Source organism: Branchiostoma belcheri, unplaced genomic scaffold, assembly GCF_001625305.1.
Source record: "Branchiostoma belcheri isolate BF01 breed outbred unplaced genomic scaffold, Haploidv18h27 scaffold65, whole genome shotgun sequence".
Classification (NCBI taxonomy): Eukaryota; Metazoa; Chordata; class Leptocardii; order Amphioxiformes; family Branchiostomatidae; genus Branchiostoma; species Branchiostoma belcheri.
The window spans coordinates 1,050,293-1,175,342 of NW_017804298.1; the positions used below are offsets into that span (position 1 = coordinate 1,050,293).

Here is a 125,050-nt window from a genome sequence, read left to right on the forward strand (position 1 = left end):
ATTGGGTTTAAGCCAACACAGATATTTTGGTCCCCAACACTTCAATATACTAGTGGTGTCAAATAGCCACTAGTGGCTAAGGCAAGCAGACTTGAGATTGAGAGGTCGCGGGTTTGATTCCTTACATTCCTGGCTAGATGTTGTGTCCTTGGGAAAGGCACTTCACACGACTTTCCTCACTCCACCCAGGTGTAAAATTGCCATGTGTACCCAACTGGTTGGGGGAGTAAAGGGTGGTGGAAGGAAAGAGATGGGCTTTGCCTTCCAATACATCAACAATACAACTAGTTTTGTAATAATAAATAACCCTTTTCCCTGTTCCCAGATTCTGGACCCAGGCGCAGTTTGCTTCAAGATGAGGAAGAAGATGAGGAGGAAGACTACTGAAAATTGTCCCAGGTTCAGAAGACATCTTCTCTATGTCTTAGGAAGTTTGCAATGTACGTAAAAGTATTACTGGAACCAGTGCAGAACAGGGTCTTCCTCAGTCTTAGGTCTTTTTCAATCTTGTCAGTATAAGTCAAGAGGACAGAAAGTATTTGTTGTTCAATACAACTGTAGCAACAAGATTTCTGCTATTTTGTATAAGTTGACAATGTACGTAAATGTAGGAATCAGCTCTGACCACTAGCCATAAAGACGTATCACGTCTTTGTACAGTACAAGTTTTGATATTGCGTGAACAAAAAATCAGCTCCTATTTCAGCTGAATAGGCTACTAGTCTTTTCTCCGGTGGTAGCAAAAGATTTCTCAATGTACCCAAGCCTTTCCTTAACTAGCTGCCAACACTGAGTAGAATTAGAAATTAGATTGTTAATGTTAGTAATGTAATTTGCACATTGTAAGATACATGTAGAGAGTTTCTGGCAGTATCTTTTGAAGATCTGTAGTTTAGATTGTGACATGTGTATATATTGTTGCAGGACAACAATCGGACAGTTTTGGTACCAATTTATAATCAGGAATCTTTTGTATAAATGGAAAAGAGTTTGATTTTGTACCAGTCCTTTATCAATTGTATACAATCGAATGAGTTAGTATGTATACCTGAATTTGAGTATACAGTCAAACTTGTACTCATGACTGTGTATTAAAGGACTAGACAGCCATTATGATCACTCTAATTTTTTGTAACCCTTTGGTTAAGTAGGTTTCCAAGGCAACAGTATTGATAAATCAGGAAATTGCTTAGTTTACATTTGTACTTGCTGGCAATTGTGAACAGAATTTTGTAATCATTTGTACAATTTAATGCTGGATCATTGGTGGTCGTGGTATAGAAATGGTGTGTAGATATTTGTATCCAGAACTAGAGAGGTGTTAACTTTTCTATTTATTAATAAAACTGTCGATTAATGAAACTAGCCTTGGTGTGAGTCCAGGTGATTTTGTCCCTTCCTTTAAAAGTACTACAGTGGCTGTATACGAGTAGAGCTGTCTTTAATTACATTTTACTTATAAGAAGAAAAGAGCCCCAGAAATGTCTACAATTCTTATCATTAAAATATAATTCCATGAAAAGGTCGGGAGTATATAATGTTAAACGTCTTGGTTCTGTACATTTTTCCTCCTTCAATGCAATGCCTTCCAAGTTGTGGCTTTTTTTTTCTTAACACTTCCTTCAAACATACCTGGTTTGAAAATGTTTGTGGTACTCAACAAGGCTACGCCAAACGATGACATATCCGTCCGACCAACATACATTGCATACTATTTGGATCATCAGGCCATACTTTTTGACGACCGTATTCTGACCTGTTTACCACCTTGTCAACATAGTTTTAATCCGAGGATTTAGCCTGATTTTCGTGGTTTAGTAGGTCAAAAAACTGGAAAACTCATTCAAAAGTAAGATTTCAGTGTAACTTGACTTTTTATGCCTCGAAACTAAGCTCCGGGTACACTTACGGCTCGGTCCAAAATTGACCTTCGGGAAACTATCAGTCGGAAAACGGTCGACAAAATGTCCTTGGTTTACCTTCGTGCACCGGTTCTTCCTTCATCGCACACGGCGTAATCGCTGTTTCCTTCCCTTGTTTTCCGTGTCTGTTGTCTGGGACTGTCCATTTTCACCTCAAAACGTGAAAAATTCGCTAAAACAAAGAAGAACTCATCAAAACACCTTTCCACTGGACCGAGGGGTTTAGAAGTCGATTTACGATGGTATATGGGAAGTTCGCTCACGTGTCAATGAGGGCCTCTAGCGATTCGTTTCAACCTTGCAGCACCCCGACTGCACTTCTACTGCAGTGACATTTATGGCCGCATGTCGCATATGGCGCTTTTGATCCATGGCGAATTTCTATCTGACTGACGTTTATCCTACTACGTTGTGCCATAGTTTACCGCTTTACCGTTTGCCATTATTTTTGAGGATTTGGAGAGCGACTGAAACTCTTAGTAAATTTTTAACCTGTGAACGTACAACTATATTCTGTCATCTTGTTAGTTTACTATAGAGGCTACAACTGTTGGATGCCAGTACTCTCCAAGCAGAGGTTTGGGCTTGGGGTTATTTTTGGCGTGTTTTTAGGCTTTTTTATCGGGGTTTCTTTTTTGCACTGGAATTTTTCTTTCACCCAACCCAAAAAAATCCAGTGCAAAAAAGAAACCCCAATAAAAAGTCTAAAAACACACCAAAAATAACCCAAAACCCTAACCTCTGCTTGGAGGGTACGAATACATATAATTATTATGACGTCATGAAAAGACCCAATGTTAATCTCCAATGAGATGTTGTGAGGAAAGGAAACGCTGAAAAGCAGTACTTCCAAGCATGAATCTTTATTCATGCCAACAATGGCCACTGTTTGCCCCAAAAAGAGAAGCACCACCATACAACTGTTTTGACACTGGAAATGTGAAGAAAAAAAGCCTATGTATTCACAAGAAATTGCAGGGCTGTTTGTATATATTTACTAGATGTGGGTCAAGGGTCATTCCTAATCTCCAAGCAGATGATACGGTGGCAAGGCAGTATCCACTGGTGCCAATGGACACTCCTCTGTCTAATACTGCCTTGCCATGGTATTATCTGCTTGGAGATTAGGTCATTCCTAGCTTTGCACCCAGAATTTCTTTCTGCTACTCTGGTGTAGAGGGAGTATAGGATTAGAACGCCATGTAGCGTACATAGAATGGCACGCAGACTGGTGCAAGGATTGAAACAAGACTGAAATCTGATGCTCAATTTGACAGAACGTTTGTAACGGTTGTGTATATAGCATCAGAGCACACTGGGTCATTTTCCCCCAGTTCGATACAGGCCAATCACTAAAATGTGAAACCAATGCCACAGAGAAATTCACATCATGTGTAAGCTCGTGTATGATACCAGGAGCCAACGCAAACCTGATTTCAAGCCAACTACCCTGCTGAAGTGTGACTATGTAGGGGGAAAATTTGATGTTTCACTTTTGTTTTTGGCAGTCTGGCTAACATTTTGATACTAGGAACACTCAAATCCAAAAACCAGGGACTAAAAAAATAGCCCTGTATCTTGAACCTTCTCTCTGCTGCCTAATACCATAATCAGTACAAACGTGCACCCTTAGCAGCCAGAAGGTTAAGCTGTATCCAAAATACTTTTTCTTACCAGCACCATTTCTTTGCCACTGCATTACTTGTGCATGCTGTATTTTTTTGGCAGAATTGTTGAGCTAAGCCTACTAAAGTCATACTACCGGTAACCATATAATATCTGCATAGCCTTTTCCAACACTAAACAAGAAGAAACCACAGAACACAATACAACACTTCCAACTTGTACAACAAAACTCATGTGTATTGCATTTGCATACTTTGTTTTCTTTACAACTGTACATTTCAGTTTGCATTTCTGACCAAGATATAGAAAAAACAAACAAAAAAACTCTAGGTAGATGTACAGAGAAGTTAAACTTAGAAAGGAATGTGAATTCATAGTAACTTTTGCAGCATCAGATACAGAACTAGTTGTATTAAACATTTCCATGAAAGCGAATAGAAAATGCCGTCACAAAATCACACAGAAGTGCAGCTTACAGTGTGGGAATGCATAGCATACAATTTGTAAATCCTTTGACAGTTTTTTTCTGTGCCTAGATAAAGAAACAAGACATCATTTTCAAAAGAAATACTGACTGAAGTGGAATATAAATTTAACACTTTGGTGGGGTTGAAAAAAAAAACATCTGGAAAGTAGTATCCACAAATTGGAACAAGGCATCATTTAGCCGACAGATAAAGGAGATATAAAAGAAGATACCAGAATGTCTTACATATGTGAAAATGTAACAACTTCTGATAAAGACGAGAGTAAAGTTACAGCACCTCATTGTATGTAAGTTATCCAAAAACTGTGAACAATTACAAAGAAACTTTTCTTTCCAGGCATTGACTTTGGATTCGTGATTGCTATTTGTAAAATAAAACAAGAAAATATAGTCCCGGTGTATTTCACATTTTAGAACCCTGTCCATTGTAAATTTTGTAAATGTATAATGTTGTATTTCTATAGGCACATGACAAGAGAGAGAGTGGTACAGAAAAGTCTAAACAAGTTGGAAGAACAGTGGCAACAAATGTTCTCTCTATTCACTTAAATAACTCTTCTCACTTTTACCATTTGTACCACAACGTCATCATCATATAAATATCTACTGTACAAAATATTTCACAGTTTCTAGTCTAGTATGACATAAGGCAGAACTTGTAACACCCCGTCTTCGAATGAGTCTTTCTCGCAGCATTCGGTCCAGTCTCTCCAGTCCCCATTGTCGTCAAAACAGCCGCTAACGCCCGGCCACTTTTCACTACTCAGTCTCTGTAAGTCTTCGTCGGAAACCGGGCGATCCACCCCTGGTCTCGGCTCGCCTTCTGTCGCTTTGATCAGCTCGAGCGCCCGTTGTCGCTTCAGTTCTCGCTCCTTAGCAGCCTCGTCTGTGATTGGTTTAGATATACTGTGCGACTTGCCCGCTGCCATTGGCTGATGCAAGTCATGTGACAGTCCCGGAAACCCTGGCCGCCCCGCCGCCGACAAGTTGGGCACGAAATCGCGGTCGTACGAAACTGAAACCGTCACCGCGGGACTCTGCGGCACGTTGGGCACGATTTGTCGGGTCACCGGGTCGAAGGTCAAAGACCGCTGTTTCAGCTTGACCCTCTTGGCAGGTTTGACCTCTGAACTTTCCTCCGGAGATTCCTCAACCAGCTCGTTGTTCTTCGACTTGTCCTTCTTCTTGGAAGATTTGGACTTTTTCTTACCTTCCGTTTTCTCACCGGATGTTTGTGAACCGGAAAGTTCTGAAGCACCAAAAGTTTCTGACGTACTGGACAGCCGGACTTTGACTGGGGATACGGAGCTGCTTTGTACTAGAGTGGAGGAGGGTGGGGACAGTTCTTCCTCTTTTTTCGTGTCCACTCTGTCTCTGTTTGCTAACTCTGTCGGCGCGGCTAAACTGGGAGGCGGTCTGGGAGACCCAACACTGGCACTTGTAACGTTCGCGGGGAGGGACTTCGTTGACGTGAGATCGGGGGTAGGTGGGGGGGTGTCAAACGTATTGCTGTCGTGTAACAACTGTAACTGTCCACTGGGTACAAACTGAACAGGGCTAGCAGTTTTCCTCACACTTCCCACAGGACTAGACGTTTTCCTCGGGCCTCCAATGGGACTAGAGGTGGTTTTTCGTAAGCTTGCGACAGGGCTGGATGTCTTTCTTAAGCTTCCAGCTACCGCAGGGCTACCAGGAGCGAGTTTTCTTACCCCCAGTGCAGGACTGTTGGATCGAGCTTTGGTACTGGCTATAGCGGGGCTTCCAGGTCTCCTTTCTGCGAAGGCGGGACTCTGCGGTTTTCTGTTTAAGGAGGCTGCGGGGCTGTGGTTTCTTCTAGAGGTGGGGAGAGGGCTGGGGACTGGGCTGTCACGGTCGCGAGGGAGACCATTGATTGCGACAGACGAAGCTTGGCTTGGTGTCGCCGGTCGCTTGGGTTTGGGTCCCTCGTCGGTGTCGGTGCTGAGTTTTCTTCGCTTGCGGTTGGCGGAATTTGTTTTCTCTAGGACTGCGCTGGAGCCGGAGCTGGAGCCGGGGCGAGCCTCGGTCGGCTTGGCGGGGAGCTTGGGGGAGATTCCCGGCCGTGTCATGGCGATCTGGGAGGATAAAAGAGGTTTGGAATTTTGTAAAGTTGACATATAAAGATATACCCACTAAAAAGTCAAGCTATACATGTAGATAAAGCATTGCTAAAGTGGAAAAAACAGCAGTAACATATCTTTCAAAAAGGCAAAACATATACTGATCTGAGTCAATATGCACAGACAGAGGCAGATTTTAAAAAATAGATACAAAATCTGTCTCTTCTACAAGTTGGATCGCTAATTGTTATCTTCAGAAGGATCCTCTATTTAGGAAGAAGGAATTTAAGGGATTTAAGAGAAGGAATGTCCATCAAGAATTCCATGAACCCATATCTCAACTTTATCAAGAATTTCTTTAAAAAGTCAACATCCAAGTAACCACACATTCAGGTGCTACAATTTCTGAATCTGATCTGTTCCTGAATTGGACAGCCAGCATAACCACCATTTGGAACAACATACCAGCTTGAATGTTCTAATAATGAGGACCAGAAAGGATGGCAGAATTGTGTGGACTGTCAGACTGTCCCTACAGCTGATGAGCTAGGGGTCTGAGAGAGAGAGAGAGAGAGAGAGAGAGAGAGAGACAGAGAGAGAGAGACAGAGAGAGAAAGAGACAGAGAGAGAGAGAGATTATTTCAAACCTACCTTGGGACTGATTCCCTGGTTGCTAGGCGTGTCTGGTGCCTGGATGTCCCCGGCGATGATGAGCTTCTGCCAGATCCTGACCAGCTGCTTGAGCCGCTTGGCCAGGTCAGCGTTGTTCGTCTTACGCCGGACATCGTTCACGTACTTCCCCAGACGCGTCTTCTGCAGGAACACGGTGCAAAAAGGTTTAACGAAATTAGCTTGATACGTCGGTGAAGGTTAGACATCCAGGTAATACGATATGCCAAAAAACAGTCACTCAGGCAACTGGATATGAACAGAAGCCTAAGTTTACGTGTTGATAGTTTGTGCTTATAAACCTGCCTTTCTCCTGCAAGTCTCTAGTGTCACTGACGAAAGGTAGTGGATACTACCTGAAATCATATCCAGTTGCTTGAGTAACTGTACTTGACAAAATTAGTAGATGTATGTGGATTTCTATTTGCTGTATTGAAAGGAAAAATGGCAATGGTTTTTGAACAGTTTTTAGTATGACCCATACTTTTTAAATTCTGAGCAGTGCAGGTAAAACATGTCTAGTGTAGGTAATTTTCCATGTTACCTGCACCAGTGCAGGCATACAGAAAAAAGGATGTCAAGGCCTGTTGAGTGAGAATCCAAACACTAACACTTGTGACAGTCACATGTTCAGGACTGTTCTTACCTCCAGGGCATCCTTTGTCATCGTGGTCTTCTCCAGAGCACTGACCACCTCCAACACTCCCTCCATGTCAACAATCTGGAGAGACAAACAAACATAACACTTTAGAAATCCATTCAACAACATCATGCAGCAGTTACACTTAACAGTGACCACCTCCCACACTCCCTCCATGTGAACAATCTAGACTAGAGAGACAAACAAATGAATGTAACTCTTCAGAAATCTGTTTACATAATTCTACAGTCAAACTCAAAGTGATCACTGCAATTTGCCATTCCAAGTGTCCACATGACACATATCTTCGTATGTGATTTTGACTTTCAAATTCATTCATTGTCATCTCAGGGTGCAAATTCATGCATCTAGAAGGAACTAATCTCCAAGCAGATCCTATGGTGGCAAGATGAGGGGTGAAGAAGAAAAGCCTTGCCACCATAGGATCTGATTGGAGATTAGAGGCGACCCCTCACTTAGCTCCATATCATGTACCATATACCAGTCTTGTCTTCACCATGTGTGGCCCAGGTCTTTCAAATTAACCAAGAAGCTGGTAGAACATTTCCATATGACTCATAGCAAGAAGGTCTGCTGCAGCATAACCAAACAGCAGTGACTCAAGTGTATCTATTAGTAGTTCAAATTTGTACTAAATTCACCTAAAACATATCAGCTAGCATGAGAAAAATGATTATGATAAACTGATAAACCCTCATGTAAAGTTTGGACGAGTAACTGTAAGCCTACACTTTACATGTATGTCTTACAAGTTACATGAAAGGCCTTCTAACATACAACAGATTCACAGAACACATGGAACCCTGGTTCCAATATTCTAAAGAATCTAATCTGCAAAAGCCTGCTCATAGAGGCATTCCATAGATATTTCAACAGTTGATGCAACAATTTGGATGTAGTGCAGAGCTCTACCATTTGCAGAATTAATAGATCTAACTTGCAATTTGCCATTCCATGATTTGATAGTCGCCCTATGTGGCAGAGACTGCCATTCTCAAATAGGACTATTCAGTGATAACCGAAGCTGTAGAGCTGATTTTGCCATGGTTAATACAATTCTGTATCTGTATCTGTATCTGTATAGCCGGTATAACCGCCTTTCGGCGTAACACACCAGCTTCTGTATCTGTATAGCCGGTATAACCGCCTTTCGGCGTAACACACCAGCTTCTGTATCTGTATAGCCGGTATAACCGCCCTTCGGCGTAACACACCAGCTTCTGTATCTGTATAGCCGGTATAACCGCCTTTCGGCGTAACACACCAGCTTCTGTATCTGTATAGCCGGTATAACCGCCTTTCGGCGTAACACACCAGCTTACAAGGTAGAATAATACATAATACAAAATCAAGCAAGCAACTTGACAAATTTTGTATCTATCTGTATCTGTATAGCCGGTATAACCGCCCTTCGGTGTAACACACCAGCTTCGCAGGCACACGGCGCAGCAGCAGCTGGCTACATTACACGATCGACTTATTACACCTAACCCTTGAACATCTAACCCTAGACATTGTTTAAAGCTATCTAATGATAAAGCCCCTACTGTACTTGGTGACAGCGAGTTCCACTCTGCGATAGTTCTAGGAAAGAATGAATTCAAAGAGTCAGACGTTTTCGATTTCAGATAGCATCCACTGTCTTTCTTCAGTGACTGAGAATGACAAAGAAATTTACGACTGGTTTTGATTAGAACCTGCATGCGATTCACACATGCATACAACAGTGCACCGCCCAATGGCAAACAGCAAATCAACCATGTTTTGTGGACCAGTTGTTGAGTCATGGATTAGAGTCAGTTTAACAAAAGCTAGGTGAGAAATCCTAATGAAAGACTTCCAGATGTGTATTGTATAGTATCCCTAGCCTCTACCAGGCTTCAGAAGTGGCTGGAAAGAGTAGAAATTAGAGTAGAAATTGTCCAAATAGTCGCTCAGAAAACATGCCAGGGGAGTTGGTCTACAAGAGGAGTACAGTTAGCCTCTTAGCTTCAGAGGTGGCTGGAAAAAGTAGAAATTGGCCAACTACTACTTGAACTAGACAGATAACATGCCAGGGGAGTTGGTCTGCTAAAGGAGCACATTTTGCCGGCTCAGGATAGACTATTGTGAATACTACACTGGCAACATTACACAAATAGACAAATAAATAAAATGCAAGAATGTCTAATTTAGACATAGCTGTCTACACTACAGAGTAAATACTTTGGTTTTCATTAACAATGGAACTAAGGCCTCTACCATGTGACTAAACTGCCAAGGTTCTAGATACTATAAATTCTGGAGAACTGTTTATACTTTGAAAATGATAATTTCTTCCTGTTGGTTAACCAACTTCTTGTTCTCAAAAAATTGATGGATGTAAAAATTATTCACAGCTGGCCTCTTTGAAGCAAAGAAGCCAGCTGAAGGAAGAATGATTTTTTTCCTCATAAAACGAGTGCAGAATTCATTAATATCTCGAATAAACCCAGTACAGTTTTTTAGGGTTCTGATCTAATAATTACGACATTTAAGCTAAGTCAATTTCTAGATATCTCTCTATAGTTAGACGACTATACAGCTGAAATTACAGATACGATTCGTATTTGGGAAGGGGGTACAAAAATTAAATCAAATCGCATAAACAAGTTCCTTGGAAACCAAAGACCGATTTACCAAACAGAGAATTTATAAAAACCTGAAATCCTAAGAGCTAGGCAAACACACACATGTGGCAAATTATCAAGCTCCAAAATATATTCCCATCGCATGTCTTATGCCCCCCTCCCCACTCGAACACTGGCGATAACAGAAATGTTCGTACAACTAACGTAACCCGTCCAAAATACTGCAATAATTATCGCGGAAGACGGCGTTTTGTTTACATATTTTCCGCATGAGATGAGGAACTTCTAATCTGGAATTTGAGGGCGAAATGGAGCTTGATTTCTTCGAAATGTTTGACAAAACGGGTGGAAGAAGGAGCGAAACACACTAGGGCGGCAATCTAGCCATGGCGGACGTGACGAAAAAAAAAGAGGGAGAATCTCGCTCGAAACCAAGCAAACTCTTTCCCCGTTTTCCACGATAAAACAACGCCTAGACGCAAAAATTTCCTCACGTTGGCATCCTGGTCGATCGCCCGTAGCAGCCTATTCTTGATTTGATGCGGATTGGAGTTCATGGGGCCCGGCAGAGGCGACTTTTGCGGGACCGTTTTCTCGTCCGTGCCGATCAGCGGCCGACATAACGCACCACTGGTACCCCGGCCCTCCCACCATCCCTCACTCCAGAATATTATGGGATGCATGGCAGCATATTATGGGCTGGAATGACGTCTTCCTGACGTCATGCCGGCAGCCCATAATATGCGTCCCAGAGGTCAAACTGGGTCAACTGGGCACGTCATTTGTAGGTATCGGACCGCAGTTTCCTTTACAATTTCGTAGGTAGGTGCAACGGGAAACGACGTCGACGTAAAGCCGAGCTAGTATCCTACCTGCCGACATAGTATACCGAAAATGCGCGGCGGGAAATTCAAATTTGGTGCATATGTGAATAAAGAGTCAACTTCAAAGCAAGGGCATTCTTTTAATATATCCTCAGTGGTCAAAGTCAAAATCTCAACTTTATTGCACAGCCCCAATTGTAACATGTACAATGTATGGCAAGTACTTGAACGTTACTAAATATCAAAACTAATAACGCCCACAATGCCATTGCCTATATAAAAATGCAAACCCTAACTCAGTATGAGATCGAGAAAACCTAAAGAACATGCGAAACGAATGGAGGAACAACAAGTTGCATGTATTTACAGACATCTTTGCCTTTCGTTAATATTTAACTTTCTAAGTTTCTTCGTGAGTTGTTCTTATCAGGGTTCAGCAACCTTTGTACTGAAAAGTGGGTCAACACGTGTTCCAACAGGTGGGCACCTGTCCCAACAAGTGAGACACGTGAAGAAACAATGAAAGAACAAATACCTGTCCCTTGTACTGAACAAACAGTTTTTTCAATCCTACGAAACGGACATCAGTTCTTCTTGTTCTTGTTTGGATACTGCACAACACCCCTAGATATATTGGGGTAAAATGTGCAGGGGAGATCAGTGATCTTAGATGAACAACTGATAATAAACCACCATCAAAATGGTGATAAAGAGAAGAAAGATCTCAGAGAAAAGCCAAGTGGGACTCAGTTGGGAAGAAACTAGACATTAACGGTAGACCTAAGGGATGGAAAATTTTATTGACGCTGGTATTAAAATTCAGGAAATCATAGTGAAAGAAAGCACTACGCTATGAATACATCTCATAGGGCATATGACAACATCATCAAAATTAAAAAGTATGAATTGCTGAGTCACGAAAGTAAATAAACATCATTAGCACGTTTGCAAACTTTGCTAAGTGCTGGTCTAATCATTAACAACTGGCCGAAGAAAATTAGTGATAAAACGTCGTTTCTTAGGCGACCAGAACTGTCACCTTGTGAAAGGCTATTATGTAAGAATTACAAAACGACCACGTGCCAGACTCAATATATAAAGGCGTGCCACATAACAACCAACGCATTTCAGCCGAAGAGTACGTGGATAAGTGCTCGGAAACCAAGACGCTAACCTACGCAGACAAATGGTGAGTTAAACACGCTTATTCTAGGCCTATTGATTTGCTGATACAATCCACAATATGCAAGCTCTCAAAACAAGCCTCTGCCGCTATCTTCTGACATAGTCACATAACTCCTGTCGTAACTACCTAGCTCAGTGCCTTAATGGTCAATTAGCTAGTTGCATTGAGCAATTCCATCAAAAAACTACAAATCATGAGATGACGCTCCATGTGTGTATCTATGTCTCTACCCTTGCATGATGCGTCTACAACTGAAAATACTGAATCATTGCTTCCATGCCAGTACTAATTGGTTTTTAAATTACCAGGATCTGGGCATATATTATGTACTGTACCTACACCGTTAGGCCGCAGAGAATTTTGGTCGGTATTACCCATGGCCAGAGCAATCATTGCAGCGGAAATTCGCTCCTTTGACCACTTCTTTACTGCTGATATCCCACAGGCTTTGGACACTACGATGACGATGGAGGAAGACAAAGACCAGCCGCCCAGACACAAGCCTCTGGGCATCCTGCTGATCTTCTTCGCCTGGTTAACCTACGTCATCAGGCTGGTGTTCGGCTGGCTCAACCTCTCGAGCGCGATTCCTGGTGAGTTAAGTCTGTATCTGTATCTGTATAGCCGGTATAACCGCCTTTCGGCGTAACACACCAGCTTAAGTCGATGAGCTATCAAAGCAATCATTAACTCATGGTACTGCTGGATCTCTACCAGAGTGTCATGGTACATTTATATTTCTAGATTTAGTTGAGCCAGCTGACTAAAACATCTATATCTGATACGTACTTACAACTGTGACTATTTGAAAAAGGAATCGTAAAGTGTTCAAAGCCCCCAATAGTTTGATCTCTAAGCAGATCCTACGGTGGCAAGGCAGTATCCACTGACCAATATTGCCTTGCCCATCGTAGGATCTGCTTGGAGATTCAGAACTGCAACGAGCAAGTCTTTACTTTACCAAAAATCTGCAAACGTTTAGATGGTGTGAATTGATATCTTACAACTTTACAGAAGATTCGTTGACAGGGGTAGCAACCTTTTCTTTACTCATCCGCCACTCTTTTTCATCATCACTAATGACGAAGAAGAGTGATGGATGTTACTCGAAACGTCCGGAAGTAATCTCCATCCTTTGCCCAGTACGTAGTAGAGTTTAAAATTAGAATTCTACGAGTATTGTTGACCTGGATGTCTAACCATCACCAAAGTAACCTTTTCATTCCTTTCCCAGGTCTGTTCGCCTTCCGGACCGGCGGCGGCAACATGACGTTCCAGTTCCCGAACGAGATCGTCCCCGCTCCCTGGGTCTTCATCGGTGTCTGGCAGATCATCTACGCCTGGGGCATCCTCTGGCTCATCTACGTCACAATCTGCATCTGCCGCAAAAACTCCCGCGGATATTTCTACGTCACTCCCGAACTCTTCCCGACCTCCTTCTACGTCGCCTGGTGCCTCAACAACATCCTCATCATCTTCTGGATATTCCTGGATGATGCGAAGGAACGTATAGGGGCCTGCATGCTTCTCGCTCTCATCGCTCTCACCCTCTACTACCAACTGTATGTCTCGTATTGTAGAATGGACCAGAACGGACTATGGTTGACAGAAAACGCGCCCGTCGACCTGTGGCTCATTCGCGCTCTGGTTCACAACGGGCTGGCCATCTACGCTACCTGGGTCACCATCGCTACTCTCCTGAGCTTCGGCGCGATCCTTACCTACGACAGCGGCTACGACAATGAAGATACATCCACTGGCATGTTAACCTTACTGTCAATCGTCATTCTTGTGTGGTTCGTCCTGGAGAATTTCACGGCGTTGGAGCGGTTCTGCCGCTACACGCTGGTGCCGTACGTGGTGGTGGTGGTCGCGCTGGCCGGGCTCGTCGACAAGTACATCACGTTCACCGGCAGCCTGGAGCCGAGGAACGCCGTCTTCGCCTGCGTGTTGCTAGGCGTGGCCTCCTTGGTGCTAGTGGCACGCTTCTCATTGGTCATCTGGCGTCACGTGACGCAGCCCCTGTACGTCAACACTATGAAGACGATGTCCGTAAAGAAGTCCCAAGTTAACGGCGGGTTCTCTACAGAGCTTTAAGTCTTGTGATCATATTGATTGCAACTTTTCGTCCCACCAAAAATGACTAGGACTTTAAATCATTGTAATGTAATTTTGATGTTCTGTTAAGGCTCTCTAGCCTGAAGATAATGCCATAGATGTCTTAATTAAAAGTAATACTAGTAGTTTATAGTCTATGCTTGTTAGGCACGATATAGATTTTAGGTTCTAATTATGTTTCCTTGTGTGTTTGTCATTGTACATTTTCTTGAGTACCCGGCCTGGTAGAGAAACTAGATTCCTGTTGCCGACTCCTTACAGCTTTTCTGTTGTTTTTAAATTGGTAAAGCCAAATAAATAAAAAAAATATGTACATGGTTGTAGATGTGTATGTGTCATAGTATCATAGATGGATTTATATGTGGAAACATGTAAGTAGAAAGATGAGAACGAATGAATAAATTTGATGATGAGTGACATACGCTAGAAACAGTCTGAGGATCTTTTTTTCTCAACGACGAGGTCAGGGGACAGAAATCTGTGTACGGACAAGTGCTAAAAGTAGGTCAACACGTGCTCCTTTGAACAGGTAAGGCACCTGTCCTAAAAGGCCTTGAACACACGTGTACAGGTAAGACAGGTAGAACACAAAGAATAAGAACCTGTGTATGTAGTGGTCGTTTGTACCGAACAAACATTTCACAAATCTTAGCAAACTACCTCATTGAGCTTGGTTTAACAGAATAATAAACCACCATCTTTTCTAATCAATAAACCATGACGGAAGAAAGAGACGATTTGAAAGATCTTGAAAAGATGGGCACAGTTGGTAAGGAACTACAATATGAGCAGTGGATTGAGGGAGTGAGAAAACGTCTAATACGTACACGTCACTTTACATTTTGGTAAATTCAAGAAATCATAGTAAACTAACTTACGAAACATCAGTCAATACCATTAGAACATGTGTAAACTTTGCTCGGGCGTGGAGGTTTGGTTTTCAACCACCTAGAAAGTAAATAATAAACAGAGCTGTCTTGACAAGGGCCGTTACATCATAATTACCAAACAATGGCCTGTTTACCGAGGGACAGTATATAAAGGGCTGCGACACAGCAACCGGTACATGCCAGCTGAAGTGAACGTGAATAGCGCTTAGAAACCAAGAAGCTAAACTTCGCAGGCAAAATGGTGAGTCAACTACGCTTATTCTAGTACAAATTGATTTGGATCAAACCTGTAGACGCATTCTCTATTAGAAGACACCCCATGTTTGTATCTCTGCCATAGATCCTTCTGTCTAAAACCGACCGAACAAAAATGTCTTATCTTATCGGCCGTTATGATAAACATGGTCTGATTCACTGCTCAGAAGAGAAGTGAACCAACGAAAAGAACTCTGCAACAGACCTGAGTAAGCTTACAGATGTCCTATGTGGCAGAGACTGGTAGTTCTTTTTTAACTTTTCGAAGCTGTAGGGCTGATATCAATTAGAATTTAGTCATGGTCAATATTGACTGAAGAAGGCCTTATTGTATGGGTATATTGCTGAGCAATCATTGTAGCGTGATGATCCTTTAACCACCTCTTTACTGCTTATAATCCCACAGGCTCTGGACGCTGCGATGACGATGGAGGAAGACAAAGACCAGCCGCCCAGACACAAGCCTCTGGGCATCCTGCTGATCGTCTTCGCCTGGTTAACCTACGTCATCAGGCTGTTTTTCGGCTACGCTCGGCAAAACAACTGGATTCCAGGTGAGTTAAGGCGATGAGCTGACGAAGCAATCAGATAACTACATGTAGGTACCGCAGTTATAGTGTAGAAGAGTAGAAGTCCTTTCCAATTGGTATTACCTACATGTAATTAGATTCGTAAATCTTCAAGCAGATTCTCTGGTGGGAGTAAAGTCTATATATATAGGCCACCTGTACTGACCATTGGCCACCTGTAACCATTTGCCGCCCTCGGGTGGCGTATTTGATATTGCCTGGCCTTGCAGCCACGCAAAGATCTAACCTCCAAGCAGATCATACGGTGGCAAGGCAGTATCCATTGGCCTTCGATGGCTAATGGCCACTCCTCTAGCCAATGGATACTGCCTGACCATCGTAAGATCTGCTTGCTTGGAGATTAACAAGGATCTGCTCGGAGATTCGCAATACCTTAAGCTTTCCAATAAGCCAATGAATACTTACGCTTAAGTTACTTCTGTCAACAAGGACTTCATATTGTTCTATTCTATTCTACAGGACTGTTCGTCACCACGGTTGGCAACACGTCCCGCTGGTTCCCGAACGAGATCGTCCCTGCTTCCTGGGTGTTCGACATCTGGTTGGTCATCTACGGCTGGGGCTTCCTGTGGCTCATCTACGTCACCATCTGCATCTGCCGTAAGACCCCCCTCGGGTATTTCTACGTCAATCCCGAGCTGTTTCCAAACCGCTTCTACGTCATCTGGCTCATCAACAACTTCCTGATTCTCTCTTGGACCTTCCTGAATGACTCGCTGGAGCGTGTGGGCGCCTGCATGCTTCTCTTTCTCATCGCGCTCACTCTCTACTACATGTTGTACATTTCCTACCGTCGCGTGGACCAGAACGGACCCTGGCTGACTGAAAACGCCCCAGCTGACCTCTGGCTCATTCGCCTGTTCGTTCACAACGGGCTCGCCATCTACGCCACCTGGGTCACCATCGCTACTCTTCTGAGTTTCGGCCTAGTCCTCACCTACGAGAGCGGCTACGACAACGAGGATACGTCCACTGGCATGCTGGGTTTGCTGTTGGCAATAGTCCTGGTCTGGTTCGTCCTGGAGAATTTCACTGCGTTGGAGCGGTTCTGCCGCTACACGCTGGTGCCGTACGTGGTGGTGGTGGTCGCGCTGGCCGGGCTCGTCGACAAGTACATCACGTTCACCGGCAGCCTGGAGCGGAGGAACGCCGTCTTCGCCTGCGTGTTGCTAGGCGTGGCCTCCTTGGTGCTGGTGGCTCGCTTCTCATTGGTCACCTGGCGTCACGTGACGCAGCCGCTGTACGTGAAAGCCGTCAGGACGACGTCGATAAAGAAGACCGAGCAAAATGGCGGGTTCACAAATGAGCTTTAAGTGTTGTGATCACATTGCTTACAAATTTTCATGCCTCCAAAATTAACCCAAAATTTTAAAGTCATTTTACTGTAACTATAAGTTTTTGCGAAAACCATATAATCTGCATATGACGATAATGCCATAGATAATGTGTCTTAATGAAAAGTCAAGAATCTATGCTTGTTAGGCCCGACTTGTTAGATGCATGTATCATAGCGTCATGGATAAACATATAGAGAGATACAAGTTGGTATAAAGAGGATGAGTCAATAATTTTGTGTCTACACGTCAGAAACCTGACTGTGTATGTTGTTCTTTTATATATCATTGTGCGTTGTAATTTCTACGCAGCAATTGCAAAAGAGTATATGTGCATGGTGTTTGAAATAAAGTTTTGGAAATAATTTGTACTCCTGTTCTGTCGAAATCGCTTCTATTAATGCAAGACCACTGTGGCGTACACTGTAGCCTCTATGGATACCTGAAGCCAATACCTTCGCAAACCTAACAGGGAAGCGTATGACAAAAGCCGAATCACCGTGGCATCCTTTCTGTCCATTCGGATCGGACTTTGAGCTAAGACATTTTGTTACCTAACATTACGTCATATCGTTATGCAAGGATGACTTGTATGGACTGTTCCATAATAAACCTTCAGAATGCGGAGATCTCAACATTTTTCATCTTCACCATCAACCGACTGTTTTACATAACAACTTAACGTTTCCATTTTTCATAGTGGCATCATCTTCGAGTCATAACATGCATATATTAATTGTATCCATTCTCAAAGGATTCTGATTCTTTTTTCTGTGAAAAGAACCCCCACACCTCATAGCTGAATGGGCGGTCCTGTAAACATTGCTACCTGTATGTGTACGTACATTGTAAACAATTCACACGCTGCAACACGTGAGTTTTGTCAAATCTAGGCCAGGTTAGGGACCAGGTACCCCCGTGTTTCGCACGTAGTCGGCGTCGGTTGCAGCACACAGAGAGTTCGGCGAGCTTTTCAGATCTGAAGTCCTTTCTGTAAGGTAAGCTCAGCTAAGTCTTCTACCCGCATGGCAGTTTCACATTACAATGTGCAAAAATGTCTAGGATCTGAAGGATAAAATCCCCCAGGCTTTATCTCTATTTCTGAGCCTCTTTTAGCTAGTTACTTTGAGCTTCCAAACCAGCAAAACAATTCGTTGTCAGCAGGTTAACGACATCAAATTGAGGGCTTTGGCAAGAAAAAAAATCCTGTGCTGTGATGGTTGTCGGTAGTCTTTGTCAACGTCGCGGTTTTGTCGTAGCCTTGCCGAACATATCGCACGACAGACGCACTGCATATCCGAAAAGCGTATGTTGCAAAAATGTTGCATTTTAAAGTTGCAAAACGACGTTCTAATGTTCTACAGATTACTCCATCGTCACCATGGACACCATGAAGTCAGGGTTCCAGCACCAGCCCGCCAAAATCGCCATGATTGCGGGAGCCTGGGTCTCCTACATCATCATGGTCATCTTTAACGCCATTTCCGCCAGCGGGATCGACAGAAGTATGTTGGATTAACGTTATTTCATTAGAGTAATGGTTTGGCTATTAAAGAGGCCTCTCCCTTTTGTTTTAACGAATGAGTAAGGTGTACAAGATGTCTTCTTTACAATTGAGGAATACGTTGAGAGGCAATACTGTCCAAGTATCCGCCAATTAATTTTCATGATTCCAAACTCTGCCAGGCCAGAAGAGGCTGGAAAGTGTAAAAAAAGTAGAAATTGGCCAAATAGACAGATAACCTGCCAATTTGCCAAATGTACTCCTTTAGCGGACCAATCCTCCTGGCATGTTATCTGCCCTTTTGCCAATTTCTACTCTTTCCAGGGGCTTCTGAAGCCCGGTAGAGGCTAGGTGTTTACCTGCTCCTGTTCACCTGGTTGTCCCTGACCTCCTGGTGACCCCTGTCCACTCATCTGGGCCAGGACTCACGTGGAGTCGGATAATTTTATTACCAGCACATCAAACAACCCCCACGCCCAGTCATTGTTTGTCTGGCTTCAAGCTTTGTTTGTTAGTACGTGCTCTCCAAGCAGATCCTACGATGGCAAGGCAATATCCAGTGGCTTGAGGAGTGGCCATTAGCCAACGTATAAGTAGGATCATGCTTGGAAATAACTGTTTGCAACTACGCCATGAGTAATTGTACTTAATGACAACGAGCCCTATCTAAATCTACTTCATAGATAGTTTTTAATAGAACGAAAGCTTGAATACCTGAATCCTGGACTTGTAAACAGCTTCTAAACTGGTAGCAATATAGTTCCCGTCCTGTTGGTCATTTTCCCTTGCGTCTTGCCTTCTCCGTAGATCTGTTCAACAGCACCCAGCGTCAGATATCCGACAGGTACTACAACGACTTCGTCCCTGCGGGTTGGACCTTCTCAATCTGGGGCTTCATCTACGCCTGGAACGCGCTGTGGCTCCTCTACGTCAGTTCAACCATCTTCAGGAAGACCGACCAGGGCTACGTGTACATCGTGGCCGATCTGCTGCCCTGGTACTTCTTCGCCGCCTGGTACCTCAACAACATCGTCAACGTCATCTGGCTGTTCGTCTTCGACTTAGAGTTGCTCATAGCGTCTGTTGTAGTCGTATCTCTTGTCCCTTTTACTCTGTACATCTGCATGATTGCCTCGTATCGTCAGGTGGACAGGCGCGGCGTGTGGTTGACGGAGAATCTGCCGGTAGATCTCTGGCTCACTCGCGCGTTTGTCCACAACGGGTTGGCCATCTACGCCACTTGGACAACCATCGCCACCATTCTCGGTCTCGGCATCGCTCTCATCTACCCGGGCGGGCTCGACAACACCGACGTCTGCACTGCCATGTTTGCCCTTCTCCTGTTCGAAGTTCTGGTCTGGTTTGCCCTTGAGAACTTCGTCCTTGACCGCTTCTGTCGCTACACCCTGGTGACCTGGGTGGTTGTGATCATGGCGCTTGTCGGGAGCCTGGTGGAGCATTGGGGGCCGGAGAAGAGGAACAGCATCTTTACGGCTGTTCTCCTGGGCCTGGCCTTGTTCCTCTTCCTGGTTCGCATCTGCCTTGTTGTCTATCGCCACTGCAAACACCCCCTGTACAAGAAGCACATCTTTCCCAGTACGGTAGAGGGTAAAAGCAACGGCACTTTCTCCATGACTTAGCTTTCATTCCCACTGGATCTCTATCTCCAAATGTTCTTCTGTAGCTATCCTTTTTCGCACATTCAAAATTCAATGGAATTCATTGTAGAAATTGATGTTCAAGCATTCGACCAAATTCTTTAGGTCATTATTCTACCTATCATTAATATTGAAAAATTGTTGCAGTTCCCTGTGTGTCAATTGTTAAAGATTTAATTCATTGTTGTATATATTACAATATTTAATATATACCTTAAGTATGATTATGTTGCTTCATTGCATGTGCACATAACAAGCCATATAACGATATGAATTTGTACACTAGCGACAACTGATACCATTTCAGTGTTTTCAATCTTTGGACATAATAATGACTGTGACACTCATAATGATGTGATGCTGTTTTGTTATCAAATGTGCTGTGTCGTTTTCCATTGAATGACTCTGTTGCAATTGTTATTGATGTTACTACCTAACCCAGATGTGTGTTAATGCAAATGGCCTACAGGCCTACCTACCTACCTATTTAGGTAGCTAGATAGTAGGTAGGTTAAAAAGTACATAGTTGTACTCATATATTTGTTGCAATTGTTATGAGAAAGTAAATGTATAAAATCTCTGTATACTTGAAAGGAAAGGTCCAAAATTATGGTCGTCAATCTACCTGTATGTCTTTATCAATATAGCTTTTGTATACTCATGTGCAGATCACAATAAATACACTGAACTCATGACGTTTGATTGTTGTTTTTCTTTGGGGTGATATCAGGATAGTTGATATCGAGGTATTTTTTATAGATCAGCAATATGTACTTACTAGTATTACTTATTAGTGTGGTATATACATAGATAAAAATCAGATAGCATAGTCAAATAATCTCAGTAATTTTATTGCAGAATATCGCTATCAAATTGAATACAAAACATCACAGCTTGTGCTACCTACATACATGTAAGTGGTTTGATATAAACCAATGAAGATATAATATAATACAGGTAATTACGCATACAGTATATATATAGAGATATACAGAAACACTACAAATGACGATGAACGTTAATTTGTGTTAATACTGTTGAAAAAGTTATAGAGCACATCTTGCTTTACAATACGATCAAAGGAAACATCCCAGGAAACTTCAAACTCTCCTATCATAAAATAGAAAGTGAGTGAGTGAGTGAGTGAGTGAGTGAGTGAGTGAGTGAGCGAGTGAATCTAGGTCATGTTAAAAGTGCCGTTGTTCTTGCCCTGTTCTGTAGTGGGCAGCACGAATTTCTTATACAGGGGGTTCTTGAAGTGTCGATACACGACAAGACAGAGGCGGATGGTGAACAGGAAAGCCACCAGGCCAATGAGAATAGCCGTAAAGATGCTGTTCCTTTTCTGGGGCCCCCAGTGCTCCACCAGGCTACCGGTCAGAGCCACAATCACAACAACCCAGATGATCAAGTTGTAGCGACAGTAGCGGTCGAGAACGAAGTTCTCCAGAACATACCAGACCAGGCACTCGACCAGAAGAACAGCGATCAGGCCGGTCACGACATCTGTGTTGTCGTAGCCACCGGCATAGATAAGAGCAATGCCGAAGTTTAGAAGGGTTGCGATAGTTGTCCAGGTGGCATAGATGGCCAGGCCATTGTGGACAAACGCACGGGTGAGCCAGAGATCAACAGGAGAGTTCTCTGTTAACCACACGCCGCGCCTGTCCACTTCACGATAGGAGGCGAAAAGACAGATGTAGAGAGTGAAGGGGATAAGAGCGAGGACGCAGGCAGAAGCTACGAGATGTTCATTGTCGAAAACGAAGAGCCAGGTGACGTTGCAGGCTTGGTTGATGTACCAGGAAACGAAGAAGTACCAAGGCAGCAGATCGGCCACGATGTACACGTAGCCCTCGGACGTCTTGCGGAAGATGGTGGTGGTGACGTAGAGGAGCCACAGCGCGGTCCACGCATAGATAAACCCCCAGATTGAGAATGTCCAGCCGGCGGGGACCAAGTCGTTGTAGTACTTGTCTGATAGTTCACCTTGTGTGCTGTTAAACAGGCCTATGGGAAAGGCAAAGCGGGGAAATGGTGTTAGGACAGGTATTAACAATCAGAATGCACTAAGAAATATTACATTAACTTCTTCTTCTTGGCTTGGCTTCGTCTCCGAAGATATTAACTATATCAACTAGTTACTAGGAAAATGAGCGACACGTATGTTTCTCTATTCTCATGCAGAAACAGTTTGTTGTTTTCATTTTCACACACACACACACACACACACACACACACACACACACACACACACACACACACACAAAGGTCGAAATAGCTCGTGCAATTCTGGACGGGGCACTTCTATCAGTCTTTCACCCACTGCGTTCATAGTCGCGTCACATATTTTGCCGTGAGTTCACGCGTCCTGAGCATATAGGTCAGATCTACAAAGAAAACGTTGCCTACCTTTGCTGGCTCCGCTGGCTGACAGCGCGTTGAAGGTGATGCAGACGAAGAAGGCGAGCCAGGCGCCGAGGATCATGAGGATCTTGACCGGCTGGTGCTGGAACCCTGACTTTGAGGTTTCCATGGTTACTGTGACGTAATCTGTAGAGAACCAAAAGGTGGGGAAGATAATTACATGTCCTTTGGCTATAGGGTGGTGAGGTCCGGTGGGGAGCAGTTAAAATCTGACTTTTGCAAGATCTCTGGCAGTTTAGCCCTGTGCGAATTCTGGTGAGATATTCTTTGTAATATGGGTAGATAACTCACACAGGACCACACAGTAACATGTTGCACTGACTCCTTGCAGATTTCTTTGGTGTCGAGGCACTATCAAATTGGTCACGTTCACCAGTTACTACTGGCCCCCGTAGAGTGGGCAAATGGCAACTAGAAGTGGCCATATCGGCAGTGCCTTGCCTCGGAAGGAATCTGCTTGGAGATAACATGTTTACTACAACCATTCAGTAAACAAACCTGCTGGTTTGTTTTGCTAGCCTCGCCTACTTAGGCTGGGTGCGGCTATAATTACCTATAGTTATTCCATTCCGCAAAGATGACCGAAGCTTTTGAACACGCATCTTGAGGTCACTGTGGGAAGTGGACCGGAAAACAGTGACAGATATACGGTACTGCTTCTTGAATATTAAATGATAAAACGTCGGGAGTATAGGTCGAGTTACTTACACCAACGAAGGAGGTCCTTGCTTACGATGAGCAACAACAGTTGGAAAGCTACTCAAGTGGACACACAGCGAGTGACCACACTTAAAACTTGTCTTACCGTTGCTTGTAGATCTGCTGACACCTGTTGGATTGACGTGGACGATCCTGGTTCTTTCTGCCGAGTCTAGTCGTTGAAAAGACGCTAAAGTTAGCCGTAGGAACGTTCTATTCTGTGCGAGCCAGTAGTGCGTGTCCTGACTTGCGACCTCTCGTGTTGCTGTTTGACCCTCTTGAAAGTGATATGTAGGACGGGACGCGCGGCAGTTCCCGATGCTTAGGGACTGTTCCACTCACAAAAAGGGGTCAGGGTTTCTAATCGTAAACTAAAGAGGAACTTTGTCGCCTTTATGGCGAATATGGGTTGTAAACGTTTACCAAGATGGGACAATAAACTGTTTGACGGTGTTTACTATCGTTGTATTAAACAATTCGAATGCCTGCCCCTCCCCCCCGAAAATTTTAATAGAACAGTCCATTGTGGTGTTTCTTGCATAAGTCAATTACGTAATTGTTACACAACATGATAAATGCCTTGGTCGGGTCAATGAACGAAATGACAACAACACCACCGGCCAAGGCCATGTGTTACAAAACCACCGTCCAAGGCCATTGCCTTTATATAAACCTTCCTTGATTCAACCAGATATATTCGTTATAACAATGATAATCTTACATGTAGGACATATGCTAACGAACGGACAAGCCTCATTTGTTAGGGAGACCAACCGCCTTGTGGCAACACACATTGATTGTAAAGGGCCCCGGTAGTGGGGGATTTTTTAGGCCACACACAGGTAGAGAAAGTGGAGCAAACAAGACCTTTCACGGCCAGTTTACTCATGACAAGCTACTAATAAAGATTGACAAATTGTGTAAGTTGTAACTTTTCAATGGCCCTTTAGGTCAGTTTACACTTTTTTTGCTTCCAGAGGATAGACGGCGATAACCCCCTTGATAGGACCAAGGAGTTGGTCTAGTGCTAGTCAAACACTAGCCTCTACCAGGCTTCGGAAATCGGACAAATAGAGAGATAGCATGCCAGGGGAGTATGTCTGCTGGAGAGAACAGTTTGCCGCTGTGGGATGCGGCAAAATGTACTCTCTAGCGCACCAACAACCTCGGCATGTTATCTCTCTTAGTCTCTATTTGGACGATTTCTGCTCTTTGCAGCCGCCTCCTGAAGCCTGGTAGAGGCTAGACAAACACATGCGTCAACATGTGAGACTTTCCGCGTGTTTACACACGTGGCAAATGTGGGGCATCGCCCTTAAGTTTAATGATATGCACGAAACCTTATTAGACAACCCTACTTTCTATAGGGGTGTCAGACTACTCTTCTTCAAAATGAAAAGCAAAGAAGTCTTTAAAATTGTCTTTTGTGTTATTTCTATAAGTCAGAAATTTCCTAATCACAAATATTTCCGTTCAACGTCGTTGGTACGTTCCTTTTTTTCGCCCTCCTGCATTAAAGGCAGACAAGGACTGACCCATTACACAATGGTGACATCATGAGGGGGGTTGTTGTGTAACTGTCGTCTGTCGAAGGCGTGTTCATGTTTTCATGTTACACAACTGGTCAAGAATCAGCTAAGACAGAGCGCACAGACTGACTCGGAGGGTAGCACGATCCAAGTGTACACAAGAAGGTGAGCAAATAGTTAAATACTTTGATCCTTAAATTTGGATGTGACAAGTATTTGCACAGTGCTATGTAGATGAACGTTGTGTGTGTGTCTCGTGTATCATGTCTTCATAGAGGAAATCTGTGCATCAGTGTATGAATAAGTATATGTATAGATATCATGTAACAATGGGGGGTTTGTAGGCGCTACGGTCAAACCATCCCCTCATGCATTTGCCTGAGTATTAAAAGATTCGTGACAGCATGAATTGCGTACCCTCTCGCGGCCTCAAACTAGCCTGGTGTCCAGCCTTGTTAGCGGATCTTGGGGAGCGGACCAAAGCTAACAAGGCTGGACTTCAGGCTAGCCCCAAACTACCCTCCTTTTTCGGGAGAAGACGCCCGGAATAGAATAACAAAAGAAGAGATGCTTGTGGTGTAGCCAGTAGAGGTAGCATTGTTTACCTCAAGTCAACGTGCGTGGCGTCTCAGATTCTCCCATATCTGTTGTGCGCAAAGCTATACACATGCTGCCTCTACTTTCTGTGCATTGTCATCAGTAAAAAAATTGGCCTGGATTCCACACTCGTTAGGTGTGTGTACGCTTGGACCATTTTCTTGTCCCAAATAATCAGGCTAACGACCGAGCCGCACCGATTGACGCCCGGCAGGTATTTTCCGAGGACAAAAGTCACCGCCCAAAAGTAGGTCAACCACCTGTTGGAACATGTGAGGCACTGAGGCTAGCAGAAGGGGCTTACCAATGCAACTAAATGCGCTGTACAAACACTTTTCTGCAGTTCTGCCCAACTCGACACAAATTCCCGCACAGGCATGAATACTGCCCAACTCCACCCAAATGTCCGTACAGACAGGCATATCTGTTGGGGCAAGAGAGAGGGCCGTAAGTTTTTTTTGGCGACGCCTTAGGGGCGAATGCAGATCCTGATGCATGCTAACAGGGTGTTCAGACTTCAGTCCCATTCTTGATCATTTGCAGGAAGAGCGTTAGCGCGCGCATTTTTTTTCGAAAAAGACAAGAATGTCTGGCCACGAAATAAGCAAAGGCATTTCCTTAGCCCGTACAGTAGATCTACATAGATAGGTCTGACCAATCCGTGTAGTGTTATGGACATTTGACCAATGTTCTTACACTGTCTACATTACAGATCTAACGTCAGCTTCACACTACATAGAGCTAGTCTGACCAATCCACGTGCACGTAAAGTAAAGCTACAGACATTTGACCGGCATTTTGTATATGTTTCAGACCTGACGTCTAACTCCACAGCACCATGACTGCAGAGGACACCATTGACGCCCCGCCCAAGCACAACCCGAGGGGCGTGGCCCTGGTGGTGGTTGCCTGGGTAACGTACGCCTTCACCCTAGCCCTGAACGCGCTGAACGGGGTCAACCTAATCCCAGGTGAGTTGTATGTGACTTGATGGGATGTGATGTTATTTTCAAGCAGATGTATAGTTCAGGTTTCCGAGTTTGCACGCATATCTCCTTGTAGCGTTTTGTACAACTTTCGAGTGGTTGGTGTAACGTACATGCACAAAACACCACAAGATAAGTTAAGCAAGCATGAGCAATACATCTTCTTGAAGATGAGAGGATTAAACAATTAACTATTATGTCCTTTGTGGGTGGGGGACTGTTTGCAGTAATGTGACTTTGCCATCTTGGCGGGTTAAGGACTACTGCCATGTAGTCATGTGAGAAACAGAATCAGAATCATTGTGTTTACATATCTAATGACCAGTCGCCATCTTGGATCCCCTTCCTCATTTACCCCACCAACATGGCTGCGACGGCTATCTTCATACATGTCCTTACGTCACATTAAAACGCACTTTTCTTCATCTCCTCAGGGTTGTTCCTGAGCACCATCGGCAACATCTCCGACAAGTACGACAACGAGGTCGTGCCGGCGGGGTGGGTCTTCTCGATCTGGGGCTTCATCTACGCCTGGAACCTCGCCTGGCTCATCTACGTCACTTCCTGTCTCTTCCGGAAGCACTCCGGGGGGTACTTCTACGTCACGCCCGAGCTCTTCCCCCCGGTCTTCTACGTCATCTGGTACGTCAACAACTCGCTGAACATCGCCTGGTTGTTCGTGTGGGATCGAGAGGTCCTCATTGCTGCTGCCGTGGTGCTAGCTCTTTGCCCCTTCACCCTCTACCTCCTCCTCTTCATCTCTTATCGTCGGCTGGACCAGAACGGGCCCTGGTTGGCGGAAAACTCCCCCGTCGACCTCTGGCTCACCCGCACTCTCGTCCACAACGGGTTGGCCATCTACGCGACATGGACCACCATCGCTACCCTGCTCAACTTGGACATCGTGCTCATCTACGTGGGAGGATTCAAGGATGAGGACGTCTCGACTGGGCTGTTCACGGTTCTGCTTGTAGAGATCCTGGTCTGGTTCTTCCTGGAGAATTTCGTCTGGGAGCGGTTCTGCCGGTATGTATAACACTGATCCGTTTTTAGCTGTTTCTACTCGCTCGCCTCTGTTTCTTACAGTGGTTCCCATCCCACACCGGCCCTGGGAGTTCTGGCAAAGAGTGCCGCTCCAGGGATGACCAATTCGGAAGATTCGAGGACGAATCTTGCAAAGAAAAGGGGGAGTAGCGTGAGAGTGGGAGGTTTATAGGCGCTACCAACTGATCCGTCTGACTTGGTCTAGACCTTTTAGCCGAGTGGTTAGAGCGTAGGAGTGTGGCCTGGTGGGTCGTGGGTTCGAACCCGGAAGCCCGGAAGGTTAGAGAATAGTTAACGCATACATATACTCTATACGTAAGATGACGTTATCCACACATGTATTTAGCTTTGTTAGATGTTTAGTTGTAGAAGACCATACAAAAGTCCCTGTACCTTTTTTTGTTGTGTCAATAAAAAATCTGTTTCTAATCTGTTTCTACTCGCTCTTATTGTTTCTTACAGGTACACGCTGGTGCCGTACGTGGTGGTGATCGCTGCGCTCTCGGGCAACCTCACCAAGAACTGGGACCCGACCAAGAGGAATGTCATCTACGTCTGCGTGTTGCTAGGCGTGACCGCGCTGTTGCTAGTGCTGCGCGTTGCCTTGGTGATGTGGCGTCACATGACGCAGCCGCTCTACGTCGCCAAGAGGAAGGGCAGCGCTAGCGGCATCACGATGACGTCAATGTCGAAGATAACACCCGAGATTGAGAAAACGCCTCTGTAAATTCCGGACTGACAAATCTCCAAGCAGATCTTTCGGTGGTCGCAAAAGACGGTATCAAATTGGCCAGGCAGTATCCATTGGCCACGGTGGCTAATGGACACGTACTCCTCTGGTCAATGGATACTGCCTTGCCACCGTATGATCTGCTTGGAGATTAGGAAAATCGCGCAGTACAGCAGTTGAAGTGAACACTAGCAGTTCAGCGGTACAGGAACTCGTTGTTGGTTCCTCTGGCTCCTATAGAGATTACATGGTTCTTTCCTAAATACATAATGACATTCCAAATACATCTGTAAAATGCTATTCTTATATAAGATAGCAGAAACCTCAACTCACCTCACCAGTCCCATAGCTATCCGGACTGCGGTAGAGGGAATATAACTTTCATCAAGAGCTGAAAAGTGCAGTCAAAAGCTGTTAATGCAGTACATTTGTATATACCGAGAAAAATGACTTTTGTAACAAAGTATCATATGAAGCACTGGGCAGAAATACTGGTGTCATACTAGTTTCATAGTGTTAATTGTTAGATCACGTACTGGGCATAAATGTTATGTACATATTGTGATCCATCTATAGGTCTAGGCACCAGCTCATTGTTTTAAATCAAGATGCGACTTGTATATTGTTATTGGGCTTGATTGGTATCACATATCACAAGTTGTAGTTATTTTTAAGATAATAAGAATATACTTAAGGCACAGTGCCATCATTTACCACACATCATATCTTATTAAACTTTGGGGTGCCATGTGATCTTACATTTACTAGTATTATATATCTATGTATCCATGTATGAGGTGTATTTTAAAAATTTTACTATGAATTCCAATTTACATTTTTTAAGTGTGAAAGTCCTTAGTTTATGTATCAGTTGTTGCTGAAAGTGGGAATAAAATTGGGTGAAAATGTCTGAATAGTGTTTGTCTCACATGATTGTTAAACTGCCTTTATGCATAACACACCTGTAATCTACAAGTGGGGAGCTTATAGTGAGCTTTCTTCCACTTGCTCGGGACTATTTGTATCATGCAGTACTAGACATTGAACAAAAAAGTAGCAATCTTATCATAATCAATTTTGAGAAAAAAACTCAAGTGCATCAACCAAAAACGGTATGCTCCAAACAGAAGAAAACAAAGATATGGGAAACAAACTGAGAAAGAAAAAACTTTATTCATTGTATCGGAAAGTATGATAAAAAAGGGTGTAGACCCATTAAAATGTACATTTCATTGTTGAAGAGAGGACAGTGAAGAGTTACACAAACACAAAAGATGACACAGAAGCCTGTTTAGGCCATGGGTGTAACAAACACAAAGACAACATTGTTTGGAAATTTGTAGAAAATTGCTTGGAAGTTTTTTGGAGATGTTGAATCTCTAATTACATGATTCATTGTCACAAAAAGGATTTGAGAGAAGACATTTCTTTATAAAAACAACCTTAGGGCTGTACCATCAAAACAAAACAGCACAAAAAAAGGTCATTCAGAGGTATATAGAATAAAAATACAGACTAGCCTGTCTTGTTATTCTGACACAACCCTTGCCTACTGTCACTATTTCTTCATCAGTCTCAAGAGGATAGCTTGAGGCACACCAAGGAGGTTTAAACCTTGAGTACACAAATGTCCTAACTTATCACTAGTATATCTAATATCTACTATCATCTTTGTACAAAGCAAGATGTTCACCACAACAGTTTGTCATGTGCATGAACATCTCTCTATCACAGAAATAAATCTATCATGGTTAAATCTACGCCATCCCTCCAGCTGCTGCCCCTCTTCTCTTCTTCTTGGCTCTTCCATCCTCCAGCACCCCTTCCCCCGTTCCTGCGGCCTGGACCGGGCGGGAGGTCGGGTTACCCTGGGCGTACCTGGTCACCGTGGAGACCCCGTCAACAAACTTGGTCTTGTAGAGAACGTTGGCGTTGTTGAACATCCCGTCCTTCAGCGATACCACTATGAACTACAGACATAAAAGAAGGGTCATCAGGATCAGTACTTACTTGTACTTTGTGCTCAACATATAATCCAGTGGTAACTAAAATCTATCTTTTGTCCAAGAAGAGGTTCATTAGTCAAGTAAGATTAACAGTTAGTAGAATATTCATCGATCAGTGATCAAGATGTACAGTCGACATCGAAAATTTGGAGGTACATGTTTCTACCTTTCAAAAACAGTCACTAATAGATGAATATTCTGCTATCTTTTGTCCCTATTACGTCATTGAAAATGCAAAGTTCTAAGAGTCTGGTGATCTCTAAATTTGCTGGTATTAAGTAGGCACAAGGATTTTGAGTCTTCTTTGACAAATTGTCTTGGCATACAACTTTAAAATACTCCAAACAAGGGACAAATGGGACAAGAAGAATTTTGAAGTCTTCCAAACCCAGAAACAACATGGACAAGAAGACCTGAAAGAGTTTTAAAGTGACACTAGATCTTACCCGCATGTATGCATTTAATGTGAGATTTACTCTTACCTGTGTTTTTAGTGATCTTGATCTCGAAAGAAGGTGAGATTTACTCTTACCTGTATCTAAGGTGAGATCTAATCTTACCTGAGAGTGTTTGAAGTGAGATTTGATCATGCGGCCGATGTTCTGTGTGTGAGACAGATCCAGGGCTGCGTCCACCTCGTCCAGGATGTAGATAGGAGCAGGTTTGAACAGCAGCATGGCCAGGATCAGGGACAGGGCAACCAGGGACCTGCAAAACAACAAGGAATTTATCTGCTTGGTTCTGCAAACAATGATAAAACAAGTAGCTTTAATCAGACATGTGTAGCAAGAGAAAGGGTCACCAAAGACATGATAAAAGGTGGTGTGAGGTTTTAGTCAGCTTTAATAATTAAGATTTGTGTTGTCTCGACATGGAATGATTGGTTAGCAGCCTTGCTTTGCACCCACTGGGTTCGAATCCCTGACTTGCATGTTTTGTAAGAGACTGCATGCACTGTTCAGCAAAGTCCAGCAAACTGCAAAGGTATTACAAGAGTTTAAGCATTCTACGACCAGCTGGAGAACCAAGTGTTCTCGTCTTACCTCTGCCCCCCACTCAGTTCACTCAGAGACTCCTTCCAGACATCCCCAAATGCGACCTTGACCTCTAACCCCTGAAGGACAGTCTGACCTTCAGGTGGGGCCAGCTTAGCGTCAGTCCCCGGCAACAGGGTGGAGTAGATGGAACCAAAATCCTGGCGGGAGGGAAATTCAAGGAAAATATGCATATGATATATACAAAATGTACATGTAGTACCCAACATGAGTAACCAAGATATTAAACATTGTTTAAAACTGTAAAAACACTACCAATATGGAGAATATCACCAATTTTATAAGCCCTATAATACATATTTGGACTTCTTGCTGAGTACACAGTTAAGTAACTTCACTCAATCAGCTAATCTAATCTTTTTCAATCTAATCTTTTGTAACTTTGAACATATCAAGCATAAAACTTTTTCTTGCTAATTCCAAGTTTTCTTTTTTTTTCAAAATCCAAATTAGTGCTACAGTCAAACCTGTCAAGGGACCACGGAAAAATGGTTGTTGACTGGGAGTGGTTGGATGGTACAGTTGGGGGGGGGGGTCTGGTTGGTATCTTGGCAGGGTAGGCTCATACTTACAAATAAATAATTATAAGCAAAAAAGAAAATACAGAGTACATTTTAATAGTGAGATTTTATTGACATCACACACATATGACTTTGAAGTCAAAGTTATTACACAATTTCTCAGTTCAGTCTTCTAAATTTACAATCATGTGACTGATGCAAATCATACTTTATATCGTAGAATTTGAGGCAAAAAAGTGGAAAATAGCGGCAAGAAGTATGACAAAATACATCATGTGTACTTGGCTATCTCTAGTCACTACTAAGTACTGTTCGATTATGTTTTCATCAATTGATACAACAACTGTTCTACTGTATTACGAAACTGGGTTCGAAATTTAATTTTACAAGTCCCTAAATATAATGCAACGAAAATAAGAAAGTGAAACGTTCTGCCTTTGAGCCTTTGTCCCTTTCTGCTGAAGAAGTCCTCCATTGTAAAGTCCTCCACTGTTTAACGGGGCCAAGGACATACCGACGCCGAGTTGATATTTTCTTGCCGCCATTACGGGTGCTGTGTCGGCAACTTTTGCAGACTACTCAATACTGGCGCAACATTACAGCAGTCAACTTAATGTGACTTCAAAAATTCCTAAAAGGTCATTTTGGGCTAAGAAATTTGACGGAAAACTTCGTTCGCGATCACAAAATGGAGAACAAAAATGGCGCTGGCTTGGAAAACAACAACAACCAATCCACTGTGAAGGGGAACAATGAACATGCAGCAAAAAATACATAACGAAATTTCAAGTTTGTATAGGCGTTTGTAAGCAATTATAACTCTAGATAGATATAAAATGTAGTTAATTCATATTTGATTTGCGTGCGGTGACCGCACGTGTCAAAAACAAATTGAGTAAAAGTATTCAGCAACCCTTTAGAAATGGAACCTTCCGATGACCCACAGGGTGACCCAAGCGCGGCCGCCATCTTGAAACAGAAATGCCGAGGAAAAAACACGAACTAAGCATAAAAAAGGCTGCTTTTCATGGAATTCCACGACCATACAACGAATTCAAAGAATAGTTGGGGGAAAATATCTGTGTTTATGTGATTTTATGGTGTGTTTGACGCGATTTGGGTCTTGAATCCGCCGGAACTAGGCGCCGGCAGTGTGTCGAGATCAGCGTGGTTTTCGCACGCCGTCAAAACAAGAAACAAAACGCCCGCTAAATAAAACCCAGGACAACATTTTAGATCCCAGCGATTGTGTTTTCTATAAAAAATATTTGTGGATATGCACAATATTCCCATGTTTTAACCGTATGCTTTCTCAAATTACAATGTGTTATTCTTGTCGCAAGCGCGGTACGTGTGTGTGCAGACGGCGTGAGCCTCGGGCCCACTAGATTTTTTGTCGGTCAGTGCACAGCATGCAGAAATTATGATATAATCTCAATTTGTTTTCGAAATTATATTAGTAAAACTATATTTGTACAATTATCAGTTTCTTTTATTGAAGCATAATATTACTCTGGTCGTGTCATTCCAAACACATGTGCGTTGTGCCGACGCACCAAGATCTAGATCGCTTGCCCTTATGCCATCATCTGGTTGTTGACTAGGGTGTCCGTGCCCCGTAGGGACCACAAGAAAGTGGCCGCTGGTTGCGTTTTACAGTTGGTTGCCTGGAAGGGGGTCCTTACTATGTAAAATGGCACGGGACTGTTTGAATGTGGTTGTTGATAACAGTTGGTTGCCCTAAACAGTTGGTTGGACGGACAGGTTTGACTGTACTAGGTTTTTCCACATAGCTTATACTGCTGTACGTTTGAATAAATGCTGAAATGTCCATCCCACCTTGTTGACCTGTTCCCAGGCCTTCTTGAGAGCTTCGTTCTTCTTCTTGTCCAGCTCCTGGATGACTGTCTGGATTTTCGCCTTGTCGTTCTCCACAATCCGCTTCCTCTTCATCAGGTCATTGTACTGACAAGGAGAAAGAGATCTTTAAGGCATGCCTTTAATAAGGTCACTCAACCCAAAACATAATTATTATAAATCTTGATTCAATCAGTTCCAGATCTATAGACGTTTCAATCCCTATCCAACGATCATGAACAAGTTATGTCTTCCCTCTGTTGGTGTTACAGCTTCAATCGAAAGTCAAATTTTCTTAAAGATCCGTAAAAGTCCACAAGGTCTTCCCCAAAAAGAATCATGTCTACGTATGTTGCTTGAAAGACAATGTAGGAGGCAAAATCACAGCATAGGCGATTCAAATTACAGCACAGAGGCCCCGACATTCAATCAGCCAATTGACAACAATGATAACTGTCCCCAGCTACCTTTTCCTCAGCCTTGCCCAGCATGTTCATGGCCCTCATGTTAACGTTCTTGCTCAGCTTGTCCTTGGTCTCCTCCAGTTTCTGCAGTCGCCGCCCCGCCTCCTTCGGGTTGTTGGCCTTGAAGTCGTACGGCGTGTTCGGCTGGTTGAAGAACTTGCGGTCCGACGCGATCCACTCGTACTTGTTCAACATGTGCTCCACCTGGGAAAGAGACACATTTTTGTAGTTAGGCGAAGAAAAACAAGCCTACATCATCAGTACATGGATATTTTCAGTGCCACAGCAGAACTTGCGGTCCGACGCGATCCACTCGTACTTGTTCAACATGTGCTCCATCTGGGAGAGACACATTAAACTTGACATTTGTAGGGTGAAAGGAAAGCAGTCCTTGATTCCTTGGAGCATATCTACAAATATGGTTGGGATTAGAGGTTGCAGTTTTGAGCCACTCGTACTTGTTCAGCATGTGCTCCACCTGGAAGAGAGACGTGTCCATTGTTGGGAGGAAAAATAAGCCTACATGCACATTTTTTCATGCCACAGAAGGACTAGAAGTCATTGCTGAATAAAAATTTCATCCAAAGCTTTACTATCTCTGAGAAGCCATAAAAATCTTGCTTCATAAGACTTGCACTTGATGCAAGCACGTCTAACCCCCCACTTTAGGTAAGAAAATGATGTTAAAATTGGGTAAGAGAAGCATGGATAAAGGTTAGGCATCAAGGTAATGAGATACACAAGAAAACTGTTAGAGTTACTCTAACGACTGGATAAATTTTGGAAGCTGTGACGGAACATATCAAATAGCATCCAACACTTTTCATCAAACTGAGAAGGCAATCTGATTCTTCCAACAGAATTTCTCTACTCACCGATTTAGCAGCATCCTTGCTGTCCTTGTTGTGTTTGTTGACCTTGTGCTCCAGTTCCTGGATCTTGAGCTGAGCCTCGTTCTTCTCCTTGTCCAGTTCCTTGGCCTCCTTGTTCCTCTCCCCGATCTCCTTGTTACACTCCCTCAGAACCTCACGCGCCTGGTTCAGCTCAGCCTGCGCTGCCTCCACACATTTCTGTGGGAAAGGTTACAAATTTTGTGTCAGACAAGAAGCATTGGGCAATAATTAGTGTGCATTGATCATGAGATCAATAAGAGACTAAGATCACAGGAAGACTGTATACAATGTCATTGATCATTCATTGGAATACCTTTGAGAGAATGTCTGAAGAAAAATTAAACTACATTTACCAAAACTTCTTCAGTTGTCAATCCAAACTATTTTTACCAAACTTTCATACTGTGTTAAAAATATTTCAAACCTGGACATGAAGAGGAAAAATGATCACAGAAAAAGTCTGTGAGGAAAGTGAAAAACCCATGAATCTTCATAGTTAGGAGGGTGTGCTTTGCTTGTGCTGGAAACAATGATAGCACTCTGCAAATACTCCATACCTTTGTCTCTGCAGCTTTTTTCTTGAGCTCCTCCACCTGTTCCTCATAGCCAGCAATGGCCTGGTCAACTGCCTTCATCTGGTCCTCATAACCTGAGATCTCCTTCTTCAACTCTTCTGCTTCCAACTTCACTGCCTCAAGTTCCTATACAACAAAGGGATTACCAATCAATCAACCAATCAATCAATCAATCAATCAAATGGTTCATCAGGCAGCATTCTTCAAGTTTTCATCTTCACTCTGTCAAGTTCCTACACAACAATGAAAAGTGCAATCAGACTTCAACTTACCTACACTGCTTTGCAAATCACACACACACACATTCACAGACACACACACACACACACACACACACACACACACACACATTCACAGATACACACACACACACACACAGGCACAGACACACACACACATACATGTACGCGCACACACACACACAACACAGATGCACACAACACATACACACACACACAAAGCCACCAAATACAATGTCACCAACTTGGGCTGAAGTAACAACAGTAATATTTAAAAAAGAAATACATAACTGCTATAAACTTACAGGAGCAATTTGGACCACACAGAAACAAACTTATTTTTTTAAAGTGCAAACAGAAAGAAACAATAAACAACTTCATCCCCACCTGTCCTTTTTCCCTCATCTGCTTGGAGGATTTCTCAGCCTTCTCCTTGGCCTTCCCCACGTTCTTCTCCGCCTCCTTGAGTTCCTTCTCCCGATGCTGCTGAGCCTCCTTCATCTTCTTCTCCAGCTCCTTCACCTTGTCTGCCGCCTTCTTCTGACGATCCTTCGCTCCCGCAAGAACCTGCTTACCCTCCTCTGGAAGAGGGTAAAAGTACAGAAAAGTTTTAGCTCAGATCATCTTTGCATCATTGAAAATCTTTTGTCCCACTGGTCATGACAAGAAGAACAGAGGCTATCTAAGCTCTGTGTACAATGTAAACTGCCCTAACTCTATGTAACAACTTAGTTAAAAGAAAAGCTATGAACAGTGGTCCATTTCTTAGAGTTTCAACCTTAGGAGTGAAACTTTGGCAGCAACAGCTAGGCTAAAAACTCTTAACTCTTTCTTTCAAACTTTTGGAATCATGTTCTTACCATTTAGGCCTGTGTAATTTCAAGTTGTTAATCTCATCTAACACACAGTAAGTTTCATCATCATCATTCCTATGGATAATCCGTTCAGGTACATTTGATAAAGTCACTCTAGTACCCCCTGGCAGACACTACAGCAGTCCCTGCGAGACCAGTGTCTTTCTCTAACATTGACAAAAGTTTAACAGCTTAGTACACAGTTGAACAGCTGTAAGTGTTGCACTGCAATACCGATGGTCTGCTCCAGGCCTTGGGGACTGTGTACGTAATTTCAACTTGTTAGTCTCATCTAACACACTTTAACAATTCTAAGTGTTGATCTGCAGTACCGATGGTTTGCTCCAGGCCCTGTATATCCTCCAGCTGCTTGTGATGTGTACTCTGCTCCAGACGGGTCTTCAGCAGCTCAGCCTCGTGTGTCTTCATGTCATACTGCTCCTTCAGACCACGGTACCTGGGGTAACAACCACAACATACTTAAGTTGACATCTGACATTTGTCACTTTAACGAAAAGGCTCTGAGTGGTAGAAAACCAGATAAATTCTATAACATAAATATTGGGATTGTATGTTGATGCCTCATTTTTAAAACATTCTTGCTGCTGCCTAACCCTGTAACCACTAGAGAATTGGGATTCAAATGGCTTCAGTGTGCTAAAAGTTAAATCATGTTTTGCTTTAGGCTAGCTTGGGCCATGTCCAGAGCAGGAAAGGTAGTCAGGGTACAACTTATTTCCAAATGGTCCATTCCGTGACCAAGCCTTGAAGGAGTCAACTGAAAATTTGGGGAAGTCCCTAATTTAGTCCAGTGTTGGAAAGAAAGCTTAGTCTTTATTTCATAAAGATGAAACTGACTTGTCAACGACTTTCTTGATCCCCTGCAGCTCCTTCTCGACTGCAGCCAGCTGCTGCTGTTTCTGCTGCAGTTCCTCTGTAGCTGCCTTGTACTCATTCAGCTTAGCCAGGACAGACTCTCTCTTCTGAACGGCACCTAAACAAACAAGTAAGCAACATTTAAACGAACAAGAATGGTCACCTACAAACAACCCACAGATAATGTTAACCCACAGGATAGAGGCAAGTAGTGAGTAGCCATCAAGCCACAGTATTGCTGTGCAAGCACGTCTAACTCTCGGGAGACAGGGGCAGTAAACGCTAAACCGCCAAACTCTGGACCTCTACTCCAGACCGAGACTTACGAACTTCTAAACCTTAGTACAGCATGCCCCGTAAGATGTATATAATCATTATGTTGTCGATTAATTGATTAAACCACCTTGTGGGGTTGTGTGACATAACAGCAGAGCATTCGGCTCAGAACCAAGGGGTTCAGGGTTTGAATCCTGACAATTGCAAGCCACCAGCCTTGTGCCCTTGGGAAAGGCATTTCACATGACTTTCCTCACTTCACTCAGGTGAAAATGAGCATGCCAGTTTGATCATTATCATGATCGTGGGCGTTAAAGGTAAACTCATCATCATCATCATTCATCCTCCGTAGAGGTGGAGCATACAAAGTTAGTTCGCCACAACTGTCTGTCATACATCACTGAGAAAAGTTCATGTCCCTCCAAGCCAGTTTCAGTTTCAATAAGTTTCTTAACTGTTATGTTTGGGCGTCCAACTCTTCTCTTACAGGTATCAGGGTTCCAGAGTAGAAGCCTACTGGCTGGTTCTTCACTACGTATTACATGACCGGCCAAGCTTAGTCGTCGACATTTGACTACTGAAGTTACATTTGGTAGCGAACCGTATAACTGTTCATTAGGTTTCCACCATGGTGTATTGAAAACCACTTCATCTTCCACAACATCTTCGTGCATGTTCCGTTTAGTTTTCTAGAATGTGACATATTCATGACCCATGATTCTGACCCATACAAAGGTAAACTAAACCAAACCAAACCTCCAGACAGCAGGCCGGCTGGTTCAAACGAGTCGCCATCCAGGGTCACAGAACGGGTCATCACCTTCTTGTCAAAGGTCACCTGCAAAAAAAGCAACAAATTATGAAGAGAAAAATTAGATATAAGAAAATTATTTGAAAGAAAAGTCAAACTTTATTTGGTATTTAGCTATATATTAGAGAGATCATTCCTCAAGCTAACTGACATCTCGCATATACAGTTGCCCTCAGTAAGACATCTGGAGCCACATAGTTCCTGTTTAAATCTTTTATTCAGCCTGTCACACTATTATTTGGTACTTAGAATAAATGTGATTTGCAACTGCAGGATGCTAAGATTTAGTGCAATATCTCGAGTAGAAAAGAGTGGAAGAGTATCATCGTACCTTCTTGGCGTTGTCCAAAGTGTCACAGACAAGCGTGGAGCCAAAAACAAAGCTGACAGCGGCTTTGACCTCGTTCTCATACCCAACCAGGGACAGGGCAACTTTGGCGCTATCCTTTCCTACCTGAAGGGGAAAAAAAACAAACTTTTTCTGAAAACTTGTACATAATTATATAATCCAATACTTGTATATACACGATATACACACTGTATCATTGTTAATTTGGACTGTGTATGTTATCTATCATATTTGTATTTATACCTAAGGCCACACCAATTTAATTTCTTGGTTAACGGATTTTTAAAGAAAAATAATGGAGCGGGCGGGCGAAAAAATAATAAAAATAAAAGCAGGCCTAGGCATCCTATTATGGCCCAGAATGGTACGAGAGGAGCCATAAAGTCAACATACCAGGCTGGTTCAAAATTTAAGCAATGAATTTTGAACTTTTAATGATACCACTGCATTGAAAGATGGAATAACTGTAACAAGTAGGATGAAAAGGACTGTTTTCAACTGTTCAGGGCAAAATATGAGCATTTTGCAATTGATTCTGAATTTTTATTTTTATTTGCAAATCAGAAAAAAGTGAAGCGGCGAATCCGTTAACCAAGAAATTAAATTGGTGTGGCCTAAGGGTTGACCATTTATAATAGTCTATGACTAGTTGAGCAATCCTGGCTTTTGTAAGCTGAACTAACAAATAAATGGATAAAAACAGCTTATTTTCTGAGAAACACTGCACAAACATTACTAGCAGTGGTCGAAATACTTTTTTTCAGTGTTCTGCAATATTGCAGAAGAGTCAAAATTTTGTTCTGCAATTTGGAAATACTTTCTGCAAATACACAAGCCTCTATACTACAATCTTGCAAGTTTATAAGCATGAACTATTGATTGATATGCAAATTAGTTAAGACAAATTTTTTGGAAGTCCAAAAGGAAACAAAAGATAAACAAGTCCAGACAAGGTTGATGTAAATTAGTGAAGAAGCTCCTGTTGTTTCAGAACAGGAGCTTAAGTGTTGTCTGTCCTTGGGGCCAAGAGCACCAAATCCCAAGTGCCAATTTTTCCTGCTGCAAAATTGCAGATTGTTTACATTTTTCTTCTGCAATCTTTGAAATCTATCTGCAGATTGCAGACTGCATGCAGGTATTTCGAACACTGACTAGTAATAGAAGTATGAATACTTTAATCCAAGTGTAATCAGTGCTTTCAAAAGACATAAATTTGAAAAAAAAATTAAAGCTAAATAAAGACAAAATTATGGTACAAGAGAGTTGCAACTTAACTATATCATTAATAGTTATAGTACTGTACATTCATTTATTTTCAAAGGAATTTTATTTCATGGTAAGAGGAGGTTTTCATTGTTTTTAAAGTTCATAGCGGAAACATTTCTGTAGTACAGAGGAATACGATGCACATATTCCCAACATCATTTCTTGTAAGAAGTCAGTGTGAAAAAAAGTGAGCATTTCATAAGATTTACAGTATCACAACAGCCAATCTTTTGTTAAACATACTAGAAGTAAATGCTGAGTTGTACTGACCAGGTTCTGAGCTTGCTTGAGGGTGTCATTAGACAAGACACGGCTGCTGATCTTCGTGAGCGGGATGATCGTGAAGCGGCGTTTCAGTTGTCCCTTGTCTATAATCTTCTTACCCGTCACCTCATTGTCAACAATTACATTATACAACTGGGGAGGATAGAAGAATATGATTAACCTTCTACCTGTGGAGGTAGCCTTTACTACCAAATACATGTAGACAGCATAAGGCAGCAGGAAGAAGGTTAACAAGTTGAGCAAAAAGTATACAATTGTATAATGGACAAATTTAAATTAAATGTTTGGATGGTGTTCAGCACCAAGGACAGGCATGTTTGCCTGTGTGTGGATGGTGTTCAGCACCAAGGACAGGTGTGTTTGTGTGTGGATGGTGTTCAGCACCAAGGACAGGCATGTTTGCCTGTGTGTGGATGGCGTTCAGCACCAAGGACAGGCATGTTTGCCTGTGTGTGGATGGTGTTCAGCACCAAGGACAGGTGTGTTTGCCTGTGTGTGGATAGCATTCAGCACCAAGGACAGGTTTTTTAGACTGTGTGTGGATAGCATTCAGCACCAAGGACAGGTGTGTTTGCCTGTGTGTGGATAGCATTCAGCACCAAGGACAGGTGTGTTTGACTGTGTGTGGATGGCGTTCAGCACCAAGGACAGGTGTGTTTGACTGTGTGTATGGATGACGTTCAGCACAAACTCTGGTTGAAAAGTTTTGGCCAAAAGGCAAAATGTCAAAGTTCTGTACTAAGTAAGAGTTACACATCCATGTTATGAGTTTGAAAAGAGAAGTTTTGGAACCATTGTATGTTTCTATTCTTTTCTTGACATTCTCAGGGTGTAGCTTTCATCAAATACACTGTACACGGACAACAGCTAAGAATGGCCTATGTAAAGGATGTTTCCAAAAGGTATTCACACATCGGGAGAATGATTTGATTCCATACCCTGTGGTACAGCAAGATCCAGGAATAAAATTTGGCAATCCTGCATGTTTATAGTGGCTTGGTACACTATCCCTCACCTCACCAGTTCATAGCTGTCATCTGTCAGCTGTAAGGACAATACAATTTGATCCCAGTCTATTAGAACAAAAAGTAAATGAAGTGAAGTCCTTACCTTGTTGCCGGCGGCAACCTCCAGTGCCATGGCATGTTTGACGTCCTTAACTGTGATCAGCTGTGCCACCAGACCTTTGACCCTACTGCGGTCCCAGTTCTTCTCAGGGTCACGGTACTCAAAATCCAGGTTTGGGAACCTGGACAGGGACAGAGGAGGGAGGCATTAAGCTACAATACGAGTGATTGAGATGACGTCACAGGCAGCGACTGTTATGCAAAAAGCGGGTGAGAATTGGCTGATGTAGTCACCAATGATTTGCAAATGTTTTCAAATAATTGTACATAATGCAAACAAAAACAGCTAACGCTCGCATTCCATGTCTAGTTTAACACCTTCCAGTACTTTTAAGCAGATGTTTGAACAACAGCATTGCGTCACTTTTGAGCCAACATGTCATCAAAATATTTTCTGTATTCGTGCAAAGATGAGTTCATACACATATAATGTACTTTTTCTAAACAGTAAAACTGATCATCAATACTTTTTAGCTTTTTGAGAAAGGGGACTGGTGTGTTTACATAAAAATCATTCTGTGTTAAACTGTTACATGTATGTATTTAAACTTGGAGTATACACTGCCAGCTCAGTGAGCTGTGATATCCTGAGTATCTCACCTGGCCTGTAGAGTTTCCACCTTCTCCTGTAGGTTAGACACAGCCTCCTGTAGTCCACGTCTGCGGAAGGAACAGAGCAGACATAAGCATCTAGATCAACTGTAGTGCTGGAATTCACTGCAACTGGATATTTGACAAAGACTGGGTATGGACAGTCAAAATTTGTCAAATTTATGTGTTGGAAATTACAGTTGAACTTAACTTCAGTCCACTTAATACAGCTGTATATTTCTCTCTACACTTTGGCTATCAAATTTTGGTTGCATTTGAGACGAGACTACTTGAAGTTTACCGCAAAAATTGTAAATAATAAAATGATTAAAACAAGTACTTCTGCTCTAGAAGACGCTCCTCTTTCCCTTCTTCATAGCCGAGTTTCTTCATTTCAGCCTGGAACAAAAGAAATCCAAGATGTACTATTACCACTTTCAGCAATGTGTATCTAAAGAACAAAAATAAACTTAAGTTAAGGCAACAATTCTGAGACATAGGAAATTCAAACTCTACTACTGGATCAATTACAGAGATAATTTCCGAAACGTTCTGAGTGCCATCCACCACTCTGTCTATCCTTCATCAACGTATTAAGGCAACAGTCAAAGAACTAGAAAGGCTATCTTTCAAGATGAAGAAATAGCAATAGCATGATCTCTGATGGTCTTATAAGCTATATTTATATGGTCAGGATAATCTTTAAGATCAAGATATCACTAAGAATTCAAGAACAGCTGCGAACCTCAAGTTTTTCCTGGTTCTTCTGGATAGCCTCGTAAGCTGTCTTGTCCTTCTCATAACTCTTCTCTGTCTTCTTCAACTCTGCACGTTTCTTCTTCACCTCTTCCTCTGCATGTTTCAGTCTTAAAGAAAAAAAAGTTATAGAAGTAAGGATCTGACAAAACTAGAACAAGCAGGTTTTGGGCTGTGTTTTCATATTGATGTTCTGCTGATTATGCATAGTTTTCTAAGTACATAAAACATAACTGCCATCACTAAACAGTAACTGTACATGATGGCCAACTAGACAAAATATACTGTTATACATGTACTGCCTGGAGGCCACCATAAAGGAGTCTTACTCCTTTGAATCATTACTCAGACCAATGCAAGTTGTCCTACTCCTAGGGCTAGGCAATGCAACTGTCATCAATATCAATTCATACATTAAGATTAACAATGTCCTTTTGGTTTATTATCATAGAGAATATGGACATGTACTTACTTCATCTGTGCTTGCTTGGTGTCTGTGTCCACTTGGCTGATTTCATCCTTTGCAGCTGTAGAAATGCAGATTGTACAATCAATAGGAAGCAATTCACCATGAAACAATCTCCTCAGAATTACAATTATTACAGTTACCAATTTTTTATTTGCTTGTCTAGTACTGAATCTGCACTGGGAATAGAACAGAATAACTTTTCTTGGAAGATCTAAATTTGTGATCAGAACTTCCACAGATAACATTAGCATTGCACCTTTTCACAGATCGTGGAAATATGGGTAACAAAGTAGGTAAACAACACACAAGGTGGGTGTTAACCTCTACAAATGTAGCAAATTCAAAACGAGCCAACTCTGTCAGGAAATCAATCAATTAATTGATCAATTAATCTCACCCATCATCTGCTCAGCAAGTGTAGCGTCCTCCCCTTCATCATTACTGCTGAGTCCAGCGGAGACAGCCTGGAAGTGTTTCTGTGCGGCCGTGTGAGCGTCTGTGTCCTCCTTAGCCTGGTTCTCCAGTTTCTGCTGAGCTGCAGCCAACTTCTCTACCTCCTTCTCCTTCGCCTTCAAGGCTGCGTGGTCCTGGAGATACAAGAAACAACTCAGTGGTATACTTCATTCACTCACTCACTCATACATGTTCCAGAGAGTGTGGTGGATGTTGTCTTCCAGTTGGTTCTGTCTTGTGCCTTCTGCCAGGCTAGCTGTGGCTAGGTTGAGACCCATCATACTCAGGTCTGCAATAAGCTGGTCTTCCCATAAGTTTCAGCCACAAACATTTGTATATGTCACAACAATGTCTAAACAACATCTCAGATTTGAAGAATTAAAAAATATGTGGGAGATCAGCGTGAATACAGTCTGATGCAATTTTTCCTCTTGCTAAATTCTTACTTCATACTAAATTTCAGGTAAGAATGTTTGAGTAATCTTTAGCACATTTGTCTGATCTTCAAACTGTTTTTACCCCACCCACCTCGTCAATACTTTTGGTGATGTCTTTTTTCTTCTTCTTCTCAGAGTTGAGGGTTTCCTTCTTGTTGTCCAGACTGCTCTGAGCCTTGGCGTCTGCCTTCTGTTCCTCACTCAGACGGCCCTCAAGGGTCTGGATCTGTCCACCGGTTTCCTGCAGAATAACTTACTCAGTTACTGTAAATTTGTTTATTGTTTATTTATTATTTGTTTGTTAATTGTTCATTTCTTGGTCTTAAAAACGCCTCAATATGTAATGAATTATATACAACGAATGTGTGGGACAACCCATTCACTTTCACAGTGGATGTATTTTCCAGTACATTATGAGGGAATAGGTTTTTACAGCATTTTGAATTTTCAGCTGAAACAATAAAAGTAAGTAGTATAGTACTTAGTCAGACTCATACAACACTGAGACATATTTGGAGTGTCATGAATTTGCGGGAAAACCTTGAACACCTGTGTTTCATGTAACTGTAGTTTTGTGTTATGTTCAGCCTAACAGTTACAGAGAAACTGTGATACCTCGTCTCTTTTCTTCTCCAGCTCTTGGACGGCTTCATTGAGTTTGGCAATCTGTTGGTCAATCTGTAGGAGACATTAAAACATGATTAAAACAGAAGAAATTTGGTTGTGAGAAAAGACTTCTTACCTTGAATCATGGATCATAAATTAACCTCAAAAGTATAGTCAGGGCTCGAAATACTGGGTGCATGTGCACCTTAGGGCACCAAAATTTGGAGGCGTGCGCCCAATTTTTTTCTGTGTAGGTTTACGTACGTTAAATATGTGCACCTATTCCCAAAAATGAATTTCGAGCCCTGTTAGTACCTTGCAGTACAAAGAATTAAGCACATACATATGACAAAGGGTCTAGCTTACTTCCTGCTGCCTTTTCTGGAACTGCTGGATGTTTTCTGTAATCTCAGCCAGGTCCTCAGCAGAACGCTTCTGAGTTTCCTGAGGAGGGTTAAAATAGGAAAAAAACCTCATCATCAAATTAAAACATTCACTAATACCTAGATGGGCAAACATGTGTATTGTTGATTTTACCATATACACTCTAGATGAATTTTTTGTCTTTCCATTTGAGTAAGGTAAATGATCATAAAATGAGGCCATCCTCTGTAGTTACCGCCAGCTCCCTACTGTCATTAGCTACCTTGGACTACTGAGGATGGCAACCAGACCAGAGCCTTGGGGTAGGTGAGTTTTTTTTCAAACAGGCAAAAATTAATGCGCACGCGGATGTCATCCAAGAAATCAAATCAGTGTGGCCTTACAGTGTTCGAAATACCTGTCTGCCGTCTGCAATCTGCAGATAGATTTTCAAGATTGCAGGAGAAAAATTTATACAATCTGCAATTTTGCAGAAGGAAAAATGGGCTACAGATTCAATAGTTTTCAATTTAGCAACCTAGAACTCTTCTGCAAAATTTTGACTCTTCTGCAATATTGCAGAGCACTGAAAAAAGGTATTTTGACCACTGCCTTACTAATATGATATTAAGTTTATATACTGTTACTATATCATGGGACATACCTCTGCACAGAAGAACTGGTAGGCCACATGCATACGGGACAGGTGTTCTATCTCACGTAGAACCTTCTGGTACTCCAGATAGTTGGATCGCTCCTGGAAATACAACAAAAACAGACAGTCAGTTACAGTACAGGCAGTGGTGCATGGGTACAAATGGCCACTAATTTTCAAGCAGATGTTTGGGGTAGAGTTTCTTTTGGGTAGAATGCTGTGAGAATGTGAGAAAAACAGGTCTTAAAACTATTACAATTCTCTACCCCAACATCTGCTTTGCCAAAACATAAACATCTTCATTTAGAAATGCCTCAAATGGAGATCTTTGCTTATGACAAGGGAAAACTACCTCTTTCAACCGTGTGAGAGTTGGGCTGATTTCTTCCTCGAGAATCTGTAAGGGAGAAAGAAAAAAACATGTTGATTTTGTGTTGGCAATTTCAGTTTAATCTTGATTCATAATGACTTCCACCAACACAGATAAACTTTCAAGATAACATTAATTGAGTGTACATGTACATTAGTTTAGAACTGTGACTAACTAACAAAACCAGGTGTTGATGAACCTTGCCGTCCTTACCGTGTTGATCTCATTGAGTTTGGCGTCCTTTTTCTCAATGGTTTTCTGGGCCGACTGTTTCTTACTCTCGTACATTCTGGTCCCGGCTGCCTCCTCGATCATGGACAGAATCTCCGGTGGTTTCATGTTCAACACCTTTGTGATGCGGCCCTGGGAGAAACAACAAGGCAGTCAGAGATGGAAAACTTCACCCCCTTACCCATACATACAGCCCTTCCCTTGTACCAACATTGTTACAAAAATAGCTGCCTCAATAATCAAACCTTGCTACATTTTTTTCATAAAGTAGCAAGTACAATTGCAAACACAGACTGTCAAGCTGACTACCTGGAAAACTAACAATTCAAGCTAATATTGTGTGACAGGCTGAATAAAAGTTCTAAACGGGAACTATGCGGCTCCAGATGTCTTACTGAGGGACGACTGCGTGTGCAAGATGTCAGTTAGCTGAGGAATGAATCCCCTCGAATTCACAATTCAAGCTAATATTAGTAATAACACAAACAGTTTCATTACTTTAGGCATCCAAGGTTATGTTGGTAATTATTAGGAAGGATAATATCAGATGGAGATTGAATAGGCATAACATGAAACATTACAAAGAACAGAAAACCGAGAATGGCAGAGAAAACAGATTGTCAGATCATCTGTGGTGTCCCAACAATCAAATAATCAAACTTTAGGGATAGATGAGATGAGAACCATGGCAACAGCTGCTATATATATATATGGCGATGAAGTGCTCACCTGCATGATGAGGAAGTGAGGGTTGTTGATGTTGAGGCCGACGGAGTGGAAGAGGTCCTGAACCCTCGTGTTGCTGGCATTGCTGCCGTTGATCAGGTACTTGTTACGCCCTCCAATCACAACCTGGGGGGCAGAGTTAATTCTTAAACTTTCTTACATTTCACTCCATACCAAGGTATGGATGAAATGTATTGTTTTCTCTCGTTTCTTCTCCTCCACCTCTTCCTGCCAAATCTTCAAAGGGATTCATCTCAGTCATTTTTGGGAGAGATGACCTTAAATTCGGCATGGAGGTAGAGTGGGCAAATACACCCAAACAGTTTTTTTTTTGTTACAAATCAACAATTTCAAAGTTGTTCTTTTCATAAGCAGCAAACCATTCATGATTCGACACAACACATGTTCACAAATCTGGCATAAAATTTGGATAGCAAAAGTTGACAGAAATATTGCCTGGGTGCCAGCCCTTTTCAAAAGCGAGTAATAATTTCATTCTGCCATGGAAGCCATACGCCTGGGGCCCAAGTGAGCACCTTGGCTCAAATTATCTCCTTGCTACCAGCGTGAGTGATAAAGGGCTTGGGCGGATACTTTTGGTAGTGGACAGTAGAGTTTCTCAAAAAAAAAATCTATCGCTTATGAATCAACAGGGTCTGTATACACCCCCAGCAATCAAAAATTAATATACACAAAACTATATCTGACCTGTCTTGAGACAGTGATCTCATCGTACGACTCGTATCCCACAGGGCTCTGCTTCTTGTCGGTGTTGTCGAAGGTGATGGTGACGGTTGCCTTGGTAACGCCGGCCTGGCCGCTCTTGTACACCAGCTCCTGCAGGCTTCCGGCTCGCACCTGGGTAATTATAGGAAACAAACTTATCAATAATCTTAACTAGTTTATAATCAATAAATGCAGATGTTACTGATTTGAGCTAACACCCCCTCAGTAATACCCCATTTAAGGGTACTCAAGAAGACATAATTTTTGAATATGTGAACTTGATATTTACTTTGACTTTATTTGTCAGCTGTCAAATCCCATATGACACACAAATAACGTGAGGAAGAGTCGTGACCAGAACCTATTACATATAGTTGTTTTAACAGTTTAATCTGCAACCTACAGACTTCATAAGTCATGAACAAAAAATATAATTTTTTTTGACAATCATCTATACTTTAGCTTTGTTAGATTTTGTGTACACAAATTTCAATTTGAAGAATGGCATTTTTGGAAACCCCTAGAATCAATTCATAGCAAAGTCATGAGAAGACAACAACGCAAGGAAAGAAATCTTAAGTCTGCTGAAAAGTTACCTGAGAAAGGTTGGAGATGCCCAGGAGAAAACAGATGGAGTCCAGAATGTTGGACTTGCCGCTGCCGTTTAGACCCGTAATGGCGTTAAACAGCGGGTCAAATCCGCTCACAACCGTCCTTTGGGCGTAGGACTTGAACCCATCGATGACGATTTCCTTGATATACATCCCTGGACGTCTGATTTCTTCAACTTTCTGTCAGAATTCGCCGAGTTCACAACAAAACCCGGTCAAAAATGGCGCTCAAATGGCGGTTACCTCAAAATCTCGCAAATTCTCGCGACACGTGACGTTACTGCGAGATCTGGAAACTTCCCGAGATGCCTTGCAAATCCAAGATGGCGCCGCCCTGTTGGAAATTTGCGATTTTCGGTGCAATTTTAGTTGTTTTCTTCCCTGTTTCCATAATGGGGCAGATTCAGGGGCTCTACTGTGGCGAGCAGAACTGCTACGACGTCCTAGGACTGACCCGAGAAGCCACGACGCGGGAAATCGGCAAGGCGTACCGCCAACTTGCCCTGAAGTACCACCCGGATCGAAACAAGGCGGCCGACGCCGAAGAAAAGTTTACACTGATCGCCACCGCGTACGAGACCCTCCGAGATGAAGAGAGCCGGACCGACTATGACGACATGCTGGACCACCCGGAGAAGTACTTCCAGCACTACTACAGATACTACAGACGCCGGGTGGCGCCGAAAGTCGACGTCAGGATCGTGATCGTGGTGACGCTAACAGTCATCTCCGTCATACAGGTGAGAAAACAACAACCCTGGGGGGTCCGGGTGTACACGTCACGCACACAACTTCTGGGACAGGTCGATATGTGTGGTGTGGAAAGTAGGACATTTTACTTAACCCTGTACATTAATGGAAGCCAGGCTGTAACCAGGAAAACCTGCAGCTGCTGGCTCAAACCTTTCTTTAGGGGGCCCAGGTAAAGTTTCCTTGGGGGAAATTACAATGTATGGTGGCATTTGGTGCACAGGAACTGGCCTTTGTAGGCCCGACCCTGGCTACAGGTTAGATTACAGGCTACAGTTTAGCCTATAGGCTACATTGTTTATGATCTTAAGTTCTTAAGAATAGAGAAAAAACAGGACACTGCATGTTTTGGGTTGTTGATGATGGTCAACTTATTCAACTAATTTCTAGGCAGAATGTTATTTAATTAGTCAAACTAAGCAATCTACAGAAGTTACAGAACTAAAAGTAAAAGTAATGAAAGTCAAAACTTAAGTTCATTACTGATTTTGTTCCACAGTACCTTGGCTGGTGGCATCGCTACAACCAAGCCATCTCCTACCTCGTGACTGTCCCTAAGTACCGCACGCGTGCCGTGGACATCGCTAAGGAGCAGGGTCTCATCAACAACAAGAAAAAGGGACGACGCTCCAAGGAAGAGATCAAGCAAGAAGAAGAAGCTGCGATAAGGAACGTGATTGAGAACATGATGGATATCCGCGGGGGGTACAGCAAGCCGAGCGTGTACGACGTTCTGTGGGTAAAACTTGTCCTAAGTCCGTACCACGTGCTGCAGTACGTGTGCTGGTACGCGAGCTGGGTGTGGAGATTCTCAGTGCGCCAGCAGCCCTACGGCAGAGAGGAGAAGCTGTACCTGATGAGGAGAAACATCGGCTACACCGCCACACAGTGGGACGCTGTCGAGGACTCCGTCAAGGAGACGTACCTACTAAAGGGACTCTGGGACAGAAAAGTCTTCTTGGTAGGTTCTACTGGGTTGTATTGTTGCTTGTACATGTATACCCAAAAAAGTCCACTGTCTGCAACAGTGTGAAAACGTACACCTAATAAGGCTATGGTATGGTATATATTTCAAATTGAATGTTATGTTCAACAGTTGTTTCAGCTTTAAGTAAAGCAGTGTTTCTATGCAGTGTGCAACATGCCTAAAAGAAGGGCTTGAATTAGGGGCTCATTTGTGTTTTTGAAGCTCTATAATTTGACAATCACATCAATAGTACATGTATTACTAGTACAGTACTTTTGTCTATGATTCATTTGATACCTTTTTGTCAACTACTACTGCTGATACTGCTACTACTGTTGCCCAAAGTCTGAAAAATGGATCCATCCCATGGTCTATATGTCAGTTAGAACACAGGGAAGATTTGTGTCACCATGTAGTATGACAAAGTTTCTAAATTATTACACCCTCCCTTTGTGTGTTTCTGCAGCAATGGAGAAAAGAGCAGGAAGAGGAGATGAAAGCGAAGCTGGCAGAAGATCCGAAGTACAAGAGATACCGACGGTGGATGAGGCAGGGCGGGGCCAGCAGGATGACGTTTGAGGACTAGTCTGGGGTGTTTGGGAAATGACAGGATATCCTCAGTTGTTAGGAGTCTGTTGTACCCTATACCAGGCTTCAGCAGTGGTTTCAATCTGTCAGTTCTTAGGTCACACCAACTACTGCTGAATCCTGGTAGAGGGTACAAATCATTCCTTGGCTGCTACCAGGCTTCAGAAGCAGCTGGAAAGAGTAGATATTGGCCAAATAGACAGATGACATGCCAGGGGAGTTGGTCCACTAAAGGAGTATATAGGTTGCCATTTGGCATACCAACTCCCCTAGCATGTTATCTGTCTGTTTGGCCAACTTCTACTCTTTCCAGTGGCTTCTGAAGCCCTTTAGAGGCCAAGGGGTCGGCGCAGTATGTAGGCCACACAAACTACTGAAACAAACTCAATTTGTACCTTTTTACCATCACAGTTTAAGTAAAAACAAGCTTGTCTTGTGTGAGCAAACAAACTTTCCAGTCTGGCTGTTGTTTCTTCCTAAGACCAGAGCAGGTTATTGGCAAACAATGCAAGCTTGTTAGTTTTCTCAACAACGATGTTGAAAAGGTCTGATAAGGCTTAAATTCTCCAGGGCTTCGTTCTGTGTGAATTATACAGACCTATGACAAGTGAGGATAACTGAGGATGAGTACAATGTACTGCTGTAGAAGAGTAGAAAAATGTATATTTATATGTCAGAACACTGCCAAAACAATGGAGGTACATTTATCTACAGAAGTAATGCTGCTGTCATGAATGAGGAAAAGGTGTCAGAATTTTTTAAACAGAACTTGAAAGTTTCTTGATCTATTTGCCATCAAGTCCTTTGACAAGTAAGATATTTATTTTCAGAAGTTATTGTCAATGTCAGGACAACTTAGTAAGATGGTGCTAAAGAATAATGATTAACAATCTTTACTCATGCAATGTCTTGTATCTATACCAGGTATGTACAGTATATTGTTATTAGCCACAAGCCATCCAACTGATGAATTGTACATTAGTGACTTTTATTTGGAAAATGTCAAATGTCTCTTACACAATAAGGTTTCTATGATGTTAAAGAAGAACATGCTTGTAGAAAATTATGCTGCAATATAGAGCAGACACTGACTACTGTCTACACTGAGTGGGTAACATTTTTGTATTAACTCACTCAAGGTATATTCTGATTGAGTTTTTCTTTATCTTAAGAACCAAGTTGTTTGTTCTTGTACCAGTCAGCAAAAGATCACAGAACTTAACTGTCTGTATGAAAGAATTGCAATGAGGAGAAAAATCCTGAATAAATTTCCATTGATTAATCCCTCTCCTGTGTTGGTGGTTGTACATAGATCTTGCAAACTACAAAATATAAAGTCCTTTTGCCATCCCTGCCAGTTCTTTCACAAGAAACCGGGTACAAACAGAAGTGTGAGGAAAGATGCATTAAGCCACATAGCTTAATATACTGATGACATCCAGGTCACATCAATTTTTGTCTGCTAGTATTTCGAAAAATGAAAAAAAAAGTTTGCTGTCTTTAGTACTTTAAGTAACAAAACTGGTTGATCAGCATCTAATGTACATCTTTACAATGCCTCGTGTACGTCTCTGCAGCTATGCAGATCTCAAATATCAAACTTCATTTAATAATAAGACTTTCATTGTCATGTCTGGTATTTCTGATCTACATTTATACATCATTCAGCATACGCAACAGGAAAAGCACACGTCAAGAAATATGCTGATGTTGTTCAATGGTGATTGGCTTGGTGAGTCTCCACTCACATGTACCTGTACAGTTCTATACAGTTTCCTCTAAAGCACGCCACTGCTATGTAACCATCAGGAGTCAGAGCGACTCCACTAGCAAACCCCCCTTTGACTGGTCCCACTTTCTGTTTTAAAGTCCCGTCAGGCGCGAACACCTGCACACGGCCGTCTTCTGCGCTACCTACAATGATGTTACCTGCCGGGTCTGTTGTTACACCATTTGGTTTCCTAAATTCGCCATCATTGTCACCTTCCTTACCAAAATCGAACTTCAGGTTTCCGTCCAGGTCAAACGCGAATACTTTGTGTGCGGTCTTGTCTGTGACAAGCAGCACATCACGTGACTCGTCTACAGACACGAACGCTGGCCCCTGTAACTGCCCCTTGCCGATCTCCCGGATGAGGCTCCCGTCAGGCTGTAGGAGGAGACATGATATCTGCTGAGTACGGTCCACCACCACCATACGGCCGTCCTTCAGAACTGTCACGCCGTGCGGATCGTGCATGCAGTCAGGCTTAAGTGTGTTCAAAAGTTCGCCCTCCTTGGAGTAGCGTCTTAAGCCGGAATTCTCGCCCCACGACGTCACATGAAACCGTCCCTCGGAGTCAACATCAATACTGTGTGGATTCTCACCTTCAACTGGGAAGCTACGCAAAGACTGACCCGTGTCTTTATCGAATATCTGAACTCGTTTGTTCCCTCGCTCCACCACTGCGATGTTGCCGTCCTTATCAACAGCGACACCTACCGGCCAGATCAGTTCCCCCACCCCGCTGCCCCCCTCTCCGATTGTCAACACGGGGTTCCCCTTCACGTCAACATCAAACGGACTTCCTGCTACTTGTTGCGAGTTGACCTTGACCTCTAAACTATGGTTACCCGCTACCTCAGGTGTGTACGAGATTTCCCACAAGCCCCTGCTCTTCATCTGTACTTCTGTCGGCAAGTTCTTTCCAGACGGGTTCTTCATCTTGGCTTTGACAGATTTACTGTTCGTAAAACAAGGGCGGCCTTCTTTGTTCAGTGTCGTCAGCTCGGCGACACACTGAAACCCCCGGACTGCCGGCTTTACGGCAACTTTGCACTTCGAAACGTCGACGTTTGTCTTTACGACACCGAAATTGTCAACTTCTTTTTTGACATCAACAACTGTCGTGTTCTCGACGAACTGAAACTCGCTCCAGTCGGACTCCAGGTCCAGTTCTTTTGCCAGCAGAGTTTCCACCCTTGTTTGGACTTGGTTTCCCACCTCCAGAACGTGCACGTCACTTCCGTGTTCTACAGCTTGTTGGCAGAACGTCTGTGCGCTCGTCAGTCCGGCCAACTCGAACTCTATCGCTTCCTTCTTTGCCTGTAGAGCCTTGCCGTCCGCGCGGCACTGTTCGTCAATCTGGCTCAAAATCTCCCCTTCACGCTTCTGCAGAAGGTCGGCAAGTTTGCGGAAGTACGCCTTGGCTTGGTCTGTAGCTGCTTCTTTCGCAGGGATCAAGATAGAAATCTTTCTATCAACTTCTTTCACAGCATCCTGTATTTTCTTCAGACGCGGGTCTATGTCTTGCAGAAGTCCCAGCAGTTCTGCCTTCCTTCTCTGAGTGACAGTGGCGATTTCTACGGGATTGTGATCTTTGCCCGGTCGATGGTCGACCACGGTACACGCCGTGCAAACCAACGCGTTACAGCTCTCACAGTAGAAGACCAGTTCTTGGTTCTTGTGTTTTGGACAGTGTCGCTTGCGATGAAATTTACCTGCGTCTTTTTCTGCCTTGAGGGTTTCTTCAGCGACGACTTCGTGATCTTTCGAATATGGAAACTTACGGTGGTGCAGCGTACATGTCTCACACATTAAGATGGCGCAATCCGCACACCACGACTTCGACACCTCCACGTTCCCCTCGCACACCTGGCACGGCACACCTGGCTCCGCCCCTTTCTTGGCCGCCGCGAAGTCCAGCAGGTTGTTGACATAGAAGTTGGTCCTGAGTCCGTCCACACCTTGGTCTGGTAGTCTGACCGGTTCGCGACAGGTTGGACACTCCAGCGGCTGTTGTTTGGCGGCCCATTCTTGCAGACACTCCCTACAGAAACTGTGCAGACATGGCAGGATTTTGGGGTCCCGGTAGTTCAGCATGCAGATCGCGCAGGTCAGGAACTGCTCGTCAAAATCCTCAGGTGCTGGAAACTTACTCGCCATTGTGTTTGAATACGTTGCAAAGACACTTTACCGCAGTACAATGTGTCCTTCCCTCACTCGGGTCGGGTACACTCAAATTGTTCCTTCTTTCTGAGCTGGGACCTGTATTTACTTGTTGCTGACGTAATTACTATCACATGATACAAAGTCAAGATAAGGGTCAGTGACCGCGTCCTTTGCACCTTACTTCACATGTTCCCCACCTGGCGCACACGTGAACAAGTCTTAAACTGTGTGTTGAAATGACGGACCACAACATTGAATATTTAAGTTCAACTTACTTCTTTTCGCACGGTTTGATCTCAGGCTATGGATTGTGGAAGTTAGTTTCGGTGATCGACGTGACTGATATCTCTTGATCCCAGCAACTGGACGCTGGTGAGGTCTTTTATATGCGTTGTTTGGACATGGAGTTGGGCACATACATAATGGCTATAGTAGATGTGGTAGAAATGAGTTATACCCACACAATACTCTCTGTGATAAGGGATATTATAGTAAAGAACTCAACCATTGGGAACTAGTGAGGTCATCTTATCCTTAAAGCGTTGTTTGAAATTTGGGTTTCATGGGAACATACACCGAATGGCAAGTAGTAGAAATCGAGTTATACCCATACACTTTATAGTGCGCTCTGTGATGAGGGCTATTATAGGATAAAGGTCGCCGCTGGTGTGTTACGCCAAAATTAGTCTCCTGAGCAGGCTCAACACTGGGCTCTTGTCGCACAGAACGATCTCTGGGTCTGGTTCTTGGAAGTTAGTTTCGGTGACGTCACTGATATCACGTATTTACAAAGAACGCAACCATTGGGCGATGGTCAGGTCATTCTTTTCTTAAAGCGATGTTTGAAATTTGGGTTGCCAATATACACAATGGCTAGTACTAGTAGTAGAAATCTAGCCTGGTTACCAAACCTATTATAGCTCCCGAGTCCTTCAGCCTCTCCGCAAATAGGTCTGGACCCGCTTCATTCACAATACGCCCCGTGATAAGGGCTATTATAGGAAAAAGGTCGCCGCTGGTGTTATACGCCAAAGGTAGTCCGTACTCCATAGCAGACGCAATACAGGACATACAGGGATCTTTTCGCACGAAACGAACGATCTCAGTCTGGTTCGTGGAAGCTAGTTTCGGTGACGTCACTCATATCATGTGATTACAACGAACGCAACCATTGGGCGATGGTCAGGTCTTTCTATTCTTACTGAGTTAAAGCCCCGGGATCAATCAATGGACCAATCAATGTGTACTTGGAGGTAGTGTGGTCACCTCCAAGCAGATGTTGGGAGGGGAGATGGTAATGTCTTCTGACTGCCTTGTTTTTCGTACACGCTATTGTCTTTGGCAGGGTTATCTGTCAGAAACAGGGCAATCAGAAGATCGATGTTACGATCTTTCCTCCCAGCGTCTGGTAGAAGACTGTGTAATGATAGCAGATAAACTGTTGTAGGATTCTGGACTTGCTCACCAAGTAGACGTTTTCTAGCCTGCTTTTTTTGGAGATTAGGTGGCTAAACGGTATGCATGCCGGCAAAACTCCTCTGGCCAATGGATACTGTCTTGTCACTGAAAGGGATCTGCTTGGAGATTAGAGACACTCCCAGTTGGTGTGGATTGTATAGTAGGCCATTCTGCTGGGACCTTTGCTTTTATAGTGTTATAATAAAAGTGACAGGCCTGATAGTCAGGATGAGAGTTGAAGAAAGGGACACATGCACAGTAATGTTGCTGTTCTACTCAGGGTTTTTAATGATAATTGTGTCAAGATACAATATGTGTACCTCAGAACTCGCACTGAGGCAGTCACTTTTGTTGCATTTTAATGTCATATTAATGTAAACATTTAATGGTAAAAGCTTTAGCTTTGCTGCTGATAATGATTCATGTGATTTCAATGAAATAACTACTGGAACAAGCATAAAACATATTCATTTAGTGGTCTATTGTATTTGCTCTATAGCATAGCATCAGCGGCCAGCAAATGACATCTGGAACCACAGAACACAAGATTATGGGGTTAACTCCTGCCTGGCTATGTTCACTGTTCACTATATCTTTTTAAACCTTTAACACACATATATATTTTTGAACTAGTTTTATGTATGACTCAACGTTACACTTTGTTCACTTTATGCAAGATTTTAAAACATCAACAAACAAGAAAATGAGTACACTACAACACCTGGTCAAGAAAGATGCTGATGTGCGATGGCGATTGGCCTGGTTGGTCTTGGTCTTGGCTCACATGTACCTGTACAGTTCTACACAATGTCCCTCCCAACACGCCACCGCTATGTAACCATCAGGAGTCAGAGCGACTCCACTGGCATCCCCCCCTTTGACTGTTCCCAGTTTCTGTTTGAAAGTCCCGTCAGGCGCGAACACCTGCACACGGCCGTCTCCTTCGTTACTGACAATGATGTTACCTGCCGGGTCTGATGTTACACCGAATGGACTTTGAAGTTCGCCATTATTGTCTCCTTGTCTGCCAAAATCGAACTTTCGGTTTCCGTCAAGGTCAAACGCGAATACTTTGTGTGCGTCGCTGTCTGTGACAAGCAGCACTTCACGTGACTCGTCTACCGACACGAACACAGGCCCCTGTAACTGCCCCTTGCCGATCTCCCGGATGAGGCTCCCGTCAGGCTGCAGGAGGAGACAGGAGTCTTCCCTTGAACCTGGGCGGTTTACCACCACCATGCGCCCGTCCTTCAGAACTGTCACACCGTGCGGATCACACATACAGTCAGGCTTCAATGTGTTCAACAGTTTGCCCTCCTTGTAGTAGCGTCTTAACCCGTAATTTTCACCCCAGGACGTCACAAGAAACCTCCCCTCGGTGTCCACATCAATACCGAATGGATTCTCACCTTCAACAGGGAAGCTACGCAAAGACTGACCTGTGTCTTTATCGAAGACCTGAACTCGTTTGTTCCCTTGCTCCACCACTGCGATGTTGCCGTCCTTATCAACAGCGACACCTACCGGCAGGCTCAGTTCCCCCACCCCGCTGCCCTCCTGTCCGATAGTCAACACGGGGTTCCCCTTCACGTCAACATCAAACGGACTTCCCGCCACTTGTTGCGAATTGACCTTGACCTCTAACTTATGGTTACCCGTAACTTCAGGTGTGTACGAGATTTTCCACAAGCCCCTGCTCTTCATTTGTACTTGTGTGGCGACGTTTGTTCCAGACGGGTCCTTCATGCTAGCTTTGACGGATTTACTGTTCGTAAAACAAAGGCGGCCTTCTTTGCTCAATGTCGTCAGCTCGGCGACGCACTCAAACCCCCGGACTGCCGGCTTTACAGCAACTTTGCACTTCGAAACGTCGACGTTTGTATGTACGCCACCGAAATTGTCAACTTCTTTTTCGACGTCAACAACAGTCGTGTTCTCGACGAACTGAAACTCTCTCCAGTCGGACTCCAGGTCCACTTCTTTTGTCAGCAGAGTTTCCACCCTTGTTTGGACTTGGTTTCCCACCTCCAGAACGTGCACGTCACTTCCGTGTTCTACAGCTTGTTGGCAGAACATCTGTGCGCTCGTCAGTCCGGCCAACTCGAACTCTATCGCTTCCTTCTTTGTCTGTAGAGCCTTGCCGTCGGCTCGGCACTGTTCGTCAATCTGGCTCAAAATCTCGTCTTCACGCTTTTGCAGAAGATCGGCAAGTTTGCGGAAGTACGCCTTGGCTTGGTCTGTGGCTTCCTCTTTCGTGGGGACTAACTTTGAAATCTTCCTGTCAACTTCCTTCACAGCATCCTGTATTTCCTTCAGACGCGGGTCTATGTCTTGCAGGAGTCCTTGCAGCGTTTCTTTTCTCGCTTGAGCAACAGTAGCGATTTCTACGGGATTGTGATCTTTGCTCGGTCGGTGGTCGACCACGGTACACGCCGTACAAACCATAGCTTTGCAGCTCTCACAGTAGAACTCTAGCTCGTACTTCTTGTGCTTGTCGCAGTGTCGCTTACGGTGGAATTTACTCATACCTTCTTCAGCCTTGAGGGTTTCTTCAGTGGTGACCTCATGATCTTTAGAAGATGGAAACTTACGGTGAAGCAGTGTACATGACTCACACATTAAGATGGCGCAATCTGCACACCACGACTTTGACCCCTCCACGTTCCCCTCGCACACCTGGCACGGCACACCTGGCTCCGCCCCTTTCTTGGCCGCCGCGAAGTCCAGCAGGTTGTTGACGTAGAAGTTGGTCCTGAGTCCGTCCACACCTTGGTCTGGTAGCCTGACCGGTTCGCGGCAGGTTGGACACTCCAGCGGCTGTTGTTTGGCGGTCCATTCTTGCAGACATTCCCTACAAAAGCTGTGCAGACATGGCAGGATTTTCGGATCCCGGAAGTTCAGCATGCAGATCGCGCACGTCAGGAACTCGTCGACAAAATCGTCGCTCGCCATTTTACTTGCCATCTTGATTTTGAACGATTGTAGAAGTAACGAAAGTCTTGTTTGGTAAAATGTCACTTGTCTTTGGTCCACTTCTTGCCGCACGGAACGATCTAAAGTGTCTGGCTAGCTGGAAAGGGGAAGTGCTAGTTTCGGTGACGTGGTTTATATCACGTGACTAAAAGAACTCAAAACCATTGGACGCTGGTGAAGTACTTCTTTAGTTTAAATGTTGGGTTGGGCACAAATACAACCGCTCAGCTACTAGTAGAAATGAGCCATATTCACGCAAGGTCGAAGGTTACCGCTGGTTATGATAACGTTATGCCTAAGGCTCCGAGAGGACTGGGCTGGGTCTTTTTAAGGGTGAGTGCTTATATGTGGCCACACTTATTCAATTATATGGATGACATCTTCTGGGCACCTGTACCCATACAGACAGCTAAGTTCTGTGGTCTTTAGCTGACTGGTACAAGAACGACCAACCCCTTATTTCACCCCACCAGGGCATGTCTCTGAACTGTGTGGAGATGTCGCTGTCCCGTGTGTTTGAGAGCGGACAGGCGTACGTCGCGCTGTCCCGCGCACGCAGACTGCAGGGTCTCCGCGTGCTCGACTTTGACGCCAAGTGCGTCCGCGCCAACCCGGACGTGCTACAGTTCTACCAGAGGCTGAGGAAGCAGCAGAGACTGATGCAGGCTTCCATGGACAGATATGTGGACAAGGAGAATCAGCAGCCTACTTGGTAGCAGTTATCTTCAAGCAGATCGTTTTTGAACCTCCATTTTTTTCGGACACACTAATAGTTGTGGTGTCAAATAGGTGTCAAATTCATCAGCAAACGCTAAGTAGAGAATGATGCAGGCTTCCATGGACAGATATGTGGACAAGGAGAATCAGCAACCTGCTTGGTAGTAGTTATCTTCAAGCAGATGTTTTTAAACCTGTTTTCAGACAAACTAGTTAAGTGTCAGATACGTGCGGACAGCCTGCTTTGTAATAGTGTAATATCTCCAAGCAGTCTCATGTTTTCTAACTGTCCTTTCTTTGGGCACACTACTAGTGTCTAGTATGAATGTATGATGCTATGATATTTCCCCCAAATGGATTAGAGACAAGCACTTTGGGGTTTGTGTAATGATGGCAGATAAACAGTTGGACAGAAGCTCAGAATTGGCCTCCTTTTGGAGAACACAGTCTACTAGTTGGGGTGGACTGTATAGTAGGCCATTCTGCTGAGACCTTTGTTTTTGTAGTGTGGAATAAAAGTGGCAGGCCTGATAGCCAGGATGAGAGTTTAAATGAGGGACACACACAGTACTGTTGCACTTTTACTCAGGGTTTTTAATGACAATTGTGTCAAGAATACATTTGGTCTACCTTAGGACTCGCACTGACACAGTCACTCTTGTTGCATTTTAATGTCATCATAAAAGTTTAATAGTGAAAGCTTTTGCTTTGCTGCTGATAATGATTCATGTGATTTCAATGAAATAACTACTGGAACAAGCATAAAACATATTAATTTAGTGGTCTAATGTATTTGCTCTACAGCATATCATCAGCGACCAGCAAATGACATCTGGAACCACAGAAAACAAGATTATGGGGTTAACTCCTGGCTATATATATGTTCACTGTTCACTATATCTTTTTAAACCTTTAACACACATATATATATTTGAACTAGTTTTATGTATGACTCAACGTTACACATTGTTCACTTTATGCAAGATTTTAAAACATCAACAAACAAGAAAATGAGTACACTACAACACCTGGTCAAGAAAGATGCTGATGTACAATGGCGATTGGCCAGGTTGGTCTGTGCTCACATGTACCTGTACAGTTCTACACAATGTCCTCTAAAGCACGCCACCGCTATGTAACCATCAGGAGTCAGAGTGACTCCACCGGAATATCCCCCTTTCACTGGTCCCAGTTTCTGTTTGAAAGTCCCGTCAGGCGCGAACACCTGCACAAGGCTGTCTCCCGCGCTACCTACAATAATGTTACCTGCCGGGTCTGATGTTACACCTTTTGGCATTTGAAGTTCGCCATCATTGTCTCCTTGCCGTCCAAAGTCGAACTTCAGGTTTCCGTCAAGGTCAAACGCGAATACTTTGTGTGCGACCTTGTCTGTGACGAACAGCACATCACGTGACTCGTCTACCCTGACGTAGCGTGGCACCCGTAACTGCCCCTTGCCGATCTCCCGGATGAGGCTCCCGTCAGGCTGCAGGAGGAGACACGACTGCTGTTTGTAGTCCGCCGCAACCATGCGGCCGTCCTTCAGAACTGTAACGCCGTGCGGACCGCGCAAACAGTCAGGCTTAAATGTGTTCAAAAGTTTGCCTTCCTTGGAGTAGCGTCTCAGTCCGTAATTTTCGCCCCACGACGTCACAAGAAACCTTCCCTCGGAGTCCACAGCAATGCCGAGTGGCTTCTCACCTTCAACAGGGAAGCTACGCAAAGACTGACCTGTGTTAACATTGAAGACCTGAACTCGTTTGTTCCCGCGCTCCAACACTGCGATGTTACCGTCCTTATCAACAGCGACACCTGCCGGCCAGCTCAGTTCCCCCACCCCGCTGCCCTCCTGTCCGATAGTCAACACGGGGTTCCCCTTCACATCAACGTCAAACGGACTTCCTGCTACATGTTGCGAGTTGACCTTGACCTCTAACTTATGGATACCCGTAACCTCGGGTGTGTACGAGATTTCCCACAGGCCCCTGCTCTTCATCTGTACTTGTGTCGGCAAGTCCTTTCCAGACGGGTCTTTCATGTCAGCTTTAACGGCTTTATTGTTTGTAACACTCTGACGACCCTCTTTACTCAGTGTCGTCAGCTCAGCGACGCACTGGAACCTCAGGACCGCCGGTTTTACAGCAACTTTGCACTTCGAAACATCGACGTTTGTCTTTACGCCACCGAAATTGTCAACTTCTTTTTCGACGTCAACAACAGTCGTGTTCTCGACGAACTGAAACTCGCTCCAGTCGGACTCCAAGTCCAGCCGTTTTGTCAGCAAAGTTTCCACCCTTGTTTGGACTTGGTTTCCTACCTCCAGAACGTGCACGTCACTTCCGTGTTCTACAGCTTGTTGGCAGAACGTTTGTGCGCTCGTCAGTCCGGCCAACTCGAACTCTATCGCTTCCTTCTTTGCCAGTAGAGCCTTGCCGTCGGCTCGGCACTGTTCGTCAATCTGGCTCAAAATGTCCTCTTCACGCTTTTGTAAAAAGTCAACAAGTTTGCGGAAGTACGCCTTGGCTAGGTCTGTGGCTTCTTCTTTCGAGGGGACTAACTTTGAGATCTTGATGTCAACATCCTTGACAGCGTCCTGTATTTCTTTCAGACGCGGGTCTATGCTTTGCAGAAGCCCTTGCAGTTCCGCCTTCCTTCTCTGAGCGACAGTGGCGATTTCTACGGGATTGTGATGTTTGCCCGGTCGGTGGTCGACCACGGTACACGCCGTACAAACCAAAGCGTTACAGTTCTCACAGCAGAAGACCAGTTCTTGGTTCTTGTGTTTTGGACAGTGTCGCTTGCGGTGAAATTTACCTGCGTCTTTTTCTACCTTGAGGGTTTCTTCAGCGACGACTTCGTGATCCTTCGAATATGGAAACTTACGGTGGTGCAGCGTACATAAGTCACACATTAAGATGGCGCAATCCACACACCAAGACTTTGACCCCTCCGCGTTTCCCTCGCACACCTGGCACGGCACACCTGGCTCCGCCCCTTTCTTGGCCGCCGCGAAGTCCAGCAGGTTGTTGACGTAGAAGTTGGTCCTGAGTCCGTCCACACCTTGGTCCGGTAGCCTGACCGGTTCGCGGCAGGTTGGACACTCCAGCGGCTGCTGTTTGGCGGCCCAGTCTTGCAGACACTCCCTACAAAAGCTGTGCAGACATGGCAGGATTTTGGGGTCCCGGAAGTTCAGCATGCAGATCGCGCACGTCAGAAACTCCTCGTCAAAATCGCTGGTTTCCATTTTACTTGCCATCTTGATTTTGAACGATTGTATAAGTGACTAATACTGCGTAAGCCTTGTTTGGTATCTAAAACCACCACTTGTTTTCTGTTTCGCTCTTCTCTCTCACCGTCTGGTTCTTAGAATTCAGTTTCGGTGACGTGACTGATATCACGTGACTGTGTGTGACTCGCAACCATTGGCCGCTGGTGAGGTCATTTATATGCGTTGTTTGTAACGTACGACGCCTACGCGAAACCCAGATTGCCTCTTTATGAAATTTAGGTGGCCAGGAAGGTAACCTGGTTACCAAACCTATTATACTATAGCTCCCGAGTCTTTCACCCTCTATTCGGAGGAAAGATAATAATAGCATCTTCATGTCCCAATACCAATGCTGTGAAATGGTGTTTGGTGGATTCATATGTTTCCTTTTGTTGTTGTTTTTTTATCTGGTTACGCTTCCCAATCTAAAAAAAAGATAGGTCTGAGGTGGTGGTGGTGCGTATCTGGCCCGTATTGTGATGTAAGGCTAGCTAGTTCAAACCAGACATCAATAAACGTGGCAAGACCTAAGGCACTATGTAGGTATATTTACCCCACCCGTATCCCACCCCGCCCAACCTGAAAGATCAGAGGTCACGCGCACTGCCTGATGGATCAAGTTTGAAAAGAATGTCGTCAGCAGGTATCACCTAGCAACGTGTTTGCCTTTGTCACATGATACGAGTGAAACCAACTTCCAAGAAGAAATTTGCTCGAGCCGATCGCGAATCACTCCGTTGTTAAGGGCTGAAATTGTCGACTACGTTCGGTCAAGAACGCTAACTCTTTGAGTTCTAACACTACAAGATGGCGAGTCTCATGCCAGACGATTTTGACGAGGAGTTTCTAACGTGCGCGATCTGCATGCTGAACTTCCGGGACCCCAAAATCCTGCCATGTCTGCACAGCTTTTGTAGGGAGTGTCTGCAAGAATGGGCCACCAAACAACAGCCGCTGGAGTGTCCAACCTGCCGCGAACCGGTCAGGCTGCCAGACCAAGGTGTGGACGGACTCAGGACCAACTTCTACGTCAACAACCTGCTGGACTTCGCGGCGGCCAAGAAAGGGGCGGAGCCAGGTGTGCCGTGCCAGGTGTGCGAGGGGAACGTGGAGGGGTCGAAGTCGTGGTGTGCGGATTGCGCCATCTTAATGTGTGAGTCGTGTACACTGCTTCACCGTAAGTTTCCATATTCAAAAGATCACGAAGTTACCGGCGAAGAAACCCTCAAGGCTGAAGAAGGTATGAGTAACTTCCACCGTAAGCGACACTGCGACAAGCACAAGAAGTACGAGCTAGAGTTCTACTGTGAGAGCTGCAAAGCTTTGGTGTGTACGGCGTGTACCGTGGTCGACCACCGGCCGGGCAAAGATCACAATCCCGTAGAAATCGCTACTGTTGCTCAAGCGAGAAAAGAAACGCTGCAAGGACTTCTGCACAGCATAGACCCGCGTCTAAAGGAAATGCAGGATGCTGTGAAAGAAGCTGATAGAAAGATTTCTATCTTGATCCCTGCGAAAGAAGCAGCTACAGACCAAGCCAAGGCGTACTTCCGTAAACTTGTTGACTTTTTGCAAAAGCGTGAAGAGGTCATTTTAAGCCAGATTGACGAACAGTGCCGAGCCGACGGCAAGGCTCTACAGGCAAAGAAGGAAGCGATAGAGTTCGAGTTGGCCGGACTGACGAGCGCACAGACCTTCTGCCAACAAGCTGTAGAACACGGAAGTGACGTGCACGTTCTGGAGGTGGGAAACCAAGTTCAAACAAGGGTGGAAACTCTGCTGACAAAAGAAGTGGACCTGGAGTCCGACTGGAGAGAGTTTCAATTCGTTGAGACAACGACTATCACGGACTTTGAGAAAGAGGCAAAAGATTTGGGTGACGTCTATACAAAGGTCGACGTTTCGAAGTGCAAAGTTTCTGTAAAGCCGGCATTCCAGGGGTGTGAGTGCATCACTGAACTGACGACACAGAGCAAAGACGGCCGTCTTTATGTCACAACCAATATGAAGGACCCGTCCGAGAAGAAAGTCCCGATACAACTACAGATGAAGAGCGGGGGCTTGTGGGAAATCTCGTACACACCTAAGATTTCTGGTAATCATACGTTAGAGGTCAAGGTCAATTCGCAACAAATGCCAGGAAGTCCGTTTGATGTTGACGTGAAGGGGAACCCCGTGTTGACTATCGGACAGTACGGCAGCGGGGTGGAGGAACTGGACGGCCCGATAGGTGTCGCTGTTGATAAGAACGGTAACATCGCAGTGGTCGAGCGAGGGAACAAGCGGGTTCAGATATTCAATAAAGACACAGGTCAGCCTTCGCGTAGCTTCCCTGTTGAGGGTAAGAATCCACATAGTATTGATGTGGACTCCGAGGGGAGGTTTCTTGTGACTTCGTGGGGTAAAAATTACGGACTAAGACGCTACTCCAAGGAGGGCGAAATTTTGAACACATTCAAGCCTGACTGTATGCACGGCCCGCACGGCGTGACAGTTCTAAAGGACGGCCGCATGGTGGTGGCGGATGGCAAGCAGAAGTCGTGTCTCCTCCTGCAGCCTGACGGGAGCCTCATCCGGGAGATCGGCAAGGGGCAGTTACAGAACCCAGCGTTCGTGTCGGTAGACGAGTCACGTGATGTGTTGTTTGTCACAGACAAGAGGGCAAACAAAGTATTCGCGTTTGACCTTGACGGAAACCTGAAGTTCGATTTTGGCAGACAAGGTGACAATGATGGCGAATTTCAAGAACCAAAAGGTGTAACGATAGACCCGACAGGCAACATCATTGTAAGTAACGCAGGAGACGGCCGTGTGCAGGTGTTCGCGCCTGACGGGACTTTCAAACAGAAAGTGGGACCAGTCAAAGGGAGGCATGCCAGCGGAGTCGCTCTGACTCCTGATGGTTACATAGCGGTGGCGTGCTATAGAGGACATTGTGTAGAACTATACAGGTACATGTGAGCGGAGACCAACCTGGCCAATCGCCATCGCACATCAGCATCTTTCTTGACCAGGTGTTGTAATGTGATGTTTATAATTTCCTTTTTGCTGTTGTTTTAAAATCAAATCTTACATAAAGTGAATGATGTATAACTTACCATTACAAATGGCTTATATGATATGTTAAAGGTTTTAAATGAGTGAACAAAGCCAGGAGTTAAACCGTGGTTCTAGATGTTATTTGCTGACAATGCTATGCTATAAAGCAATTATGATAGAGCTCAAATAGGTTTCATGCTTGTTCCAGTAGTTATTTTATTCAAGTCACATGAATCATTATCAGCAGCAGAGCTAAAGCTTTAACCATTGAATTTTCATATTAATATGACATTAAAATGCAACAAAACTGACTGTTACAGTGCAAGTCCTGAGGTTGACAGAATGTATCTTGACACAATTATCATTAAAACCCTGAGTAAAACACCAACAGTGCTGTATGTGTCCCTCATTTAAACTCTCACCCTGGCTATCAGGCGTACCGAATTATAAAACTTAAAACCATAAAACCAAAGGTCTCAGCAGAATGGCCTACAATCCATCCCAACTAGTAGTGTCCAAAAAAAAGGCCAATTCGGAGCTTTCTCCCAACTGTTTATCTGCTATGATTACACAAACCCCAAAGTGCTTGTCTCTAACCAGACATTTGGAGGAAATATCACAGCATCATACATTCATACTTACTCTAGAATACTAGACACTAGTAATGTGCCCAAAGAAAGGAAAGTTAGAAAACATCTGCTTGGAGATTATACACCATTACCAAGTGAGCTGCATGTTCTCCCTGCCTATGTATCTGTCAGTGGATGCCTGCATCCGCCCTGCTTAGCCTCTTCTGATTGCTCAGATTCTAAAACATATCCCTCCTGAACCCACTAGTGTATCAGAAAAACAAGGTTAGGAAGTCCCCTCCCAACATCCACTTGGAGATTACAACGGTATTACCAAGCAGGTTGCTGGTTCTCCTTGTCCACATATCTGTTCATAGATGCCTGCATCAGTCTCTACTTAGCATTTGCTGATATTTGACACCTAAACTATTAGTTTGTCCGAAAAAATGGACGTTCAAAAACATCTGCTTGAAGATAACTACTACCAAGCAGGTTGCTGATTCTCCTTGTCCACATATCTGTCCATGGAAGCCTGCATCAGTCTCTGCTGCTTCCTCAGCCTCTGGTAGAACTGTAGCACGTCCGGGTTGGCGCGGACGCACTTGGCGTCAAAGTCGAGCACGCGGAGACCCTGCAGGCTGCGTGCGCGGGACAGCGCGACGTACGCCTGTCCGCTCTCAAACACACGGGACAACGACATCTCCACACAGTCCAGAGACATGCCCTGGTGGGGTGAAATAAGGGGTTGGTCGTTCTTTTACCAGTTAGCGAAAGACCACAGAACTTAGCTGTCTGTAGGAAAGAAGCGCAATGCGGAGAAAAATCCTGAATAAATGTCCTTTGATCCGTCTCTTGTCATGGTTGTTGTACATGAATCTTGCAAACTAAAAAAAAAGTTCTTTTGCCATCCATGTCGGTTCTCCCTGGGCCGGCACAAGAAATCGGTTTGGGGATACGGGTGCCCAGAAGATTTCATCCATATAATTGAATACGTGTGGCCACATATAAGCACTCGCCCTCAAAAAAGACCCCGCCCAGTCCTAGAGCCTTAGGCATAACGTTAACATAACCAGCGGTAACCTTCGACCTTGCGTGAGTTTGACTCATTTCTACTAGTAGCTGAGCGGTTGCATTTGTGCCCAACCCAACATTTAAAGTAAAGAACGACTTCACCAGCGTCCAATGGTTTTGAGTTTTTTTAGTCACGTGATATAAACCACGTCACCGAAACTAGCACTTCCCCTTTCCAGCTAGCCAGACGCTTTAGATCGTTCCGTGCGGCAAGAAGTGGACCAAAGACAAGTGACATTTTACCAAACAAGACTTTCGTTACTTCTACAATCGTTCAAAATCAAGATGGCAAGTAAAATGGCGAGCGACGATTTTGTCGACGAGTTCCTGACGTGTGCGATTTGCATGCGACATTACAGGGCCCCCAAAATCCTACCATGTCTGCACAGTTTCTGTAGGGAGTGTCTGCATGAATGGGCCACCAAACAACAGCCGCTGGAGTGTCCAACCTGCCGCGAACCGGTCAGGCTACCAGACCAAGGTGTGGACGGACTCAGGACCAACTTCTACGTCAACAACCTGCTGGACTTCGCGGCGGCCAAGAAAGGGGCGGAGCCAGGTGTGCCGTGCCAGGTGTGCGAGGGGAACGTGGAGGGATCGAAGTCGTGGTGTGTGGATTGTGGAATCTTAATGTGTGAGTCATGTACGCAGCTTCACCGTAAGTTTCCATATTTGAAGGATCATAATGTCATCGCTGAAGAAACCCTCAAGGCAGAAAAAGACGCGGGTAATTTCCATCGCAAGCGACACTGCCCAAAACACAACCAAAAACTGGTCTTTTACTGTGAGAACTGTAACGCGTTTGTTTGTATGGCGTGTACCGTGGTCGACCATCGCCCGGGCAAACATCACAATCCCGTAGAAATCGCTACTGTCGCTCAGAGAAGGAAGGCGGAACTGCAAGGGCTTCTGCAAGACATAGACCCACGTCTGAAGGAAATACAGGATGCTGTCAAGGAAGTTGACAGGAAGATTTCAAAGTTAGTCCCCTCGAAAGAAGCAGCTACAGACCAAGCCAAGGCGTACTTCCGCAAACTTGCCGACCTTCTGCAAAAGCGTGAAGAGGAGATTTTGAGCCAGATTGACGAACAGTGCCGAGCCGATGGCAAGGCTCTACAAGCAAAGAAGGAAGCGATAGAGTTCGAGTTGGCCGGACTGACAAGCGCACAGACGTTCTGCCAACAAGCTGTAGAACACGGAAGTGACGTGCACGTTCTGGAGGTGGGAAACCAAGTCCAAACAAGGGTGGAAACTCTGCTGACGAAAGAAGTGGACCTGGAGTCCGACTGGAGCGAGTTTCAGTTCGTTGAGAACCTGGCACTTGTTCACGTAGAAAAAAGAGTTCTTGACATTTTCGGTGGCGTAAAGACAAACGTCGACGTTTCGAAGTGCAAAGTTGTAGTAAAGCCGGCAGTCCAGGGGTTTAAGTGCGTCGCTGAGCTGACGACACTGAACAAAAAAGGCCGCCCTTGTTTTACAAACAGTCGAGCCGTCAAAGCTGACATAAAGGACCCGTCTGGCAAGAACGTCGCCACAAGAGTACTGACAAAGAGCAGGGGGTTGTGGGAAATCTCGTACACACCTAAGGTTACGGGTAACCATAGGTTAGAGGTCAAGGTCAACTCGCAACAGGTGACAGGAAGTCCGTTTGATGTTGACGTGAAGGGGAACCCCGTGTTGACTATCGGACAGAAGGGCAGCGGGGTGGGGGAACTGAGCTGGCCGGTAGGTGTCGCTGTTGATAAGGACGGTAACATTGCAGTGGTGGAGCGCGGGAACAAACGTGTTCAGGTCTTGAATGCGGACACAGGCCAGTCTTTGCGTAGCTTCCCTGTTGAAGGTGAGAAGCCATACGGTATTGCTCTGGACTCCGAGGGGAGGTTTCTTGTGACGTCATGGGGCGAAAATTACGGGTTAAGACGCTACAACAATGAGGGCAAACTTTTGAACACACTGACGCCGGACTGTATGCGAAGCCCGCATGGCGTAACGGTTCTGAAGGACGGGCGCATGGTTGTGTCGAACGGCACACAGAAGTCCTGTCTCCTCCTGCAGCCTGACGGGAGCCTCATCCGGGAGATCGGCAAGGGACAGCTACAGGGGCCAGTGTCCGTGTCGGTAGACGAGTCACGTGGTGTGAAGTTTGTCACAGACATGATCGCACACAAAATATTCGCGTTTGGCCTTGACGGAAACCTGAAGTTCGATTTTGGCAGACAAGGTGACAATGATGGCGAATTTCAACAACCAAGAGGTGTAACAACAGACCCGGCAGGTAATATCATCGTAAGTAACGCAGGAAACGGCCGTGTGCAGGTGTTCGCGCCTGACGGGACTTTCAAACAGAAACTGGGACCAGTCAAAGGCGGGCATGCCAGTGGAGTCGCTCTGACTCCTGATGGTTACATAGCGGTGGCGTGTTGGGGAGGACATTGTATAGAACTGTACAGGTACATGTGAGCGGAGACCAACCAGGCCTGTACATCAGCATCTTTCTTGACCAGGTGTTGTAATGTACTGTTTATTATTTCCTTTTTGCTGTTGTTTCAAAATCAAATCTTACATAAAGTGAATGATGTATAACTTCACATTACAAATGGCTCAAGTTAAATGCTTATATGATGTGTTAAAGGTTTTAATTGATAGTGAACAAAGCCAGCAGTTAAACCAGTAACTTGTGTTCTGTGGTTCCAGATGTTATTTGCTGACAATGCTATGCTATAGAGCAAATACAATAGACTACGAAATTAATATGTTTTATGCTTGTTCCAGTAGTCATTTTATTAAAATCACATGAAACATTATCAGCAGCAAAGCACCATTTAACTTTTATGATGACGTTAAAATGCAACAAAAGTGACTGTTACAGTGCGAGTCCTGAGGTAGACCGAATGTATCTTGACACAATTATCATTAAAAACCCTGAGTAAAATGGCAACAGTACTGTGTGTGTCCCTCATTTTAACTCTCACACTGGCTATCAGGCCTACCACTTTTATTATAACACTTAGTCTATAAAACCAAAGGTCTCAGCAGAATGGCCTACAATCCATCCCAACAAGTACTAGTAGTAATGTTTCCAAAAAAAAAAGTCCAATTCTGAGCTTCCTCCCAACTGTTTATCTGCTATCATTACACAAAATCCTAAACGTTAGTCTCCAACTAGACATTGGGAGGAAAGATCATAGACACTAGTAGTGTGCCCAAGGCAAGAGAAGTTAGAAAACATCTGTCTGGAGATATTACACAATTACAAAGCAGGCTGTATGTTCTCCTTTCTACATAAAAGGAAGGTTCGAAAACATTTGAGATCACAACGGTGCTTGGTGCTACCAAGTAGGCTGCTGATTCTCCTTGTCCACATATCTGTCCATGGAAGCCTGCATCAGTCTCTGCTGCTTCCTCAGCCTCTGGTAGAACTGTAGCACGTCCGGGTTGGCGCGGACGCACTTGGCGTCGAAGTCGAGCACACGGAGACCCTGCAGGCTACGTGCGCGGGACAAGGCGACGTACGCCTGTCCGCTCTCAAACACACGGGACAGCGACATCTCAACACAATCCAGAGACATGCCCTGGTGGGGTGAAATAAAGGGATAAGTTAATAACACGTCACTTAGCACATCACCTGACATGTATATGTCACTTAGTAGGGTTCATTTAACCAAGATGGGTAAATGGCTACTTCAGTAGATGCTAAAGGTGAAGGGTATGAAAACGTCTCCACAGTTCAGGAACAAGCCCTGGTGGGGTGAAATAAAGGGAAAACTGAGTGAATAATTCAAGGAATATATGAGGCAAAATTAGGCCATGGCCACACTGGGAAGTAGGGCAATGTTGCATTGTGTACACACACACGCATGCGTGACCACGCGCGCGCGCGCACACACACACACACACACACAGAGTGACAGACAGGTGAAGGAATGAATGATTGAACCAAGAAGAAAGGAAGGTTGCATTGAAGCCATAGCTTGAATCACAGTCTTTGAATCATTGAAGGTTAAATCATCACAATTACTTAACACGTCACTTAACACGTCACTAACACGTCACATAAAACGTCACATAAAACGTCACATAACATGTCACTTAACTAACATGATACTTAACACATCAATTAACACATCAATTAACACGTCACTTGACACTCAGTGTGTGTAAAGACATAAAAAGCTCTGGGTTGGACAGACAGTATTAACCTTCTTCCTGCTGCCTAACCCAAAACCAACACAAATTTGGCACCAAATGTCTACCCTAGCAAGCTGAAAGTTGACAGGTTGTGACCTCTGACCTGGCTCTTGTGGATGGAGATGGCCCAGGCCAGTTTGATCGGCAGCTGTCGCCTCGTCAGGTAGATGCCCCCGGTGGCTTTGAACGTCCAGCGTTCGTTTTTCACAGGCTCGGTCACTCCACACAGGAACTTCACAATGGGGAGGCCTAAAGAGGGAGAATTAGAAACATGGTACGATACAATTATGACTTTGTTAACTGTGAATGACTTGCATTGATAGTTATATGTTTTAGAGGCCACTAAGTATCTGTGTCAAAATGTCATAATGTTTTATTATATCCTGTAGTTTTTATCCTGCATAGGCCTTGTATAATGTGCACAAAAACAGGTCACATATCATATGCCAGTGATTACTAAACTGAAACTGAACCAGTTTAGCTCACTGAATAGTAAATAGTTGTTTAGAAAAGACAGACTATATGATGCAGTAGAGAATGTATGGCTTCACTTTGCCAGGGACAAAGTGTTTTCCAACAATATGCCCAGTTCTAGACACTGCAACCCACTCCAGTAGTGCACATGTCAGCCTCACCTGCCCCTGAAGTCTGGAAGCCTGTCACCACTCCCCGAGCACCGTTCACCAGACCTCGCTGTACATCCAGGTTCTTAGCCAACATCACCTGAAAAATAATAGGTAAAGAAACAGGCTTTAGGTATGTTGAATTACTGGTTACTATCAAACCAGGTAGAGCATTCTACATAGAGATGTGCAATGGAAAAAAGGAAATTTCTTATGCCTTTAGAAGACTGATCCTGGCTGTCTGTGTGACCAATAAGATTGAAGAGATGGAGTGTATGTCTGTCAACTTTTTGCCTTCCTACACTGTTTTACATTTTGAAAGAGAAGGTGAGGGCTATGGGACACATGTACTTGTCTGTCCATTGGCTGAAATATATAGCCATGACTTCCCCTGGTAAACTTCTGAGCAGGTTAGAGGTATTGATTGATTGATTGATTGATTGATTGGTTCCTCACCTGTGCTCCCACCTTCAGCTGGATGGTTTTCTCCACAGGACAGAGGGTGTTGATGGTCTTCACCAGGTCTGGGTCGCTGTCATGGGCCTCAAATGCCTTTGTGTCTCCTGCACAACATGTCAATAGCATGTATATGATGATAACATAAGAGCACAGCAATCATGGGCTTCAAATGCCTTTGTGTCTCCTGTATGACAGTATAATAATTGTAACATAAGAGCACAGCAAGTCAAAGCAAAGCAGTCAGCAAGTATAAGGTAGAGAAATGTTGTCTTGTCTAATGGCTAGCAGTGCAAGTTGGCCTTACCACAGTTTGCATAGAACCAAGCAGATCTGGTCATCGAGAACAAAGGATCTTTAATATAGTATTGGATGATATTACACAACAAAGTCTTAGTAGTAGCTTTCTGCTGCCTTCCTGACAGAGCTGTGACAAGGAAAGGAGCAGGACGACTACTGAAACATTAGCAGATAAGATGAACAATTAGGCAGTGTGCTTGGATACAACGAAACCTCTACGTCTATTTGCATAAGTTCAAAGGATTCTCCTCTCCTACACATGACATACCCTCCAGCTCGTTAAGTCGGACTTCGTTAATGTGGTTGACGTCCTCCTTGTGCGTACAGAGTCGTGTGGCAACAATGTCCTCTCTCTCAATCTTATGTGTCTCGGTAGCAGACAGTCGTGTAGACACTGCTGGTGGACATCTTAATGTGGAGGGAAAAAAACAGAACTTTTAAGTCTAAGATCAACAAATATCTGTCCTCACTGCCTGTACTGTCACAGTAACTCAATATATTTGAGTGACTCCCATGAGCCTTGTTTTGTGGTGAACTTGAAGTAAAAAAAAAAATCATGTTATACACAGCATCACATCTTCTAACCAGTTCATGCCCCCCTATTTCAACAAAATTTTACCCAATACATTTGTATATTCCTCAACAAGATTCTTACCTACAGTGTATTTATTTGTTTCAGGCTCTCACCGGCCCATAGTTAGACAGTACAGGAAGAAAACCTGAATAAATTTGAATTACATGTACTTCCTAGAACAAGTGGCTTCCACTCAACAACCCCTGACCTTCACCCTTTGACCCCTGACCTACCTGCCGACCCTGATGTTCTGTAGGATGTTGATGAAGGTCGGGTCGGTCTGTCTCTTGACCTGGGTCAGCTCGTAGCTGGCCTGGATACACTTGTGCCAAGATCGGGACTGGGGAGTCACCAAAAGACATAATGCATCACAGACATCATGAAATCTCTTCACAGTATCGTTTAACACCAAGTTTGAAAAAAAGGACAAATAGAAATTCTGAGTTTTCAAAGCCATAAAATGTGGTAAATGTTGTGTTTTCAATAGACCATATGATATTATGTGTTCGCAACTGGTCCGATTTTACATCATCTTTACAAAATCTGATGTGACACAAGACCAGTGTATATAGATGTTGCTGATGCCATTTTAATTTTTAAGTTAACAAAAAAAGGCAGGTGAAAGCAAGCTGATAAAATTAAAATGTACAACATAAAAATCAAAATCTATGGTACCTGATGATTATATTTTTTCAAAAGAAGTTTACCTGAAAACAGAACCTTCTCTTCTCCCCAGGTTTGGTGACAGGAGGCAGCTGTAGGAAGTCTCCACACAGGATCAGCTGGATCCCTCCGAACGGTTTGTCGTTTTTCCTCACCGCTCGCGCAACAGCCTCCAACTTGTCGAAGAAGTCACCATCGATCATTGAGACCTGCAATGGGGAAGGGCAACTTGTAAATGTTTTGCCTTCCCTTCGTGGAAAATCCTAATAAACAAAATACAGCCCCCATGAAAGTTCATCTGTGTTGGTACTTATGTGTTTAGAGTTAAAAATTTTGATCCAACACAAAAAGTTTGTCACACTTCAAAGAAGCCATGTGACAACAAACTTTTGATCCAACACAAAAAATTTGTCACACTTCATAGAAGCCACGTGACAAGCTTCACTGGGTGAGTCTACTGACTGAGGAAGACCAGAGTGACAGGTCGAAGGCTCTAGGTGAGAGAATTTTTTGTGTTGGATCAAAAGTTTTAACTCTAAACAAAATGAAGCCACCATGCTTGTGTCATGAGGCCCGTGGACGATTGATCAAAAACAAACAGACCTCGTCCACGATGAGATGTCTGCACTGCCTCCACTGTTTCCGCACGCCAGGCCGTGAGGCAAGCTCGTAACACTGCTGGATAGCTGCCGTGCCTGAGCCTATACCTGAGGGGTGGGAAAACTGATAATTTTAGAGCTCAATGTCCAACACTATCGTTTGTACATATTACCCTCAAAGACCACCCTAAAAGAGCAGCCCATGGAGGTCAATGATAGATCTGTTTAGAGTATATTGCGTCACCTTACCCTAGCCCTGCAGAGTTGAGAGCTAAGACTAAAATTGTGATATTCAGAGCTCAATGCATAAGACTATTTGTACATATTGTTACCCTTAAATACCTCTATGAAGAGCAGCCAATGGGGATCAATGATAGATCTGTCACAAACAAAGACTAAAACTGCTAAAGAAGCCTGACCCTTTACCTGTTGAGTTGAGAATTAGGACTATCATTGCTGAATCATACTTGGAGTCCAACATTTGTTGGCATGTAGAATGATGCCTTTCTTAACTAAGATTTGTTTGGTTGCATAATGCCAAACCTTTCATTACATAAAGTTAAAGAAAGTTTAGACTGTGTCATACAAGGTAGTAGCTGGGATCTAGAAATGTTAAATGTCAGTCAACTCTATCTTGTGTTAGAAAGAGTTAAACTTTTTGCATGAGGAGAAAGCTACAAGTTTACATCTTTCCAAGTTTTGTAAGATAGGAGATTTACTCATTACTCATTTACTCATTGTTTTGATAACAATAAAGTCAGGTTACAAGATTGTTTATGCTAAGCAAATGCTTTCACTACCAGACCTGCAAAGGAATGCAGAGTCGTCCCTCCGATGTGACAGGCGGCGACTCCTGTACTGGCCGTGGCAAACGTGTGCTCAGGAGGGAGGGCTCCGATAACCTTCCTCAGCAGGAAGGACTTCCCTGTACCTGCACTGCCTGGGAACAACATACAACACACAACTCAGGTCATTATAAGGACTTCCCTGTACCGGCACTGCCTGGGAACAACATAAATAACATACATTACAACACAGAACTTAGCTCATTATATAAGGTAGCACGTGTGCTGGCATATATTGTACATTGTACATCAGAAAGTACCAATTGTGCATGTTGATGTTCAGGCAACTTGCCAGCAATGAAAAGGATTGCAGTCCTTGCAAGAAAATGTGAAGCCATGGTCTACATATTGTTATACCCAGTACTTGTTGAAATGAGCGACAAAACGTACCAAGTAGGGAATTTTTACATCTGTAACATAACTTGTATATAAACTTCTGCGTGTACATAGTTGCTAACATAACCAGGTTCTGGTTGGCAAGAAAGCTTAGCTACTAGTAGTAGTAGTAGTATGCAACCTTCTGTTCTGAAAGATGATGGTAGCACTCTAGGTCTGATGTTGTGGCCGTGTGCAGCATCTGGTATCAGCTTCTACTATCTATACTGGTAATACCTGTGAACCTGAAGACAGCTAATGTATCAATACATGTAATTTATTTATTGTTACCAGTGAAGAAGATGTTGTGCCCAGCCTGGACAGCGTTGAGTACAGCCTGCTGCTCCTGGGTCAGTCTGGACACTGTGCTGGACATGTGCAGCTTCTTCCTTGGGACAGGGTCAACCTGGGGGCATAGGTCAACAACAGTGAGGGTCAAGGTCAAACTGGGGAGCAAAGGTCAAAAACAAGAAGGGTCAAAGATCATTGATGGTTGATACACACATGCAACATTACTAGTAACACAAAAACTTTAGTAATACATGTACATAGTTTTGTGTTGTGTTCTTTCAGCAGTGCAGCAACACAAATACAGTCCACATATCTTTGTTGTGTCATAAAGCTTTTCATCAACAGACAATGCATTGTGAAAAACAGCCCGCCCGGCAATATGCTGTAGACTACTGCAAACAAGCCTGTAGTCTACAACTAAGTCCAAGCAGCTGTATGGCTTCAGTTTGTTTTGTGCATTGTTTGCAGTGTGTTGAATGATAGTTTTTGTATATGTTTGCATTCATCCTATAGTCACAAAACACTGCAGTTTGGAATAGAAACCAGACGATTGCCAGAGCAGCCTTTTGTACTGCAGTGCAGGTTGAAAAAATTCTTTGGGGGTACAATGTATGTGAAAAACAGCCCTACACTACAGCAAAGCACCTAAATAAGGCCTGTGTACGCCCTGACAACAAGCTGGCATCTAGGCTAGGAATACTACAAAAAGGAATGCAAAATCAAACTGTTAGCCATATACACCTGCTTGAAGTTTCCTCTACCTGAGCATTTGTGGTGTCCCCCAGTGGTCTCTTCCTCTTCAGCCCAGGAGTTCTGCCCTTCAGTGCAGCACTAGCCTGGGCCTCCCTGATTCTGTTTACTGCATCCAGGTCCTTCTGGTTCAGTGGACTGATGTGCTCCAGTCTTCTGGGCAGGTTTGATCGCAACCTCTGTCTGTCTGAGGCCACACCAACCTGCTTCAGGTGTTCCACCTTTGCACATAAGGGACACGAATAAGTACTGATGACAAAAAGGGCTAAATGTTCATAATGAATTATACCGACACAGCTGAACTTTCATGCTACAAATAAGTACTGTAAAGCACATACGATGTTACAGTGTACTAGTAATTTACACAGTCTAGTTATTTTCTAAAAATAATTGTAATTTACACAGTCTAGTTATTTTCTAAAAATGATTGTATGTAATCATGTGCAATTGTATGTATTCTTATGTCCTTATGACGTTATGTACTAGTACTCTATCTACCCTCTCCTGGAAGAATAGCTGTCACTCATTAGTACTACACTGAAGTAGAGTTATATACAGTATATTTACAGTATATTAAACCACACTATGGCCTCCTTCTGTCTAGTGTTGACCATGGCAAAATCCTAATTGTTTCCCCCATTGTGAACCACAATAAACCACAAGTCTACCTTTGCAGCGATAGTTCTCAGGAACAGCACAAGCTTTGCCGGGGGACAATTTGAGATTAAGAGCTGGATTTTCTGTCCTGGGATTCGTATCGTCGCTTTTCCGTCCTTCGCAAATCTGCTGAACACCTTGATGTCTTGAAGGGTGTATTTAACGTCCGTCTTGCCCTGGTCGATCTTTAAGATGATGTCCTTGAATTCGTTGCGTAATAAGACGAGGGTGATGTTCTTGAAGAGTTTGTTCTTGAGGACTTCGCCGGTCGGAGAAAGATTCTGGACTGATACGCTGCAGTTGAGCTCACTGATGTCATAATCCATGGTGGAAACAGCAGGACCTGAAATTAAACAGAATTTGGAAAATTTGAAGAAACGAAAGATGCATAAATGTTCACTAGGCAATGTACAGTGTAAAAATAGTTGTACAGAAACAATACTGCAGGCAGTTATAATTTTAGAATTCAGCTCATTTTTCTGATTCACATCATGGATCACATACAAAGTAGCCTTGGCAGGCCTTCACCAAACCAGTAGTTATTGCACGACTATCCTAGAAACCTTGTGTTCATAACAAAATTTGTTTGAAATTGAGCAAGGAAAGAGGTTTGGCTTTGGCTTCTTATTGTCTGGAGTTTTCAAACACAGAACGAAGCCCAGCTGTGGCTACTCAACTTGCTGCAGACCGTCGTTACAAGAAGCCATACATATGCATAACTTTGACAAAATTTTTAGGATTTTTGCGTACGGTATTCACTCCGTAGTTTCTAAAAAGAGAACAAACAAAAAAAAGAACAAAAAAAGAACAATCAATGCTTGCGTATATGCATAGTAGAAACAGGCGTACCGTCAGTATTTTTATATGGTTGTATAATTCTTTAAACGCACACGTAACAAAGGCGAGGAAACCAAACTTCGTCAAAAAAAATCAGACTCGGCAATCCATTTGTTTTATATACGCCCCCCTCCCCACGTATCCACGAAGCTAAAGACCGCGCGCAAAATTGTGGTTAATTTGCCGACTGTCTTGCAGATTTGGCCTCTAAAATTGAACGGCGAGCACCCCTATCTTTGCACTCACATTGCAAAAGCTAGAAATTTCTACAAATCTTAAGAAAGGGCTACAAACCCAAGCTAGTTGTCGCTCTGGAAGTCCTTGGATATATGACAACAAAGGCGCAGAGACGCGTTTAAAGGTCCCGGGCAGCCGGACCAATCAGAGACGGCCGCTCATACAAACAGACCAATCAGCGCGCGTCTTGTTCAAACCGCGCGCGTGGCATCATGGGATTGTCCCGGTCAAAAAACTAGCGGCCGATTCAAAAACACTTTCATTGTACTTTCGTATTTGGGATGGCCGGCTCCAGACAACATAAAATTTCATACTAGTAGTTCTATCCTTTGGCAAATCAGTCGTCAAAATACTACCGTTTCCCACGAAATAGTGTTCTGAGCCTGTCAATACAGGTATTCACTTGGTAGCTGTTGTGACTTTTCAAATCGCTAGATGTCCCCACAGCACACACCCCCTCGACGAGCTGCGGGCCAAAAGAACTGGTTAGTCCACTTTTAGAAGTTTTTGTCGGGGAGGGTTCAGTAGTTAAGCCTTGCAAATCTTTAGCAAGACTTTGTTTACGAATATACATTCACTTGCTAGCGGTCAAACAAGTGCATTATTCGGTGCATACATGAATAACATACTAGTAACCTAGGATAGGTGAGCTAACAAGGTGGTTTATCAATCCTGAGTGAATAATGATCAACTATCTATTTGTTCTGCGACACCAAGAACCTAGGAAGCGAGCAAACTAAATTTGTCAATTCGGTATTCTCCACAATACAAAATACTAAATATTCTTTAATAGCCGAAATCATTGGCCAAAACTAGTGGGTAATAATTTGCCAGAAGAGTTAACCGTCTATGGAATTCTAAAGCCTTGTTTTCATCCACCACCGTCTTTTCTTTCCATTGAAGTCCTCTGGCAAATTACTCTAAGTGCCTTTATTTGGCAAATCATTTTTTTACTGGTCCAAACCAGGTCTCTACCCTGTGAGTCACAACAATGCGCGGTGACGTATTAGACAGACGCGTCCCAATAGCCTCCTTAGCAGACTTTTAGGCTAAGCCTTTGGGGACTCATTTTGTGTTGTTCCCTGATTGTGTACAAGAAATAGTGTACATTTAGACTACGTTTCAGGATACTCTACATTTAGAAAATCTTTTGGTCAAATTGGTGGCTACAATACAGTATCCAATTGGCGAACAGGCAGTACATTGTATTAAATTTACCGGGCCGCGATGATGTTAAATACGCTTAAGTTAAAGGACAAAAGCCCCGCCCGATGAAACGCCTTAGGACACCTGACAAAAGCTTTTAAAAGCCTAAACCTCTGCTTGGAGAGTAAGAAACGACACACAGTAACGTAGCAAGCCTATGAAAAGAGCCAAGTGTGTAAAGCCTGCTAACTCAGGCTACCCGTCCCACCCTCACCACCTTCTGACCCCGGCTCTATTGTCTGAAGCTCTGCCTGTCATTTGTGTCGCTCCGACGGGCTGCTAGCGTGCGCCCCACCCTCACATGACGCGCTAGGCTGTTGTTTAAGGGAGGAAACGCTGTGGTTTAAGGTGTGCTGAGATCGTACAGAGTCGGGTAACATCCCCACGGATACACTGATCCTCTCGCATCGGAGCTGCCTTAAGGAAGGAGAGAGGAATTCTGAGGACAACATTTTTAGGTGAGTGAAAGTTGCAGAGCTAATCTTCCAATGAACTACAAAGGAGTGTGTTATTCAGCACGAGATGGCCCTGGGGGTACACAGGACTAGACAGGGGGACTCTCCATGATCCAAGCAGAGGTTGGAAGGGAAGATTTTGGTTATTTTTTCCTGATTTGCCCCCTTTTCACACAGCCCAGGCATCCGACTCATGAGCCTAGCAGTCAGATCTTGGGGTCCAGAAAGAAACCGTCACGATTTTGACCCCAAAGATCTGCTTGGAGATTAGGACAGTGAGTTTAATTTGCTAGAAGGAAGAAACAGAGTATTTACGTTGTTGCAACCTTATTCAAGTTGTTCACAATGATCTTGACCTTGCAGCTAGATCATGGAACAAACTGAACGCCTCTAGAACCTGGCCGTGACAGTGGGGTGTGTTTTGTCCCTTGCGACGATTGTTAAGCCGTTGTCAGTGTGTTCTAGTTCTAGGATGACGTGGAGATCTATTGTGCCTTAGGCCTCAGTTTGTGTCCCCTTTGTTCAACCATGACAAAAACACATTACTTTTCAAAACGCATCCCTGGTGTAATTTTGTGCGAATACTTTGAACCTAAAATGTGCCATGAAACGATGATTTCAACTCAGTCGAACTCATTTGTAACACAGTATCGTTCATATCATGGCCATAGTTAGGCTGTAATTGGTACATTTTCTTTCAGAAACTTGGCAATCAAGCAGCAACTATGTCAGGTAAAGACAGCTATCAGTTAAGCAGTACACTTAAAACGGTGACATCAAAATGTCCTTGTAGTTGTACCAGACCAGTTCGATCTCGTTATTTATTATTCTTATCACGGGCGCTTCTTAGGTCCAAAGAAAAGACGGGTTTGTGTGTGTCGTCATGGCTTGTTTCTTCCTTGGCAAGTCTTTTCTCCTTGTAGTTTTGTACTCATGAAATTCAGATGGATTTCTTACTCGTTTTTCGTTCTGTGGAATCGAACCAACATGGCCGACATTCTATACGTGTATATCGAAGGTCATCCTGTGTCCTCCGGTCCGTTGTTAGTGATAAATAATAGATAACCAGTGCGGTAACACCCAACTCACACGTCACATAGCCTCCTTCGCAGACTTGTGGGGCGGCGACGTTAATTTTTACAGGGCACCGCGGATCGCTGGAAAAAAATAGTAGAAATTGGCCGAAATAAATTGATAGTATACCAGAGAAGATCCCGGGCCATAGAAGATCCAATTCGCGACCCACGGATCCGTGGTTTCTATGGCCTGTGATCTTTTCTGGTATACTATCCGCGGTGCCAGGTTGAGAGTTTTTCACTGCCCTGTTGGGTAAACTCCCTCGGTGGCAAAACCGTGGCATAACTAGCGTCGCTCCAAAAAAAAAAATAAATGTCGCCACCCCACAAGTCTGCGAAAGAGCTAGGCTACACGTCACACCGCTCCCAATGGCACTGCGTTCTTTTGTAAAACCTTCGCAGCTACATTAACTACAGTGTAACGTTACACCTAAAACACGTATCTTCCATTTTTCGTCTATTTGCTCTCTCTGTTTTAAAAATGACTCTAGAGGTCGTTAAGTAGGAGGGTGTGTCCGTGTTTACTCCTTTCCACATAGTCTATAGACAGACCGAAGGTAACACCTGCAAAATAGACTTACGGACAAAGAACGCCGCCATTTGTGTCATTGTGAATGTAAGGTGTGACCTTAGAGATGATTGGGGAGGGCTTTAATGGCGATGCTGATTCATACTGTTGATGTGTGATCTGTTTGCTACAAAACTAAAAATGTTTTGACACCTGCTATTTACATCTGTTGCCATATTCAAAACTGTGCAAAATGTAAGTTTATCCCATTTATGTGCCTATCTGATACGTGTTTCCACGTGGATGGTACAACAAAGGATAATTTTCAAAACAACAGAACACACAAAACGTGAAATTTAATTCATTGAGCGCCCTGTCAATTTTTTGGTCGCTCAGAAGCTTATAGCGGAAAGAGGTTGTAAGCACGGCAACTAGACATGTTTTAACACCTGTTACTTACATTTTATTTTAAAAATTATCGCGGCATCTTGTTTCAGTGTGCGAGATAATGGCAGATAAATATTTATTCAGAACAGCTCTTTCGGATACAGACACGGACACAATATTAACATAAAGTTCCATAACATTTTATACTTATTCTTGTAACGCAAGGACTACTTTATCTTTGGTTGAAGAAGTGTTGTGGTTGAATTTGTCAGAAGTCTGGCTTGTGAGATCATTGACCGCCGCGGGTTGTTAGATGTGAGTTATCCCAGGTTTACCCAGGTGAACAGCTGCCGCTTACTGAAGCCGTCCTGCAGCATACCTGTCCGGTGACAACAGCACGTAGTCAGGTATGACACAGAGATGGGCGGGGTGGGAAAGGTTCACTAGCCTCGTATCCAGCCTTGTGCGTGGGACAGCCCTAGCAGGAAGTCCCATCCTATCTAATTTGTCACCCAGGCTAAGCTGTACTGGCTGTTTTTTTTTTTTATCAAGATCTGTTAATGTTATGATGAAACCCTTCCCTAGCCTGGTACCCAGCCTTAAGCGTGGGTAACAGCACGAAATCGGGTATATTTACCCTGGGTACCACATTATTTCTGTCACTATTCTATCTAGAGGTGAGTAGGGGAGCCCAGGTACACTATATGTAGGATGTCGGGCTAGTCTAGGTGGGTCACTCACCCAGTATACTGGCTATGGGGTTGTATCGAAATCGCTTAATGTAAGAATTGTACTCCATTCCTAGCCTTGTACCCCTTAAAAGACATGGGCAACCCAGCCTCCACTGCCTCGGACTTGGACTAGGAAACTCACTTTGAGTGTCCGGTAGAACGTATAGGGTGTAACTCACTTCACAGAAGTAGGGGGCGCTAATGTCAATATTGTTGGTGACGCCCAGGTAAGCATGACGTCTGAGTAGTAAACTGTATCATGCAAGCGACTGAGCTTGAATTGTGATCTCTGAACCAAGAGCTTTGGCGTTTCCAGGTTTCTCACTGACCACTTGACCACAGGGTTAATGGAAAGGGCAATACTGAAGCATCAAGTATATTAAACTTTTCAACACTTTAAACCACTCCAACTCTCCTATATAAAATCGTTGACTCGAAAAGACTTTGTGTACTAAACCTCTGGACTGTAACTTCTCCGGACACGGCAAACCAAACCGTAATGTCTGGTATGGACCCATTGACCCACATTTGGGTCGGTGCTCCCGCTATGTGGCGTAAGGGGGTCAGTAAAGACAAAGGTGTGAAACTAAAGACATCAGGATCTATCGGACAGTTAGAGAGACGGACATGCACGGGCAATACATCATTCAGGACTTGGACACGTCTATGGTAAGAAATGTTGTGAGCTGCAAGTTAGTTTCTTAGTCGGATTGCTACTCGTAACGATGTAGATGTTAGTATCGTGACCACATAGTGAATACGTGAATGTAGGCAAACATACGTAGGTGTCATTTGTGGTCATCCATAACTCTTGAAGAAGGTGAGGGTAGGTTTTGTTGTTCTAGTATTTACTATTCTAGAGCATAAAAGACAAAGAGATGAATCCTGTCGGCTTCGTCGAGGATTCTTTCTCGTGACATTGCATCAGTATTGACTGGTTTTTATGCATAGTTTCACAGATTCCTGCATAAGATTTTCTAACTGTCGTCTGCTCAATCTGCCGCTTGTATCTGTTATACAACCCACCGATCAAACAATCAGTTGTAACAGTATCCTCGATCTTTATATCAAAACACTTGTCGTGCCATGGGTTTTGGGGATGTAGCAGGTATTTGCAATAAGTGACCTGTGCATTTCCGGTCATCAAAATGATTTCCACTATCAAAACGTCTTGTCTAGTTCAACGAATTTTACTGCTTCGAACATCCAGTTATACGACAAATGTCTTTGTTCAAATGGTAGCTATAGTAAACTCTAAGCAGATGTTGGGATGCAAGATCGTATCGTTTTCTGGGGATCGTACCGATTCCCAAGTTTCTCTGGTATACCGGGTTCTCTGAAAGATTTTGGTGCTTGTAAGCCCAGCTATTACGTTACAATCCTCCATTTATTATATCTAACATCTACTTGGAGGTAAGCTACAGACATTGCATCGGGCTACTACGTCATTTTAAAGCCTGGCGCCACCGACAGTGTTCACGTGATGATCACGTGAACTGACCTCAGCCGTTTAAGACCCGAGAATTTGTTAAGGGGTTACGGACACTTGAATTTCTCAGAACATCACACAGTAGCCAGAAAAGCCCTTTTTGTGTTCCATAAAACACACCGTCCGCTTTCATGTACTTGTGTACAATTTCACGTTATAGACGACAATTGTGATTACAATCTCTTTAACATTTACAGAATAACATAGTTATAAATACTTATTATAGCAGTCCAAACTATATATAACTCATCTGAAGAGTACGTTGCTATTAGGTATATGTCAGAAACAACTGAAAAGTGCTCTTTACTGAGAATGTTTATGAGTAAATACAATGGGTAGGGAGTCCCAAAACAAGCCGTGGAAATAGTATGTAACAACATTATTCAATGGACATAATGCATTCCTTTTGTACTCCCTAAGAATGCGTAACCTCCTCTTAAGAACACACGCCCGTTCCCGCCAATTTATTATCCACAGTTCAATGCACCGCAGCAAAGGGTGACCTCTGGGGCAAGGCATCGTGGACAGAATCTTAGATCATCATGATAGTTCATCTGTGTTGGTGGTTACATGTTTTAAGTTAAAACTTTTGATCCAACAAACAAAGAAGTTCTCTCACCTAGAGATTTTGAGTCTACCGAGGAAGACCAGAGTGACTGGTCGAAAACTCTAGATGAGAGAAAACTCTTTGTGTTGGATCAAAAGTTTTAACTTTAAAATAATCTTAGCAGTAGATCATTTGATTTCCTAAATTAGATCACTTTGTTACTAATTTTGTCACTATCTTAAATTTGGAAGAAGTTAAGAGGAAATATTTCATAACTGTTAAGCAACTGTTGCAAGATCTAGGTTCCTACGTAAATGACTTGAGGGGGGGGGGTAAATTTGTCAATTTTGGCCATTGTACTACTTTGATATTGTTGAAATTTGGCTTCAGTTTGTGCGACATATACACAACTATTCCAACATGTCCAAGAACGCCCTCAGTTTCCGATTCGATCGTACGATGCTCGTATCACGATTGTGGTCGGGCCCTTAGCGGGATCAGAGTTATGTGTGAAGTAGGTGCTTCTTTCTGCACGCGGGGTTATCAACCTCAGTGAACAACGCGGGACAAACGGGTCAGAGTTCGGCAGGACTTTTATCTCGCTTCTCAGGCAGAACCTGTGGGAAAGGAGAGCACTTCTGTGGAGTGTGAGTCATCGAATTAAGAAAACAAAGACAAGAGTCGATCAAAAACAAAGGCGAAGGAAGCATTGCTTCTTAGAAAAATGACAGAATTTGGCGAAGAAAGGTGTTAAGTAATCTTCAACGTGCTATTGTTTCTTCTATTTCATTTTGTTGCTTTTGTTGTATTTCGTCCTTTTTCAACTTCCGAAAACTTTCTATTTTCCTTAAGCCAATGCAAAGAAAAAGCATCAATATATGACAAAAAGCTAGACAAATCTCGATGAAGCTCCAATGTACATACTATAGTGTTCTGCAACTTCATACCAGCGACATGGAACTGTATTAGTCTTATCATTTTAAAAGTTTGTTACTCATTCTACTTGAGGAGCGATATTTCAGCGTGTGTCGACCTACTTCGCTGACAGCTTAACAAAACAAACGGCATAGAAAACTGCGGACCGTACTGCTGCTTATTTTGTGCCCTATTTCTCCCGCGGAGGGAGCCTGAGAGCCGAGAAACTTTCCTAACGCGTGGCGCCCGGTTGTAGCCTGCCCTCCGCCATGGCCGACCCTGAAAACATCTTCGTGAACATGCAGCCAAAAATGGAAGGCAGTCTGCCGCTGGTCTGCATTCTCTCGGTCACGCACAGGCTCATAAACCTTGACACTGTGTTACAGACGTGGAGAGACGACAGGAAGAGGAGGAGAGCCATGCACAAACCGATCCGAGCCGCGCTGATAGGCTTCGCCCTGTGCTGTTACCTGTTCACCATCTTCATCAACATTATCTCATCAAACCTCGGCCTGGAGCTAGGTGAGTAAAAATAGAACAGAACCCTCGAATAGAACGTTCCTGATCGAACCAATCGAACCCCGACACGTTCTATTTCGAACATCGCCATGGCGGAGGTGTTCGAAATAGAACAGGTGGTTCGACGCGTTCGATCGGGAACAACTTGAAGTTACCGCAAAATGGTTGTCGCTTCGGGTGGGGCCACTACACTACTGCAGTTCTAGTGGTAAACAACTTCAGCGGTGTTCAATCATTTTTGATTGGGGTTAATGGGCCGTTTCGGTTTTTATCAGAAACTTGTCCGTGCTCTAGAGATCTCGTGTTTCAATACGTTTTGCACGAGGTGCCATTTCTTCTAGGGCAACCAAAGCTGGATTTGTGTGCCTTTCCCTTGACGTAAATGCAAAAGTATGATTTTAGACTGAACAAAAGACACAAAAAGTAAACAAATTCGATCTTTGTCTATGAAATTTGATAAACAGTGTTTGGTCACTCAGGGGCGATAGCCTCGAGTAAAAAGAGGGTGTACTGCGGTTTGTACGAGCCGGTATATTTCTGAGTATCCTTGTGCGAGTAAGAGTTGTTGCCAGTTAAACATGGTGGTGGGAACGAGTTCCGTAGAGTGAAATATCAAAACTATGTATGTTCTCGTTTCTTGTGCTGCCTTGGACACCACAGTGAACTACCGGTTCTTTACCAGAAAAGCACTGACTAAGGATATAGCCAACATCGAAGGTAGGTAACGACGTAACTCCACCGTTCGGTGGCGCTTGTAAAGCTGGTGGTGGAGCGTAACCAGTAACTATGAGAACGTGCTAGCAAGTGCTAACTGTACCAAATGCATACTCTCACTACTACATAAGGTTGAAGTCACATACGACATACGTCGATGAAGGTTAGACATCCAGGTAATATACACAAGAGAGCCTTACCTGTACATTTTGGATACACAGCATTGCGCATCCCGCTAGGTGCTAACGTCAGGTGCAAAACTAACGACGGCTTTTAGATGGCATGTGGCTAAAGCCTTTAACATCCCTAATGTTAGGAAGGAACAACTGCCTAATTATCTAATGTTGACCCTGCTATATATCTTCATTTGGTAAAGCCTGCGAGTTAATAAACAAGATCAGCTAGACTTTCACACATTCGGTCTGTGCATGCATAAGCGACCATGATAAGTAAACATTTCAGATGCAGCCATTTGTGAGATATCTACTCGTACCGATAACGATTCAGTGCGTCTGTAGCATCCCATTGTTGCATGCCTTGTACAAATCTAGAACATTTACTGTACTATTGTATTTTAAAGGAGAGGTATTTCCTAGTTTAAAACATTGCTGTTTTCCCCCAGACTGGTTCGAGAGGTCTATCGGTGCGACCACCGGTGAGTTCGAGTTTGACTTCACCCCTGCCGGCTGGGTCTTCACGCTCTGGGCCGTCATCTTCTTCTGGAACCTCATCTGGCACTTCTACGCGCTTACCACCATCTGTCGCAGGTACAGAGTGTTTGTTTGTTTATTTGTTTGTTTGTTTGTTTAGTAGGCGTATGCAGGTATGTGTGTGTGTGTGTGTGTGTGTGTGTGTGTGTGTGTGTGTGCGTGCGTGCGTGCGTGCGTGTTTGTGTGTGTGTGTGTTTGTGTGTGTGTGTGTTTGTAAGTGTGTGTGTTTAGTGTCAGCACATTGAAGGAGACACAAAATGTCTCTTTAGCTAGTTATTTTGCTAGTTACACAGTGTGTTTGTTTGTTTGTTTGTTTGTTAGTACCGCCAAAAGCTGTGGGCACATCCGATTGTGTCCACATTTTGCACATTACTGATGCATGTACAATGAATGTATCATAATCCATTCGTTATTCAACCTGTGTTTTGAAAATGAGGAGAAAGGCTTTCAAGGGTCATAGTTCAAGTTCAAGCACAAGGAATGTCATACGACACTTGAGCTTGAGACGGACAACAAAAGTGCATTACTGGGGTGAAAGGTGGTTACCGTTCCGCTCCAAAAAGTAACGCGCAGGTGTTTTTAAAGCAACGTAGGTACAAAATGGCGAAACAAACGTTAATTTTGACTATACAACGATTTTTCCTAGTTTCTCGAAATGATTGCAATGATTGGAGAATCGGTGATTATTTGTAAAAAAGAAAATACTGGGAAAAATGAAATGTCGTCACGGACAGGATTCGAACCTGTGCGGGGAAACCCCATTGGATTTCGAGTCCAACGCCTTAACCACTCGGCCACCGTGACTACTTGTTTTATCATCATTACGAATGGCTCAAGACGACATTTTATTACTTTTTTATTACTATTCATTTATTGTATTTCTACTACGTTGACACATTACAAACATTGTCGGGATAAACAATTTGATATACGATTTTTCTTAGCAGATGTAGCTTGCCTTATACACAGTTTTGAAAACGTTAACTTGCAAAGTGTTACAGCAATTGGTACTAGTAGTTGTGATAATGTAAGGTTAACAAGAACTCTTATACCTCCGTGAAAATAACGAGGTTTTGTGAATTTCTTCTTTTATTGATTATTGTTTGGTCACTGATTCTGTCACATTTTCCTCTGGTTTGAGTTGACAATGGTCACTCTTAGTTCTGACATCCGACATTGCGCTTGCCTTAGGTATAAGCATGAGTACGTGTACGTGTTCCCCAACGCCCTCCCCACGCCGTTCTGGGTGGCCTGGATCATCAACCTGGGGCTCAACATCGGCTGGCAGTTCCTGTTCGACCGGCGATACATGATCCCGGCCGCGGTCTTCATGGCGCTCATCGTGGTGTCACTCATCGTCTGCCTGGCCACCACCTACTTCCGCACCTGTAGGGACGGAGCCTGGATGAAGGATAACATGCCGGTAGGTCGACTAGAGTCTGTTAGGAGTAGCTACTGTTAGCGATAGTTAACGTTTAACAAAGCCCGCGATCAGTGTAGATCATGGCGCTCATCGTGGTGTCCCTCATCGTCTGTCTGGCCACTACCTACTTCCGCACCTGTAGGGACGGAGCCTGGATGAAGGATAACATGCCGGTAGGTCGACTAGAGTCTGTTAGGAGTAGCTACTGTTAGCGATAGTTAACGTTTAACAAAGCCCGCGATCAGTGTAGATCATGGCGCTCATCGTGGTGTCCCTCATCGTCTGTCTGGCCACTACCTACTTCCGCACCTGTAGGGACGGGGCTTGGATGAAGGACAACATGCCGGAAGGTGGGCTAGATTATCTGCATTACGCGACAGTTAGCGATAGTTAACGTTAAACTAAGCCCGCGATCAGGGTAGATTATGGCCCTCATCGTCGTCTCTCTCATCGTCTACCTGGCCACCACCTACTTCCTGGATGAAGGGCAACATGCCAGTAGGTGGACTAGAGTCTGTTCAATCTGTTGTGAATAGAGGTAGTTATCGTCAAATCATATAGCCCAGTATCTAGCCCAACCAGACTGTCGCGAAGGTGCCTGGATGAAGTTTAAGGACACTTTCGGCAGGTGGACCAGATTCTGTTGTGAGTAGCGATAGTTATCGTCAAGCGATATGGTCTAGAACGTCCAGACGTCTGCGATGGGGTGTTTTCTAGTCGTCAGTCCGATGTTCTAGATAAGCACGATGATAAAAGAAGACCAGTTGTTGTTGATCATAAGTCTAAGATCCATGTGTTATACTTCCAATGAGGGTGTTTTTAGGATAAAGGAGCATATCCTATTCACTGGTGTTTTCTAATTGTGTTTTTATAAGCTTGTGTAACTGTCCGTTTTTGTAGGGCGATCTGTACGCAGTTCGGCTCCTGTGTCACAACGGCCTGGGCATCTACATCACCTTCGCCACGGTGCTGTTCCTCCTCAACCTCGGCATCTGCCTCATCTTCTGGGGAACGGGATTCGCCAGGGTAAGGAAAAAACAACAACTTCCTCTGCAGTATCGAGGAAAGTCGCTAAGGGACCAGAGATGGTCTTCGTTTGGTCAAGACCCACCAATGCAGTAGATATCATTACAATTGATCCATCAATAGCTTCCCGAGTTAGCCTGTTCAAAACAAACACACGCACTCCCAAAACATAACCTTCTAAATGAAAGAAAGAAGACATTAAAATGACTAAATATAATAAAGCAAGAAGATCGTACATTTATATAATGCAAGAGGCTCAAGTCGACAGATTAAGATTCTGCCCCCAGGTCTTTCAACGTTTTTCAAATGATGACTTTGGTCAAACCTTTAACCCAACAACATGGCGGACGTACATGACGTAATCGTCACGTATATCATTTGTGTAAATCACCATATTTGATATATTTCCGCTGCAGATTGACGTGACCACGGGCCTGTTCTCTGCGCTGGCGTTCCTGATGCTGGTGTGGTTCGTGCTGGAGAACTTCACGCCGCTGGAGCCGTACTGCCGGTACACCCTCACCATCTGGCCCACCCTCATCGTCGTGCTCACCGCCATCTTCATCTACCGCCGGCCGCCGGTTGCCGACCCGACAGCGGCAAACCCGACAGCGGCAGTAAGCCACTTCCTCCTTCTTCTAGTAATTCTGATGTCCATGCTGGTCCTTTTAACTATCGTATCCAGAGCTGTGGCTACGATGGTTTAGGGTTTAGGATGAGACACGGTTCTAAATAGTCTCGGCGTGTCTAAGAACGCAGCTTTGCCCCAGACACGGTTCTGGATACGCTTTTGGACTATTCAAGACTTTGTCTGAACATGAGCATCGTTTTGGAGATGGATAAAGCACGGCTCTGGATACAATATTCCAAGTGCCCATAGAGTCTTGAGTCCACAATGGTGTACGTTTTTACTTGTAAATAAATAAATCCTGACGTGAAATGCTAAACACTAGATATATCGACTTTTAGATTATAAAGTATCATTTATACAACAGATTTGCAATTTGTATCAGTTTAGATGCGACAGTGTGTGGGTCTCAGATTCGCAACCTGTTATCCACCTTAAACAAACTCACGCGAAGGCCACCGTTTCAACTGTAACCCTCACTCAGGTGTAAGGTCATCCTACTCGGAAAATCTGTATCTGCATATCTGTACATGAATTCTGTATCTGTGCATTAATATGTATCTGTACACGAATCTGTATCTGATGGCAAATAAAGATATCGTGTGATTGCCATAGATACGACGGAGTAACTAAAAACGACCATTGTTTCCTCCAGCCGCCCGCCAACTTCTGGGACGAGAACGACCGTAACGACATCTACAACGCGGTTCTGCTGGGCCTGGCCTGTCTGTTCTGTCTGCTCCGCTTCATCCTCGTGCTGGTCAACCATCGCAGGAAGCCCATCGACTACGGGTAAGGCATTTGGCAAAATAGCCTCTACCAGGCTCTTGCCTGAAGCGCCTGTAAAGAGTAGACATTGGCCAAATCTGCAAGCAGATCCCTTTGGTGGCAGTATCCATTAGCCAGAGAGGGTCGCCGGCCACCGACAGGTTGGTTGGGGTAGCGACAAAAATGGGCCATATATAAAAAGCAACGATCTTCCCCCATCAACTTCTGCTTGGAGAGTACAAATAGACAGATAACATGCCGGGGGAGTTAGACTAGTAACGGGTCGTTAACCGGTTAGAGGGGGCATAGTTTGCTGCACCCAATTTCTACTGTTTCCTGCTGCTTCTGAAGCCTGGTAGAGGCTACGATCGTCGGACGATTGCAAACTGATTGCATTCTTGGGATAGTTGAGTAAGTGTCCTGCAAAATCTCATCAACGATTTCCCCAATATATATGACGAACATGACCTGGCCATAATCGTAGACAGTCCCTAGTAAAAAGCAAATGCCTGGAAAGTTAATGAAAGGAAGGGTAATGAATAAACTTTGCGCAAGGGCGAGAGTGTGTGTTACGTAACATCTAAGTCGCTCCATTGAGTTACAACTTTATCCTCCACACAACGGCACATACGAATTCAACATAGCCATATTTCCTCAGATTCCGACGTTACTGAGCATGCATGATTACTTAGTAAACTTTAAGTTCTTCACCTTCAAACTTGAAGGTATGCCAACAGAGTACCAACTCTTACCCTGCTATGCCAGGTATAGGTTCTTGATCCGGCTATTTTTGGCATGTTCTAAAGCCTTCACAAAAGGCACTTGGCTGCCACTTTGGTGCCCAAACGGTGAGGCGGCCTACATGAGTCCTTTGTGAACAGGTAGGAAAGGCGGTGGAAAGACTCTCCAAACCGCGGGTCTTTTGTTGGAAACGTTCCCCATTATCTAAGGTCAGCCACAGGTCAACTGTGATGACGCACTGCGTGGTTCTAACAACTGGTGCATGCGCAGAGAGAACGTGAAGTCCATGATTTGTGATTGGACATAAACTTCCAGTTGTTTTTGTCAAAATCTTAAGATAAAAGACTCGGTACAACAATATTGGTCAGGATTAAGATTTAGATTGTCGCAAACCTACACTGGTGGCTGTGTTGTGTTCATGTAGTCAATTTACTATTGGAGAAATATTTCATTTTTAGTTTCCTTGTATTTATTGTAGCTACAGTATTGATGAACTGTCAATATTTTCTTCACCTTTTTGATCTACTACATCTACAAAATCACAACTACTAATCACAATGTATTGATTATCTGCTAATCATTTATCAATTTGTCTCTTTTTTTCCAGAATGTATTGATCACGAAGACTGATCCACATTGATTCCAACTGATTGATGACGCAGGATGATTGACACCAATCACAGAACACGATGATAAGAGATTATGAGATTGATCTTACTTAATTGAAATATGATTAATTGGTTAAAATGCAGTAATCGAATGTTGAATGGTATCTTTACATGTTAATCATTACATGGTTATGAATGAACTTGATCAACGAATGAAAGGGCATTGAAAGCTCTATGAATGTAAATTCCCTTTGGATGTACAGTCAAACCTGTCTATCATGACCACTTCAATACTTTTGTCATTGGGAAAGATTATCTAAGGGGCCATCAAAAAGTGGCCACAAAGGTGGTCCTAATAACTAGGAGTGGTCCCTAATAACTAGGTTTGGCTGTACTTATTAAAATATCACTGAATGAGAATTAGCGATTCAATCAAAAAGAAAAAAAAGCCATTACTGTATGGAAACATTTTGCCATACCCATGGGAAGGTCCTTAAATATTTTCTCCACCTTTACTGGAAGTCTTCTTCTCCCATGTTTGTAGCGAGGATTACCCTGATCAGGAGCAGTTTGAGATGGTCAACACCAAACGGTTTGAGAGACAAAGGTTCAGCACGATGGCATAGACAGTGTCAAACATTTGTTATGCTTAAGTTTTTAAACGTTTTACAAGTTTGAATCATTAAGAATCCCATTGCATTGCAATTGAAATCTAGTCTTACAGGAGTCCTCTTATAATGTTTACAAGTATAGTAAAATGTTGAACTTTATTCCAACACAAAGTTATACACAGAGATCAAATTTTCAGTGACCACTGTCGCCTTCATCAGGATAATTAATGTTGTTTACAATGTTTACTAGTAGTCATATGCCCCCTTTCCACTGAATGGAGACCGTTGAGAAAACCAAATTGGAAATCAGTGAACTAGTAATGACTTTATAGATTGAAATGATCCATGACTGCAATGTACACTTACTAGTGTTATAGAAGGGAACTGACGTTTTGGAAAGGATGAAGAAGCAGTAAACTATATTTGTCTGTCTGAATGTTAAACAGAAGCTTATGAAGGTGAGCTGTGTAAGCTGGGGAATGGAAAGTAACAGAAAGTGTCATTATCTGACTCCAACAACGTGAAAAATGTTGTTTGGCAGCCAGATTATGTATAATATTGTATAATGATATAATCTAGTTACCAATATTATTGTTTGAAGATAGATGGAGTAGAACATATTATTTTGATCATTCATTAGAATTAGGAAATTGTTTACAGATGGAAATGTATAACCAAGATGTTTTCATTTGTGTACATTTTTCTATTATTGTACCACATAACGTTATTATCTTACTTTTTTTTCCAAATATTCTTCACGTAAATTTTATGGTGGCCTTTAAAAGGTTAAAAAGCTATATTTGGTATTTATGAATAATCTTTGCTACGCTAGGGTATAGATTCTACTTAGAGTATACCTTTATATGATTGTTAGAAATTGTATATATTTATACATTGACGCTGGTATAGTGTAACATTTATAGGTCCGGTGTGCTTGCATATGGGCTATTCCATCTAAAAACTTGAAGGGGTGAAACAACAGAGATGAAGAAATCTAATTATAGATCTAGATGGAGTCAAAAATGTTTGTGAACACCCCTTTGAACTTTTTGAATGGTATAGTCGTGACTACTGATCGTTACTGCTCTTTGCCAATGTTCCTAGCTTGATGCCATGACATATGCATGTAAGGTATAGTTATAATATTCTATGTTTCCTGCTTTGTATACATTTGGTTCTGAATCAATAAAGATCCAGAAGGAAACCTTTGCAGTAGAAGTGGTCAGAGTTGAAAGTGTGGATGTACAGTTAAGTTTAAGTAGTTTAGATTCAGAAAAGCTTCCTCTTATATAATGGTATAATCAGCTACAGTAGTGCTGACAACAGACCACCCATTGATAAAGTGTTGGAGTGTTGGTATCTACAAAATGTATATGTCTCAGGATTCTTGAGCTCTCTGACATGGAATTCAAAACACACACAGACACACACGCACAAAAGACACTGAGAAAATTACTGAAACAGTTACCTAATTTCCAGGATGAAATTTTAATTCTTAGGTCCTCACAAAATCAGACAGTTGGCCGATGCTAAATAATCTTCAAGCGAACAATAAGTCACAATTTCTGCATGGCTAATTTTCATTGACTCTTTGCCGATTTTTTACTGGTTCAAATCTCTGAATTCTGCATTTTACTCTCCACAAAACCACCCATGATACAGTGTGTCACAATCATACACATAAAGTACTACTAACTTTTCTTATAGATGCTAGCCAGAGGTATTATGGGTCTCTCCTTACCCTAAAATTATCTTACCTACACCTACATGAGGCAGTGTTGTGATAGAGCAAAAATATCTGTTTGATAAATATTTCAGCTAACACGGTTCTAACTTTGTCACTACATAATTGCACAAGGGGATTGGGCAACAGAAAAGAACATTTGCACGATTAATAAAATTTTTAGATTTGAAGGGCTATTAAACTATAGGGAGAAAACAAAACAAATTGCACTAAGATCTTTTACACTAACCCATGCCTACAAGTCTTCAAGCCTTAATCAGCTTGGATTGTTTCAGTACCAATCCTTACTCCAATGCAAATTGGAGAGAGAACAAAATGTTTGTGTTAGGAATTTTGTTGTGTATATCAGCTATGGCTGGCTTTAGCACAATCATGATTCAATTATTTTTCATCTAAATGTCTTACCACATATTGAGGAATGTATTTCTTAAAAGGTTCCAGTAAAACAACAAAAAAGAGTAAGGCAGAATTATAACACATAATAGAAGTTCCTATGTATACCCCAAGCCTTGAATCACCATCATCATAACACTAAGTACTAATCTCTTATTGATAAATGATGATAACCACTACACCTGAAAGCTTTTCCCTCTAACACCCAAATCATCACCTAAAATAGCTGTTCATTTTCCCCTCCTAACTGCAAAATGAAAACTGCATACACCTTTATGATAAATTGTTGCCAAAACGATAGCTAAGTGTATGACATAGCACTGGTGTATTCGTCATAATCTTTGACATTTTTCATTGTGAATTTCTAATAAAATGTGTGACTGTTGTTGGTTATCATCAATCGCTGAACAACTTTTTCACCTCCGCAAAAATCTGTAAAATAGAATAGAAGACATTCAATAATCATTAGAGCTCAGCAGCAAAGGTTTCCAATATCTAATTCAATCTAGGATGAAACTTCTTTGTTTTAAGGTCTAACAGATCTATAGAGACAAGAAATATGCAATCCAAACATAGAGTAACTCTGTTTACTGTTAACAAAATCAGCAATCATACATATCTAGCACAATTGTATATCTAGCAAATACATCTAGGTGAACAAGGACTCGTCATCTTGCAGGAAGCCCTAAGACCACAACATTAAAACTTTCATATCCCCAAAGTATGACACTTCTGATATGTGGCTTTTCAAGACATTCTTGAAAAGGCCTTGATAACACTGTTTTTGGTTCTTCAAATGTGGTGATCTTAGCGTATCTCACAAGCATTACAAGAGTTGATGTTACAGCAAAATTGCTAACAAAAATAAATGCAAATAAACAACTCAAGACTCTGACCTCATCTTCCGTGCCTGCGGCGTCCACCGTCCTGACCAGGTTCAGTTTCTGGTAGTGGTCGATGATGGGCCGTGTGGAGTTGGTGTAGGTCGAAATTCTGGGGACAACAGACAACTTTCATTCACATTTATCCTAGCCTGGATGCAAGACTGTTTCCAGAACCTACACAGGCTAGTTCCTCAGCTCCAGGGCCAGCATGCCCCCAAGGAAATTATACCACATTCCCCTTCAGTTAGACATCAATCAATCTTCTTCAACATTCATTTTTGTGATCTTCTCTGAACAAGTTACAGTAAGTTCTTTCCTTGAGGGTATGTTGGCCCTGGAGCCTAAACATTTTGTCTGACCCTTACCCTTCCCTCATGACCTCAATGAAAAGCAGACTGTAGGCCGATTTGAGTTTCTCGTGAATAAAAAAATGGTTCCAACCTTTTCCTGAGGCTGTCCAGGTTGTCGTCTGACCTCTTGGCCCCGGCCTTGGCCTGTTGCTCACCTCTGTGCAGACAGCGCTGCACACACACCTGACAACACAGACACAACAGTGGTTACAAAGGAGATACATTGTACTTTTACCCATGAAAATCCAAGCATTTTAGTGAAGCGGTATCAACAGCATTGTTGGAACATTGGCATATCACTTGAGCTTCATAGGCATGCAGCAGTAGCTACAAATACATGTATATGATATATCACAAAGAACATATTTCTCCTAAGCCCTTCATATCTAACTCCATCTATTGTTTGAAGCTATCTGAAACTTACTTTTCTGTTACTCAGAGGTAGAATTATAACTGGTACTTTCTCTGTTAGATAAGGTAGAAACTCGCTAGCCTGACCATATCGTGCTTCTAGCAGCCCTGACACTGGCCAGAACCTGTAGTGAGGGGCTCCATACAGCCCTGAACAGTAATAGTTTGTGTTACACAGACTATAAACCCACCTCCTCGGAGCAGTCGAAGAAGAGGACAAACTTGAGGTTGGTTTTGTCCTGCATCCTGTCGTTCCAGCCCTGCAGGTTGTCCTCATTACGGGGGAAGCCGTCGATCAGGAACTTCGTACTGGCACTCTCCTTCATAGCCTGGGAGAAAGTTAGGACTGTTAAAAATAATTATATCTATAACAAGAGATTGTCACATGTTTGTTGCTAGTTGTGAGAAGTTTTACCTGCATGTTGGAAAGCTGTCTACAAACACCCAAGCTGCTGCTCCTGCTTGTATTTTTAACTCTTCTACATAAGACTGATGAAACCTTTCTGTCATCAGATTTGTAACTCTTGTTAATGTATTTCACATGTTGTATGTGAATTCGAGTCCATGACGTTTTGATGCTGAAAAGCACTACAACATCATATACTGCAACACTGCAACAAGAATACATTGCGAACATTTTATAGAAAGCTACTAACAGTCCAGTCTTTAGTTTTGATTATAACATAGCCATTCTATAAGGCTGATGATGATGATGGCTACAGGCACTATGCTGTGATTATTGATGATTATTGATTATAGCTAACCTACCCGTTCTATAAGGCTGATGGTGATGGCTACAGGCACGATGCTGCCATTCTTGATGTGAGTCTCGATGAGTTCTCCGTACTCTGACCCGGGGCTGTTCCGCTCTGCCCTCAGCAGGTCACCAGCCGACAGGTGGACATAACCAAACTCCTGTAGACACGGTGAAGCAAGCGGGGGTAGAGTTTTAACCATGAAAAAGCAAAGAATATATTCATTGACATCACATGAACATGAAAAGTTGCCTCTTTTACACTTGCTTAGGTAGGATCTAAGACTCTAAGACTAAGTACAGTATCTGCAATAGTACAATGAAAGAAGTTGCTGAAGTTTGAACAGGTTTGCACATTCTACATGTATTCTTGTGTTTGGATGAGGACAGCTGACCGTTACCATAACAACAGACTTAGGGTTCCTTAGATAAACAGACCCTGGATCAATACTAGTCCTCTCTCTTTACTCAACACCTCCTGTTATTGATCTGCTATTCTTCTAGTTTCCCTATAGTTCTGGAAGTAAAGTGAAAGTGTGGGGATATCACTACTAGAACAGAAGAAGAAAATCATTGACAGTGAAACCTCAATTGAATGTCAAACTTACAAATAAGATGGTTGGTTTCACAGCTTCTGTCATGATGAGTTTTATCCAAAATTTGCCCTACTTTAAACGTTAAAATAAGTTAAATACCAAGACGATAAACCGGCAAGGCCTTAGACTAGTTAGAGAAGTTCACCTTGACAATGTTGAGACTCTGCGTGCCCTTCCCTGCACCCGGTGGTCCCAGTACAAACACGATGGTCGGCTTCACAGCTTCTGTCATGATGAGTCGCCTCGCTACAGACACGGCCTGCCAGAACGTCACAATCATAGATCTGTGGCGAAGTGGGGATAATTTGAAATCAATTTAAGAAGAGCTTAACAACCCTAGCTTTTACAGCAGGCATGTTATGACCGTATTGCTTTTTTTCTGTTGATGATTAGTTACGAATAGACTTACTAAGTTAGAACAGGGCTCTGCTGCATGTATCTAAGCAATGGAATAATGATGCTGAACCACTTTGTTATGATCACAACAACACATTTTCAATTTTCAAATTTTGGCAATTTTGCTAAGATAAGAATTCATCAGAATTTGCTCGTTTGAGGCCTAAACCCACACTACGAAGAGCTACTGTGCACACCACCTTGCTCTATATCTAATGAGAGCCCTGTACTGTTTTCTGATTTATGTTCTGATGCCTCCTATTTTCTATAACGCACCATTATGATTTATAATCTGGCCATTAGTTTGTAATAAGCACAAATAATGGCACATCTAAAATTGAGATGCCTCCTAAAGTGGCTATGATGGCACGGCACCGTATTAGTGTTGCAGCAGTCAGATAATGACATATAATAGTTCACGGAAAAACCTAAACCTCAGGTAGGGTTTGGGGATGGAAGTGGAGCAAGGTTGGTGACAAAAAGGACTGAGGAGCTGTCCTTCTAAACCTTATTACAATTTACAAGCTCAGTGATCTGTAAATGGCACATTGTGTCCTTCGAGCAAGGTAAAGCATTTGAATACAGTTAAGTGCCTATTATAATTGCTAGAAGCAGATTGTGGTGCACTCTAAGAGAAGATCACCATGACAGCAACTCTTACATAACATTGGTAAGACTTATGAATTATTTACAAACCAGTTGTTAAGAACAACAAATCAAAGGCATAAAATCAATGTTGTAGTAGCTTTCTAAAGTGCAGAAATCTAGTTTGAATATACTTGATGTTCTACGATTAAAGAAATCTAACTCAGTAATGAAAGCCATGAACTGAAAATAAGAAAATATAAAACACTCCAACCCAGCACTCAAACTCAAATTTTATAACATATAGTTACTGCTAAAAAGTGAAAGTTCTGGGGTTAATAAAAAGGGAAAGGAACAACACATCAAGCAAGAAACAGAGCAATATCAATTCTTCACATCATTATGTTAGACACACGATCAAGAAAATCAATCCAAACTTGATTGTTGTCTTATCTTTTAAGGATAATTAAATGTCTGTCCATCACCACACCTTTGATTTACTGTGTCCACTGGGAGAAAAACCTGTGTGATCAAAGGGAAGAAACGTGAAAAATCGTCTTAAACCGTAAGAAACATCGTCCTAAATAGAAGTGTGAACGATCAAATGTCTTGGGAGAAAGTGAGGAGTGGTAAGGAGGCCAGTGAAAGTGAAGAAAGGGAGAAGAAACAGGTGAGAAGATAAGAAGCCAACTCACCTGCCAACATGTACAGATCAAATGCCGGCTTAGAGTGCAACCAACCGAAACAAAATGTGTTTCAAAATGTAATAAACGTGCGCCTTTATACAAAGAAATCTTACTTCTTTCATGTGAATATAACATATAGTAGTGTATTACGGTTGTTTGTTTGTTTGATATGCATAAGAATTGTTAAAAATAATGAAAACAAGAAATGTTGTTTACGTTTGGATGCCACCGATTGACCTTTGATCAGGAAGCCAAGTTTGCGGGGTCACTGCACATGCGTACTAGGACTGGCGGTTGAGCGCGAATTTTGACAGACTTTTGGACGATCTTTTGAAGAAACTTCGGCAAATTCAAATGTTTGACCAGATTTTGAGCAAAACCGTGCATTTTGAAGGTAAGGGGTACCTTATGTTGCTGTATCTATTGTCATATGGTGGTTAATTATCCCCAAAACTTATGTTTTTGAAGCAAAATTTATTATGTTGTTGAAGTTATAGCGCCCCCCTGCCCACTATGTAAATATTGTCTGGGCATCTTTGCAAGCTTTGTAAATTTGAATTACTAGTACCACAATCATCTTTGATTTCATGACTGTAATTTAGGATCGTGGCGTTTTGGTAAATCTTCTGTTGTCAACTTTGATGACAAATTATGGTGGTTTTCAGAAAAAATCTGTTAATGGCAAAAAAATCAACAACAGCAAGACAGTATGAGTATGAAAATTGCCCCTATTTTATAAATTTCACGATTTATAACGATCTGTCTTAATTAATTGTAATATTCTACCTCAGGATCAGAGTGAGTTTATCCGAGGCCCAACATGAGTGTTCGTGTGGACATGAGTAAGATGCCGGCACATGTCAGGGACTCGGCTTATTTTGTGTCCAAAGGCAACAGTTCAGGGCAGAAAGGAAGAAAAAGGTAAGAAAGTCACTTCAATGGCTACGGACTTTCACCACACACACGTTAAAGAACCCACCACACCTTTGGAAAAAGAGTAGGGGCATGCCCCGTGTGCGATGGTACAAATTCTACAATCTGGAGTCTTGCCAAGAATTGTCATTCGATCAGTATGATGATCGTGGGCATTAAATGAAAGACAAGACTTGTCTGTGGGTGAATTCAAAATTGACTTTTTATCTTGTACTTGCAAATTATAGCTGTGTACTTTGTTTATTGCAAATATCACAAAGGACAGTGGTAGGGAACTTACATATTGTCTTGTTTTCAGGTCTACAGAAAACACAGGGATTGTACCACTGAGTTTTCCTGCAACAAGGGCTGTGTTATGGTATGTTAAGATGTGTAGTTTGAAACAAGATAAAAAGTTTTTCTAAATACTAGGGAGTAAATTTGGCCTAAAGAGTGTGTGCACATGTTGGATCATTCAAAGGTATATTGTTTTTGACAGGAGCTATGCTGGAATTTACAATGTTAGTTACATGATTAGACATTTGTTTTCAACTCATTCATGCAGGAGCCGAACCCCAACAGGAACCCCCTCCACACTCCATCTGACCCACTACAGGTGAGTTGTGACTATACTTACTTTAAGACAATTAAACAACGGCACGTCTAAGCTTCAATTTGAACAAAAAAAGAAGTGATATAGTGAAAACTATATGGGTAAATACATGCAGTGATGGCTATATTTGTTATGCAGTAGTTTCTTCCCTGAAAATGATTTAAGATAATATTGATGTGTATTTCAGGAACTGCCAAGTTCTGGTGCTTGAGAAGACCCTGCGACTTGCCCAGAGACATGCTCTACAGGCAGAGAACAGTCCCTTCTCATGTTTCCTCATCGGCAGTGCTGTGGTCGACTCAGGTACACAGTCTCTGTGGAATATGTTGCCTCAGACAATGTTAAGATGTAGCCTTACCTGGTCTGGTTTCCAAACCTATGATAGCTCCCGAGTCCTACATTGTACATCCTCTCCGCAAATGAGAGGTTGTAGGACTCGGGAGCTATCATAGGCTTGGAAACCAGGCTAGTTAAAATGTACAAACAACATTCTTTTTAGCTTTTAATTATGTGGCTCTCCTATCATTTATCATGTCTGTCATTGTCAGCTCTTTCTTCTACCTTTGTTGACAAGCAAAATGTTAGCCTGGATACCAAACCCATAGCACACAAGGCTTTAGTAAAGTTATCCTCTCACACTGGATAACTTTAGGCCTAGTGTGCTATGGGTTTGGAATCCAAGCTAGCAAACTGTTTTTGTGCAACAAATGTAGCAGCCACACACTGAGATTTCACAATTCACACTACATATTACATATAGCTGGTGTGTTTTGCCAAGGGGCGGTTATACCAGTTATACAGATACAGAAGCTGGTGTGTTATGCTAAAGGATGGTTATACCAGCTATATAGATACAGAAGCTGGTGTGTTATGCCGAAGGGCGGTTATACCGGCTATATAGATACAGAAGCTGTTGTGTTGCGCCGAAGGGCGGTTATACTGGCTATACAGATACAGATAGTGAGATACAGACAGATATATTACGTGTTTTCTTAGCTATATCTTTTCTCCTTATTCCATTGACAGATGAGGAGGGAGTGACTGTAACGTTGGACAGGTTTGATCCAGGCAGGAGTGTACCAGGCAGGACAGAGAGGATCCCGACAGCCTCACTGCTGGGGGACCATGTGGTGCAAACTGCCATCACGGTGAGTTTACTTTTCAATGGTTTGGCAGACAGCTTATCAAATGATCTGGTTTGTCTGAAGTTGAAAGTTTAAAGGGTGAAGTCCTTCCCGCACCACGTGGTACATGATAGGTGCCACACAGTTCTGCAATCACTACAGCAGGAGGCTAATTCACTGGTAGAGGTGTGTGTTTTGTCCAAAAGCTGCACCAAATTATATTTGATTCCAAAGTTTTCAGACATTTTGTGTTTTTGTATACAAATATTTTATAAACCCAAACTTTTTTGTAACTCTGTATTTTTCTGCCCAGCTAACAAAAAGGGCTCCAGGCTCAGAAGCATCAGTCACCAGTTCGAAGGAGATCTTTACCAAGACACTGCAGGTAAATGTGTACATAGTACTGTAGTAAACAAATACATACATTATAAGTTGCAGGCATCCTCAGTCTATGTCATGAAACAATGGTTGTGCTCTGAACGTTTTAATGGGTGTGGGCAGTTTCTAAAGTGACTGTATCCATAATAAAGTTGAATCAAACCAAAGTGATGGAAAGGGCAGACAGATTCAAAACCTGGTAAATTCTGTGAACTGACACTACAATCTAGTTGTAATAAGCTATAAGGATCGTACTGTTTTCTCAGATGATGGTAGACAGAACTCTGGAGTTTTTTAACTGGTATGTACAGTGTCAGAAGTACCTGTATCCATAGTTAAGTTGTATGAAACCAAAATAATGCAAACTGTAGATTCAAAGCAGGTCAATCCTATGAACAAACCTGATGTTGTCATTCTGTAGACAATTTCTGAACTGTTAATTCTTTATCTCTCAGTCCCTCCACCACCACTGCTGCAGTAAGGACCCAGTGGACATCTCCAACTCCCTGGCCCTTCATGCTCACATCTACGTACAGGACGAGGGAGACGCCATGACCTTTGACCTCCACTTGTCGGCTGTCTCCATGGCGACGTGTTTTGAGGCCACGCCCGTGACCCCCGTGCCCATCATCCCGACAGCGCTGGCCCGTAACCTGGCCGGACCGCTCAACCTAAGCGAGGTGCAGGGGGCACCCAAATCTGGGTAAGGAGTCCAAACATAAGCAGTGTACAAAATACTTTTTTAAACCAGGTTGCCCAGTGGGCAACCTACCGCAAAAATTAGGTTGCCCATCAGAATTTTAGGTTGCCCCACCTATAAGTTACTACTTTCCTCAAATTGAGTAATGTTACATACATAAGCCTTTGACAATATATCTAACAGCCTTTAGTTAACTGATACTATCCAGATACAGTGGTGCAAGTCAAGTGGGCATGGTTGTGGGGGGGGGGGCATTCTTAAAATTCAGGTAGCACACTGGGCTACCTAAGTTAAAAAATAGGTTGCCCCAAGTAAAATTTGGTTGCCCAGGGCAACTGGGCAACCAGGTATTTTGCACGCTGATAAGGGATCAAATTGACAAGAGAACTGCCAATTTCTAATAAAGTAGAGGACAAACAATTTTCTCTATCACGTTGGTTGAATGCCCAGGAGGTTTGCTTTGTGAGAGAATCACTTGAAAACTTACTGATAATATTATATACTAGTATATATTTCCTCAATTTTGGGATGGTACTTTTTGTAGATCAAATGTGACCCACGATCAAAATTGTGCCAGTACACATCTTCTTTCCAGTTGCAATATAAGGCAAAATACAGCTGAGGTTTGATATTTATGTGCTCTCCACATGCATTGCCTTGTACTAAGATATCCCTGCCTGGCCAATTATTTCCCAGGTTCCTGACCATGGACCAGACCAGGAAGCTGCTCCTCCTGTTGGAGTCTGACCCCAAGATATACAGTCTCCCATTGGTCGGCATGTAAGTTCTTACTGTTCATACTGTCTGAATGATGAATGGTATATAATGTGTTACTGCTACATATGGCTTAATATACCTGTTGTAGTGTCTAGAAATGACAACCTCACAATACGTGTATTAAGGAATGATCAAAAAATTTTGAATTGTCAAGAATGTATTTTTCACCTCATGTGTATGTTTTGGGCTTCAGCAAATTTAGGTGCCATTGAACAATACAGCTTGTGGCTGACAGATGCAAGTGGACCATGTACATTTGTTTTTCTAACTTCCTCCTGCACTTTTTTCCAGCTGGGTGTGTGGTCCAGTGAACATCCACAGTCCCCACGTCTGGGCCTGCTGCCTCAGATATATGTACAACACTAACATACAGGACAGGTAGGGAGAAAGTTCATATTGAAGCTGGCCAGGAAACTTTAGAATTTAGAATACTACAAGAATAGTTCACATGTACATTTGAAGAGAAGTATGTGCGTGTGCTGTTCTCTTGTAGCCTGGGTACCATCCCCAGTAGTATATTCGCAAACTCTATAACTGGGTCTGGACTTGCACACATATAAAACGATTGGTCATGACGTCACGTAATGAGCTAGCCCGAGCAGCGGGGCTTCATTTGATTGGCTGAGCCTCAGAGGCGATGGCCAATGGCGCGCCTGCATTATTCAAGTGATGTTTGTTGTTTTGTAAACACAGATCTTCGCGCGAGTGTTCCTTTTCTCGGTGCGTTCTTTTTTTTTTACCGGTAGGACGCCCAAAACATCACGAACGAAATTATTCAATGCATCTTTTTGCTCATTTTTGAGCGACGATATTCCGTCTAAATCGTCCAAAACGGACGTGATTGCGAGGTCAACATCAACCTCCGTGAGCTGAGCGGCTTGTGCGTCAGCCATGTTGATGATTTATCGCGGAAAGACTGACTACGGCTATATCATGTGCGCTTTAGCGTTCGGTTCGCCGTCGGACATGTTGATGATAAGGCGTTCGGACGTTCGAACGGACGCTAACGTCGCCGTTCGGACGTCCGAACGGCCCTTACCTAATATGTACATACCCCAAAAAGGGCTTAGACGAGTAGGACCAATCAGCGCGCTCGTTCAAAATCTGAACGAATATTCAGACTCCAGACGCTACATATGTGTGCAAGTCCAGACCCAGTTATAGAGTTTGCGAATATACTACTGGGGATGGTACCCAGGCTAGTTCTCTTGGACAACTCTTAGTGAATTTCTGCAAATGAAAAACTTGCAGATTAATACATGTAAATTATGTTGTAACATTACCCATGTACGTATGTACTTGGATACTTGTACTCCATCTCTCTCTATCCGGTTTATCATCTGTCGTTCCCCACATTCCTAGGGTTAGACATGCTTGCACTCTGATGCTGGGGCTTGATCGATGGCAGCCTGCCACTTGCCTCTGTCCTGTTGTTAATGGGCACAGCAAATATCAATACCCCTGTTACTAGTGGGTTAGAGTCTCAGCAACTTCACCGGCATTGTACTGTTAAACAAACCCCCCTGTTCCCCCCTCCAGAGTGTACACCCCCCTGCAGGGGTTCCTGGTGGTGCTGTACTCCCCCACTCACTCCCAGCCTGAGTTCTACGACTGCAGGACTAAAGACGGCGTCATGAACTTCAACCTCTACAACTGCTTTGAAACACTGCATGTGTTGAAGGTAATCTCTCTATCTATTGCAGTTGGAAAGGTTGAGTAGCATCATTTGCACTGGAAAATGTTGCTGAATGAAAGCACTAAAGGTTTAGTATAGCCAGTGCCACTGAGTTGTAGTACTTGTACTCCATCAGACATTTAATTGAATGTCAATTTTATCTCTTGAACTTACCCGAAAGCCAGGACTTTTACTTAGGACTCATCGCAATGATAAAAACTCTTAAACACTCTTCAGAATTTAGATGTTATTCCACCAATTCATTCATTATTAAAATTGCTTATTTTTTGTATATTTGATTTTATGAACATTTGAATTGTTGATACAGGATGCGGAGAAGATGGACAAGCGTCCGCTGCATCTGGAGTTGGTGCCTGCAGAGGACGGGCAGAACTTTGCACTCTTTCAACAGGCACTAAACGATATGGACCCCATAGAGTGAGTTATCAACATATACCTTTTATAGTGCATGCCTTTATTCGATTCACTTCAATCTGTTCAATAAGTGATTAAGCTTATTAGCTAAACACTGAACTATTGTAGAATTTTGGTCTATCCATTGCGAAAAGGAAATGCAAAACATAATACAATGTATTCTTTTATGGTGGAAATTGTTTAAAATTACAAGCTGATTTTACCTGTATGTCAATTACATATTCGAGGAATATAAATCTGTCTGGTGAGAGATTGATACGTTACATAAATGCTCAACCTTCAACATTATCATACCATGTTCATAGATGTCCGACCGCCATGTCACCTGATTCTGCCATGAAGAGGATGTTCCCTGGGGAGGACAGTAACCATGGTAACAGTCACCATGACAGCCCAGTGCCACGCCCCTCTCCCTCTCCTCATCCCCTCTCAGGAAAGGTAGGGATGTTTCCTTGTTTCATCATCATTAAAGTTTTGTGTTTTTGTCCTCAAGACCGAACAAGGGCTGATAATTCAGATCAACTGAGATATTAATTTTGCAATAGATAATTAATTCTGTTATCTGATTCTGATAAAGACAGTGTTTATATATCACTAATATGGAACTGAACAAAGTAACTGTTTGCAGTGTACTTGATAAGTAGGAATTCCATCTACAAATCTTCTATCAAAACAGAACTTTAAGCAGTTATGTTGATAAGAATGAAACTTGATTGTGACTTTTTCTTGTTTCTCCTCCCTCTAGTCTCCAGTGGTGCAGCCTTTGGTACCAGAGCTGTCCATGGTCTTTGACAGCTTCTGCGAACTTCTTCCCCAGAACGTCAACAAGCTGAACGACTCCCTCCTGGGCAAAGAGAACCAAACCGTGAACCAGGGAGGAGGCAAGCACGTCCACTTCGCTCCCTCCAACACTGCATCGCCAAAGGGTGTGACATCTCCACACACACATGCTTCTCCACAAGGGAGACAACCACTGAGGAACTACAACTACCAGACACCGCCTCAGGATGGCAACCAAACAGACCAAAAACAGCACAGTGGTGGAAACCACCCACACCAGTCTTCAAACTCCAAGCAATACAGTAGTAAACAGCCTTCCTCTAACATCCACACAGCAGATGCTCACGACCAAGGCAAGGGTGCACCACATCATCCACATGGCAATGTCCCTACTCATAGGCACACAGCTCCAGCCAACCCACCCAGGGGTTACGCACCACCCTATAACCCATCTGCAGCAAACCCACACATGCCGCAGCTACAGCAGCAACAGAGGTTTGTGCCACAGCCTGACTGCAGCAGACATCCACTGCCATTGCCTGCAGGACTGAGGCAGCAGTCTTATCCACCAGGTCCAAGGCTGGTCCAGTCATATGGTCATCCAGTGGGGTCTACTCAGGCCTGGAATGGTGTCCAGACTGGTCGCATGCCTCAAAATGGTCAAATGGCTCAGAATGGTCAAATTCCACCAAATGGTCAAATGCCCCAGAATGGTCAACTGCCTCAAAATGGTCAAAGGCCTCAAAATGGTCAAATGCTTTGGAATCATCAAATGCCTCAGAATGGTCCAATGCCTAGGGTTGGCCCTCCAAGACAAGACATGGGCCCGAGACACAAGCCTCCTCCCCAACCTTACAGCATGCCCCCATCCCATCCCTCACACGTGCAGCAAACACAGAACGGAGACCAACACTGGCAGCCACGACCTCCAGCCTACCCCCCTCAACAACCCTGGCAGCCATCAGCGAATTACAACCACCGGGCCCCTCAAAACAACACCTATCAACCAGCATCACAACCGTATAGTCAACAAACACTTCAAGGAGCACAACCACCTCACCCAGGGATCTTAAAGAATCCTCAACAGAAACCTGTAAAGTCACAGAGGTCAAAGAAAAGGAATTCTTCCCACGGAACACCACCAGAAGGTCATCACCATGGAAACAGTGGTCATCACCACGGTAACAGGCGTCCTCCACAGGCTGTCCACTTCACACCCACCCCACATCAAATGGAAGGTTCCAATTCAGCGGCCAATCAGCAGCGAGAGAGCGATGACGAGCCCCTGTCACCAGCCAATCAGAGCGAAGGATACCACAGTGCCCTGCTGGAGCAGTCAGATGTGGCAGCCAATCAGGAGGAGAGTTGTGGGCATGCCCAGTCTGGGATGAGCCCAGATGCTTACAAACTGCTGATGCAGCAAGATGCACAACTCAAGATGCTGATGGCTCAGGTATAATTTAAAATTATGTGTGAATTAATAACAATGTCTTCTTTACTAGGATTTATAATTTACAGGAAAATGTTTCAAAGAAAGTTCAATGAACAAAGTAAATGGTATTTTTTAAATCTGTATTAGTATAGCTGGTATAACTACCCTGTGGTCTTGTTGCTGTCTATTTTCTCAAGCAAGAATGATGACAGTGTCCATGCGTCTTTCTGACATCTTGTGCTCAAACTAAATTGATTCTCTCGTATCCACAGATACAGCGTCTCCTTGGAGCACAGACCCCCAGTGGGGGCGCAGAGCAGGAAGGAAAAGCTCCATCATCCATCCCTTCACCCACTTTCAATCATCAGGCCCCGCCCACCAATCCTAATCCTTCAGCCAATCAGGGAACACAGATGCATGATGGCAGCAACTCTGTTGACACTGAAGTAAATACAGCCAGTGTAGCTTGCTCTTCTGAAGTCTCACACACTGAAAAAAGGACTGCATCTATCGCGATCAACACTGGGACCAGTCTGTACTGGGGTGATGCAAGTTCAGAGGTCACCTCCCAAGAACAAGCCAATCAAGAAGCTCTGCATATGTCATGTGACATACAAGACAGTAGTGCTCATGAAACAGTTACTGGTGAAACATCACCCAAATCACCAGATGAGCTGGTAGCCAATGAGAGGAGTGGATACACATCACATGATCATGATGGAACCAATGAGCGGAGTGTAGGCACATCACATGACCACGAGGGAACCAATCAGCAAGGCTCCTTTGGCGTGGACCTGAACCAGCTGCCTGTAGAACAAGAAGCAGGTCCTCAGAGCAGTATGGTCTCCTCTCTTCAGGCGGTCGACATCGAGAGTTACGCTGGCAGCACTCCCTCAAGGTCTGGTAGATTTCCTTGTAGTTGTAGTTTTTATGACTAAATTAAGGGAACAACAAAATACAGTTTTGCAACTCAGAACTTTCTTACTTTAGGTATTCCTACTGTGAGTGATAGGTCTAAATTAGATTAGACAGAAAAGGAAAAGACAGAAAAGGAAAAGGTCTTGAAGCTAAATCCATGTACATGTAAATATCAGAAACTTATGTTCTTAAATGAGATTGTAATGTTTCTAAAAACATTTCTTACTTTCCCTTTACCTCTTTCTTTGTTGTACTGCAGATACACACAAATAATGAATATTATCCTACATATCTCACCACAATACTTAAGTTGGTTTTAACTTGCAGATCCTATTTGTTTCAGATCTCCACTTGACAGTGAAGCAAACCACCGGACCAGTCTGGGCCAGATGTTCCAGAGCCCAGTGCTGGGGGAGAGTGCCAGTATGTGTGTGCAACAACAACAGGTATGTAGGCTTTGGTATTTCTGTTTGTATCACATAACCAGTGCCAACATACTAGTTTTGTACTCAAGTAGTACAGTTGTAGTAAGTGCAAGGTTCATGATACCTGACTGGTTGACTGAACCAGGCTGCTCTAAGATGCTGGTAATTTTATGGATTTGGGACTCCTATCACATTCATCATCTTTTCTATCGTACATTGTTTTTTCTATGTACAGATGGAAGGTGGAGAAGAAGAGGAGGAGGAGAGATCAAACAATCCGACATCGTTCAGGGATGAAGAGCATTTCTACCAGCAGATACTGGTAAGTTATCATATCACATGAAAATTGCCAAAATTTTAAGAGTGGTTCTTTAGTGGATGTACCAACTACAAAGTGAAATTTCAGTGTAAGATAACAAGCTGCATGTCTGCAAACCTGGTGTGTTATGCAGAAGAGTGATTATACCGGCTATACACATGTGGTTAGGGCTTGATTGACTTACACTTTTACTCAGAAGTTTTTACTACAGATAGTGATCATAAGGAAGAGGCATTAATAAGAAAAATATACATCATGTACACATGTACACGTCATTGACAGACACACGTTTTTACATCCACAGGGCCAGGTGAACCAGCTCCTCCACAACAGTTCCCCTGAAGCACAAGGCCCGCAGAAGGAACCCCGCCTGTCTCTGCCTGCACATCCCTCCATCTCACCCCCTCCCAAACCCAGGAGATTGTCTGGTCAGTGTTCATGTTCTGTTTTTTTTTTTAATTCAACTTATACATTTTGTATTTAGAAACTCAGGGATTAGAACCCTCAACCCTCCAATGAACAAGGCAGTGTTACTTACCATTGAATCACCTAACACTTTGACATTTCTGGCAGCTTACTTGGACTAGGTTCACTCTCTCTCTCTAACAGTTCCAATTGGCAGTCTGGCAAACTGCATAATTTTCTATTAGACTCTTATCTTTAGTACATACAGATGACATGAAATGATTGACTTGAAATGTCAGAAGTAGTCTTTGTTTGATCTTCAAAACATCTGGGTAGCCCTGCAACAATTCGTTGATTTCCAAGGGGGCCAGAAAGCATAAAACGTATGAAATCTTCACATCGATCAGCATGATCTATTTACAGAGAGTGCTCTGTGGGAGAAAGAACACCAGCGGGTTGTCAAGGCAACCAGACGACAGCTGAAGCGGATGGGAGCAGTGGTGGAGGAGGAACATCAGCACTCCAGAAAACACACGGACCATCAAAGGTACATCATCTTCAGTTCCATGTGGAACGGTAAAGCTGTCCTCCAACTCGAAGATTGGACTCACTAGAATTTCAACTGACTTCAGCTAACTGAGTGATAGATATCAGTAATTAGTAGAGTGGATTTATTCCTCAAGCTAACCGACATCTAGCATTGCAGTCGCATCTCGGTAAGACATCTGGAGCTGCATAGTTGATGACTTCAGCTCAGATAGCTGTAAAAGACTGAGTGAGTAAGTCAGAAGTTCTGGTGAGTCCAATCTTTGCATTTAAGAACAGTAAAACTTTTCCACCTGTATTTTAACAACTTAGGTTACCTGGTGAACTTTCTTGCTAGCATTTTCTACTTCCTGAAGACGAACACTCTATTCCAGCTCTTAAGCTCTTAAGCTGGATAGTGAGTGAATGAGTGTTTGAGGCTTACTATGGCATTGGAACACTGTTTTATTTGACCTAGTGCAGATTGTGATCTTCTTGCATACCGGTATATCTTTTCTCTGCCTATCCCAGGCCTTCAGCTGCCTTCCCTAGTGCAGAATTCATCCCCAAAATCAACTACATCTCGCTCTCTGAGATGGCTCTGGAAGGCGCCGGCACCGATCTCAGCTTCGAGGCAAACGCCATCGCCATGAAGTACCTCTCAGACGACCAGCTCTCCAACCTGCCAATCACTCCCAGTTGCCATGGCAACCAGGCTCCTCCACCAATCAGATCCACGGCTGCGAACCAGTCGTTGCTAAGGGGCATGTTCAGGGGGAGGGGCATGAGGGGTAGGACCAGTTTTGAAGTGACTCCTGTGAATATGTCCATGGCCACTTGGAAATACATGAGAAGGTACGTCCTGCAATTTCATGGAGGAACATCAATGTCTAACACTTGTTGTGTGTGCTATGCTCTTAGATCATATGATGCCATTTCTTTTCGATACTACCAAATTAGTACCAATGTCTTTTTGTCGTATCTTTTGGGTATCTTTTTTGTTGTATCTTCAGGAATCTGGGAAAGAAAAATTTTTATCCCTCCTTACATTTGTATCAAATTTCCTTCCAGTACTGCCTAATAAAATGTCTAACCAAGTAGCTTAGCAGCTTCTTGATCTGAATTCTAACAGTACATTTTTATCTTTTCTATGGTATAGATGAACAGATCAAATATTGCATGTTCTTTTCCCTGATATGCACTGTACTAGTATTACCTGAATACATCTACCAATGCATAATCTTGTCAGAGGTATGGACTGATGTAAAAGATCTCAGATACCAATTGTCATTTCTTCACCAGATATGGACTGATAGAGGAAGAGGATGAGGAAACCAGTCAGGTGTTCAGCCCTCCTAAAGACGTCACCTCGAGTCGATCCTACTCCAGCTCTGAGAGTGACCAGGACGAGGAAGAACAACACTCCTCAAGGAACACACAAGGGCGTAGAAGTGAAGTGGAAGAGGCGTCTCAAGGAAGGGCAAGAAACGGGTCCAAGGAATGCAGCTGTTGCTCAGGATCCAGCCATGGTTCAAGTAGAAGAAGTGGAAACCTGAGGGACAACATGGCACAGAGCGAAGAGCCGATCGTGGTCTTTCCTGAGAAATTCAAGGGTGCATCAAGACGACAGTCTTCTTCTTCACACTCACAGTTTGAAGATGAAGAAGGCTCAAGGGTGTCCAGAGGTTCCTCAGAAATTGGAGGCGCAGATCGTGAAAGAAGAGGAAGAAGTTCAAGGGAAGGAGGTGGAGAGACAAGTAATATACTTGATCTTGGGAAGCTGAGGCAGATGCCTAAACTTCTGTAGATGAATCTTGTCTTGTTGAAACAACAGACTGTTTACTGAGGTTGTCCAAAGTTAAAGAGTTCAAACCCAATGTAAAACTGTAGCTTAGTTTTTGTATATATACTTGTAGTGTCTATTAGCAATGTAGAAGAAAATGCAATAATATTTGATGATGGTAGTACAATTTCAGTGTTCACAGCTTATGACATTGTACAAATGTGGATGAATTTTATGTATAATAAGAATTAATTGAAATGTTTTCTGCCTATCTTAAAACGTTATTGGCAACATATGGAGTGTATATGAAAGCTTTTATAAAGTGTTTTACAAATGTACAATGAGTTAAATGCTACTAGTATTCTTGTGTCATAATTGTTTCCCTAATGATCTGTCCAGTCATTCATTCAAGTATGCTACAGAATTATCCAATGGAAATGATGAAATAAAGATCTGTTGAGTGGAATGATCTTTTCAATCTCATTGTGTGAAAGCTAAATCAATCTCTAACGAGTCTTTGAAAACCCTTTGTCTCCACTAATCAATGTTTATGATTATGAATAATACCTAAGTGTGTAGTACCTGATACAGGTATAGGAATTTCTACCAACACCTAAATAAGATACGAATGCTAGAGTAAGTAAGAAAGATAGCCACCATAGCAGTCTTCCAAAAGTATTTCTGTAATTTGTATTTTTGTATATTTTTCATGAACAGGTTTTCATTATTACAGGTACACATATAGGTACACTTAAATATCTTCATCTTATACTAGTTATAGAAAAGATTTCAAAGACTAGTGGTAAATATAGTCTTACTCAGTATTTCTGACATTATAATCTATAATATATTCCGTCTTGACTTCAAGAGTTTGTGTTGAAGTCACTTAAAGACTTGCGCTCTGCAAATACTACTTCTAGTATTAGATCTACACTTATTGATGACAAGTATCATTGCGATGAGCACTTGCTTTCACCAATGGTGTAATATATTCCTTCTTTACGTCAAAAGTTAGTGTTGAAGTCACGGGTATTGCTGAATTACGCACCCCTTGTAGTCGTGACGTCATGTCCAGCCGGCCCCCGGGTTTCCGCACTGCTCCGTCAGCTGGCAACTTTACATCCATCCGCGACAGTGAGCCGGCCCAAACCCTTTATTTACTTCCGCGTTTTCCGTTTCTTTCGTATCCTTCCACCTCTACAAACCCCTCTATTCTTAGTATAGCTCTTAATTATGACAAGGATTTGATTTTGATTTGTATTTCCTTCTGAATCACGTTTTTAAACAAAATTGATATCATATCACGGACTATTTTGTAGCGCGCAGGTATACGTCAGCAGGAAATCGGCAGTGCGGCCATGTTTTGGTGATTGGTCTAGCTGCGGTATCGGCGACCGGGAAGAAAAAAATTTTCTTTGTGCGAAAATTTCTCCGTTTTCAGACGCCTTACCAATGCCCCGGTAAAGACTTGAAGATGGGGAATTGTCTTAAGACGCCTACAGCGGATGACATCTCGCTTCTTCACGAAGGGAGGGCGGGAAGCGAGACAGGAGACAGCTCAGAAAACCTCGGGCCGCCGCCACCATACCAGGTCGGTTGGTTATACATTCTCCCGGAAATGTTATCGTTACAGCCTCTTCCTCAATACACCTTAACACGATTTTAACTCATGTACAACATGGTATATTCCTTCTACTGAATCCTTGTTGCAGTTGTGCCACGATGTGTTTCAATATTATTCGGTTAGATGATTTTTATTTTAGTTCTTTGTGTGCTCCCTTATCAAAACAACCATCGTCGTCATCATGATGAAACCACTGCACAGACGACAAAAAAAAATTCCCCTCGATCGTCCACGACCGCACTTCCTTTTCGGAGAACTGGTCCTACAGACGTTAGGAAATGGCCCTTGTTTCCTTTCTTTTGTGGTTGTTTCCGTTGTGTTTTGTGTTCTGAGATCGCGTGTAAAGTTATAATCAGGCATAATTTGAAACGATATAAGCAGTAAGAAAACATTACAGAGTGCCGCTAGCCTTTGTTGACAAGATGTCTAGGTATTGTTCTAGCTTTCACGACTGGGTCCCAAAAGATTGACAGACAAAAACTGGGCATTCTCAAGTGATCATTCAAAACAAAAGTCCTACGTGCACATCTAAACGCTCTCAATGGCTGGACCGCTTTAACATACAGCTGTAAATGCAAATGATCATCCAACAAGTTAGCAGAAAGAAGTATAACGTTGTGTTAGCCTTGGGGTCAAAATGTACATAAAATGAGGAAGATAGGACATTGCCCTTTCAAAACACAGGAACAGGTAGTTCATCATATAGACTTAGCTTTCACTGTGTGTCCTATAACTCTTTCTTTGCCAGTTCTGCAGTAATTAAGTAAGATAATTGGCTTCTCTTATCTGAGACCTACATCTGGCAATTTCTCCATATGGTAATTATTCTGCTTAGATGCACACTATAAAATTCTTAATTGTTTTCGTCATATCTAGATAGGCTGCTGCATTTTGTGTTCATGTTAAGTAGAAAGACTATATTGAGTCCTTGTGTAAGAGGTTTATCCAAGTATACCAGTACAAATATACCCTAGATGCCCTTTGTGTATCTGTGTGTAAGGGCACCTGAAAAGGGGGCACGTAGGGGTCAAAGGTCAATTGAGGGGGTTGACGCTTTATGTTTGTTTTGTTTATAGTGTTGAGTTCTGCAGTAAACAGTACAAATTTGATTTTCGAAGAATCCAAAACAGGGAAAAAGGTTCAAACGAAACTTAAGGCAGGAAAAAATTTTGTGTTTCCCGACCCACCCTAACGTTTTTTGTGTGTGAACCCCTGCAAGGAACGTAAATTTTTCTAGCTGACGAACAATTTTACTAGCTCCATGATCTGACACCTGAGTGATGAAACATTGTGCAATTGGTTTTCCAACATTGACATTGAAAATGAAAGTGTCCTCATGCAAATTTTAAACTGCATTGTACATGTATAACTTGGATCACTAGATGATGGCCAAAGTTTAGAAAAGGAAATAAAAAAGATGATCCCTACCTACCGGTATACCAGCCCTACTTTTTTTCAGGGATGAAACAGGAAACACAACATTTTTTTCCTAGGCCTAAGCAATACTTCAAAAGTTCTTTCTCTTTTGTTTGTAAATATCTGATAACCAAATAATTAAATTGGTGTTGCCCAAACAAGGCAAACAGAGATTCCTGCATAATCGTACCCCAGCATTGATTTTCTCCAGCTATAAACGATTCTTATCACTTAATTCAGTATGACAAAAGCCCGTAGTTACCGGCACCAGCCAGATTTCCCAATTTCCCAATTACATGTATGCATCACCACTGGACAGTGTAAATCATTGGACATGATTATTGGCAGAAACTTAGATTCACCAACTGCTAGTGTGGAAAAACATTCTTGTAGTTGTATAAAAAATCAAAAAGTATATACATTGGTTGGTCGTTAAATTCTTCATCAATTCATTACTTGAACAAGGACATCAAGTTCATATTATATATGCCAAAAAACAGTTACTCAAGCAACTGGATATGATTTTGAAAACGTCAATCGTATTACCTGGATGTCTAACCTTCATCTTCATATTATATATGTTCTGATAATATCATGGCCTTTTTAAATTAATTTAAAATTTTGACAAAGGCAAATCTGTCTTAAAATAAGTTAAATTTAAAAGTTTGTCCCCATTTTAAGTTCAGGCCAATTTTCCCATCTCTTATTCTGCTTGTGTATTGTATTATCAATATATCCTGTTATTAAAAAGGATAAGATATGTTGCAAATCACGTCCTTGAATTGGCCCAGAGTATTATGCTCTTAAGTGCTTGAATATCTCATGAGTAATACGGGTAGATTATTTTCAATGACATGCACAGCAAGTATGCTGTTATTGACGTCATAACATGTCGAGTATAGCTATTAGTCGGTGCAATGACTTTCAGTAACCCAGTTTCCTGACACCTTTGTTGTCGTGAATCTAGTGACACACCACTATATAATTTATACCGGCTATACGCTGATACTTAAATTGGTTGAAATTGTGGTGAGGTCTGGGTCTCTTCAAACACAGATAGCTTGACATCCCTAGAGCCTGGGTGACAGCCATAGCAAACTGGGCTCAAAGTTATGCAGTATGCAGCTTGCACACAGGATCACTTGGTCCTTGTGATATGGGTCTGGCATCCAGGCTAGATATTATGTAACCATGAAAGTTGAGTAGTGCCTCAGCTTTAAACAGAATAGTCTCCACCAGACTCCTTTGCAGGCTGAATGAATAATAGAAATCGGCTGAGGGGGACATCATTTACCAGAGGAGTTGGCCGGCCATAGAGGGTCCAGCTTGCCTGCACAGAGTCTGTGATTTCTACTATTTATTCAGCCTGCAAAGAAGTCTGGTGGAGGCTATAGACAGAAGGACAGAGACTGAGAGATTGGAACTTTGTGGTATGTACTGGAGCAAGATCATCGATCATGAGACAAGACCACGGCTTGCTTCTTAGGTTGGACATGAAATATTTAAGAGGAAAAGTCAGTCGAAAATGACATCAGCAGTAAGTAACCACAAATTCGGTCCCCAGGGACAATTGGTTGTCATTCAGGACTTCTAAGTTGTTGTTAGTAGAATATTCTTCTTCAATCAGTGACTGCATTTCAAAGGTAGAAACATGTACCTCCAAATGTTCGATGTCGACTATACATCTTGATTACAGAGTGACCTTAAATCAAGATGTACAGTCGACATCGAAAATTTCAGTCACTGATTGAAGAATATTCTACTAAATTTTAATCTTACGTGACTGATGAACCTATTCAATGATATTCTGACTTGTAGATGTCATACAGTACAGTATATACTATTTTACAGAGTCTATTAGAGTAAAAATTATGTCAGTTCTTTTTGAACCACACAAAGCTACGCTGTGACCATATATAGGTGTCGTTTTATCTAAAGACTAAACCCTTGTCGGAATGCATGCATGTGCCTTGAATACTTATTATAGAGATCAGATACATGTACATAAGAATGTATATGGTATACAGAGTCTAGACTGCTCAATTCCCCCCAGGGCAAGCCCCAGTCACACCCCCCCCCCCCCTTAGTCACTCCTGGGACAGGATTTTATGTCATTGGAATTCTGCCAACGTCACCATGGCGGTGGTGATGTCAGAAGTTCTGTTACCATGGCAATGAGGTTGTCGTGGCAACATGGGTGCTTGTTATTCTACCGGTATCTGTGACAAGGTCACTGAACTTTTTACATGCTCTAGGCTCAAGCTATAATATTAAGCTGGTAATGTTTGGCAAAGCTTGGTCAGAAACTAGGCATCATTATTCTTAGTCCATTAAGGTATGCAGAATCCTCATGTGACTTCTGGTCTTGTGATTCATCTTGTTCTCGGATTAAGGAACCAGTGGGACTCATTCGTAGACAAATGCCAACACATGATTTCACCATCACAAAAAGCTATATAAACAGCTGCCAATATGTCAAAAGTCACTATGTCAAAAGTACATGGACATAAGTCTGTCCGCTGTCAGGAATTCTGACTCCATTCTAACTGGTCAATAAGACTGTTCAATTATGGTAACTAGAAATTTAGAGCCTGTTATGCTATTACATCATACGTTTGCATCAGTCCTTGTCATAACTAGTAAAAGATAAACCAGGATTCAGTACTAAGCTGAAATTGGGTCTAGACATGTCTACTTTATCTCTTAGCATCCTAGCCTGAGTGTCAGCCTTTTTTAGCTTTCGTCCGCTCCCCACGATCCACTAGCAGGCCTGGTAGCCAGTAAAAGCTAAAAAGGCTGACACCGACCACCATGAGTCCCATGCTTGTCATGTTACAGAAATCCCCGTCGAGCCCCATGTTATGTGCAGGAAGACTCCTGCATGTTTACACATATCTGTGGGAGCCATAATCAGAGCATGTCTGTTCTCTGTCTGTCACTCCACAGTCACAAGACCAGGATACTTTAGTCGGCTCTAGATAAAACACATGCCTCTTGTGTCCTGCTAAGCAGGGCTTGATTTCTAACCTCAGTAGCTTTGCCAATTCAAGCCCAGTCTAGTATCAAAGTCAATTTCTGGTTTATCTGTTTCTATGTCCATAATCGAATGATCACAGTCCTGCAATTCTGCAATAACGCTATCAGTCCCCATTTGTAAGTAACCTTGCAGCAACATGGCAGACAAATCAGAACAGATCATCTTAGAGCCACCGACAGAAGGACTGGTCGCCTAGCAACAGATGGTCAGGATAACGGTGATTGAAGTCATAGATGGGAAAATTGGGTCTATCAGTTGGAGTAATTGCTGGGGAATGACGGCTGTGTATATCATACTGCCATATCTATTAAATCAGATCTTTCTGGGACCAAACATCATGGCTGTGCCCAAGGAGACAGTGGCTATCTATACAGAATTACATTTAAGGGCAATACAGAGTGAGACAATACAGGACATCATGGACAGGAGATCTGAACAATTTTATTTGGATATACCAGAAATTGACTTTGATACTAGACTGAGGTTTACAGGCTTGTAAGTAATACTGATGTTATTGGGGGTATGTAATGGGTAGGTTTTATGGTTTCTATAGCTACCAAACTTTTGCCTGATACTTGTATTATTACAAAATTGGATAAAATCCAAAAATCCCATAGGTTCACCAGCTTGGCTTTTGGCCCAGTTGGACATAGGCTGGTCCCAATCTTTCAATATGTCTAGCAAATAGAACAGAAGCATATCAAATTCATTTCTTCATGCATGGTATATGTATTTCTGGAGAAACCAATACATAGTACATCTGTGCCAGAATGTGGTTGATTTATGCTATATAGCATACCACAAATGTAGCCTGGATCCCAGACTGTTCTGATGGTCACTATGCAGACCAGTCCCACTCTAACCCTGAGAAACTGAGAGTCTAACTGAGGGCATCTATGGTAAGATTTCCTTGGAGACATGTTGGCACTGGCAAGAGTCTGGCACCAAGGCTAAAACCTTTGGGGTCACTATGTACACTTTTATTGAATATATAAGAAGAAGAATCAACTATCTATTATCAGACCCTTAACACTTTGGTTGATTGATTGATTGATTTATTAAAAGGATAGATGTATAGTCAAGTCTAAAGCTTTGGGTCACGGTACATTTTTATTTTTGTCCAATACAGTCCAATACAGATTAGAAGAATTGCCTAATTATCATCACAACCTGAAGATATTGATTGATTGATCAATTGAAGAAGCCACACAGGCAAAACCAGTCGTGTGACAGGCTGAATAAAAGTTTCTAAACGGGAACTATGCAGCTAGCTCCAGATGTCTTACTGAGGGACGACTGCATTTGCAAGATGTCAGTTAGCTTGAGGATGAATCCCCTCTACTACAGATTGATTCATCAATTGATTGATAAATTGATTGATATTTGATAGCTTGATTAATTGATAAAGATTGATTGATTGATTGATTGATTGATTCTGTCCCTGCAGGAAGAAGCGCCGATCTACCACCCGACCCCGAACACGGCACGACCTGTGACCCAGCTGACAGAAGACGAGCAGATCAGGATAGCGCAGAGGCTCGGACTGATCCAACATCTCCCCTCGGGGGTGTACGACGGATCCAAGAAGGGCAGAGAGTGAGTAGAGTTAGTTTCACAGCCTGTAGGCTTGAAGTTAGGCCACTGGTAACTTTCCTAGAAACTGCAGTGCAAATGCAGGCTTCAGGAGCGGCAAACTGTTCTCTCCAGGTGACCAAACTCACTTGGCATGTTATCTCTCTATTTGGCCGGTTGCTACTCTTTCCAGCCGCCTCCCGAAGCCTGGTAGAGGCTATGACGGATCCAAGAAGGGCAGAGAGTGAGTAGTCTTCATGCAGGTTTGAAGTCTGGCCCCCTGGTAACTTCCTTTAAAGCTGCAGCACAAATTCAGCTGCTAAGAATTAAGTTAGATAGCTCAGAGGCTTGGACTGATCCAACATCTTCCCTCGGGGGTGTACGATGGATCCAAGAAGGGCAGAGAGTGAGTAGTGTTAGCTTCAAGTCATGCAGGTTTGAAGTTGGGCCCCCTGGTAACTTCCTTTAAAGCTGCAGCACAAATTCAGCTGCTAAGAATTAAGTTAGATAGGTCAGAGGGTCGGACTGATCCAACATCTTCCCTCGGGGGTGTACGATGGATCCAAGAAGGGCAGAGAGTGAGTAGACTAGCACGTTGGCAGAACGTACTGCGCCTGTACTAAACCCGTAATGTATTTTGTATAGGACTTCAGCAGAACGGTTCCTTAAAAAGGATGACATCCCGCCTATAGCATTCAAATCTTGTGTTGGAAAAGATATTGTCTACAACAGGCAAAATTCTGATGCAACGGAGACCAAACATCCAACGAAAACCGTGAGAAATCCAGGTTTCATGTAGGTGCAGTACATTCTGCTGACATGCTGAGTAGACTTAGCTTCACATCCTGTAGATTTGAAGTCAGGCCCCCTGGTAGCTTCCTTAGAAACTGCAGCACAAATGCAGCTGCTAAGAAGTAAGTTAGATAGCTCAGAGGCTTGGACTGATCCAACATCTGCCCTCGGGGGTGTACGATGGATCCAAGAAGGGCAGAGAGTGAGTAGTATTAGCTTCACAGCCTGCAGGTTTGAAGTCAGGCCCCCTGGTAACTTCCTTTAAAACTGCACCTGATAATTGTTTTTTGCCCTGTGTAAATTGGCCCGTAGTCTTTTGAGACTGACTGACACAGACATGAATGGAACAGACAGGTTTGATCACTCCTCAACATTTTGACATTATCTGTATCTGCATAGCCGGTATAACCGCCCTTCGGCATAACACACCAGCTTCACAGGCACGCGGCGCAGCAGCAGCAGCTATCTATATCACACCGAGCAACTCACACCGTTGCACTCAATCTTTGCACATTTAATTGCAGTTTTTTTGTTAACTTTTCTTCCTTATCTCCCCGCAGATGTGTGATCTGTATGAACGACTTTGTGATCGGCGACCCGATCAGGCTGCTGCCCTGCTGCCACATCTACCACAAGGACTGTATAGACGACTGGTTGATGCGCTCCTTCACCTGCCCTTCCTGCATGGAGCCCGTCGACGCGGCCTTGCTAACTACATATCAAACTAATTAACAAATTGATTAATTGATTGGTTAACCTTAAAACTGTGTAGTTCAGGCCTGGACAGTTGATTTTCGTGGTTCTAGGATTCTGGAGATCAAAGCTAAATGGAGAGAAGTCCAGATGAAAACAGAGACAAGGGAAGTTTGTATCTTTTGGCACACACAGATTCAGGAAATGACATTGAAAATACTATATATGTTCTCAGTTGAACCAAGGAGGTTATAACACTATCATGATAACCTCCTTGATTGAATATAAGTTACTGGTATGTCCATCTTTTGGGGCAGGACAGATGAAAAGTGTGTGTGAAAACTGAGTGTAAAATAAACACACCCTTTTGTTGACTTTTGAGATAACATACTGCAAAAATTTCCTTTTGATTGATTGACACTTGCCTGAAAAAGACTGATTCAAATTTTCCTCACAAGTCTGTTTTCGTCTAATTCTCTTGCGTAGTTTTTACCTTGGAAGTGTCAGAGAACCCAGTAAACGAACTGTCAAGGCCTTAGATTGTGAAAAGAAGAGAAAAAAATCCACCAAGGGAAGAATGCAGTGCAATAGGGCTGAGGGAGGCAATGGATTACAGTGTATAGCTTGTAAATATTCATCAATGTCAAGGTCATCTGTGGCAGGGTTCTAAGGGCAGGCGGCCATCTTGTATCCCATCATGCACTTTTTCCTACAATGCACCTGGTTGTTCCAAACCACCGTGTCCACACCATCATGTAGAGAGTGAAATACATGGTTATGATTTGGAAAGAGAACTTTGTAAGAAAAAGAGTTGGATACTGTATGGAAATAAGTGATGATCGTATAGGATGTGTTCAGCCCATAACCCAGTACTAGTACATGTACAATATGTAAAACTTGCTGCTTGTTGAGAGAGAGAAATGTATTTATAGCCTTTAAAAAATTGGTGGCTGACAAAAACCCAGACCTTCTTGTGTTTTCCAGTATAACTATAGTGTTTGGGTGTAACATTTAGGATGTGTGGGAGACAAAGTTGCTCAAAAGTCGCACATCCAGATATCATCTAGTATTATATATGGTGTGTGTTTGTTTCTGAAGCCATATACAGCTACAGCTTTATGTTTAATGGAAAAATTAAGGGCTTGTTTTCTTTCATTTTTTGACATGAAAAATCTTGACTTTTGGGACATAAGATTTACTTGGTATTACTCATATTATGTGGAGTAATTTTGACAAGTATATAATTATCATTGTTCA

General features: G+C 43.1%; 19 protein-coding genes, 1 long non-coding RNA gene and 1 other non-coding gene across 23 annotated transcripts in view; 12 read left to right on the top strand and 9 right to left on the bottom strand.

Moving 5' to 3' along the window:
- The window catches only part of LOC109483515 (dystrophin-like), a 10,360-nt gene extending 9,973 nt beyond the window's left edge, over positions 1-387 (top strand). Inside the window, exon 18 of the mRNA XM_019786546.1 lies at positions 326-387. Coding sequence (XP_019642105.1) covers positions 326-387 — 62 coding nt within the window. The remainder of the gene's footprint in view (positions 1-325) is intronic.
- Positions 388-3,767: 3,380 nt separating this feature from the next.
- LOC109483606 (mediator of RNA polymerase II transcription subunit 26-like) lies at positions 3,768-10,780 on the bottom strand. Its single transcript, XM_019786643.1, has 4 exons — positions 10,547-10,780; positions 7,429-7,503; positions 6,765-6,926; positions 3,768-6,128 (listed from the first exon to the last, which is right to left on the bottom strand). The coding sequence occupies exons 1-4, from the start codon at positions 10,733-10,735 to the stop codon at positions 4,665-4,667; spliced, it is 1,890 nt and encodes a 629-aa protein (XP_019642202.1). The 5' UTR covers positions 10,736-10,780; the 3' UTR covers positions 3,768-4,664.
- Positions 10,781-12,512: 1,732 nt separating this feature from the next.
- On the top strand, positions 12,513-14,159 carry LOC109483516. Its single transcript, XM_019786548.1, has 2 exons — positions 12,513-12,655; positions 13,297-14,159. The coding sequence occupies exons 1-2, from the start codon at positions 12,523-12,525 to the stop codon at positions 14,157-14,159; spliced, it is 996 nt and encodes a 331-aa protein (XP_019642107.1). The 5' UTR covers positions 12,513-12,522.
- A 1,575-nt stretch (positions 14,160-15,734) lies between these two features.
- Positions 15,735-17,254, top strand: LOC109483626. Its single transcript, XM_019786666.1, has 2 exons — positions 15,735-15,879; positions 16,375-17,254. Exons 1-2 carry the CDS (start codon positions 15,747-15,749, stop codon positions 17,226-17,228), a joined length of 987 nt encoding a protein of 328 aa, XP_019642225.1. The 5' UTR covers positions 15,735-15,746; the 3' UTR covers positions 17,229-17,254.
- A 921-nt stretch (positions 17,255-18,175) lies between these two features.
- LOC109483534 lies at positions 18,176-21,097 on the top strand. The gene is made up of 3 exons (XM_019786567.1): positions 18,176-18,247; positions 18,614-18,754; positions 19,561-21,097. The coding sequence occupies exons 2-3, from the start codon at positions 18,631-18,633 to the stop codon at positions 20,391-20,393; spliced, it is 957 nt and encodes a 318-aa protein (XP_019642126.1). The 5' UTR covers positions 18,176-18,247; positions 18,614-18,630; the 3' UTR covers positions 20,394-21,097.
- Positions 21,098-21,246: 149 nt separating this feature from the next.
- Positions 21,247-23,816, bottom strand: LOC109483622. Its single transcript, XM_019786661.1, has 3 exons — positions 23,644-23,816; positions 22,824-22,964; positions 21,247-22,421 (listed from the first exon to the last, which is right to left on the bottom strand). The coding sequence occupies exons 2-3, from the start codon at positions 22,945-22,947 to the stop codon at positions 21,589-21,591; spliced, it is 957 nt and encodes a 318-aa protein (XP_019642220.1). The 5' UTR covers positions 22,948-22,964; positions 23,644-23,816; the 3' UTR covers positions 21,247-21,588.
- Positions 23,817-26,477: 2,661 nt separating this feature from the next.
- On the top strand, positions 26,478-29,324 carry LOC109483624. Its single transcript, XM_019786663.1, has 3 exons — positions 26,478-26,634; positions 27,084-27,675; positions 28,156-29,324. The coding sequence occupies exons 1-3, from the start codon at positions 26,502-26,504 to the stop codon at positions 28,418-28,420; spliced, it is 990 nt and encodes a 329-aa protein (XP_019642222.1). The 5' UTR covers positions 26,478-26,501; the 3' UTR covers positions 28,421-29,324.
- Positions 29,325-29,577: 253 nt separating this feature from the next.
- On the bottom strand, positions 29,578-49,127 carry LOC109483585 (structural maintenance of chromosomes protein 2-like). The gene is made up of 28 exons (XM_019786620.1): positions 48,857-49,127; positions 48,243-48,392; positions 47,538-47,660; positions 46,791-46,940; positions 46,560-46,604; positions 46,217-46,309; positions 45,556-45,633; positions 45,199-45,261; positions 44,675-44,824; positions 44,091-44,280; positions 43,697-43,751; positions 43,214-43,334; positions 42,809-42,867; positions 42,478-42,537; positions 41,861-41,999; positions 40,736-40,882; positions 39,182-39,304; positions 38,796-38,877; positions 37,746-37,881; positions 37,220-37,344; positions 36,421-36,614; positions 35,777-35,920; positions 35,202-35,396; positions 34,330-34,530; positions 33,845-33,970; positions 31,473-31,624; positions 30,990-31,137; positions 29,578-30,393 (listed from the first exon to the last, which is right to left on the bottom strand). Exons 1-28 carry the CDS (start codon positions 49,022-49,024, stop codon positions 30,181-30,183), a joined length of 3,630 nt encoding a protein of 1,209 aa, XP_019642179.1. The 5' UTR covers positions 49,025-49,127; the 3' UTR covers positions 29,578-30,180.
- Positions 49,128-49,172: 45 nt separating this feature from the next.
- Positions 49,173-51,244, top strand: LOC109483584 (dnaJ homolog subfamily C member 25 homolog). The gene is made up of 3 exons (XM_019786619.1): positions 49,173-49,611; positions 50,121-50,582; positions 51,055-51,244. The coding sequence occupies exons 1-3, from the start codon at positions 49,177-49,179 to the stop codon at positions 51,172-51,174; spliced, it is 1,017 nt and encodes a 338-aa protein (XP_019642178.1). The 5' UTR covers positions 49,173-49,176; the 3' UTR covers positions 51,175-51,244.
- A 1,676-nt stretch (positions 51,245-52,920) lies between these two features.
- Positions 52,921-55,188, bottom strand: LOC109483537 (tripartite motif-containing protein 2-like). The gene is made up of 2 exons (XM_019786571.1): positions 54,825-55,188; positions 52,921-54,704 (listed from the first exon to the last, which is right to left on the bottom strand). Exons 1-2 carry the CDS (start codon positions 55,099-55,101, stop codon positions 52,921-52,923), a joined length of 2,061 nt encoding a protein of 686 aa, XP_019642130.1. The 5' UTR covers positions 55,102-55,188.
- Positions 55,189-57,340: 2,152 nt separating this feature from the next.
- Positions 57,341-59,594, bottom strand: LOC109483535 (tripartite motif-containing protein 3-like). Its single transcript, XM_019786568.1, has 2 exons — positions 59,256-59,594; positions 57,341-59,135 (listed from the first exon to the last, which is right to left on the bottom strand). The coding sequence occupies exons 1-2, from the start codon at positions 59,527-59,529 to the stop codon at positions 57,346-57,348; spliced, it is 2,064 nt and encodes a 687-aa protein (XP_019642127.1). The 5' UTR covers positions 59,530-59,594; the 3' UTR covers positions 57,341-57,345.
- A 1,556-nt stretch (positions 59,595-61,150) lies between these two features.
- LOC109483536 (tripartite motif-containing protein 2-like) lies at positions 61,151-63,511 on the bottom strand. The gene has a single exon (XM_019786570.1). It carries the CDS (start codon positions 63,509-63,511, stop codon positions 61,337-61,339), a length of 2,175 nt encoding a protein of 724 aa, XP_019642129.1. The 3' UTR covers positions 61,151-61,336.
- Positions 63,512-64,124: 613 nt separating this feature from the next.
- Positions 64,125-66,484, top strand: LOC109483539 (tripartite motif-containing protein 2-like). The gene is made up of 2 exons (XM_019786573.1): positions 64,125-64,601; positions 64,722-66,484. Exons 1-2 carry the CDS (start codon positions 64,331-64,333, stop codon positions 66,482-66,484), a joined length of 2,034 nt encoding a protein of 677 aa, XP_019642132.1. The 5' UTR covers positions 64,125-64,330.
- A 1,909-nt stretch (positions 66,485-68,393) lies between these two features.
- On the top strand, positions 68,394-70,662 carry LOC109483604 (tripartite motif-containing protein 3-like). The gene is made up of 2 exons (XM_019786640.1): positions 68,394-68,775; positions 68,914-70,662. The coding sequence occupies exons 1-2, from the start codon at positions 68,488-68,490 to the stop codon at positions 70,660-70,662; spliced, it is 2,037 nt and encodes a 678-aa protein (XP_019642199.1). The 5' UTR covers positions 68,394-68,487.
- Positions 70,663-71,531: 869 nt separating this feature from the next.
- LOC109483517 (ATP-dependent DNA helicase PIF1-like) lies at positions 71,532-78,865 on the bottom strand. The gene is made up of 12 exons (XM_019786549.1): positions 78,535-78,865; positions 77,878-78,087; positions 77,117-77,231; positions 76,411-76,545; positions 75,610-75,713; positions 75,051-75,215; positions 74,577-74,683; positions 74,038-74,177; positions 73,470-73,576; positions 73,026-73,113; positions 72,494-72,639; positions 71,532-71,774 (listed from the first exon to the last, which is right to left on the bottom strand). The coding sequence occupies exons 1-12, from the start codon at positions 78,847-78,849 to the stop codon at positions 71,532-71,534; spliced, it is 1,875 nt and encodes a 624-aa protein (XP_019642108.1). The 5' UTR covers positions 78,850-78,865.
- Positions 78,866-87,591: 8,726 nt separating this feature from the next.
- Positions 87,592-94,358, top strand: LOC109483518. The gene is made up of 8 exons (XM_019786550.1): positions 87,592-87,607; positions 88,091-88,147; positions 88,767-88,911; positions 90,046-90,277; positions 91,178-91,303; positions 91,720-91,848; positions 92,587-92,723; positions 94,048-94,358. Exons 1-8 carry the CDS (start codon positions 87,592-87,594, stop codon positions 94,055-94,057), a joined length of 852 nt encoding a protein of 283 aa, XP_019642109.1. The 3' UTR covers positions 94,058-94,358.
- Trnas-cga lies at positions 89,577-89,658 on the bottom strand. The gene has a single exon. It is a non-coding gene; the product is annotated as a tRNA-Ser (tRNA).
- Positions 94,359-96,111: 1,753 nt separating the features above from the next.
- On the bottom strand, positions 96,112-101,539 carry LOC109483617 (UMP-CMP kinase-like). 2 transcript variants are annotated; one of them, XM_019786654.1, is made up of 8 exons: positions 101,468-101,521; positions 101,263-101,294; positions 99,937-100,075; positions 99,210-99,356; positions 98,633-98,770; positions 98,122-98,213; positions 97,693-97,789; positions 96,112-97,228 (listed from the first exon to the last, which is right to left on the bottom strand). In XM_019786654.1, the coding sequence occupies exons 3-8, from the start codon at positions 100,069-100,071 to the stop codon at positions 97,193-97,195; spliced, it is 645 nt and encodes a 214-aa protein (XP_019642213.1). In that variant the 5' UTR covers positions 100,072-100,075; positions 101,263-101,294; positions 101,468-101,521; the 3' UTR covers positions 96,112-97,192. The 2 variants fall into 2 exon arrangements, with proteins under 2 accessions (XP_019642213.1, XP_019642214.1); XM_019786655.1 differs by lacking the exon at positions 101,263-101,294 and having other exon boundaries at positions 101,468-101,539.
- A 188-nt stretch (positions 101,540-101,727) lies between these two features.
- On the top strand, positions 101,728-114,683 carry LOC109483519 (SCL-interrupting locus protein-like). The gene is made up of 22 exons (XM_019786551.1): positions 101,728-101,852; positions 102,250-102,379; positions 102,690-102,749; positions 102,936-102,986; positions 103,171-103,286; positions 104,010-104,131; positions 104,421-104,492; positions 104,941-105,188; positions 105,882-105,965; positions 106,254-106,340; positions 107,502-107,643; positions 107,966-108,075; positions 108,378-108,510; positions 108,818-109,347; positions 109,711-110,305; positions 110,557-111,182; positions 111,546-111,648; positions 111,863-111,949; positions 112,251-112,374; positions 112,775-112,898; positions 113,408-113,764; positions 114,179-114,683. The coding sequence occupies exons 2-22, from the start codon at positions 102,279-102,281 to the stop codon at positions 114,681-114,683; spliced, it is 4,377 nt and encodes a 1,458-aa protein (XP_019642110.1). The 5' UTR covers positions 101,728-101,852; positions 102,250-102,278.
- Positions 110,965-111,907, top strand: LOC109483612. The gene is made up of 3 exons (XR_002141024.1): positions 110,965-111,182; positions 111,546-111,648; positions 111,863-111,907. It is a non-coding gene; the product is annotated as an uncharacterized LOC109483612 (long non-coding RNA).
- A 1,297-nt stretch (positions 114,684-115,980) lies between the features above and the next one.
- On the top strand, positions 115,981-124,347 carry LOC109483602 (RING finger protein 11-like). Of its 2 annotated transcripts, XM_019786638.1 has the most exons (4): positions 115,981-116,250; positions 122,184-122,272; positions 122,655-122,714; positions 123,661-124,347. In XM_019786638.1, exons 1-4 carry the CDS (start codon positions 116,134-116,136, stop codon positions 123,830-123,832), a joined length of 438 nt encoding a protein of 145 aa, XP_019642197.1. In that variant the 5' UTR covers positions 115,981-116,133; the 3' UTR covers positions 123,833-124,347. The 2 variants fall into 2 exon arrangements, with proteins under 2 accessions (XP_019642197.1, XP_019642196.1); XM_019786637.1 differs by lacking the exon at positions 122,655-122,714 and having other exon boundaries at positions 115,982-116,250; positions 122,184-122,332.
- Positions 124,348-125,050: the final 703 nt, after the last annotated feature.

What these genes read in the sequence shown, in the direction of transcription:
- LOC109483606 (XM_019786643.1), bottom strand. Translation starts at nt 10,735, where the DNA reads ATGCATCCCATAATATTCTGGAGTGAGGGATGGTGGGAGGGCCGGGGT. An exon ending in CGATCGACCAGGATGCCAAC is followed by an intron (nt 7,504 to 10,546) that starts GTGAGGAAATTT and finishes TTGTCTCTCCAG; the next exon opens with ATTGTTGACATGGAGGGAGT. An exon ending in TGACAAAGGATGCCCTGGAG is followed by an intron (nt 6,927 to 7,428) that starts GTAAGAACAGTC and finishes GTGTTCCTGCAG; the next exon opens with AAGACGCGTCTGGGGAAGTA.
- LOC109483516 (XM_019786548.1), top strand. Translation starts at nt 12,523, where the DNA reads ATGACGATGGAGGAAGACAAAGACCAGCCGCCCAGACACAAGCCTCTG. An exon ending in CCTCTCGAGCGCGATTCCTG is followed by an intron (nt 12,656 to 13,296) that starts GTGAGTTAAGTC and finishes TTCCTTTCCCAG; the next exon opens with GTCTGTTCGCCTTCCGGACC.
- LOC109483626 (XM_019786666.1), top strand. Translation starts at nt 15,747, where the DNA reads ATGACGATGGAGGAAGACAAAGACCAGCCGCCCAGACACAAGCCTCTG. An exon ending in GCAAAACAACTGGATTCCAG is followed by an intron (nt 15,880 to 16,374) that starts GTGAGTTAAGGC and finishes TCTATTCTACAG; the next exon opens with GACTGTTCGTCACCACGGTT.
- LOC109483534 (XM_019786567.1), top strand. Translation starts at nt 18,631, where the DNA reads ATGGACACCATGAAGTCAGGGTTCCAGCACCAGCCCGCCAAAATCGCC. An exon ending in CGCCAGCGGGATCGACAGAA is followed by an intron (nt 18,755 to 19,560) that starts GTATGTTGGATT and finishes CCTTCTCCGTAG; the next exon opens with ATCTGTTCAACAGCACCCAG.
- LOC109483622 (XM_019786661.1), bottom strand. Translation starts at nt 22,947, where the DNA reads ATGGAAACCTCAAAGTCAGGGTTCCAGCACCAGCCGGTCAAGATCCTC. An exon ending in AGCCAGCGGAGCCAGCAAAG is followed by an intron (nt 22,422 to 22,823) that starts GTAGGCAACGTT and finishes CCTTTCCCATAG; the next exon opens with GCCTGTTTAACAGCACACAA.
- LOC109483624 (XM_019786663.1), top strand. Translation starts at nt 26,502, where the DNA reads ATGACTGCAGAGGACACCATTGACGCCCCGCCCAAGCACAACCCGAGG. An exon ending in CGGGGTCAACCTAATCCCAG is followed by an intron (nt 26,635 to 27,083) that starts GTGAGTTGTATG and finishes TCATCTCCTCAG; the next exon opens with GGTTGTTCCTGAGCACCATC. An exon ending in GTCTGGGAGCGGTTCTGCCG is followed by an intron (nt 27,676 to 28,155) that starts GTATGTATAACA and finishes TGTTTCTTACAG; the next exon opens with GTACACGCTGGTGCCGTACG.
- LOC109483585 (XM_019786620.1), bottom strand. Translation starts at nt 49,024, where the DNA reads ATGTATATCAAGGAAATCGTCATCGATGGGTTCAAGTCCTACGCCCAA. An exon ending in GTGGAAACTCTACAGGCCAG is followed by an intron (nt 42,000 to 42,477) that starts GTGAGATACTCA and finishes GTCCCTGTCCAG; the next exon opens with GTTCCCAAACCTGGATTTTG. An exon ending in ATCAAGAAAGTCGTTGACAA is followed by an intron (nt 37,345 to 37,745) that starts GTCAGTTTCATC and finishes TTGTTACCCCAG; the next exon opens with GTACCGTGGTCTGAAGGAGC.
- LOC109483584 (XM_019786619.1), top strand. Translation starts at nt 49,177, where the DNA reads ATGCCTTGCAAATCCAAGATGGCGCCGCCCTGTTGGAAATTTGCGATT. An exon ending in CAGTCATCTCCGTCATACAG is followed by an intron (nt 49,612 to 50,120) that starts GTGAGAAAACAA and finishes TTTGTTCCACAG; the next exon opens with TACCTTGGCTGGTGGCATCG. An exon ending in GGGACAGAAAAGTCTTCTTG is followed by an intron (nt 50,583 to 51,054) that starts GTAGGTTCTACT and finishes GTGTTTCTGCAG; the next exon opens with CAATGGAGAAAAGAGCAGGA.
- LOC109483537 (XM_019786571.1), bottom strand. Translation starts at nt 55,101, where the DNA reads ATGGCGAGTAAGTTTCCAGCACCTGAGGATTTTGACGAGCAGTTCCTG. An exon ending in CAAGAAAGGGGCGGAGCCAG is followed by an intron (nt 54,705 to 54,824) that starts GTGTGCCGTGCC and finishes CATATTCGAAAG; the next exon opens with ATCACGAAGTCGTCGCTGAA.
- LOC109483535 (XM_019786568.1), bottom strand. Translation starts at nt 59,529, where the DNA reads ATGGCAAGTAAAATGGCGAGCGACGATTTTGTCGACGAGTTCCTGACG. An exon ending in CAAGAAAGGGGCGGAGCCAG is followed by an intron (nt 59,136 to 59,255) that starts GTGTGCCGTGCC and finishes CATCTTCTAAAG; the next exon opens with ATCATGAGGTCACCACTGAA.
- LOC109483536 (XM_019786570.1), bottom strand. Translation starts at nt 63,511, where the DNA reads ATGGCAAGTAAAATGGAAACCAGCGATTTTGACGAGGAGTTTCTGACG.
- LOC109483539 (XM_019786573.1), top strand. Translation starts at nt 64,331, where the DNA reads ATGGCGAGTCTCATGCCAGACGATTTTGACGAGGAGTTTCTAACGTGC. An exon ending in CAAGAAAGGGGCGGAGCCAG is followed by an intron (nt 64,602 to 64,721) that starts GTGTGCCGTGCC and finishes CATATTCAAAAG; the next exon opens with ATCACGAAGTTACCGGCGAA.
- LOC109483604 (XM_019786640.1), top strand. Translation starts at nt 68,488, where the DNA reads ATGGCAAGTAAAATGGCGAGCGACGATTTTGTCGACGAGTTCCTGACG. An exon ending in AGCCAGGTGTGCCGTGCCAG is followed by an intron (nt 68,776 to 68,913) that starts GTGTGCGAGGGG and finishes GAAACCCTCAAG; the next exon opens with GCAGAAAAAGACGCGGGTAA.
- LOC109483517 (XM_019786549.1), bottom strand. Translation starts at nt 78,849, where the DNA reads ATGGATTATGACATCAGTGAGCTCAACTGCAGCGTATCAGTCCAGAAT. An exon ending in GACATCTCATCGTGGACGAG is followed by an intron (nt 75,216 to 75,609) that starts GTCTGTTTGTTT and finishes TCCCCATTGCAG; the next exon opens with GTCTCAATGATCGATGGTGA. An exon ending in TCTCCATCCACAAGAGCCAG is followed by an intron (nt 71,775 to 72,493) that starts GTCAGAGGTCAC and finishes TCACCCCACCAG; the next exon opens with GGCATGTCTCTGGATTGTGT.
- LOC109483518 (XM_019786550.1), top strand. An exon ending in GGATATAGCCAACATCGAAG is followed by an intron (nt 88,148 to 88,766) that starts GTAGGTAACGAC and finishes GTTTTCCCCCAG; the next exon opens with ACTGGTTCGAGAGGTCTATC. An exon ending in CTTACCACCATCTGTCGCAG is followed by an intron (nt 88,912 to 90,045) that starts GTACAGAGTGTT and finishes CGCTTGCCTTAG; the next exon opens with GTATAAGCATGAGTACGTGT.
- LOC109483617 (XM_019786655.1), bottom strand. Translation starts at nt 100,071, where the DNA reads ATGATTGTGACGTTCTGGCAGGCCGTGTCTGTAGCGAGGCGACTCATC. An exon ending in AGAGTCTCAACATTGTCAAG is followed by an intron (nt 99,357 to 99,936) that starts GTGAACTTCTCT and finishes CCGTGTCTACAG; the next exon opens with GAGTTTGGTTATGTCCACCT. An exon ending in CCGCAGGCACGGAAGATGAG is followed by an intron (nt 97,229 to 97,692) that starts GTCAGAGTCTTG and finishes TCTATTTTACAG; the next exon opens with ATTTTTGCGGAGGTGAAAAA.
- LOC109483519 (XM_019786551.1), top strand. Translation starts at nt 102,279, where the DNA reads ATGAGTGTTCGTGTGGACATGAGTAAGATGCCGGCACATGTCAGGGAC. An exon ending in CTCATCCCCTCTCAGGAAAG is followed by an intron (nt 108,511 to 108,817) that starts GTAGGGATGTTT and finishes TCCTCCCTCTAG; the next exon opens with TCTCCAGTGGTGCAGCCTTT. An exon ending in CAGCTACAGCAGCAACAGAG is followed by an intron (nt 109,348 to 109,710) that starts GTTTGTGCCACA and finishes CCAACCTTACAG; the next exon opens with CATGCCCCCATCCCATCCCT.
- LOC109483602 (XM_019786638.1), top strand. Translation starts at nt 116,134, where the DNA reads ATGGGGAATTGTCTTAAGACGCCTACAGCGGATGACATCTCGCTTCTT. An exon ending in GGCCGCCGCCACCATACCAG is followed by an intron (nt 116,251 to 122,183) that starts GTCGGTTGGTTA and finishes CTGTCCCTGCAG; the next exon opens with GAAGAAGCGCCGATCTACCA. An exon ending in GGATCCAAGAAGGGCAGAGA is followed by an intron (nt 122,715 to 123,660) that starts GTGAGTAGTGTT and finishes ATCTCCCCGCAG; the next exon opens with ATGTGTGATCTGTATGAACG.